The 112,141-nt window shown below is 32.8% G+C and overlaps 8 protein-coding genes across 24 annotated transcripts; 1 reads left to right on the top strand and 7 right to left on the bottom strand.

The window, feature by feature from the left end:
- Positions 1-324: 324 nt before the first annotated feature.
- Positions 325-25,158, bottom strand: Bm5678 (Uncharacterized protein; the record flags this gene model as incomplete). Of its 2 annotated transcripts, none has more annotated exons than XM_001901448.2 (62): positions 325-378; positions 726-924; positions 1,193-1,281; positions 1,662-1,776; positions 2,062-2,185; positions 2,368-2,530; positions 2,810-2,932; positions 3,339-3,534; positions 3,934-4,100; positions 4,278-4,397; positions 4,701-4,876; positions 5,110-5,206; positions 5,553-5,633; positions 5,736-5,874; positions 6,329-6,558; positions 6,878-7,056; positions 7,161-7,293; positions 7,474-7,605; positions 7,848-8,102; positions 8,479-8,562; positions 9,198-9,269; positions 9,476-9,577; positions 9,699-9,797; positions 9,890-9,961; positions 10,169-10,409; positions 10,480-10,640; positions 10,864-10,998; positions 11,110-11,268; positions 11,555-11,821; positions 12,141-12,239; positions 12,431-12,580; positions 12,855-13,022; positions 13,178-13,342; positions 13,512-13,607; positions 13,817-13,938; positions 14,131-14,304; positions 14,554-14,629; positions 14,894-15,082; positions 15,338-15,607; positions 15,968-16,121; positions 16,379-16,478; positions 16,671-16,881; positions 17,110-17,358; positions 17,545-17,749; positions 18,012-18,190; positions 18,357-18,452; positions 18,662-18,892; positions 19,065-19,235; positions 19,311-19,446; positions 19,658-19,863; positions 20,296-20,542; positions 20,835-21,077; positions 21,305-21,462; positions 21,573-21,705; positions 21,867-21,997; positions 22,272-22,443; positions 22,626-22,872; positions 23,159-23,360; positions 23,727-23,893; positions 24,112-24,237; positions 24,546-24,698; positions 25,059-25,158. In XM_001901448.2, the coding sequence occupies 62 exons, from the start codon at positions 25,156-25,158 to the stop codon at positions 325-327; spliced, it is 9,690 nt and encodes a 3,229-aa protein (XP_001901483.2). The 2 variants fall into 2 exon arrangements, with proteins under 2 accessions (XP_001901483.2, XP_042936621.1); XM_043080687.1 differs by having other exon boundaries at positions 25,059-25,119.
- A 1,677-nt stretch (positions 25,159-26,835) lies between these two features.
- On the bottom strand, positions 26,836-32,420 carry Bm6251 (Uncharacterized protein; the record flags this gene model as incomplete). The annotated part of the gene is made up of 17 exons (XM_043080686.1): positions 26,836-27,054; positions 27,257-27,412; positions 27,504-27,636; positions 27,725-27,940; positions 28,097-28,222; positions 28,290-28,485; positions 28,623-28,776; positions 29,092-29,229; positions 29,427-29,573; positions 29,730-29,844; positions 29,945-30,120; positions 30,247-30,424; positions 30,733-30,873; positions 31,138-31,310; positions 31,486-31,551; positions 31,723-31,847; positions 32,393-32,420. The coding sequence occupies 17 exons, from the start codon at positions 32,418-32,420 to the stop codon at positions 26,836-26,838; spliced, it is 2,487 nt and encodes an 828-aa protein (XP_042936620.1).
- Positions 32,421-33,341: 921 nt separating this feature from the next.
- Positions 33,342-34,962, bottom strand: Bm12967 (Uncharacterized protein; the record flags this gene model as incomplete). The annotated part of the gene is made up of 4 exons (XM_001901446.2): positions 33,342-33,407; positions 33,760-33,925; positions 34,292-34,425; positions 34,708-34,962. The coding sequence occupies 4 exons, from the start codon at positions 34,960-34,962 to the stop codon at positions 33,342-33,344; spliced, it is 621 nt and encodes a 206-aa protein (XP_001901481.1).
- Positions 34,963-35,878: 916 nt separating this feature from the next.
- Bm18185 (Uncharacterized protein) lies at positions 35,879-37,023 on the bottom strand (the record flags this gene model as incomplete). Its single annotated transcript, XM_001901445.2, has 3 exons — positions 35,879-36,166; positions 36,583-36,738; positions 36,868-37,023. The coding sequence occupies 3 exons, from the start codon at positions 37,021-37,023 to the stop codon at positions 35,879-35,881; spliced, it is 600 nt and encodes a 199-aa protein (XP_001901480.2).
- A 212-nt stretch (positions 37,024-37,235) lies between these two features.
- Bm12966 (Uncharacterized protein) lies at positions 37,236-37,750 on the bottom strand (the record flags this gene model as incomplete). Its single annotated transcript, XM_001901444.2, has 2 exons — positions 37,236-37,513; positions 37,627-37,750. The coding sequence occupies 2 exons, from the start codon at positions 37,748-37,750 to the stop codon at positions 37,236-37,238; spliced, it is 402 nt and encodes a 133-aa protein (XP_001901479.2).
- Positions 37,751-38,075: 325 nt separating this feature from the next.
- On the bottom strand, positions 38,076-39,596 carry Bm7109 (Uncharacterized protein; the record flags this gene model as incomplete). The annotated part of the gene is made up of 5 exons (XM_001901443.2): positions 38,076-38,219; positions 38,446-38,553; positions 38,760-38,897; positions 39,163-39,273; positions 39,441-39,596. 5 exons carry the CDS (start codon positions 39,594-39,596, stop codon positions 38,076-38,078), a joined length of 657 nt encoding a protein of 218 aa, XP_001901478.1.
- A 6,154-nt stretch (positions 39,597-45,750) lies between these two features.
- On the bottom strand, positions 45,751-94,425 carry Bma-zfh-2 (Uncharacterized protein; the record flags this gene model as incomplete). 16 transcript variants are annotated; one of them, XM_043080670.1, is made up of 38 exons in its annotated part: positions 45,751-45,825; positions 45,933-46,088; positions 46,200-46,408; positions 46,597-46,712; positions 46,839-47,052; positions 47,392-47,539; positions 47,637-47,832; positions 48,053-48,174; positions 48,375-48,536; positions 48,959-49,186; positions 49,335-49,517; positions 49,687-49,880; positions 50,099-50,294; positions 50,413-50,529; positions 50,760-50,944; positions 51,097-51,316; positions 51,608-51,913; positions 52,158-52,327; positions 52,478-52,615; positions 53,263-53,470; positions 55,724-55,883; positions 56,308-56,429; positions 56,568-56,706; positions 56,852-56,951; positions 57,249-57,445; positions 60,405-60,493; positions 62,055-62,185; positions 67,994-68,089; positions 77,771-77,848; positions 78,001-78,203; positions 79,204-79,331; positions 88,628-88,773; positions 89,008-89,118; positions 89,362-89,551; positions 89,738-89,898; positions 90,769-90,989; positions 91,865-91,989; positions 94,315-94,425. In XM_043080670.1, 38 exons carry the CDS (start codon positions 94,423-94,425, stop codon positions 45,751-45,753), a joined length of 6,051 nt encoding a protein of 2,016 aa, XP_042936604.1. The 16 variants fall into 16 exon arrangements, with proteins under 16 accessions (XP_042936604.1, XP_042936603.1, XP_042936609.1 ...); XM_043080669.1 differs by having other exon boundaries at positions 48,959-49,222; positions 52,158-52,318; XM_043080675.1 differs by lacking the exons at positions 67,994-68,089; positions 77,771-77,848; positions 78,001-78,203; ... (6 more) ...; positions 91,865-91,989; positions 94,315-94,425 and having other exon boundaries at positions 48,959-49,222; positions 62,055-62,117.
- On the top strand, positions 92,341-92,763 carry Bm17653 (Uncharacterized protein; the record flags this gene model as incomplete). Its single annotated transcript, XM_043080671.1, has 2 exons — positions 92,341-92,437; positions 92,711-92,763. 2 exons carry the CDS (start codon positions 92,341-92,343, stop codon positions 92,761-92,763), a joined length of 150 nt encoding a protein of 49 aa, XP_042936605.1.
- Positions 94,426-112,141: the final 17,716 nt, after the last annotated feature.

The following is a 112,141-nucleotide window of genomic DNA, read 5'->3' as shown; positions in this document are numbered from 1 at the left end:
AAAAAGGATCAATACACCATTTAGAATTATACATATAAATATTGCCAAGAACGAAAGACGTTTTGCTTATTTAATAAAGGTATTGTTTCAATCCCTCACTCTCTCAAAAATATGATTAGACAGAATATGGAATCAAGCAATTCGCTGTAGATATATCAAGAAATGATATACAAATAAACAAGAGCAATTATTAAATTAAAATTATATCTTCGATATAATATTGTTTCCATAGCACAGACTGTGAAATATAGGCGTTTACAATTTCTGCAACGAGATATATGATAGAAAACATTTAAGGACAAACATGTAAGTGGAACACATTCTTTAATTAGCACCAATTTCAATTTCATAAGCTTCCAGTAATTTGTTGTATATTTCCTGAAAGTAGCATCAGTAAAACAAGAAGTTGTGTAAAATTTACTTAATAGATTAGTTCTTACAGAGAACAAGAAAAAAAAACTGAGACCATATTGCTACTGCAGCAAGTAAAAAAAGAATCCTGTTAGTATTTCAGGATTCTTTAACTAATTCAACAAGGTCAAATGAAAAGTGCACTCAGTATTCAGTTGGTATTACAATTCTAGATGGTTTTGTCCATTTACCAAGATATTTTTTATTTTACCTTCTATTTTTTCTTTCCTCTGAAGTTTCTACAAAAGATTCATGAACAAAGACGTTCTATATAATTAATAGAAATTCCAACTTAAAAGAGAATAAATACTAACCGATGCAGACGCTTGCTCTATTAATTCGACCACTCTTCCACCTAACGTGCTTAATTTGAGGAAACCTTTCTGCTTCTTTCGTAAATCAATTAGGATCGTTTTACCCGAAAGTGTAGGTCTATTCATTTCTGTGTATAAAATTTGCCATTCAATATTCCAGGAACCAACTATATCACTTTTTCTTACATTCATTGCACGCCTGCAATCATCTTATATAATTAATGTAAAAACCGATTTAACTGTACCAAACCAAAAATCACTCATCCAAAATTATAATTTCCTTGATGATTGTCCAATAGCTCAATGCTTCATTCTAGGTCTAAAAAATTTCTGATTGTAGTGAAAGGCACATCACTTAACACTCCAAAAACTGCAGCTAGCATTCAAACTCTATTAATTCCCAGAATCATATTTTTTGGAAATGATAAAAAATGAACTTAGTTAACCAAACAACTTGAAATCCCAACCTATCTGTGATAATAAATAGGCTCTTCTCAGAAATTGCTGCATGTGCCAAGAAGTAATCAGTGTCGGCCACGGAACCATTATCAGCTTCCTGAACATTCAACATTTATTGTTGACAATTTATGGCACTTTATTACGGCAAAATCACTCTCCAAAAAACTAAATTGCTATATATTGCTCAACTATTCACTGCTCTTCTGCTCACTACTTTTCTATCGTAAAACAAACTTAACTAAATAAAAAACACGGTGTGAACAATAAAAATGAGGGATTATTCGCTTAAATATATCGCATGGAAATATGGTTGAGTTGACACACATCATTTTCATGTTCGTTATAAACAAGTTTTAAATTAACACCGATTAGGAAGGTCTACATACTATCATCAAGGAAAAGCAGTCTTTTATTTAGGTATTTAATTACAATAATGAAAATGGAATTCAGAGCAAAGAAACTTCATCCTAAGCTTACACGAAATATTTGAGCTCCGATAGCCATCTTCTGGCTGTATGGTCTTACGATGTTGTCTGAAAATATAACCCGTGATGGACGCAATGGCTTCGTTTCATCAGTTCCAACCGTCGCACTAAAATTCTAAATTTTAATACATCAACCGTACATATTTATAACATTTCTTAATGTTGTATCCTTCAGTTCAAAGAACGTACTAACAAAAAAACCTATAAAAAATGGCGCAAACGCAGTAAAAGATACCGAATTTCTAGTGATTTGATCATCAGTACTCATATTCCAACGATATTTACTGACGACAAATTTAACTAGAAACTAGAGCACTGCATGAAAAGAGTTGACAGGCAGGCAATTCATTTTAAAAGACAGCATTAGAAAACAATTCCATAAAAAAACTAACGATCTCACAGCATCTAAAGTACTACTAGCAAAATCAACAGCTCCAGATAGAGGGCGCGTAACTATACCAACTAAGCCGAGACTAAGTCCTTTCGCAAAACCACCAGCTCCTCCACTTCGAGCGCCTAAAATTAACTGTGAAACAACTGATCTGCTAATTGAAAATATCAAATAACACAACTTCTGAACTATTCGATATGTTTTCATGCAAATAAATTTTTGGGAATGGACTTCGCTCCAATCGAAACAAACATGAATAAGGAATTAAAACCATCATCGCATTGCAATGCACAAGAATAAAACAGACCTGCAAGTGGTTTGAAAACAACACCAGCGATGCCATCATATAAACCTTGTCCAACACCTTTAGCACCGCGAGCTACACCCTCACCGAATGTCCTTGGACGGCGGTTCATCATCAGCTGCCGCTTGCGTTGGTATTCTTCATCAAGAGTTAATGCTGCTACACCCTAGAAATTGTATTTTTTATGGAAATAAAAATGTAGTTCGTTCTTTTGTTTCAAAACCATAATCTCACATATGAAAATTTACTACAGGAACTCTGTTTGATAACTTTAAATATGGTATTTTGAAAGATAGTGTTTTCAAATTTACTCATAAACCTACAGTCTTGCACTTGTTCAGAATATTAGACATTACTGACTATAAATCCTGAACTACCAATCCAATCAGAACACTTCCAATGCCAAAATTTTCACGAAAATAGATTTAAAAAAAAAGAAATATACTTTTCCTAGAGTACCAGCAATTCTTGAGAATGCTCCAGCTCCACCGCCAACTGTTGCACCAACAAGACCTTTAACACCCAAAGCGACTCCTTCAGCAAACTCTTCTGGTCCTTTAACAGCTCCCTAAAGCGTTTTTTCCAACGTGTGAATTATGATTTCCTTTTTTTTTTTTTTTTTTAATATTCTTATAGTTAACACAAAATTTAACATTTAGCAACACTTTCAAAAACCTTAAAACAAAACAATCAGTGATCACACTGATTTCTTGAAGTGAATTCCCTTTTTACCAATGTAGAATCCTACTTTCTTCGGCGTAAACAGGCACACTTTATTGCCTTCATTGGGTAACTTTTTAAATTATTTTTTTTTTAAAAAAAGGGTTAAGTGATATCAGCAAATAGAGCTCCCCATTTGTTCATCAAAAAGTTTTTGTAAAACAAAATTTCTACCACAAAAATAAATGCAAGAATCTCATGACTGAAATCTACATTACAATTCTTGGGACATAAGAATACAAAGATAAGATAACCTGGAACGGTTGATAAAAGAAATCTTGCACTCCAGATGAAAGATCGCGAACAAGTCCAAACGGATTTCCCAGAATATCGAGACCCAGAACAAGCACATAAAGCTGTTTAATGATTTGCGACATATAATGCCCTGTTATTTCACCTTTCAATTGAGAGGCTGTATAGAAAGCATATTTCCGCTCAAAAAACGCCAGTCTATAAAAAAAAAAAAAAAAAATTGCTGAAAATTCGAATCCCTAAGCACCACAAATTTTATTTGTCAGGAATAATATAACATGAAATATCAATCAAACGATTGTAGCTTTTCAATTTGTCCCATCCTTAAGAAGATTGATGATAATTTTTACATCTGGATAATTTTTATTTTATCTTGAAATGAATCCCATTCCACCTTCATCGTAGAATCCTAGATTCTTCCATCAAGTGGAAGTGCTAATAATTGTCAAAGTTCTTGTTACAAGTCTCTACTCCATGCATTAAAGTCAATGTTCATAATAACTAGAATAAATATTCGAAATATGCATATAAAAAAAAGACAATTCAATAAGAGATTCGACACTTCATAAAAAATCAAAAATTTGAAAAAATGCCTACTTGAAAACAACATCTTGAATCTCCGTTACTGTCACACCAACGCTCTTCAAGAAGACATTGATAAATTCAGATTGGACTGGAAGTTGAACGGCTTCTTTTGATTTCAAAGCTTTACTCTTTAGTTGCTTACAACCAGAATTACCACCTTGTGAAAATGACAAATGTATCTGCAAACATTACATTAATTGCTATTATCTGAAATAATAAAGTCACAAGTTCTTCAGTTTTCTTCCTGAAATAATTAACTCACTTCTGCGCTTTACAATCAAATTTTATAGTGGAACTTTTTTGAATTATTAAAATATAACAAAATATCTTAAAATACGTGAAAAAATTGTGTATACCATGAGTGGCGAGATATGCAAATTTTCATAATATGCTGCCTGTTGAGAAGCTGTTGTCATTCCAGCAATAACTTCCAACTGATTTTTCGTCATTTCAAAATCTCTTACAAAAGCTTCCTTCTGCAATGAAACAATTCAAAAAAATCAATAAACCGCTTTATTCTATTTCAGTTTGCAAATATTATTCTGCATTCTACACTACAGTAAAGTTTATTTACACACTACATAAATTTCCAATGTGACCAGACTTTAAGAAATAAAATATTCTTTATGGAGAATCCAAGAAAGCACAATCAGGCACATGAACAAAAGGTACAAGTTCAACAAAAACATTTGACACTTCTTTTGTGTATATAGAATTATGGTAGCAAAATAAAGCAAGAAGTACTCTTATGCCTTCCAAAAAGAAAAAAAGACTCTAACCGTATATGGTTTACTATCAACTTGAGAAGATATCAATTCCAGCATTGCGTTCATAAAGCCTTGGTCAACTTGCACTGCGAACTCCTGCACCAAAAGATGAAGATATTTTATTTGAGCAATCCTACTGTGTTCTGATTCTCGTCGTATGTAGCTCAATTCGCAGAAAGATTTTGGAGCTGAAAATTCCTTGGAAAAAAATCAAATCTATTAAATCTCCAAAAAAAATCTACTCTATTAATGTAGGTTATCAGTAAAATCAGTAAAATAATCAAATTATCCCATTTTCTTTTATCTCCATAATCATAATCAAAATAAGAGTCTGCAGAATAGCTTTTCTACATTAGATCTTATAAAAATAAAAATCATCTACATTAACAGTTTTTGAAAGTGTAGGAATTATTTCCATTACCATTTTCTTGAACGACAGATCTTGGTGGTGGTACGATTGAGAGTATGCAAGGAAATATACATGCTGGTAACTGATTATCGATTTGTAGATGATTAAGCTAAACATTAATAAGCAAATAAATAATAAGTAAACAATAGAAAATAATAAAATTTGGAAATACTTCAAAACACATTCTTTTTTTGAATTGTGTAAGATTCAGGATTACAGGACGTTAATAAGGAGCAAATTTATAACACGAAGGATAACGCAAATACAAGAAGTTTATTCTTCTCCCGAAACTCAATAGGTTTCTGTTCCTCAACTTGTTGGGATATCTGACAAAATTACATTGAAATAGTGGTTTCTGATCATTAAAATATCATGATGTTTATTTGTTAAAAATTATATAAAACATAGGGATAAAAAAACTAAAACGAAAAACACAAGAAAGAATGCAAGTGTACCTTCACATGAAACTGTAATTGGTGCGGAGTTTGCCTATACTGCATCCAAAGTCCAATTTGGAATTGTCGCCTTATGTCAGCCTGAAAAGCCTTCGATGTTAAATAAAGACATCAAAAGAAATTTTACATTTTTTTTTATATTCAAATTAAATTGCTTATATCTAGGAATGCATGAAAGAATACCCAATCTTTTTGTTTTTTTAATTTCATATGCATGAAATCAAATTCCAACTTGTCCACCATTACTGTTTCTTCTGAACGGCCTGGAAGCCATATCTGATAAGCGTGCTCGATTATTTCCATCTGTTTAATTGTGAATGGTCTAGAAATACGTGGTGATCGTACCAAGGATTTTCAAAAACTTTCAGAACAAACAAATATCTTTCAAACTGAGTATTAAAAGTACAAGTAATAACTATGTTTTTATATGTTCTGCATTTTGCTTATTTATTAATGTAGTCGACTGAAGCATTACCAACAAAACGATTTGTTTGATTATTTAACTAAATGTTCCTTAGCGCTTAACATGAAATGATCGCTTTCTTAAAAATTCGTAATTTGTTATGTAATTATTATTGCGACATCTGCACCAAGAAATTTGAATGATTTAAGAAGCAAAATCTAAAAACACATGAAACAAATTGGCAGTATTGCAAACTTATATTCATTTGAGCAATACAATTTTCAGTATAAACAAAATGTATGGTAAGAAAACAAGGCTGCACAACTTAGGTGCTAATCCTCCAAATTTTCAAGAATTCTTAGAAGAAACAAACTTGTATCGAGTTTTAACGAATTGCTCCCAAATAATAGCTGATGATGCAATGCACAAATATGCGATTTCTTCAGTTTTAAAATTGTCCACTATGGAAATGCCAATACCTTGCAGAGATATTTCAACAGAAAAAGTAGGAAGTTCAATTTCATAAGCTTCGTGTGCAGTAGTCATTACTGCCAGATCATCCGTGAACAGATATACACGTTGGCGTCCATTCAAAAATGACACCTATACAAAAATGTGGTTCACAAACTTTTAAGTCCATAAAAAAAAAAAAAGCAAAACCGTTGTATCAAAAGAGGAAATTGGAGATAGTGGAAACATATATACAAGAATTGGTTCCAATCAGCAAAATACTTGAAGTGACACAAAAAAGTTTCTGTATTCAGTCTAGAAAATTGTCCCATTTCTTTTATTTCTTTAGATTTTTTATTTTATCTAAAATACTATGGTTTTTTTTCCCACACATAGAAAAGAAAAGATAGATGAAAGCGAAAGAAATAGAAAATTTTCACTTAAATTTTAGTGGAGAGGTTTTTAAACAAACCCAGTAATAACGAGTACAATCTGAATTAGATGGTCGGTAATCTTCAAATGTATTCCGGATTAAATCATCCGAATGGCTTGCATCACCACTTTTCCATTCCAGTTCACGATCATGAATCACATCTGTCCATGTAAATGCACAGCTTTCCCATGGACCGAGTGTCTTCTTTGACTGAGTTCCTACAAATTCGAATTCGAATTTTTGAGTGGAAAAAACGGTGAAAATATTAATATGAAACTGTTAAGACAAAGATAAAAATGGAAAAGAAGGAAAAAATCGTAACCTTTCTGACCAAAATCCACCGATTTTTTCGTAGCATTCATTATGATAGCGGGAGCCATACCCGGTTCAAATGATTCAAGTTTGATAATGGAAGACGATTCGCAGATTGTTATAGTTACATATACACCAAGATACTATAACTTAATATTGGTAGAGGTAAAAAGACATAAAATATATTCTTCCACGTAGAAATGTAGTTAATAATACTAATGAATGTCTTTATTATTATAAATTTATGAGAAACATATACTAAAGTCAAACTCGAATACACCACTCAGGATGCCTTTCCTTAACTTGCGAAGAAATAAATTTACATCATTGTCGATCTTACAGAATCCTTCAAAACTTTCAGTGATCGGAAATAGTATTGACTCCTCGACTGTACCACCATATCTCGCAACAACATATTTCCGACTTTCTTTTTGAGATGGCCAAAAACCGATACACTGTAAAAAAAAATCCTCAAATTTTTTCGATTTTGAAGCAGAGATAAAATCAATCCCAGAAACGGAGAGAGGTTATGACAAAATAAATATATAAACCAAAACTGACCCTACAATCAAAAGCAATACATTAATTAAGTCTGATAGAAATGAATGTATAAAGTGAATGTATATCCACAGAAAAGCAATAAGAATCTGTGTTCTATGGAAATATTTCAAATTTTATCATGAAAAAATAAACTTACTGCTTGAGACGTAACCAAAATCCAGTTCTGCGTTCCAAATTCTCTTATTTCAAAAGGAAACCGGCTATGATTGTGAAGCAGATAGAAAGGTAAGAATGTGATTACCCTTGTCAAACCCGACTGACACATACTTATTTGCAATGAAATACTTTGCTCACTACTGCTTTCATCCTTACAACTAATACGTCCCGCATTTCCAACCGCATCGAGTGGAAATTCATTTGTCCAATAGTTCCCGAACAGTGATAACCTTGCCTAGAATTTTGATTTTACCTAGAAAATTAAAATTCAATAAACAAAAAGATATTGACAAATTACGTCCAACTTCTGTATTAAAACAACAAATAAGAGTTTCGAGTAAGACACATCTTATTAAATGTGACTGTAACGAATAATAGGAGCAAATTAAATTGAATGAACAGTCGTATTTCTAAGAATAATTCGTCCTATGGACATGTTTAGAGAAAAATCATTCTCATGTTAAAAAATAACTCAAAATGGCATATCAGGAGGCTTCCTGCTTGCTTCCGGAGATCAGCCATCTGAGTCTTAAAACATTCAATATCTGCATTTAAATATTATGTTATTACTGACAGAACGAACACCTCCCGAACATTACAAGAATGGTCACCTTTTTTTTGGATAAGAAATCCTTGGCATCCAGTGGAAGCAAAGCCGGCTCGCTGAACGCTTCCTGCATTATCGCATCAGAATACTAAAACATAGATAAGCACAATAAGCTGAAAGGAAAGTTACACGTCTACGACAGATCGATAGCTCATTACATTGTTGATAATTAAAAATTTCACAGCCGATCTAGTTGGGTAAAGGTTAATCGAGATTTCAAATACAAATAAGTTTCAAAATGATCTCATCAGCGCAGTCCTAACAGTGTTTAAATCAAAATATTGAATTCACGAAAAAACTACTGCAAAAATAAATATAGGTCGATACAAGAAGTGTGCATAATTTCCCATAATATGAATTAAGCTATAAAAACAAAAAATTATGAATATTTACAAGATGAACGAAAAAGTCCTAATCACTTCCAATTTTCTCACATTCACATTTATTGCTCAGTCTAATGAAAGAAGATGAGATTACAAATAAAATTATTTCCTACTATAAAAATGAACTCGGAAATAATTCTTATTAATCAAGTCATATTCTAAATACTAGGTTCTGCTGAAAAAGTAATGAAATTATCAATTAAAACTCGCAACTGACAATTCAGTGTTTTCTGAATAGTTCCTATTATGCAATTAAAATTAAAACACAGAACGTCACATATTTATATAAATTCTATACGGAATGAGATGCTAGTGCAGAAAAAGGAATAAATTGTCGTACCTGTCCTTCCATTCCACTCTTCTGACATGGTACGCATTTAGTAGTTTTTTCAATTATACCTTCACTGCTTTCCTAAATAGGATTAATTGTCTCACTAATAAAATTGCAATAAGAAACAAAAAAGAAGCAAATATGTATCTTCAGTAACCAAGTTCGTTATAAAAAACGCTTCAAATATGGAAGCGGATAACTTGGTTTTAGTAAACCCTAGCTTTTTATGCTTTCTGTAAAATAGCTAAAAGCGAAATGGAAATGGTGCAAAGTATAAAAAACACTACCGTAAATTTCACAGTTCTTCCAGTATTATTAATGAACCAATAGGGTGCGTACACTTCAGCATCAAGTTTACGATGAGCGACTGTCCAGTGAACACCAAGATTCTATAATATAACAAATTATTTTTTAACTTGCATTTATCAAATTAAAATTAATCCACTATAACTTTTTGTACCTTTAAATATTCTGAAAGGAGCCACCTACGGCTAATAAAATTATACTTACCAGAAATTTTTCACCGGATGTAAGAGTAATGACCATTAAATCCTGGTGCTCCACAGGGAAAAGCATCTCTGTTACATAAAGATCTCCACGATAATCCACCTAGTAAATACTGCAGTTAGTTTAGCCACTTATTAAAAAACTTGTCAGCCGAATACTTAGACACACAAAGAAATGATCAATATTAAAGGTACTTCAAAATTGAGGTTCTGCCCAGGTATGACGTTTAATGAAACTTCTTCACCACCAAACAGCTCTTTCTGTATCTAAAATCGACTAAGTGTTAATTTCGATCATTATTTAGCTATTTAATTTTCTTTCCAAACATTCCTTAAACGAACTAATTCAGGTAACAAGTATTTTTTGTAGATGGAAAACATTTGTTTTGATAAGGAGCGTACGTTCGGGATGTCTTTCTATTGCAATCGACAATTAATATACATCGAAAATTAGACTGATTCAACATAGCTTACCGGAGAAGTGAGTCGTAGAGCAATAGGTAAGAAATTATGCAGGGTGAGAGGTGAAAAGATGTGCACTATATAACTTATATCGTCTAAATCTCTGCTTCTTTCTGCTTTCAATGGTATTTCTTCAACAATCAGAGCTACAAACAAGCCCTGTTTCATGTCTTCTGACAGATCGCACCGTACTATGTATCGCGCCTTGTCTTCAAACTTATTCCAGCAAACTGATTCATTGCTCATCTCATAACTGAAATAATAAAGATTCTCAGCAAACAGTAATCTCAAGAAAAAAATTAAAGAAACACAGAAAAACCAACGCATCATCTTGAGGTTTGATAAACAATTCTCCAGTGGCTGTATACAATAATGGAAGAGCAATATCAAGTGGTTCACTATCCGTTTCTGCGATACCACAGAAATCAAGTCTTCCATCACGCATTGAATGAATTTCAAAAGGTATATCGAGATGATTCACAAACTGCAGTCAGAAACATATACCATGATTATTAGAAAGTTGGTTTTCAATTTCCTTAGAAACAGAAAGAAATATACAATCGTCATAACCTAAATAAAATGTATATAGCAAAAAGGACATGTTTTTTGAGTCCGCTAAGAAAATCTAACTTGGGTTACAACTGACATTTTAGAACATTTCGTGTTATACGATAACTAAATGTTTTATAAGTTTGGTAAACTCATACTTGCACTGTAGAATGGAGGTAAATAAGTCGTCGCATATTTTCCACTTTTATTTCTACAACCACCTTCCATTGCTTTCCATCATTACTTTTCATTGGGAGTTCAAAAGTTCTCGATTCAGATCTCATTATATTTACCTATATTCCAAAAATTAAAAAATGTTGAATATATAAAACTATCTCGTAAACATGATAATGGTAATCCGGTGATGCTGAAGACGAATAAGATAAACCGCAGGAAAAACTTACATGTCTTTCTGCATCCATTTCATCAAAAATGAGGCATAGCTCTGCTTTTTTTGTACTTTGACTCTGTGTAAGGCCTATCTTTTCATTAGGATCAACAGGTACACTTAAGTCGACGAAAGTGCCTGGCATTGCGTCAACCGGTAGCCCATCAACATTGATCTAAAAACTATTTTGAGCTAAAAGAGTAAAAAACGAAACAACCGAAATAAATTAGAAATATCTCCCATAGAAAGAACACAAATGTATTTTCTTATTTATATTCAATATCAATGTCCACTGTAAAAAAATTCGATAAATTAGGAAATAAATACATAAAATTAAAAAAAAAAAAATAAAGATCAGAAAAAAATAAATAAATAAGTAAAGAAAGATATAGAAATTACATGAAAGGTACATAAGTGAAAAATTCCGATAGTAAGTAAATATAAATTCCGATATTACTTACAATCATTGTTTCAGTGTTACCAATTTTGATCGAAATGCCAGCATTGTTGAACACCAAATACTTACTATCGCCTGGGAAAGTTCGTCCTACAGGCGGTGAAATCAGTTTCGCAGCTTTCTCAAAAGAATCCATGAGATGATAAGATAACAAAATCAGCGATTTTGTTATTGTTATGTTAAGCAGTTCTGATGCTTTCACACTAATTGTTTTATGTGGTAATGATGGTGCACCATTTACTGACAGCTCATCTCCATTATGAGTTCGCAACTGCAAAGATTATGTTATTTTATAATACGCTCTTCTCCCTGATACATTATAAGCTTAATATCACTTACTTTTTTATATCACAAATATTCTGAAATATAGCTAAGATTTTTGTTCCGCATGGAAGCAATATTTCTGTGTAAACTCATCCCATATTTCTACAAATTCCAAGCAACTTCTTTTCAACTTTTAAGGATGCCGTATCATGCTCTCAATGAACAGAAGATAATACACTGTTTTGAATAATATAGAAAATGATGGTTAAAAAATAAGCCAAGACATAAAATAATAGTAACAACAAGTAAAATTTATGATTTCTTACCTCAGCTTTTAAAGCCCAGCTCCTCCAGACATTATCGCCTACTTCTACCGGTTCGACTATTGGCTCCCACACGCAAAACGTTTCATTGTAATATGAAATCTAAAATGCAAATTAAATATGTCCATTCACTGCAAAAATTAATGGAATGAAAACTAAAAAGAATAAAAATTTTTATTAACTTTTTGTTTTTTTTTTCAAAAAAAATGTAATGTTTCAAATGCAAGTTTGCGTAAAAATCAGGCAAATTTTGCGATAAGGAATAGATTAAATTGATTAAATGACAAAATTACTTGGAATTGCACGTCAGCATCAATAGCCAACAATGTACTCCAATGTGATAAAGCGATCACTGTCGAACTTTCCAAAAGTACTACTGGTACCGTTCTATTACCCATACCGGCTTCCAAAGTGATGATAAGCGAATCCATTATAATAGTTCCCTACACATCACAAATATTATTAAAAACGAAGAAATTTAAAATAGGCAAAATAACACTGAAGAAATCAATGATTCCTACAATAATTTGGACAGGTTATTAATACATAGTCTTCTCATTTTGCTGTCTCTTCCTCACTCTTATCTCCTTTCATTCTGATTATTAAATTTTCTCTCATACATTAGGAGCAAATATCACAGAAAATTTTGTTCAAAATTATTTATTATTTGCATACATTTTTAGAGTTCCCTGAGAAAATTGCAGTTATCAAAACTACCTGTTGTTCATGACTGATAAAAGCGGCAATATCCACTGCGTACTCAAAATCTTCTTGTTGTTCCTCCACTACGTTGAACCACCAATGCTTGTTCCTATCGATTCTACGTTTTTCCCAATAATTTGGGTACTTTTTAAGCACTGTCTTCCGCGTAGTAAGCGAATCTTCCTATAGAATCTTTACTTCAAAAGAAGAGGACATATGCTTACATACTATCTATCATCCCACTCATTTATTATTTGCTTTGTATTCTGCTGATAATCAGATATTAAGATTATAATTAGTACAAATATTTTAAGAAAAAATGTTCAATGTTTCCTTACCTTAACATTAGCTGCTGATAAAAAAGCCGAAAAAACAGCACTTAGCAAACGGATTATTGCAGGAGATACTTTTAGATATAATTGTCCAATATGTACTACAAAATTTTCAGACAATGTTTTTTGTTCCGTTGTTAAGTGAACATCGATATCAGTGCGCTTTAATACCTGAAATGTTGCTTGAAATGTTAGGAAACATAAAAAAGATAGCTTTGCTTTTGTCAAGCATAGTCAAGCACAATTCAAACTATTACAAAGCGAGCTAAAAAGGGCAAAATATCATTTTAAAAGCATGAATTTCTATTTCAGTCTCGATTTGATAAAGTTTCTCAACTACCTGATAAGGAGTTTGGTCACATTTCGACTCCAAATAATAAGTGCTTATAATCTGCAAATTTTTAATGCCACCAATCATAACCTGCTTCTCACCATCCTACAAATAAAATCTAAATCTTTTATATACCACATAAAAAAAATAGAAGATACAAATTTTCACCTCTACTTCAAGTTTAAACAACGTTATAATATTTGTACTAGTTGACTCAGTCAACTTCAAACTACAAGTATTCTTTCCCAAGAACAGAGGACAAGAATGCGCATGATTTCAACTTAATCATGAAACACGAAAAAGTATTATTTTACCGGCTTTGCCTTAAGATCGACGTTAAACGACAGAACTAGCGCTTGGGAATTCTCAGGACTGACAGCATCATCTATCAGAATAATTTCTGCTTCATGCATTGTACAGTTCATTGTCACTGTGCCTGTAAACAATTAGTCAAAACTCTCAACTTTTATTTTAAATATATAGCGAATGGTTTTCTAAACAACATTTGAAGTTTTATGCAAAGAGTATTTGAAGTAGGTCTGACAATTTTATAACAACGAAACTACTTAAACTTATCAAAAAAAGCCTACTAAAGCTTTCCAAACTAATTTTTTCCGTGCAAACTAACCTCTTGGTGGAACTGTTTCTACTTTTTCCTTATTTTGCGCAATATTTGGAATATTCACTTTTTCAACCTCTCTTACTAACTCCTCCTGTGCTTTTTTCACCGTAAAAAAATTCATCAGTGCTCCTAGAAATTCTGGACAAAGTCGTAGGAAGAAAGCCGATGATGAGAAGGCAACTGCAAAATATCAGATTTATTTAATATTGAAGACAATAAGACAAAGTAAAAAAATATGAAAGCTTTTCAACTAGTTTATTTCACTACAAATTACTGACAGAAATTACTCTGAAGACGCTTCTCTTATCCGCGTATTTTATAAAGTGTTCAGGTAGAACAAAAAATACTGGAACAGCTTGTCGGTCAGTTCTTTAGAAATCTGATATACATATCAAATTAAGCAAGATGATAAATAGAAAAGAAAGTAACTAATTTTATCTCCTGCTGCACTAGTCTGGTAACGAGCAGCAACAAATTCATTGTGGATTTTTCCACTTCTATCAGGCTGTAAATAATCAAAACGATATATTGAAATATTTTCGAAATCTCTTAAAGAATTTGCTTATTCCCGATTATCGAAAAATAAAAAGAAAGAAATGATAAACAATAAAAAAGCAAATAGTTTTAGAAATATGCCTGTTTCAATTTAATAATTTTTATTTCTTTTTAAAATCAAGAGCAATACTACAAAAAGTATATGTTTAAAAATCTCGATCATGGACTACAACCTGTAGATCATGGATTACAACCACTACAAAAGTTAATTCACCTTTTTATCTAATAATCGTCGTATTTTGGTTTTTTCGCTTCTTTCATCCTCCATAACAAATACTTCCAGACTAACAACGATATCCAGTTCACCATTCTCCGCTCTCGAGCCACTTAATCTAATTTTTTTTAATTTCACAGATGCAAAACCAGCGGTAGTCTTTCGAGCGATTTCACCTTTTGAGTTCTCCTAAATAATGATAATTATCACTAGATTCTGATACAACAAAAATGAATATATACAGTTTTATTCACTAAACGTATTTTCCAGTGCTTATCAAGCAAAACAGCAGAGATATCTTAATGAAGGAAAACCAACAATAGAGTGAACTTGCCAAACAAATTATTAGCAAAAGAATCTTCATTCAAAATAATTAACAAATCTTCATTTTTCTGAAAAAGAATTACACTATGTTAAAATGAAAAATCATCTGTAAATACAGACCAAATCTGAGGAACCACGATATAAGAGTGCAGAAATTTCGTCCAGTTTGAAACAGAAAACAAAAGATTTAGCTTTGGAATCACTCAGTGGTCTCCCATTACATTCTGATGCAGCTTTTTCGTTAGACTCCTGACTTCTCCTCTCAAGAGTTTTTCGTCGAATTGAAGAATTCACAGATAATGATGACGCCGATGATAACTCGCTTCCCTCTGCCAAGTTGCCACTAAGTGTCTTCAGTATTGTCGCATAATCTTCCTCTGTCATGCCTATCTACAATTTAGGACTATAAAAAGACTGTTTTTTACAAAAAAAAAAATAATTGCTTTTTACATTATATAAAACATTGTGCATTCATTCAACAGAACAACATAACATATAAGATACATGTTCTTTGCCGTAAATTAAAAGAAAACTATCATTTCGTAAAAAACTGGTAGGGTCAATTTTTTATTTGGATAAGTTCACAGAAATTTTGTCAAGAACACCGAAAACGTTTAAGAACCAAGATTACCAGCAACATTTATTTTGATGTATAATTATCAATAAAAAATCTAAAGAAAAAAAGTTTAAAAGAGACAAAAGACATGAATAATTTAGACACTGGTTCCTATTTAGAAAAAAAATCATTACCTCAATAATGGGTAAGTGAGCGTCAACAAGCATTTGTGGAGCTGTTTTGTACCATTCAAAAGACAAATTCCGATAAATTAATAGTGAAAATGTGATTGGCTTTAAAATCTGACACGTGGATAACACTTCTGCATCTTTTTCCGAAAGAAGTGAGCTGAAACTTTATTTACTGAAAGGGCTTCATCAATTACCGAAAGGAAACAAAAGCTGCAACTCTAATACTTCAGAATACTAAGTATAGGATTTCGGCAGCAGCTTTCCGGGACTTGAAAATTTTATCTAAAAATCTTATTCTCTGTTAGTTCTTTACCTTTCTTTATTTTCCCTCTCTCTGCACCAAAAGCTCCTTATCCCAAATGAAAACGCTCTACGATACTTTTTAAGCAGTAGAAAAAAAAAATGCAAACCTACATGCCAAAGCAGAAGTCAGTTAAGTTGACTTGCATCGAATCAATAATTGCACTCTGCTCATGTTGCGCTGCTGAGACTGAATTGACAGCAGTAAGCCTGCCTAAAAAACTTCTGTTTAAGAACATGTCTACAGAAAAGCCCTTCAATTTCAGCATTTTCCTGTTCAAATGAAGTTTTTTAACGTCTAACGTATGCTCCCACAGATTACATTAAAAACGCTATGATCACATTTTCACAACTTACAGTGAATTTTATCATAACCTTCAGAACATATAATTGAACATAAACGCACCGAAATCAATGAAGAGGGCGTTCAACGACGTAGAGTTCTTTGGTACCAAAATTGTCGGTGCCTCAAGTTCAATATCCAAACCAATCCTCAAAGGTGATTCTTCCATAAGATGTTTAATCTTTTGTGCAGCCTGTGATGCCTTTTCAGATGCATATGATTGCGCTTGCGCTGCAACTTGTGCTGCTTCAGCTTGAAATGGAACAGCAAAACGCTGAAAGTTAACATAATGAATTAATACAAAGGTATCAAAAACGATAAAAAAAAACATAAGATAAATTTTTAGGGATTATTTTCTATTAAATCCCGAATCAAAGCCGAAAAATAACATATAACAAAAATGCCTTCGAAGCAAAACAAGGCATCACAATGGTGTTACACTTCGAAAAATGTAGTTTATAGGATCTGCAGAACTTTATTCAAACTAGGAAAGATAACTTACCTTCATTCTCTCAAGCCAAAGGAAGAGAAGCACGAAACGAATACGGGCAAAACTGCCTTTAATGAAAAAATCGAGATCAGAAGGTTGCATATGCTTCTTCTCAGCATCAGTACGATTGTACTGTTTAAAAGCAAATGATAACATCTCTCTGTCTTCTTCACAAAGTGTGAGTAAATGTTTGTGAATTGTTGTTCCAGTTCGGTCTTCCATTGTTACTGTTTTGACTCCACCTTCCATCTCCATTGTTCTCTACATTTTTCAATAATTAGTCCAGGATTATATATATGTAAAAAACTTAGTGCATATAGTAAAAGCTAGAAGTAAATCTCATCCGTCATCAAAAAATGCTTAACGTTTTTGTCGAACAAAATGTAAATATTATCCTAAATGTCAATCAAACCATGAAGTTTTTTTTAAATGAATTCTAAAACAAACCATACGCATTGTTATAGCGACTCTCACACCAGTGATGCTTAGGGCCGTATCTAAGCATTTTGTTGAACCGACATAGACCGACAAAGAATCAAAAACAGCATTTATATGCAATTTCACGACAAAATCATTTCGTGTCTGTGCCAACTCTCGTTCACGCCTTGCATGATTTAATCCTAATGATTCAGAAGCAGAAAATCTGGCCAAGCTGCAAAATATTATTTCCAGTAATTCATATGTCTTTTTTTGCTTATAATTTTTATTAAAAGTGATCCCTCAATTAACAATTAAGAAATGACATCAGTGATACCAGAATTTTCTTTTCTTGCTATAAAACTATCCCCTTTCTTCAATGTTATCAGCATGCTTTCATTTTATGAACACATCATCAAATGCTCCAAAACATTAGTAAGTGTTCCAAAATATCAGTAAGTTAATAAGAGTAAGAAAGAGAAATAGTTGAGTCCAACCTTTGCTGAGTTGAAGACCGAGCAACTAGCATTTTCTTCTCGTGAAGTAATGGAACATCACTGATAGTTACTCCGGCGTCAGCTTCATCATGATCTTGTGCCGGTTTGTCTCGATTTTGCAATTCAGCAATCTTTTCTTGAAGTGTTTCAAAATATTTTTTCAGACTAATCATGGCATCCTTAAATGTAACTGTAATTACCTTTAATTTTAGGAATTAATTTTTTTAAATTCTTTAACAACTCTGCTTAACAACACTAATCACACATATTTCTTTGCAATCCTAATTACCAAAAAATATGATTATATTCCCGAATCTAAGACTACTATAATAAAAATAAGTACACCTGGTGAAGTGATATAATCATTGTTTTGAAAGAAATATTGATTGCCTGTTCCATAGAATTATAATCAGTTGCGAAAAATGGACTTTCCTTGTTTGCCTAAAAGTGCTTACGTGTAAATGATTTAATTTTAGCTGTAAAGATATAAACTGATTAATGTTCATTAATGAAAATTTCATTGTTTACGAAAAAAATGCTCTATATGACTTCCTCTTAACCATTAACCATCATTCAACGCCACTGTAATTAGATGGGAACAATTGCAGCTAATACCCTCACAGAACGTGTAAAATATGGGAAACGCTAACCTGTACATACTTGAACTGAAGCAAATTTTGATCATTGTTATAAGTGTTATCAATAACAAATAACGTATTACGCTCGGGAATCAAACTTTTATATTGCGGCTGTTCAACTGTTAAATCACCTAAATAAGCCATTGCAACCATGTCAAATGTACGCATCTGCAAACCACAACCCAAAGATTTAATCTGAATGGACAAAAATACTGCATCCGGAGTGCCAATGACAATTTGGACCTGTAAAAACAAGATTTGAAGGAATGAAAAATCTTCGGTTTTTTCAACTTCGTATAATAAATTGCAATTTCTATTAAATCTCTAATTACTAACCAAAGAATATCGGCAAAAGAAACCAGCAACTTCATATATCAAAAGTTTTGAAAATCAAGTTAGAAAAAGAATAGCTAACCTGCTTCAATGTAAGATTGACTTCCAGTTGAATTTGTTGCATGTCAATCTTTTTCTCTTCCTGTTTCTCTATGTCATTCTTCTTTACTTTTAGATGTTCATCTTCAGAGATTTCACTGGCCTCCATAATTGCATGCATCATTGCTAGATCTCTGATCCTTGCCTTCTCAAACTACAAAAATAAATAGTTCACATAGTGTTTGAACATACACACTGAAATTCTAACCGAAATTATAATACAGCATACCTCAGCTGGACGAAAAGCACTGATTTCTTTCTCGGGAGCAGGAGTGGGAATGCTTAATATCAATTGCACAAGCTCCAGTAAACGTTTATCTGAGATTGTTATGATAATATCAGGTAATTCACCCATTACCCTTATCCTAAACACAGTTTTATTCAGTCACAAAGAAATATAAAACTTCTCTTATGAGTTTCTCAATCGTAAAGAAAAAGAGAAGAAATTATTTACACTATTATTATTTCACTACTTGGAGTTATTACACTGTTAGGCATAAATCATTTTAATCACAGACGAATGCATTTCACGATTCAAAAAGAGAAGGAAAACTTAATGTTTATATAGAAATTTACTTCGGTAGTTGTAAATCATCGATAGATGACTTATGAAAAGCGACATTCAATCCAGTCGGTTGCAATAAATGGGAACTCGATTTATGTTCCAATTTCGCATCCATACCACTCTGATAGCTGTCTGAGAATATCAGCTGCACATTGGTCAGTTTCACAGAAAATTTATCGTAAGCACGACTAAACAACTTCGCCCGACACTCTGCTTCCTGTAAATTAACAAACAATCATGCAAATAATTATGTTGGAAGCTCTACTTCTTGTAACAAATTACTGCAAGAAAAAATGGTAATCTTCCATGCCAATTTCTGAAGGAGTCATTTTTCCTCGTCTTAAGCCCGCTCCGAAAGTGATCATCCTAACATGATAAAAATAAACCTGCATTGTAAAAAATGCGCATAAAAAATCACGTTACAATCGAATTTTCAGCAGTAAGGCACAACAAAGTAATATTTTATTCCATTAGATGCACTAAGCAATAAGAAGCTGCAAGGAAATTATTTGCTCATTATTTCTTTTCGTGCAGTGCAAGAATAGTAGAAAACCAATCATAGTGAAGCAACGCGAAAATAACTAAGCAATAGTATTTTATATATCCATATTATATCAAATATATGGATAAAAATATGAATAAGACTTACTTGATCAGCAAGCAACGGTGTTTGTACAAATAAATCATCTTCCATTGTAGTTATTGTAAGTAAGCCAAGATCTGCAATCAAATTTGGTTTATTTTCATTGAATATTCCATTTTCTGAAATGATAACTGTCATAGGCGCAATTCGTATGTTAAGCACTAGTTTCGCTCTAGTGTCTACAACGTGAGCCAACCCAGTGAGAGAACGTGCTTTAACATCTTCATAACGAGCCATTGCTGCTGCCGTTAATCTAAAATAAGCTTCTTTATTTATGAAAACTTGGCAAGTATTTTCTCTTTAAATATATAACAGCTCATCATAACTTTGAAAAGCGATTTGGTAAGCATAATCATAAACGTTACTTATCTAATATACTTTTCTTTTTAGCTCTTTATCAGTATATTTTAGGTCTTTAATTAATACGAAAAATATACCATGTTTGGATGTAAAAAGAGAGTATGCATTAATTCTTGGATACAAAAACTTTTCAATTATTTCTTTTATAATGTATCCATTAACAATGAAGAGCCAGAAAAGTTTACTGATTTAATCGCACACTTTCAGGAGGTCTTAATGCCTCGATAGCAGTGTTAATAGCCGGAGCATGGTATTTCATAACCGTTGGTGCTAAAGCAACTTTGATATACTGATCATATCCAGCTTTATCACGATCCAAAGGATTAGTTTCGACAAGTATTGTCAACCAATCAGTGGAATCATCTTGTACGAATAAAATTTGTTGTCCACAACCATCCATTGCTACATTTTTTACACCACTTTTAAAGCTGCAAAATAAAACTGCTTTGATAAGAAACTAATTTCATCATAAACTAACTGCAACCAAAATTTCAATTCATCCTTTTTTTATTTTTGCTTTTTGAATAAGATATCGCTATACATCCAATATGATTTATGATATGAATATGAAATCATCACATGAAAAACGGGTTCTAGTTTTATAGCAAATTGCAATTCATCTTCCTTCCTATTAAAATACAATCAATTTACCCACTTGATAGCTTGAGCTGATGCTCGATGTTCTATTCTGGTAGTAATTATGGAAAATTTCAATGTCAAAGCACCTTCGATTATAACCATAAGTAGACTCAAATTAGCGATGACAACATTCTCCACGAAGTGTTTCGGGTAATCAGTTGGAGGGATATTCTCCTAAGAAAAGATTATATGTAAATTGCGTTTATTATATGATGTATGTTCTCATTCCCTGAACTTCCATTGAAGTCTTGCACTCAAGTTCTAAAAAGGAAAGAGCTACCAACCTGATAATCAATAGCATCAAACAATTTAGCCTTCTCTTCTGTAGTTAAGACCTGCTCAAACTTTGTCATAATATCACCTGATGACAGAGCTACACTTTCCCCTTTCTCCTTCACACCACCGCCACCAATCCACCTGAAATACAATGAATATTAAGTTTATTCTTTATATCAAATACTGAGCTTTTCATTTCTTTGTTTCGAATCAAGAATTTTTGCTGTATCTAAGTCTCTTGTGAATAAAAAAAGGTTAAATAAAAAATAAATTCAGAAAAATTCAAAACACATATATTTTACCAGCTTTTAGCCCAATTTACCCATCCCTGTGGTTGATCTTCTAATCTCGTCAAACCACGCCTATCGATTTCCATATCAGCTTGCTGCCGAGCGATGTTCAAATTGAACATATCAAGATGCTCTTCAGTTTCCTGAAACAAGTTATGGCTTAAATATTATTCAGTATATTTAACAAACTATTATGTGCAATACTACTAAGAAATCGACAGACAAAAAGTAGTAAACTAAAACATTTCTTAAGGAATATTGTTGTCGTTCAAGTTTTCAGAACTTCAGCTGTCTCATAAAATCACTACTTTATTCATACTGATATATGAAAGATAATGTGTGCTGAATGATTTCCAGTCACGGTTGGTTTATTCTAATTATGTGAATTTACTTTAATATTTTATTATGTGAGCTTACCTCAATAATATTTCGGTCTTTGTTGCTAAGATTCTTCTCAGTTTGTTTCTTAAGCCAAGCATCTTTATAAGCTCTCACTGATTCCCGATGCTTTTTCATCCTCTCCCAGTTCCAATTATTCCTCCGCCTCCTAACAAATTCCTCAACAATTGCATTGTAAGCGAAATGCCACCTAAATAACGAGTGTTCAAAGCATGAAGAGAACTGCATAAGAAGCAAATCAGAGCTGTTCCCATGTCTTACTTCCTTTTAGTGTTCAGCTTAAGCCAAATCCTTCACATTTAAACCGTCTTACAGCTTCTAACATATATATAGAAAGTCGAATCAAAACAAATTCAAAAAAATTCAAATTACCATTTTCTGTAATGACCCTTATAGTCATTCAAATGTGGACGATATTTCAAATACTGAGCAGCAATTCTGAATCTTTCTTGTGCTTCCAGTAGTAATAATAGATCTTGATATTGGAATTTGCCAACTGCAACAGCCAATGTATCCACGTCCAAAATAAGTTTGATTTTCGGTATTTTCCAATTAGAATTATCTGTTTCAGGTTTCTGATTTAATGCAAGCTTGGCTTGCATGTTAATTGGTTCCAGCACTATAAGTTCAATTCATAATAAGTAGGCAAATTTATAAGAAAATTTCCAATCTTCATAAAAAGAAATTAAAAAAAATCTGTAACGAAAAACTTAGTAACTAAGGTTCAAGAAAATTACAGATATAATTAGCATAAGACAAAGTGAGCACTTCAATCACACAAGGACGAGGTTAATAATACTAAATTTAGCAAATTAAACGAGCATTTCTGGAATGATCATGCACTAGGATTGAACTTTTCTGCCGGACCGCGTCTGGAAGCCAAAATCAATCCATCAAAGACTTACTGTACTTGTATCCAGATGGCTTTCTGTTGTTAATCACGATAGCATCATTCATTGCTTGCAAAATTGCAGCATTATCGGCTAAGTCAGACACTAATTCCGAATCAGAATTCCAATAAATTGCAAGATTTTTTAATGATACCAATTTGTAAACAACTTTCACAACCTCCTTATGTATAGTTTCATTCCAGTTTTCATCGGTAGTCTACAAAATACTCATCAGTAACCAGCGGTATATTTCCATCCCCAGCCAGTTTTAGTTTGAATTTCGGTCAGTATTTCTTAATCCCTACCATAAATTGAACAGACTATCTATATTGTCTATATTCATTCCTTAGCACAACTTTCATCGGTATAAAGAAACTCGACCAATGTCAGAAAATTTTTATGTTAATTTAACAAGATCTTACTCCAGTTTTTTCTTGACTCTTTAAATAAAAAAGTTGGATGCAAACAAACCACTGCTACACAAAATATGTTTTTGAAAATTTTTGTCTAAAAACTTACCTCTTTTCGCAGAACGGTAATATACTTTAAGTCTACAACTTTACTTTTTATCATATGTCTGTACCTTAAAATCGATTCCTTCTAGAGTAGCGCCAACTGCAAATGGACGACTACGATGTGAGTACTTATCTTCATAGCGAATGTGTATATTACGAACTGTCACTTGTAAGTTCTTGATTACTGTAGCAATGAATTTTTCTGCGAATGTATCGGAAGACGGATCTGGCGGTTCTGGAAATTTTGTAAAATTCTACAAACAAAAAAATGTTATCTCATAAATTAAGTTTCATTATAAAATAATACGTATGATCTAGGGATCTTTTTCATATCTGACAACAATCTGATATACTTCGCTTCATTTCAGTTTACAATTTATGCTTCATTTTAACTAAGACTCATACTAGAAAATACTATTACGGAAGTAAAATCGTGCAGAGTTCCAAACATACTCCTTCTTCGCTTCCTGTTTTCTTCAAGCCTAGCAAGTGCCTTATCCTTTTCCCCTTTTTCGTACTTTTTTGCTTTTTCTTCACTGTATACGATGCCTTTGTTCGGCACGATAATTAGATTCAAACCTACAAAAACAAAATATAAGATTAAAGACTTAAAATTAGGGATTCAGTCCAAGATTTACAAGTTTTTTGGATGAAGTATTACAAAAATAAACACGGACTTTCTTCGTTTAAATTGCACATTTTTAACTGCAACTAATCTTACATCCGTGAAAGTGTTTAGACTGAGTAAAAAAAAGCACCACAACTCCATCTGGCATATATATTTATTTCCAAATTCAAAACTCATCATTAAATGATAATGCATTGAAGAGAAAATCTCGAAAACTTCAGAGAGCTGATAATATACGTCAAATGCATTAAAAAATAACCTTCAATGTCAGCAATAACTGGCTGATGATATAGATCACTCCAAGGAATTTTCAAAACAAGCCTTGTAAGGCAGCCGAATTTTAATTTTATTGGTAGATCGAAATCATCCAATGCTGTTTCTTTCACTTTCAAATTAGTTAACTTAACGTCGCCTGAAATACTCTTTTAAATAATGATAACGGAATGTCACATCGTTATTTTTAAGATATGAAAAATCAAACAAACGATAGAATAAGTTAACAAACATGATTAATAGAACAATTATATTAGTAGCATTATGTATGTGAATTAAATAAGATCAAATTTTAATAATCTGAAAAATATTCAAATAGACTTTTGCAAATCTTATGCTTTATTGTTTTTAGTTTACAATTTCGGAACGGCTATTCACATACAAAATGTTATGCCAATATAGATCACTCTGAAGCTTGGGAGAGCTTTTTAGCATATAAACGACAACAAGTTATAATCTTCGTTTTTTATTCACCATTTAAGCAGAAAACTGAACTCACCGCCCCATATGCCGATATTTAACTGTGACGCATCGAGATTGTTAACAAAATTACCCAACATACGGTTTAGTACTTCGGCTACAACACTCTCAAAAACCATTACTGAAAAGTACAAATGATATGTGTTCCGGAAGAAATGATATATAAAAGACTACAACCAAACCGAAATGAAAAAATAACTCGACAAAACCCGATACTAAAAAATTCAATGAAATTCTCAAACCATACACTCTCTTCCTTCTCAAATTTTTGATATTAATTTTTTCTAAATCAATAACTAGTTTCCATATCAAGCAATTTAAGGAAAGATATTAATCGATAAATATATCAATTGGTCGCTTGAACAAAGTACATCAATGTTGATAATATTTATTAAACTGGTTAGATAGTAGTCAACTCGAATAGAAACGTGATTAGCATATATGTCATCAATATTTGGAGCATCATAAAATGAAGATTCGGTATCTTTAGTGATCGAATAGATGAACATTCATATGATTAAGAAACACTAATATAATTTTTTTTTGGATAAAATTAACTGTGAAGAAATCAGAAATAGTTGCAGAAATGAATGCAATACGCTCATAATGGAATGGATAGGAATGAACTCCCCACTGCCAGGTACCTTCAGCTGCAAATAAGCATATGCAAGAAGAACCACATCTGAACCATTCGACAGTTACATGCTTAATTTCGATGAATTTCTACTTCAGCGATACTTATCCAATGCCGAATCAGTGAGTCACTATAGAAAGTACAATGCATGATGATTCAGATGAATAGATGGATGACTGTTGAGGAGTGCAATGACTACACCGAAACTGCAAACTGCCACATAGCGATCCATTGATGCACTCATTCCTATTTCAATCGTACATTTTATTACACAAGCAAGATCACAAAAGAAGAGCGCTAGAGACGGAGTCTGATGACAACAGATTTTCCTCTTAATTACCGTGTAAACGACAACCCTATGGAAAGTAAAAGGAAAGAAATGGAAAAGATTTTCTTGGAAGAGCCGTCTGGAAGAGACACATAAGATCCATTTTAAAGTATGAGCTAAAAAGCGGAAGTCTCAACCGTCTCTTCTTTTCCACTGCTACAAATTAAGCCACAAAATCTGTATGGGGAGTAATACTATAACTCTTCAACTGTTTTTAATATGAAAACTAAAAACAAACAGCTTCGGCACCAGTAAATTCTAAAACAAAGTTTGTTAAAATCCAAAAATAAACTTGTAAAACGAAGAGCCCAAAATTCGAAATAATAAAAATGAAAATTAAATTTCAAGGTGAAATCTGATAATTTAATTCTATTATTTCAGTCGAACTGGCTCAACTGTAAATTAAACACTGCAGTCAAGAAAGTTACTTTCTCCCAATAAATGCATATAGAACCCTAATTAGTTTAAATAAATACATCCTACAAATTCTAGGTCAGCAGGAAGCATTGCATGTTAATCGCGTTATTTGTAGGCCTAATTGAATTAATTACTGAAAGCCTAACTAGTGGATAGATTGCATGGTGCGAAAAAGTCATGTTCAATTGAAACAAAACGATAAAGGAATAGAAAAAGGTTACTTTAACAAGCCTTAGAATAATGTTGTCGAGTTTGATATTCCTGAAAATTCTCAAATTTGAAAAAACGGGCAAACCTTTTTTTCTTCATTAATATTCATATCATCTTCGTAACTTCGTACTTTCAACACAAAAAATAAATTACAAAGAGAAATGGAATAAGACAAGTATAACATTGCTTATGAGATAAGCACAGCATTTATAACAATATTATACGTGATTTTGAGTCGAGAATTTGTTGCCTATACTTTGAAAAAACATTATTCGAAAAATCTACTGCCTGAAAGTTAGAAACATTCGCAGTCACAGCATAACTACTCCTTGAAGTAGCCAATTTAAATTTTTGGAGCAGCGAAATGAAATCATCCGTTTTGCCGGTTAAATGATCATCAGACTTCGAAGAACATATGTGTGATATCTGAAATTATCATCTTTGATCTATCTCTAATATTGTCGAGCTTAATTTTTATTCTTAGCACTGTTTCTAGTACACATACAGGATCAGGATTGAGTAAAAATTCGTTGACTGTAAATTATTAAGCAATATAGTTATCCAATCCTTTTATTTTTAATATAGCCAAGGAAAAAATATTGAATAATTAGAAGCAATTAATATAAACTTTAAGCAAGTTTTTGTTATTGTTCTGTTTTTCTTGTAATCGGTCCTCTCTTTTCCCATTCGATTTGGAATTCCCAGACTCTACAGAAACTGTAGTAGACTCGCCAGGTGAGGTACTCATGATTGAAATCATATCGTCTACAACGCGTATACCTTTCTAAAATGGAGGTAGTACAATACCAGTTGAAAAAATTAAAAAGTCCTAAAAATAACAAGAAAAGTGTTGATCCCATGCAAATATAAGATACCTCCACACGGGAAGTTATCACATCATCAGTGAGATCACCCAACCTCGAGAAAGTAGTGTGTTCAAACTGTGATCTCATAGAGCAATCACTTCGCGATCGGAAAACCGATGCCACCATATTCATCATTCTTCTTCTAAGTAGAGAAAAAGTATAACATTCATAAAGAACAGTAAGATTTTAAGAAATATCAAAAGATGAAAAGTTGAAAGAAAAAATCATACTTGTTTTTATCGGTTGTTTCAGGCTTGCTCAATACTGGAACATAAGAAAAGCTGATAATATATCCAGCCAATGACATAGTCACCTTTATCTGTTCGCCAATTGCCTGAATATACTCATCCGCTTCGTCTTCTGCCCTGAGTTGAATTGCAACATTGTTAAACAAACGAGTTTTTGCTGCTCGCCAGGTGAATAATTCACCTGATTTTGAACATAATCTGCAAAATTACAAGTAATTTATTCGAAAACAATATAAGCTGTATTAGTTTTTCATAAAAAATATACAATAATGATGATACCTTTAAATCATTTTTCTTACTAGTTTATCAACCACCTTTCATATTGGCTAAAGAAAACTATTTTGCTTAATGAACCTTAGATGAGTTCGTGATGACTTGCCCAGGTGACCATACTCTAAACCGCTAATTTCATCGAAATCGATATGCTTCACATCCGAGAGTTTCGTATCATCGTCATATGAAGCAATTATAACAGCCGTTCTGGAAAACGACCAAATAAACCAATCGTGTTTTGAGAAAAAAACGGATTAAAGTTTCAAAGACAAACTTTGTCAATACCAATACGCTATCAATTTGATCAGTACTATTTGATCCTTCAACTAAGGCCCATCCACCAACGAGTATCTCTTTCTCAGGAAGGATAAAAAGAATTGCTTCGCGGACCAGTCGACCTATACTTTCAACTTCTTCATCTTCACCCTCAAACTGTTCACCTTGTGTTTCGCCTGCATCCAAAGACATCCCTTAAAATCAAAAATATTTGGAAACCAACAATCAAAAATATTTGGAAATTAAATCATCAATATTATAAGAATTATATGCTTTTTTTATTTGTGAAGGCATTTCCGTAGGAATTAAGTAAAACAGTGATTAAAATTACCCAGGAGAGTATCAACTGCAAGTTGCCGCTGTGCATCCCTCATGTGAGACAAATAGTACCGTGAAGCTGAATTATATCCGTCCTTAACCATACCCACCAAATTCCTTTGACCGTTTCGAGTTATATCTCCTTTCAAGGCATCGGTACCAGCATACTTCAATATATATATTAAAAGTACAGATTTTTCATATATTAAAAAAAGATTATATTAAAAATGCAAAAAATTAAAGTATAAAATAAATGGACAATAAATCCAAATTTTCATATTTGATTCAGTTTATCATTGACCACTTTACTTTCAGTTTATATTTGGTCATTCTGCATTTGATTTAGTGCTTCAAATATGCGAATACTAAATAAAAAGTTAATAAATAATTAAAAATAGTAAGAGCAACAAATAATTAACTGGTAATGTAGTCAAATAATTTAATTACCAGGAAATTTTGAAAAATAAAAGAAAAAACTATACCTGCCTTGAAATAGCGTCACCATTATCAGCCCACATCGTTTGTAACGCTTGAATAAGTTCAAGCGGAGCATTCGTTTGAGGGCCAACAATGCCGAGTTTCTGTGCCTGGACTAGGCATAGCGCTTGCGATACTGCACACTGAATTTATAATTTTTTAATTAACAGATTAAGAAGCTATTGTCAGAGGGCAGACTAGAAAAAGAAAAAAAGAACTATGTGGAATGTGCTCTGCTAATTCGATTTCCATATTATATTAGTGCCATACTCATTCCGTTAGAAACTGTTGAACTTTTATTCCCAAGCATCATCAGTGAATGAAATTAAGAGTACTCTACCTGTACGACATTGGTCCTATCCAGACAATCTACGCAATTTGTTCGGATAACACCTTGCTGCTGGCGTACTATTTCACCACATTTATCAACCCAACAAAAACCTATAGCAGAAATTTGCTCAGTCAGTGCTGAGATCAAATCCGCAACCTGAAGAGAATGCATTGAATTTCATTTACTATAAAAGATTGAAATTTACTTATATATTTAAAATTAAATCAGGTGGAAATCATTTATGAACTTAGCTTTTTTTTTGGTCAAATATTGCACTCAAAAAGGATGAAGGAGCAACAAAACGTCAATCACCTTATGAAAGCGAAGTCCTCGACAACGAAAATGAAAATCGTATGTAAAATAAGCAACGTTTGGCGAATTCATGTGAAGGATATGCTGCAGAAAGCTCACCGAAAGCTGCATTTCTCTATAAAGTCACTAGGTATTTTTTTAAATTAACAATACAGATGTCCACTAGATTTTTTTAATAGCAAAACAATATGAAGTTGAGTATTACGAGAACGTGCCTTCCTCTTTGCTCCACTAAATTAACAATAGTTAAAGGTGCGCCATAAGTTTCTATCATTTTCGTAACATGCTTATTGAAAGCTGGGTAAGAATCAGCGAACGTTTTACTTATCACTAGTGGTGGACGATAACGATATCCTTGTTGAGTCCAAAAAACTGGAACAGATCCTCGTATCTGAACATATTTAATTTTAAAGCGAAACTAAATATCTTCATATCATCACCGCCGTTTTTATCAGGCAAAGCATTTTTTATTAAATTTGACATTTCTAAACGTATGTGTTTGAAACAAAATACTGACTTGGACATAAGAGAGACAATGGCCAAAAATTGTTAGCACTACTTCGGTTTCCACGAAATTAGCAACATCACCATCTCCATCGACACCCCGTTTCAGATACCGTACACCAGCACAATTTATAGATCGCCTTGATATCAGTGTTATTACCAACTTGGTTTCAGCCTCAACTGATACCTCTCTAGTAAAAAATCTGCATGATTTAAATGTATAAAACCAAGTTACTACAAAAAAAAAGGAAAACAAAGTTGAAAAACCATCACCACCTAAAGTTAAACTTACAAATAAGAGAGTACAAGGTTTCCTCGTCAACATTATATTCTATTAAAATATTCATAAATTAATGAAAAGTCCTTTATCATTTCTATCAAGTTTAAAAACACAGTTCAGAAACAACATCTATCTTATTACGGATTACAAAACAAAGCTTTTTAATTCTTTACAAAATTTGCGTCTAGTTTTTCCAAGCACCAAAAATTAAAAATCAACCTTTCAGCGACAAAGCCTTGACATACTGGAATGATCCATTCTTCAGTTCCTGGATGAGGAAAGCCCTCATCGTTAAAGAGATCAGAAAGTAATGCATAATTCCAAAAGAACCACTTATTCGTATGTCTTGTGGAAAAGTTACTATAACTGAACCACTTATTCGTATGTCTTGTGGAAAAGTTACTATAACTGACATTATCTACTTAATGCAGTTCGATATAGCTGTTTTCAGAAATCCTAACATGAATTAGGTAATCTTTTTTTAACATTTTTTTAACAAATACTTCATTGATAATTTACAACAAATTAGTAAAATATATAATGCCGTTACCTATATCAGAAACAATGAACTTAATCCATCAGAAATACTAAAACGAGTTAAATTTGAAAAGAACAGTTGCTTGCCTTTGGGTATTTAATGTGATATCTCTTTTGAAACAAATATAGAAATCACCACCATTAAAAAGCTGCAGAATTTCGTCGATCAATCGAATCGAATTCCCTTTCCCCGTAATAAAATGCATTACCTTTTTCCGTGAAATTTTAATCTTTTCCAATTTTGACGGAGATATGACTGGCTGCAATGAATCATCGATTAATTCCAACCATTTTGGAACTACTCAAAAATATTTCTGCAAACTTGAAAATTCTAACTTGTGCATTAGTCCTTACTAATGTTTAGATCCTGGACAATAATTAGTGAAAAGTTCAGCGAGATCACTAATTAGCTATAAGAGGCTAGAAATATTTCACCTTACAAGGCAGGCCATCTTTTTCCACTGGTATCGCAACCACCCTATCAATATGATTGATTGTATCCTGAAACATCATTAGTACTCATATCAAGCTTAACTTAAAGTCAAGTAATAACAAAGACTTAAAAGATTTAACATCCTTGATTTTCAAGAATAAAAAAATAAAGAGAACGAATCAGGAAATAAATAACAGGCCAGACTTGAAACAGAAAAAAAGGCTACATCATAAACTTACATTCGTACAAGGATATGTAGCTACCGGGGTGCATTCAACAACAACCAGCAGATAACACTCGTTTCCCACCAGAATTTTTCCGATAAAAGCAACGAACTCGCCTAATTCAATAGCATCAACAGATTCTGCAAAAATCAAAAATCATGTGATTTATAGTTATGTATCCACTGGTTTAACACACAATGAGTTGAAAATTTTTAAATCATAAAGAACTTCCATCTTCAAAGAAGTGGAAAGAATATTTGAAGCTTGTGAATCGCCTTGGTAGATTGGATAAGAGAAACTAAGAGTTATTATGAAGATGAAACCGTGATTCTTTTCGGTGAAATAAATAGTCCCACTTTAACTAGCAAAGTAAGTGGAATATGATTTTAAGTAACAAAACTGACACTGTTCGTTGCACCAACAACTGAATTTGGAAGTAAATGTAAATTTCGAGACACGAAATAAACGAACAATATTAAAGCTCAGAAAATCTTAACTAAGAATAATGAAAAACAAGATGACAAGAATAAGTTTATAAAAAAGTGTGAAGTGTAAAGTGTACTACAGTACCACATCCTTTTGAATATAGTCAGACTGTGATCCGCGACAACTGAGTAAGTAAATGATCCAAGTGATATTTTTTTTTTTTTTTTTGGTGGAAAAAGAATGAATTAGATAGTAATACCTTCTACTGAGGAAGCTGACAGTTTCATTGTTGATTTGCAGCATTTCAGGACACAACTTCCTTGTACCAAATAAAGGCTGCTCGTCGTACCTAGTAATATCATCTTGCTCTACAAATTTTTACCAAAGAACGAATTACGTATCATTTCCTGAAATAACTTTCAAGAAACTGTTCCAACAAATTTAATTCACATAAATTCCGAACACTAATAAATATTACTGGTGATCAAGGAAATTAGACACGGATATGCAAGGCAGGATATAATTGATTAGAATCGGAGAACTGTAGAAAGACTGATACCGGATATTACGTCTCATTTCTGGATTCACTTGTGAAATTCCAATTCCTGACAAAGGAATGTTCTGGAATGGTGTAAATACGGTTATCTTGATGGGCAATAATATTAGAACGAAAAATGGTAACAGTGCTGCCTTAGTGATAACCAGATATTTCAATCAGTGCCACAGATCGGGCAATGATGTTGTGAACTGCAGCAGTTTCATTTTTACATTAACCTTCTCTTCTCACATAACTCTAAATAGCGGAACGTTCCTAAACACCGCAAAATCGGACCTCCCCAAACACTATCATCTTAAAATCTCTCAGATGAATAATCAGTTTATCGCAACTCGGAGTTAAACCACATCCAATTGTTAATTTTTAGTGCTGTTTAGTCCTTTTGGTGCTGGTAGGTCTAATTCCTTTCAGTGCAATCCGTGATGACATGTGCACCTGTGTAGTTCTCGATCAGTGGCTCTAAGTCATCTCGTATCTTCGCTGTTGATCTCGTTTACGGAACTCCCGTTCACCTTATGTTTCTATATATATCGTTTTAGTTACTGTAATACCGAGAAAAAACTGATTCCGGGCCAATGGAAATGTAAACTAACATAATGATACATGTTTTATCGATGATTTAAAGAAAACATTCAAAAAGCAAAGTTTTTTTTCATTTCTTCTTTTTTCCAGTCGGAATTTGCAATTCAGTTGTTACGGCAGTCGATAGAGATTTTTCCTGAAAATTAGCGACCAATCATAAAAAGGAAACAAATAAAGCGATAAAACGAATGCTACTACCATTTCCTTGATATTCGTTTTTGATAGTAGTGCTATGACTTTCCTCATGTAAATCAGAAAGGACTGGAGATAAAAGCCTTTTTATATGAGGAAAACGACAGTAATCTATCAAGCTGTTGCATGGACGCTTTTAAAGGACGTTGAGGAATTTCTTTAATAGTCCCAGGCATAACTAATATGCTCGGAGTCTAATTGCAGTGTGATCTGATATACATTGTTAGGAAATACTCTTTCGTGTAGCAGCCGAAAGAGTCAATGGTCAGACGTTGATAAAAACGAATGAGACGAACTTTATTTGAAATGCTGACACTGGTGAATGAATGGACTGCCAAATCACAAAGTTCTTTAGTGGCCGGTATGTTTATCAATCCTACAGCTCCCACCATTGGCATATTAAGAGCTGTTGAAAGAGCAGCGTTTAAACCAGAGATGGCGTATACCTTCGTATTCTGTAAGCTGGAAATTACAACATTAATGAGCAAAGATGCATGTGTCCAAGCAGCTGTAAGAGCATTATCACCGAATTTAATTGATGTACTCATGAAGAGAAAGAAGACTAAGCAGCGTTTCCAACAAATCCAATATTTCTAAATTAAAAGTTATGAAATAACCCCAAAATGTATTATAGAAATATCACAATACTAATAGGGTGTTATGAAGCAATATAGTTCACGATTGTCAATGAGAATAACGTCTTTGTGATTAAAAAATTAAAAAAGGAAAAATATTGAAATGCTGTAGATTTTAAATATGTTTCAACTATTTACTGAAAAAAAAAGAGTAGAGAGTAAGCTTTTGGACCAAATGATACAACTCTCATACCTGGTAGCATACAGTCCCAAAGTAGTTGTAACTGCTGATGGCTTGATTGTGACTGTGTCAAAGAATACTGCTGACAACACATCCCTTTGCATACTACGTAATACTGAACGCATTCCAATCAAAGCGAACGAAGACTATAGTTTGACATTATGGATTATAAATATTATTAAAAGTTTCAAAACTTACAGATGAAATGTAAGGAAACAAAATTCTACCAAACAATTTCCAAACTAATAAATATATAAACATGTCAGGAATGCTCAACTACTGAGATTCAAGCATGACATCGTCTTACCCAGTCCATTCGAAACTAGGCATTTTCATTGCACATTGTTATCAATTTACATCTTGAGTTCTATATGTTTCATTTTGGCTGCAAAATTGGTGATCTACGAAAGAGTTAACTGAAAAATAACCTTCCGGGTTTTATCCACAGCGTTGTCCCTTTCCGAAATGTTTATGTCTTTTGTTCTTTGCGGATTACAAGTCGCAGACTTCATAACACTTTGTCCCGTACTTCGCTTGACCTTTTCAGGTCGTTTGAAACCTTTTTCCAGAAGAAATTCAACCAAAGAATTCAGGAAACAATTTGATGTATCATGAGACTTGATGTGCCAGTCAAACTTTAGTCTGCATTTCAAGTATGGCCTACTGCTCCGGTGCTTTTTCATATTTTGCTAAAAGTTAGGAAAAAGAAGCAAATATGTTGTACCTCAATTTTCTTTAATTTTACGATTTTTGATTTACAAAATGACAATTGAGCTGAAAAGAATTGCGGGAAGGAATAACGGAAGAGAAATGACGAGAAAAATAACATTCAGCAGCGATTTCGAAATATTAAACATCAACTAAAATATTTGTACAGTGACAAATAAGCAGATAACGAATGTATTACTATTCAACATGCAAGAAACTATTTATCCAATACACTGAAATCCCAATGAATTTTCATTTTCTAAAGGTACAGAAACCACCATCATAACACATAATTATGTATTTTGAAATTCATATTTACATAACAAATGTTAATGAATCCTACAAATCTTTTGCCAAAAGAGTAGTAAAATCTAAATGGTTAATAATTTCAATTTTATTTATACTTGTACTATCAAATTAATTACTACTCAGCAAACAAAGAAACATAGGTCTCGAAATATTAAGGACTAACTAAAAATGTTGTGTATTGTTTGGTGTTTTTAATATGAATAACTGCCGCGAATCAATAAAAAATAGCTGTTTACTGCTACACTAATTATCTTGATAACTGATAAGTGATTTTCAATAATACACCAGCTTACTAGTAGAAAATAAGAAAATGGCAATAACACAAAATCTGAATGCTACTACATGAAATCTAAATGTTTTGTAAGAAAAATGTAAATACAGATCATATATTTGTTGAAAAGTTATACATATACTTTGAAAAAAACCTATTAAAAAAAAATTTATATCATGAAAGAAAAGGAGTGTGGAAAGAAAAAAACTTTCTGCCCTAACTTATGCAACATACACTAGTCTTCCTGCTTGATTACAGAATAATTTTTTAATTCAAAAACGAAGTTTTCTCCTGAAGATAACATTAACATATCAACTATCTGACACATCTAAATCCATAACTGATTCTCGTAAAGCAATCAATAATTCTAGAGCCTGTTGGACATTCCCACCAGTTTCTTCAAGAATTCGCCTATTTTCTTCCGTGTTTGTGAAACCAAAATCAGCCAACTGGGCCATTTGCGAAGTAAATTGTGTAGAGCTAGATGCTGAAAGTGTACCGGGGAAATAGTGAGAGTTTCGAGACGATGATGTCGAAGACGATGAGAACCCCTGACTGGTTCTATTTCCTCCTACATTTCTTATTGCCTGAGCAACTGCCTGAAAATAATTTTTTTCATTAGATTTCTGAAAACTTATAAATCAAATAAAACTTTAATCAGCAGAGTTCCGATGTCCATTCAAACACTGAGATACTATTTTCAACAGCATATTATTAGCCCTAAGCCAGCTGTAGTAGCTCACAAATACAAACTAGTTATAATACATGAGAAATCACAGAAACTTGAAGGTGATACGAAATAAAACAATTTTGGATTTCATCACCATGAAATAAATCGATAGTTCTTACTAAATTAAACTTTTATTTATATTTTAGTTTTTATTTCATTTAAACTTTCATATTTCATTTATTAGTGGTGTGAACAGGTACTTGTTAATTTCTCGATGGACAAATTATGGTTAAAAGTTTTTTCAGAACGTGAATGAATATTAACATCTTCAATAGTAAACCGTACCTCTTGCAACATTTCTGGAGTTACAATGGGTGCATAACCACTTTGTCCGGAAGCTGGTGTTGGATTATCTGATAGCGAAGCGCTTGAGCCAGAATGCGACATCCTGGGTGGTACACTAACGCCTCGTAACCAATAATGTATTACTTCTACTAATATCTGAAAAGGTCCTTCCCATCATGAAAATAATAGCAAAAACTACATAATAAATTTATTGCTATTAGAGAAGTGGCTATACTCCTATGTCCCCAGTGTTTTACTACTATTGCTCGTAAAATAAGCGAGTACCGGATGATCGTGAAGAAAGGCTTCCTCCATATTCTGCTTTCCCATAACCATGGCGCCTGATAGAATAAAGTCTTTAGCCACTATTAGTGCCATTCGATCTTTCTTCAGAAGTGGAAATTCTTTTAGCAGACCTTCCATGAAATCATTTCTATTCATTTCATCGATTATCTATAAATATTATGTTATTGCTAATAGTCTAATACTAATAATTTTGATAAATGCTTCGTTTGAATTTGTTTTTCAAATAAAATAAGCGCATATTGCCATCTTTTCCTTCCACATAAACAAATCACGAGGATATCAATAGTGAAAGGGACTATCTCCTGAAGTTCATAAAAAACGCTACTAGCTTCAGGACTTCGGGAAAATCAAAACTCATTACGTGGAACAAATGAAGGAATAAATGAATTTATCGCAAACGAAAACGGAAAAAATGAAAAACTTCCCTTCTCACGACTGCGTTTGGAAGCACGCAGGAACTGAAATTTTTCTCGACATTCCAGCAATTTCTTGCTATCCAGCTGTAACTTCGGCATAGGATCTAATGTGGAACGGATCATCACATGTAGTGTGTACTTATCTTTCATATTCTTCACATCGCTTAATCTGATGTTCTCTGCCAACACTTCTCCAAGAAATACCAAATCTGTAAGAAATTTATTTAATTACATCTTTTTTTGAAACGAGTAGTAAGGGTTGTTTCTGAACTAATAAAATTTATGTCGTTTATCAGGAACACTTCTCGCAAAAAGAACATACGGCATTTTGAGCGCTTCAATGGATCACTCACGAAGTCATCTAATATTTCCTTCACATACTTCTCCAGACCAAATGAACGCGGCATACAAACAAATCCAGATTCAGCAAGCCAAACCTTCACCATTGAAATGAAATATTCCTAAATGCTGGTAATAAATAACTTTCAGCATACCAAATTTTCACATATTTTATAACCTTCAACATATTGCAATCTTTAAATACATTAAAAAAAAATTAACTTCTGACATATCAAGAAATTTAAAAAATATTGCAAACATAGAAATACCAGGTACTAGTATATAAACACATCATAATAAATACAAGTTAAAATGTAAAGTCTCATACACACTACTGATTTGGAACAATAAGCAAGTGTAGATAATGAACTTCAACAAAAAACAAATCCGAACATGTTGAAAAAATTTATTAAGATTAAAGGATTATACAGATTACTGAATGATTTCCAAAATTCTTTGATTTAGAGGATTTTCAGGAGATTTCTGCCACTGTTTCTTTAAAACTTGCTTCAGCTGTGAAAGGCGATATGTAGGATATTCTTCTCTCAGACGCGGTAACATTTTATCTTCAAATTCCTAAAAATAAGTAAGAAAGAAGTGAATGAAAAAAAAATATTAATCAAAAAAAGATATTTACCACGGTTAGCAAAATTTGCACCGAAAATTTCGAAATTACTCGTTAATTTTCAAAATAATCTTAATTGTTCAAATTACAACAGCTTTCTCGCAATTCATAGCTTGCTATCTGGTGTATATTTTTTTCTTTTTAAACTATAATGAATCCAAAAACAATCAGAATAACCTGATAGGCGGCTTTTACTCTCTTTTCAGGGTGCCTATCGATAGCTGGCTTGCCTAGAGACAATATATTAATTGCTTCCGCGACACTGCGAGCAGTTTTACCTTCCACCTATAACAATATAAATCATGACTGAAGTTTTTATGCAGCAATAACGCCAAAGTAAAAAAAAAAGTGTTGTAACATCGATGATTGTCAAATAAATGATGCGCGCAAAATACAAATAAAAGTACTATCTGTGAAAAAAAGTAAAAAAAGTAAATTCTGGTCAAAAAACGACTTCATCGGTAAAACACTAAAAGTATTTCAAAAAATACCTCCAGCTGGTTAACATTTTCTTCAATTTCACCTTCATTGGCTTCTATACGTTGTTCTTTCAGTAAGCGTTCTCTTTCTCCTTCACGTTTTCGTTCTTCTTCAGCACGCTTATTAGCTTCAATTGTTGCTTGTGTGATCTGAAATCTGCCGGATTCATGACGTTCTACAACAAAAATATTATGTATTCTAAAACGCCTCTATCCAAACTGATTAACATACACATTAACATTGTTCTGATACTTCAGGAAATCAATCTCAAGTACCTTTATACTTTGTAACAATAGCACTTGAGCAAAAAGAATATCTTAGGATTAGTAAGTAATAATGATTAACAAATAATGCATTGTTGATTCTTGGTTTTTCGGAACTTCACAAGAGTAATTTCCTCTGGATGAAAAGAACCTTAGATGACCCGACTGTTTTCCTCGATAGTGTTTTCATTTCTTCATCATGTGCTGCCCGATTTTCATGCTTCCTCTGTAAGGTTTCCATACGTTTGCGTTCTGCTTCTTCCTGAAGTTTAAAAAATTATAAATTCATTTCCAAATAACAATAACTAATTGAAGTAAATTTCTATTAGTTCCCAGATCGACATTTTCTGTAATAACCACTGCAAAAAAAAATGTGATGATTGATAATTTTGCGAAATCTTGAAAGAAGAATTAGTCTTACAAATCAACCTTTCGCTGCTTACGAGTAACGTTCTTATCATCATCTTGCCAATATGCATCTTCTTCGGCTTTCTTCTTTCTCTCCGCTTCTTCTTTCTTCACAGCTTCTCTACGAGCTCTTGCTGCCACTGCTTTCGTGTTTTCACCAGAGAATTTCTTCGGCATTTTCAGAGATAGAAATAAATATCATACATGCGATGCAAACCCCTAATAATTACACAGTATCGGTGTGAGAATAACACATCACAGTCAGAGTTGGAACTTAAATCAATCACTAACATTGATGAAACATTAAAAATCAACAAGTTGTGTGTCAGTAAAATGTTTTATCACTATAGCATTCTGTATGCACTGTTCCTGGATCATTTCGATTACATACATATGCAGTAGTCCTGTGAGTTACCTTCCTGAAATGATACTACTCCACAACTTCTGCTATTACCAGTAGCCTTTAGTTCCCTTATTTCTCTGTCTAATAGTTACATTTACCGTACAAAAATATTTTCGTCTGAAAGTTAAGAAAACATACTTATAAATACTTAAGTATTTATGCTTTACGTCAGGTCTTCTTAAGCACTTTGTTCAATGTAATCTTTTTTCATCTCTCAACTGAAACCCAAACTATTCTTACATGAAATTTCGCGTACAAATCTACGAAAGAGTTAATCCCCCATAAACTTTTAAAGTTGAAACTAAAAGCAGTCAAGACAAAACTTCAATTATAAAAGTGACTTTATACTTCAAAGTCAGTGTATTCATATTAGTATTACCACTGCAGTATTGCCTATAATAAAGGTTCTCATCTCAGAAAATCTACTTTAATAATCCCCATGCAACACCTTAATTATCAAGATGTGGAGACATGTGACGTGGTACCAAAGCATTATAATATACGAATGTAAGTAGATGTATTGGTCTGATGATAGAAGTATCCATCACTTACGTTCGTCACGAATAGTTATTGACGCAATTCAAGAAGAAAAAGTATTGACACTCCCTACAATATAAACAAAGAGAACTTTGACACTCCGGCAATAAGTAAAACGCCAAGTAATCCCAGTAGATCAACTAAATCCATTATTAAGTATCACTTTTTATACAAAGTATAATTAAGTATCACTGTGCTACTCTTTGTGCTATCATGATATAGGTGTAATGAAACTTACGAGATTTCAAGATATTTTCTCTGCACAAATTTTGTTGGATGAGGAATGACTATTTGCCTGGCGACATAAGTTTTATTGTCTTTAAGTGCTATCAATTTTGAAATTGTTTTACAAAATAATTGTGGTAAACGTAGCAAAAAAGGATAGAAAATGGAGAAAAGTATCGTAAAATAAGTTTGATACTATAAATTTGCAACTGGAAAGTACGCAATAATGAAATGGTAAAATACACAGAATTGACACTCCAATATAGTTTTGGACGGAGATATTTTCCCTGATATCGACCTGCCATTGTAGTGAACTTTTTGTTGAGCAGCTTAATCCGCTTCAGCCTTGAAATAATTAGATCCGCAGTCCTGCCATTGATTATACTCATTCCAAATGTGTCTTTCTTCAGTTTTTGAAGTGATATTAAAAGATGGCTGAATAAAATGCGGGGGTGTTTGTCATAATTATAACAGTTACAACAATGACGATTTATCATTCACATTCACATCATCATATCACAAGTAATAACTATTGTTGAATGATATAAAGTTATAAATTTAACAGTTTTAATTCTAACCGAGGTAACTGCAACAACCAGTTTTGCGTATTATCTTCACATCCGTTAAGTGGAAATCTTTCAAATGGCTTTAAAAATAGAAATGAGAGCAAAAAAGGAATTTTTTTCTTTAATCTATTACCTTGATGTTTGTTTCATTTCATTAACATCTGTAATGAGATGTAATGAGCATACTGATGACAGTCGTTTTGGGTGAGCTAGATATGATGTGACCGATCGTGAGCACAAGTCAAAAAAGCAAGAGAGAAGAGAATACCTTCCGCTACTGAAACTTCTTATAGGAATCATTTCCAGTGGATTATTTTATGTGATTTAAAGTTTGATGATTTATACTTCGATTTCAAGTTATCGAACAAAGTTAATTCTAATATTTGAATATAATTGCTTCTAGAATATTTCAGCATAACATACGCAGAGTTGTAGAACAATTTTGCACTGCATTAGATTATTGAAGCACTTTATGAATACCACCACAGATTCCGAACTAACTCATCGGATATGTTCAGTGAAATAAATGAAGAGCTAAAAAATGATGAATTGAAGAATAATTTATAAATTTATGAAAGAAAGTATTTCTTTTTCTTTCTCGTATTTTAACATCTGCAATTTTTTCTTTCATTTCTTCCACAGTTTCGCTTCTTTGTTTTTAAACAATTATATTCACCGGCTAATTCAGAATTTTTTTTTCTAGCTAAGGCCATTCAAGCTCTTATAAAGATGTGTGACAGCAGCTTCTCTATTTAATATTTCTCTGCATTCTTCTTTTTTTTCTCGAATTAATTCAAAACTGTTGAATTAGTTCTATTCAGCAATAAAGTTTTATTATTGAATAAAAGAGTGTTTGTTATTAATGCTACTTTTCAGCGATTGCTTTGTAATGTGACATTGGAAGTTTGCAGTGAAAGAGATTTTTTGACAAGAAAAACATGATTAACATAAAATTTGAAACCATTGAAGAGGATTGACTCTAAAAAGAAGATTGAATAAGACTCAGGATGATTCGCTATCGAATTGTTGAGCAAAGTTGGTTCTATGTGCGCCTGAAATCCAAAAAAAAATTACATTGTCTTTCTGAACAAAGGAGAGAAATTTGTCCCAGCTAAAAGAAACATGTAAGTAACTAAAAGTGATAAGGCGTGTTAACAAAATTAATTTGTTACTAAAATATGGATTTTCAACTACATTTTATAAAATTTGGAAGATCGATTTTCTTCGCTATCATATTATTACTTTCGGGATGTTTATATTTGTAAATTTATGTGAAAGCGCTTAGTCATCTTATTTCAGTTTATAAACAAACACACAAACATAAAATAAATAAAAACAAAGTACTGGAGAAAAAATTTTATGAGTTGAGAAAGTGCTCGATCAAACAGAAACAAGTACTCGATAGCCCTTTCTGCTGCTTTTCGGTTATTATAAGCTTTTTCATGAAGTTATTTAACCCTTCATTTTTTGATAATTCATTTGGGTATTAGAAATTCAACACTGTTGTGGATTGAACCCTAGATATAGTTTGAAATCTCAACAATTCTACCAATATTCTATAACGAAACCCTATGCATAAAATTTTTAAGATATTATATAACAAAACTGTGTGGGATAACGCAAGTAAGCAAAGTGATTATTTTTGAGTTCTTCCCAAAAAAGATTTTGATTTTCTGTTCCAAAAAGATGAAATTGTCAGAGAAACAGTATGACCAAACTCTGCACTTAATTCGACCAAAAAACCAGTATTCCATGTGGAAAACAATTACTGCCTTTAGACACTTTCACTTGAGATATGTAGCACTTACATATCTCAAGTGAAAGTGTAAATCCAAAACCCACTTGAAAGAACTTTGAGTGGTAAAAAAAAATAGAACCATCTTGAGATTTCAAACGTCGGATCGTACTGCAAAGAGTAGGTCGAAAGGAAAACGACCCACAGAATTAATTCGTTGACAGTGCAGTTGTAATCCAGCAGAAGGTTGCAGCTTTGATAATACTAATAGGCTAAACTTGTCGACCCCTCTTTCAAAATGCTTTCCTTTTTGCCTCCTTTTCTCTTTCAACTTTTCTGTAGTAATGGATCATTCAACAACCATATCACATTTATGATTTCAAAAAACATTTACTTAACAGCATAACATTTAGCAAATAAAAAACAATCAAATGGCAAAGATATATCGGAAAGATTTTTTTACGGAGATTTAAGTAGAAAAGATGTTCGGAAGAAGCTTCATGTTTAATAATTAGATAGAGATTCGATGAAACAAAAGCCTGATTTTACCTTCGAAATTATTATCATTAGAAATTAGCTAAATACAGAAATTCTGAAAATGGTTTACTTGAAATGAAAAGTATCTTCCGATAATATTTTCAAAGTATTGAGATATCCAAATAGTAAATGTGTCAAACTATGCAGAATTACATAGAAGACGTAGCAAAACTCTTTTCCGGTTGGAAGACAAAACACTTCAGGAACACAACAAAAGCTAAAAAAGGAAGAACCGGAAGCAAGAACGGATCATCTGGACATTATGGAAGATGCAGTCACATAGAATAAATAGATAAATTTTCATGAAATTTATGAACATCAAATTTCGAATGCACTACACTGTTTCATAAGGCAACAACGCTCTGACTAATTTATTGCTACAAAAGAAAGTAAAAATGATAACAAATAGCGGCTTACTCACACGAGACGGATAGAGATGGAAATGAGTGGGTAAGGGGATATTGAGTTTTCCTACGCTAAGCCATTATTTCAGATTCATGCAATAATATCTAATATAAACAAGTCCAGGTTGTTAGAAAGACATTGACAAGATGGAAAAATCCACCTGTCCTCATCCATTATCGATCTTGAATCAGCGGATGGCAGATTCAATCTTAAGTCGAAACATATCCTAACAGTCAATAATTTTTTCACTTAAGTGTAAAAAATGTTTTCGTCTTTTTACATTTATGAATCCACAGGTAAGCCGCTGGCAAATTAAAAAAAAAAAAAAAAAAAAAAAAAAAAAACAATAGCATTCTTTTCAGACTACATTCCTTGAAGCAAGAGAAAGAACAGTGCATTTAGAATCCTAAGCCTATCCGATATATGTGACCTGAAGAGTTAACGCTTAGTGAAACTTTCTCGTTCATAATGAGTTTGGTTAAACAACAATTTAAACAGCCCAAACATGTGTTATTTTCGAGCATACATTCCAGACATTTATTTGAATGGCCAAGATGAGTATTACGTTCTGAGTAAGATTTTCTGGTAAAAAAATAACTTGGCTACCACAATTTAAGAAAAGGATAGGTGAGGCGAACGAGCATTATTCATAATAAAAAATAGATACAAAAACATAAAATAACAAAAAAGGAAAATCACCAGAGAAGCATGAAACTAGCAAAATAAACACGGGATGAGTATGCTTTAAAAAATTAATAAAGTAGATGATGACAATGATAACGCTGATAGAACAAGAGATCCAAATCACAGAACAGCAATGATTTTAAAAATTCCAAATGTAAATTTTTTATAAATGATAACTTTATCAAAAGTAGGAATAAAGGTTATTGGGCTGGACTTTAGAACAGCAACTGGTTGCTGATGATATAAGCTTAAAACAAAGTTAAAGCTCACGGAATAAATCAGTAAATTGATAAATCAGTTTAATCAATCTAATTTATCAATGCGTAATTGCATCCAAACGATGTGACTGAAAAATCATAGTGAAAATTATGACCATTTTAATACTATTTTAATATCTACATACTAACAAATTAATGCTTTCTTTATCAATCGTTCGTCGCATATTATCTTTCCTTTTTAAAGTGCATTTTGGATTTTTATGAAATATTAATTGGAAGCTAACTCATGTGAAATTAGACTCCAATCCAAAAATTCCCGAGCTATTACTTGAAACCTACACTTGATTCCTCTTTCTATTGTAAAAAACATTTAGATTCCCGATCTGATGCTTCACTTCTAATTAAAATTTTATTCCAATTTAAACTCAAATCTGAAGTTGCAACTAACAACATTAGCCTGAAATCTCAAGAGAATGAATTCAATAACTTCGAAATTGTAAAAACTGAATTTTAAAAAATATGATCCAAAATCAAACTCAGTAGAATTTCTCTATTTAAATTTTCAACTGCTGTAAAAATATATTGAGTTAAAATGATGATGAAACATACATACTGTACATGGAGCACAAAAATTTTAGAAATTAATACACAAAAAAATCATTGAGTCATTTCAATGAAAATAATTATTGCTAACCGAAGAAAGCTATTACTGCGTATTAAGATTGAAAATAACGGTAACAACAATCATTATCATATGAAAAAATGCTAAACTAGCTGTATACAATAATAAGAAATGCTCTTGTAAATGTAAGCAAACATGCGGAAAATTTTAATTTTAGAAGCAACAATTTAAAAAACCATAGAAATTAAAAACCGAAGTGTGAAACCGTAATTGGAATGAAAGATTTTTGTTTGAGAATACTTCTGGATAAATAAACAAACGAGCATTTAGCGAACGAATGTTTACCGGTCCATTGAAATTTCTGAGTTTATAATAGACGACGAGTATCATGAATATAGATTAAGCTGTTCTACCGAGAAATACTTCACGTGCAGCCTGATGTTCCAGTGTATCACAGTGAACTCGAAATTCGGTCTGAAATTTGAAAAAGATAGTCATAATAGATAACTCCATCACTGATTCTTGAGAGTTTCAAATATCTTTTTAAGGGAGTCATAGAATGAAATAAAAAGAGAACCAACCTGTGCACCAAATTTTGCATTACAAGCTCGACACTGGTAATGGGTTTGCACCAATTTAAACACTGAATCACAACCTTGACATATCAGTCGCTGATGATTTTTCAACAGCTGTTCCTGTTGAAACACATTAGTACATTGAGGACATGCCCAGCCAACCTGAATACCAAATGAAGTTATAATTTTAAATCAAATGCAATCAGCATGTTTGGAGACTATGAGAAACTTCGAAACATAGTACCACAAAAAGAGAGAAAGAAAACAAACAACCTCACTATCAGTACTGCCAGCACATTGAAAATCACGTAATGGAAGTATAGCAACCAGTTGTTGAAAAGTTTTGCCATCTTGTGTAAATTTCGATGATTCACGACCGGAACTCATATCTGTCGTAATCTGCGCCATAACGCTTTCAGGAATTTGGAGCATCGGTATCGGTGTACCCATTAGATTTGGATCATACATTATTGGCGCCAAGCCTTCAAGAGATCATTTTACTTGAGTTACACCACAGAATATATTCAAAAGCAACAGGTTGTTTTTATTATAGTATATTTCTAAGGTAAACACGCTTTTGTTTCTAAATTTTCATAACACCATCAGTTATCGATCCGTCAAAAAAAAAGTTAAGGTTTCAAGGAAATTAAACAGTGACACTCATACTAACCCGATCGAATACTATATAAGAAATTGTAAGGGAAAGGCGGCATTGCATTACTGCCAGGGCTTGAAGTCGATACACCAGGTTGTTTCATTGTTCGTCGATCTCGTATAGCTTTCATTCTAAAAACTGCGGTAACCAAACACTTAATTGATAATATTAAATACAAAAAATTATTTGAAAGAAAAAGAACGTTTCATTTTAGTCAGGAAGAGAATTACTAAAGAATTAGAAAAATTAGAAAAAACCTTGTTCGCTGGATGTCTTCTTTATCAATCGTTTCTAGTGAAGCGTTCAAATCGATTGTTCCCTCTGCTTGGACATTATCTGTCTGGAGAAGTTTCTTGACACGATTAATGTGGTCAGTGCTAAATATGTGATCATGCAAGGAAATACGATGATCGTAGCTAACACCACACATTGCACAGCGCGTCGATGCGCAGCGAAGTAATTCTTCATCACCTAAAGCATTTTTTAAAGACCATAAATGATTTGAAATAAAAAATCAATCATTTCTTTCTTCAACTGAATATTATAATTTAAAGATATAAAAAAAAATTGTATAATAATTTTATGCTTGCACTATTTTGCAGGAGTTCCCAATTGACACAATTCTTCCTCGTCATTTAGATTACTAAGTTTACTTTTGGAAACAGCATTTCTTAGTCAATTAACCTTTTGATAATTCATTCTCACCACATCTTTTTTCACATGTAAACCTCTACAGCAGCTGTATCTCTGATGAGAAATTTAGTTGTTTTTCCATGGTTAAGTAAACAACATGATTCTAAAATAACAGACCACTCTGTGATCGCGATTTTCGTTCTTTTGCTCGAGCATTTTGAAACCATACTTGTACAACTCGCTTATGAAGACCAATTTCGGCTCCCAACAAATCACATTCATTCATTGATGGAGTTTTATAGCTCATGAATATGCTTTTCATCACCTGTAATTTATTCCTTTGAGAATGACATATTTAATAGTCAGAATTCTGTCAGAACTCTGAAGGCCCTTCAATAATAAATTATTATTATTACACTTACATGAACTTGCAATGGTGTCAAATGAGTTCGGTATCGCTTGGAGCTAGCAGGACTTCTTTGAGCCCCAAAACAGCCAACTCCAGTCGCACTTGGTGATGCACTGTTATAGCGTTCGCTGATATCCATATTATCACTGTTATTATCGTCGTTATCCGAATGCACAAATGAAGGAGATATCGATACTGAATCTTCCCGTCTAAAACTTTTAACTCTTTTAGCTTATAGCCACATCAGATAAAAAAACTTTTGTGGATTTTTTCATATAGGTTAGTAAAGGAAGAATGTAATACAAGTTTTTATGTAAGTAAAGACCAAGCGACAAAAACTACTAAGCAAACTTTAAAACAGCTTTGAAGGAATGTTATTTAAATCATTCCGCGAGATTAACGAGAAATCAATATTTTCGTGAAGCTTACCCATCTCCATTTGTGGTACAACTGAGGTCGAGTGGTGAAAGTTCCGACTTTTTCGAAGAACCATTTGTTCTTGACACGTCTCCCAGTAAGTCATCATTTGCCAACGCTGTGATTGTTGGTACCTGCAAGAAAATTTCAGTAAATTTCACAAAGTTATAAATACTCCACAGATTAGCCAGATCCCGCTTGACATGCTCTGTTTAATCCATCTGGAAGCATTCTTTGAGCCAGACCAAATTTCCAAGATTTAATTTTCTACTAGTGCTTAAGTACTGTGAAATTAGAAAAACTAAGTAGTAGCAAATAATATGCATTTTCTCACATCTTCAGCATCCGGTAATAAGTCGACATCAATTGATGTACTGTTAGCTTGCTCTGGATGACGATTCGTAATATGGACAATAAGTGAATCTCGCGAGTGGAATAATAAGCAACAGAAAGGACAGCGCTTATGGAATATCGCTTTTTGCTTATCCCTTACCTTCTGAACGATGAGAAGATTTAGTTCACTTTGTTAATTAAAAAGGATGCGCCTACCATATGCCCACATCCTTTTTAACTAAAGTTCTTCCGCAGTTTGTACAGTATATTACGCTATCGTGGTAAAAACTACTGCACAGGCATTTCATATCTAAATAAAAAGACCTGCTCGAACATCCAGCCAAGTTATTTCATACACTACCAATTATCAGTTTCTTGAAAAATATTCAGGATACTGTTTAATCATTAACTTTAATCTACCGGCCGATCTAGAACAATTTTAAAATACTGCCGATTTATTTCCAAATTGTTTTTAAAAATGGTGGGAAAATAGGTTTTAGGTTAAACCTAATAAATGAAGATAATTTAGAAACTGGAAAGTGAAGGAAATGAATTCAAAATGACAAGAAAAGAGAAAAATCTTACTAGCTTCATGGATGGATCCTGCGGCTTGGTTGGTGCTTGAATTTTCAAAAATTCTGTTTGACTGCTATCAACAGCAGTTGCCGATGATGTAGTACCGATAAGCTGAGCTAATGCTCCACCTAAAGTAGTTGCATGACTAGTTGTTGCAACTGATGTGGTACTCAACCGCGCTTCACGTAGATTTTCCAGGTTGGTCTTCTCATCTTCACTTAAATTCTCTTCAACGGCCTGCAGTAATAAAGACAAACATTCCAACGTAATTCCCTTAAAAACAGTTTATAATTATGGTCATTTATGTAACAGACAGTAAAGTAACCCTGACCAAAAGACTATAACAAAAGTAAAGACCATAGCAAAAAAGCAAACATAAATATACTTTATTGTCTTTTTGTTGCGCCACGCAATCATCCTTGTAGCACAATTTCTGCTGATGTTGTATCAGTTCATAATATCGCTGAAATACTAACTGACATCGTTTACACTGAAAATTACTTCCTGGTGTTTTCATAAAACGATCGTCATTGCTTGACGTTGGTTGATTTTCGTATATTTTCCGAGCCTGAAAAGGGCTTTTTATCATATCAAGGTTAATGCAAGCAGATTGTTACAACTATTTGGGAGTATCAAGTAAAAAGAAGCCAGCCGATTCAGATATAAAGTTTACCTTCCATGATTTTTATTTGTCGAAAAAAGTGGTGATCTCAAAATAAACAATATTTATTATGTACCTTCTGTCGAGCATTCTGGAACCAAACAACAATAACTCGTGGACTAAGCTGAAGTTTTTTCGACAAAACTTCCAAGTCATCATCTTTCGGATAAGCTTGCTTATCAAAAAACTGCTGTAATGTCCGCAACTGGTAATCCGTAAAACGAGTTCGATTGGCACGACGCCCAGTTACCGAATTCGCAGATGGTAAATCTTTAAAAAATTTGGTAAAAGTAAACTTTTTAAAAATTTTTCAAATCCAAATTTACTAATAATTAGACAACAGCGGTCCTGTAACAACCACTAGCCGCAAACACTAGTTGTTTAGGGGCAGAATCAAATCTTCAGATCTCTTCGTAGTCTCCTATACCTTTTTTTTAATGTGAAGATTTAATTTGTAAAAAAAGTCGGTTTTCACAAGCAAAAAGTACTTGATAATATAGACGAAATGTTTTTGTCATCATGCAAGAAAGTGGCGAAGGGATTATTGCATGCTGCTGACGATGAATGAATTTGAGCGGTTTGAACATTTGTAGAAGATATTGCATTTCCTACACCTCCTACACCACTTATATTTACCGGATTCTCGGATGTTTGCAACAATTGTGGTTTCGATTCTTCTTCTGTCTGAAAGTAAAGAATTTTACAGCAGTCAACCTTTAAAATAAAGTTATTAGCGTTAAAAATAAAATTAAGGATTTCTTGACTGTATGTCACTTTTTTTTCTTTATAGACCGAAAAAGACCTCAATTTTAAGAGTAGTTATTTTTGTTTCGCCGGTTTTTTCGTAAGTGTCCAAATCAATGCTCATTTGTGGCGGAATGTTGAAATTATACGGAGAATCTTTGTCACGCTGTCGTTCCTGAAAATTGAAAATAAAATATATCCAAAAAAATCACTATAGTTATAATGGAAAAGCGTAAACAAAAATATCCAAAAAAACATCTAACTTTCCCATTATTTAAACATTATATACAAAATCCTTAATCAAAAGTCTAGGATATCAGGATAAGGAATCATTTGTTCACTAACGATTATTAAGCAAAGAAGTGAGTAATTGTTTACCCTTATCATTTTAAAATAAATTGTGACCTTGAATAATGTATTGCGAAACCAGTGTTTTATAACTTTTTCTGGAAGTTGCGCCTTTAGAGACATTTCCTTGATTTGTTGTTCACTAGGTGAATTATTGATGTCAAAATACTGCCGCAAAATTTTCAGTTGGTCATCGGTAATCCGCGTCCGAGCTCTTTTAGCTGGTGATGCATTAGGGAACGCTGAAGAACAAAAAATTAAAAAGAAGTTAACAAAATAAAAAAATAAAATATAAACGAATGGATGCAAGTCAAAATAGTAATAATTACTGAAGTAAATCCATTCTGCAACCTTGCCCTTTGTATAGCAAATTTCCTTCAAACCTTAATCATACCATGCGATGCAGTTGTAGCGGCACTCGGTGATACGGAAAAAAGTGGATTTGTAAAAAAATCAGGCGGCATCAGCGGCATGAAAGGATTTGGTATAAATGGAAATCCGAGCATACTCATCATCGCCAACTGACTGTTCAAATCTGATGAATCCTTGGATGTCGACGGCCGAGGTGTAGCACCGGCTGAACTAGATCGCGTGTCCTCTTTCAACTTCTTCGTCTAAATTTAATTGATGTGAAATAAAATCGAAACTTCGTATCAATTTTTGGACTTTTGATATATTCCAAATTTCACTTTAATTCATAGCAGTCATCTCGCACATGGGATCCTGTATCGAAATTCGTCTGCGTTTTAGTTGAAGCATTTGCATATATTGAGTTTTTTTTCTTTTTTTTTTTTTTTTTTATTTGACAGACGATAGAAACGTTCCCTTCAATAGAACTCTTTCTTAGAAAACTGTAAGAAAGTAAGAAAGCCATCAGTTTATTGGAATTATGTATAGATTTTTACTTCGAGTATGTACTTATCATCGTCAGCTGTCGCTGAAGCCGTTGTAGCTTGACTGAATAAATATCCATGGTCGGTGTTTAATTCAGCGTCATGACTACTGCTCAGTGGTAGTTCATCCCTTCCCAGAGTTCTTTTTTTAGTCCCAGATACTGCAACTACTGGTGTCGTGATAGGTACCACGGTATTCTGCTGCTCAACGCTCAAATCACTCTCGTCGTTCTCCTTTTCTTCGCTCTCATCCAACGCTTCATGCAATCGTTTGGCAAATTTCTCAATCTCTGTCACCGGTACGGTATTTTCATGCATCTGAAATAAGTAAACAGTGATAACAGATTTTCATAAATTAAGCCTCAAAAGTTATATAATTACTATATGTCTTTTTAGATATTATATCGAAAATGATTGCTAGGATATAAATAGAGCTAGGAAATGATAAGATATCAAGAATGCCGAAAAGAAACCAGTTTGGAAGCGAACAAGTGCGGCGGAGATAGGAAGGCTTGATTCAAAAAACTACTTATTGATTGAATAATCGACAAAATTTCCCTACCTCTTCATAATGAGCCTTAAGTACCCAGATACTGCTAAACATTTTGTTGCACTTTGTGCATTCAGCGCGATTTAAATCCGGAATTGTTTCATCCGGCAATGTGTCCAATTTGCGCCGCGGCTGCTCTAGATCTTCATTATACTGCATCACTACATCGAAACCTGGAAAGTCTGTGCTTGAAGTCAGTAATGCTTCTAAAATTTCGTCACTACAAATATTACTGTTTGTTACAATTACAAAAACCTTAACTGAAAATTAAGATTTCAGTAAACATGCATTCTGTGAAAACGACTTCAGCTAAAAACAGCAACTCAGCTAACCATAGGTTTCAAGCATCTTGCGAAAAGCAGAGCCGGTACGAGGAGTTCGCTCATCATCGATGGATATGATGGATTGTTCACTAGTTGTTTTTGTGGCAAAATCGGCAGTAGCACCGTCGATTGAAGCTGGTAATTGTTCTGTAAAATATGCGGGTGAAGTTTTTGTTGTATAATATTCTTTTGCATCAATAACAACAACCTCGCAAAATGTTTAGATAGCGTATGTGGATAAAGAGGATACGTGAAAAAACTGATCTAGAATAATGTGCGACTCATTCATTTTTTGATAGAAGTTTAGTAAAATATCAGAAAATTCAGATAGGGTGAGCAGAAATATAAAGAAACAAGATACGCTGCATTCCAAATTCTTTCAAAACTTGGAAGAAAAAATCTAAAATAGATGAAAAAAATCAGGAAAATATTGCTGAATACGTTCATTCATTTACAAAATTCCATACAAAGAAGGTCAGAAAAAGTTCAAGAAAGAAGAGAATTTGTAATTGAACTATGTAATATATTGAGATTTTTCTCATTTAATAATTGATAAAGAAAATCAGTGAGGCTGAATCTCACTACTCAAATTTGGGCGGTCAGCTGAAGTTGATGTGTAATTTGAGGAATGCAACTGAAGAAGTTTCGTATTCCTTGTAATATCAATCTCAATCCAAAGGAAGTAAACAGGAATCACGCATCAAAAAATCTTTAAACATTTCATACTTGATGAGTTATCAGACTTTCTGTTCTGGTTCTGCAAGAAAGCCTGTCAACTTGTGGAAGCAACTAACTCAAAGTTCCAAATGGGGTGATAATAGGCGGAAATCCAGCGGCTATGGTCGCTAATGCTGAATGAGCTTGCGAAGTCGTCGCTGCTGGAATATCATTCGGCAGGGCGGCTTGACCAGCGGATGCTATCGACAAAAGTTGCGCCATATTCAGCATGTTGATCATCGCCAAGGTTGACTGCTGCTGCTGTTGCTGTTGCTCCAACCCATTCTACAACATTGAATTTTGGACTAGATAATCAATCGTTTTTCAAATCTCTGCATTTTTATTCCCGATGGGAAATTTTTTTATATATTTTTGGATAAGAATTGGAAAGCTGATAAAGCCACCACTTTAGGATTCGTTGTCAAACAATAGTATAAATTGGATTGGTTGTTGATTTCAGCTTCTTTAAAGACATTATTTAAATCATGCCGAAACTAAAACAAATTTCGAGACATTTAATGTTATATGAGACTTATTTTAAATTACAACCAACTGAAAAATACACATAGGATAAAACTAAAAATAATATTACAGTGAAAATGATTATCCAGATATTGTCCAACTATGATCAGTACAAACAATTTTGTGGTGACTTTACTTCTTATCAGACAGTGAACAGTAATGCTGTATTTAATCCAATTGAGTGTTTCGGAATTTGAAAATTTCATGAATATTACTGGGAGAAATACTACTATACTTAATGCAGATAATTTTCAAGCATTTCCAGTAACAAACAATCTAAACTTCCAATCTTTTGAGCAGTTATTCTTCAAATGAATGCATAATAATATTGTTTTTCTGTAAAATTATGAATAACAAAGGAAGAAAGAGAGACAAAGAGAACGGGAATGGAATGAAGGAAGTGCCTTGGTATCGACTCTCTATTAATAAATAGTCAAATTTTTGTCAATTTTTTTCTGGATTTTTGAAAATTTTCCCACTCTTTGAGGGGACCAAACTTGAAAGTTAGCGCAGAGAACGCTGGAGCTTTCACTGGCAGAGTACCGCCAACTGATTGAATCACGGAATGCAATTGCATATATCTTTCTTTCAAACATACATACATACACACACACGTATATTATATGACACACATACGTACGCATACACGAATTATTAGCATTTATCCGTTAGATTATACGGTAATTATTATGATGATTAATGTCCAAAAGAGAGTGAAACTGAAAATACGAAGGAGAGAGAGGTCAGGGACGCTTGTGAGGAAATAATACAGGAATATAAGATCAGCAGCACTAAAGACAGTGAGCATGATGGAGGGTGAGAGTTTGAAATAGTATAGAGAACATACAATTGTCAAGAAGAGGAAAGAGAAAGAAAATGAAATGAAGCCGATTGAATCGTCGCAGATTCCTCATTCATTGTCCAGTAGAAGGGAATGAAATGTAATATATAAATGGTCGACTGAACTTTGTCTGTAGATATATAGATCCACTGTGTACCTCCACGAGATGGAAGAAATCCACCAGCTGATGACCCACTGCAATATACTGCCGAGACAAATGTTCGATGAATAAAAATTAGTAATCAGGGAAATTTTTCCCCTCAGTAATAAACAGATCAACCGAAAATTGATGGCAGTAGTAACGGATTTAGTCTAGACCGTAGCAGCATTAAAAGGTCATGAGACTTCGGGCAATGTTCGAATATGATGCATGCACGTAAACAGGAATTCATTGACATACTGTTTTCACTGCGGTGAAATTTAACAGCGCACAAATAAATTGAGTTTAACATCGGAACTCTCCAAGTGTATTAAATTTATAGGAATATCAAAAAAAAAGGAAAGAAAAATCAATGAGAAGCAATTGGAGCTATTACCACCACCCACTATCTCAATCATCCCACTTATCAAAGTGTTGAAAACTGTGAGAGGATTAGAAAAAGAAGGGAATACAGTGTGGGCAAGGATACAATAATTCAGTGATTAATTTTGTAAACTGCTCGCCATGTAAATGAAAATTGAGCCTTTAAACCTGTAGAAAAAGAATACTCAACAATTAGTGGAGTCCTTTTCTAAAACACTATTCTTAGTATGGTACTGAGATATCATAACTGCTACAAAAATATCGTGGGAGCTTTGGGAGATACAATGTTGAGATATGACACCATCGATTAAATTCATGAACTGTGGTTATGATGATTGCATAATATTTACTAGGGCAACGACTTACTACAGATACTGTATTTTTTGTCCATGAGACATGACTTGTTGTGAAATTTGGTAAGATATGTGACAAATTTGAAGTAGCTAGGAAAGTAAAGGTGAGAACATGCAAAAATGTCATTAACAGTGATGGAGGGATATTATGGGAGATAGTAGAAATAGTTTATTAACTTACATAAAACTTTTTTTTCAAGGTGCATATTTCGTAAAAGATTGTTAACAATAACGTCACATGATATGGAAACATAGTAGTCAACTTATCAAGTAAATTTGATCAAGAAAGCAGAATATACCTGCACTGGATCAGTGGTAGAATCATGTTTGGTAGCTAATTCAGCTAATGCTGTTTGTGTTGGCCCGCCTGGTTGTTCTATGATCGATTTGCAGCCATCAATTTCACCTTGTGCTAGGAGCTCAGCTATTTTCGTTAAGCGCGACTGATGTGCAACAGATCTGAAGAGTTCAATACGCATCAGATGACCAAAATCATACCATTACTGTACTATGATCCAATTTAGCTGATCTTTGATAACAAGAGCTGAATCTAAGTATAATTTGTTAGGTAAAAAGAACAGAATATCACAACTTATAATCCGAAAAGCAATTATAAGTGTACAGTTTCAAAAAAAAGCAATAATTTTTTTTTTAATTAAAAAAAAACTGTTTAAAGAAAAAGTAATCTCAAAACTTTAGATGCTACCATAAAATGATCTATCTTCAGTTATGAGTAAAAATTTCATTATAGATACTAATGCAAAACTACGAACTAGAAAATAATATTCATGGAGTAATAAAACGACGAAGTACTTCCACTGAGTACATTTGCCTTTACATTTAAATACAACAAATGCATTTACAATTTCAATTTCTCGAGTACCTTATATGTATATCTAAAGTAGAACCAAGTCCATAACCCAATTTGCATAGATTACATTTGAATGGTTTTGAGCTTCCATGTGACGATTGAGAACTTGTTGACGCTTGTAGTGCTGCCAAAATCTGAAATAAAATTAACGCTAAAATGTTTAGTAATTCATTGAGTTAACTTAACTATTTCCGAGAAGTAAACTGAGTTGAAAAAAGGATTTAGGAATTAAAAGGAGAAAAAGAAAGACCAAAAGAAACAAAAATTTTAACCTGTGCACTAGGTTGAAAGCTATTCGACTGTTCCTCGAGCATTTTTTTAGCTTTATGAAGATGTGTTACTGAGTTATAATGCATCAACAGTTGATGCTTTTGTTCAAAATTCTCCTTGCATAGTTCACACTTGAAAGGTCTGCAAATATAATTTATAATTTAGTATTCAGATCACTCAAATCTCTCAGAATCTCAAACTCCCGAAATCTCAATCTTCTCCAGAAAGTACGTAATCCAAAAAACTGGGAATCAATATATTTATGAAATTGAATAAATGAAATCACCTTAGTGGATTAACTTGATCAGTCTCCGTTTTATCATCGATTGCTGCTTCCACTAACTGGGAATGACACAAGCTTGTGGTCGGTGAATTATAAGTTTTACCTAAAACGACAAATTGTGATATAGACGTCTCAAGTTCTCCGAAATTACAGCCTATACTATTCAATCAATAATAGTAGGAAAATGTATACTAGTCAAATTCTGATGGAATATTGGTACTGCAGAAACTTATTACAACATATTAACAAGATTGGGAAGATTCCGGCTATTCATGAAAAATAGTTGAAAAAAGATCTTAGAAATGTCAAGGAAAGGATTTACATTTCAAAATAGTGGTTTGGAGAAAAATCCAAATAAGAAGAGATCTAATGGCAAAAAGATTGCAGAAAAAGAACTGACCATTGGTGTGTTCCTGAGCATTGTGTCTTTTCAGTAGTTCATGAGAGCGGAAGCTTTGATCACATTTGGTACAACGGCTACTAGACCGGAATGTGTGGTGCAAAGCGTGACTGGCAAGACGTTGTTCGGTACGAAATGCCAACGAGCACTGTGAGCAATGGTAACGGTAAATTTGCCGATCCGTTTTCTTTTTCAAACTGTAAATTTGGTTGCTCATTCATAACAGATCATAAATAACAATGTGACATCGATGCTAATAACAATGACAATCACAATTGTGGTAGCAATGACACTGGCAAAAACAATACTGATATTTCGTCGCTTGCTGGTTTCTGCACTATGACTAAAATACTGAACAGGTTCCAAATTGTAAAATGTAGTGCGCTTTGCATACGCTAAATTTGTGAAAATGATAATGATGAGCAAGAGTCACAACAGAGCTATTATTGAAATCAGTAACGGGTGGAATATGAACAACAAGCATCAATGAAATCAGTAAGCAAGGAAGAATAAATTTTAAAAAGTCTTATTTCCTCAGTATCCATCAATGAATTATAAAAATGTAGAAATAAATTAACAAATTTTAAATAGATGAACAGGCTAACAGCAATACTCATCCGGAGTAGACATTCTGACTACAGAATGATACAATAAATAAATCAAAAGTATGAAGCATCACCAACCACATAAACGGCTTTCCTTTTCTCATTAGCAATTCCAATTAAACTCCAAAACTAGGGGCAGTGGAAGCGTCTCCTGTGATGTTAAACCTCCCTCCCCCCATCCCTTACAACAATAATTGCACCGATGCTGATGTGGTGAATTTCGGATCATTATGAACTATTAGATTGGTGAGCTAATGCAAATTTAAAGAATTTCAATTTAAACCAGAATAATCATTGCCACCATTTTCTGATATGCAAGAGAAAGTACTTTAGAAGCAAAAATATTAAGGTTTCGAAACTAAGTTAGCTAAACAAATCATTTCAGACATATGAACGAACAGTACCTTTTCATTATTTAAATACTAGATATAAGTAAGCGAAAAAACTCGTACACGAATATAAGTTCGGAAATAAGTTTTAGCGAATTCCATGTATTATGGTGGGAAATATAGATTCCAGGTTAAGGACAAAGAACTCCAGTCCAAAGACCGCAAGTCTTACAGTTCTTGCTTACCACTTAGCATGTCACTTTTGTGAAAGTTAAACCAAATCGGAATATTCAGTATGAAATAAGCTTTGTATTATCTCTTTCAAGATTTAAGACATACTTATTAACACTATAACACTACAATTTTAAGTCAAGGAAGAGAAGATAAATTCAGGAAATTTTTTTTTTAATATTTATCATTAAGGACATTTTTATATATTACAATTAGTGGATGTTACTGAAAAACTGTGTGGCTTTAAGATTTTCTACCCAATAATTTATGAATTGACTAAAAAATTTGTATGTTTCAAAGAGGATTAGGAATGGAAGCTTTCACTAGAAACTGAAGAAAAAAGCTAAAATTAAAAAAGAAAAAAGGTGCATATTATATGTGCATTTGACGCTTATGGAATAGAAACCATTCGGCAGCGATCATGGTAAATTCACTGAGAAGAATGAGAGAAGATTTACTTTCCTTTTAAGTATACAATCATTCAAAGCTATTTTAATCATAACGTAATAACACGTGCGTCGACGATAATCTGTTTTTGTAAAAGACACTTCAAAACAGCCAATGTTTTTGGTATCAGCATGTAACGTTGGTGATAAAAGCACATTGCGCTGCGCGTCTGCTTGTAGAGATTGGTACTACCGTAACACAGCAAGGTGGTACTTTAGATCTACGTATCACACGTATCACTGCGCATACTAGGCGAATTCTAGCAGCCCAAATGTTCATTGAAACATACAATTAAAAATTGCACTGACAGATTTTATTGAATCAATAAAACAGAGTTCTCACTTCCTTTAGACAAATAGCTAATTGAGGGAGATTGGAAATGAAGTTGGAAATCAGATTCAAACTTTCAAAAGAGAAATAGAAAGAGAAGAGGTGCCATCTTAATCGAACGCACTGCATGTTACAACACAAACAATTGGTGGAATTATGGAAATTAGTGCAAATCGAAGGAGATGGGATGAGGAAACGGAAAAGGGTACAGCATCAGCTCATACCAAATGATGCGGCTGGGAAAATGGCTGTAAAAAAAACAAGCAGATTTCGAACCACTGAAACGCCGCTACTGCTTTTCCCCTTACAAAAATACGTCATGAATGAAATAGGGCATTTTATGAAAAGAAAAGAGAGCTCTCTCACGGCAAGCAAAAAGTGCATCGGACGTATATCATATGATAGGCTTGCTTTAATCAACGCAACACATATGACTTTTTAAATTTCTAATTTCCGACAGCTATCTTCTAACCCAGTTGCTTGGCTCACTTTTGAATAGTTTATTCTAGCCAAGCTTACCTATTTATAAATTGCTTTGGTAATGTTAAGACATACTCCCATTTTCAATATATAATTGTATTCGTAATTCTTCCACTTCTACTTCTCATAAATTTGAAACTTAGTAATAGTCCATTTTTAAAGCGATAAAATAATTTAAAACTGTGCAAAACAAGTTAATTTCAAGATATGGGTTATCTGTTGTAAATAATGCTAACATGTGGCATCGTAATGATAAAGATGGAACTAGTCAAGTAATACAACGCTAACGCCTGGCACCAATACTGGAAATAAATGTGAAATCTCAAGCAACACTAGTCCCACCAAATTGAGACTGGAAGGACAACCATCTAAAATGTGATCAATTTTTCTTTGCAAATCTTCAATATCGTCATCTACTGAAAATAATGAGTCTACTAATTATCATAAGACCCATGCGTTCTCTATGCAAGCTATCAAAATCATTCCCTTTTCGACAAAACCACCATGAATTATTAATATTTTTTTACAATTAGTGCCATTTGAACAGGTACCTATTCTGTAATCAAAATATGGCTTATGACAAAAGCATTTGTATATAAAATTGATATATGTTCATGCTTTGTCTTGTGTCTTATCATAAACATGACGGTATTCTTCTAGTTTTGTTTATTTTGATTTATCATATATATTAAGTTTATCTGAACTGATTACCGGAAAAATATTGTGAGGGTTACCTCTTATCAGATGCTGAATCGTTGAGCAGACTTGATGACGCGGTATTCAAAAGCAGCCGCTCAATTGCTTCTTCCGCTATTTTATGCTCCTGAAAGTAAATGACAATAAAACACAGAATCAGTGAAATCAAATTTTTGAAATTGAAAGCATGGGTAATCAACTCTCATAGATACTGCATCTGTGAGTAAACCACCTGAGGTAATTTTGTAACTAACAAGAATGATATATTTTAATAAAACATGCAGAAATGCAAGCAAGTGGTGTAGTTAAAGAGTCGCAGCATTTTGCTGTATGGGTTGAAATTAATTGGCCGAAGATTCGCAGTGTTGTCATTGCTGGATGGTATATTAGTGAAGGGCTGATTTTATTAGTGTTAAAATCAGGTTTTCGACTTTGTCCTCTCAATGTACAAACAAATTACCTCTATAAATTGAAATTTTGCTCACGTGGCTTATTCATTAGCTTAATGGAATAGGCGACGAAATTAATGCAATAGTGGCTTCTATAGAAACTTAACTGCACTATTCTCCAACTCCTACAATTATCCAACTGTGTGTTAGAGAAAACAATCAAACGCCATTTTTCGATTCCAATTTTGTTTTTGGATTCTACTGTTAGCATTGAAATATTTGATTGTTGCAGCTAATGCACTAATATTATAGTTGAAACAATGTCCAAAATGATGTCCAATGACAGTTTGAAAACATCGTTTAAGAATCTTTTGCACAAAGAATGATGTCACTTAATGAACCACCATTTCTTTAGTTTCTTTAGCATAATCAAAATATTCGGAGAGGTCTGTTAATTTTTATTTCAATAAGCATAAAATTACTCAACTAATCCTTTCATTTTTCTGAATTCTAAATAAATTTTCGAAAAATAGAGTGGTACAGGAGATCATAAGCATAAAAGGCAAAGAGAAATTAAGTTGATAAAGATTTTAAAAGAAAACAAAAGTTTTTCGGACAACTAACAACCCAAATAGTATTTGTATGGACTTCTTTAAAACTGAAAATTCTTTCCACTACGTTACTGTCATGCCATTATTTTAAAATTCATTGAAAATAATGGTTTAGAAAACGAAAATACGATGTAACCATACGTACTTTAAAACATTTGTTGAGAGACTTTAAATATTCCTTGTGAGGAAGTCTTTGAGAGTAAAATTAAAATCTAACATTTATATTTTCAATTTTTTCGCCGATTAAGACAAGGGTTTTACCAGTTTTTAGATTGAATAGAAATATGAATTGGCCAGAAAAAAAAATAGTGCAAAAGACATACTAACTTAATCCTTTATTTCACCTAAGTTAACAAGTACTTAATAAGTCTCGAACCGTGATGTATTAATTTTCTGCAACAGATAAAGAATTTATGCAACTAAAGAATTTCACTCTTTGAAGCTGTACCAAATTTGAAAAAATAGGACTAAATATGTTCTACTGTGTCGAACATTGTGCGGCATTACTTAGGCATAACTTCACAAAGTTTTCACATGTGACGAACCAATTTCACATGTTCAAGTACTACCTCAGGAAAGAACAATTAGAAAAAGCAAAGGTGAAATTGTTCAACAGACCAACACCGTTATATTTCGAGCATATTAGGAAAAATTATTCAAATGGATTGGTAAAAAAAAAGAATGATACCTCAGCAAGGTGTGTACGCAATTCAATACATTTACATGGACAGAGAGGACACAGTTCAGCCATCGCTGGCTCACCATCGGTCTTTGTTGAATGTACCACTTTTCTGTGCTCGCTAAATTCTGTTTTCGTTTCTGAAATGACATATTAATCTAATCTATTCTTGAAATTCTGAAATAAAAATGACAAGTAAAAGGAGCCTATTTAGTTCAGCGCAGTAAGAATTTTCATCTACTTCGTGCAGCTTTCGAAATTACTCCTTAGATATCTCTTTATTTTCAAAATAATGTATAACCATTCCACTTAATCTTTCAGACTAAAAATCTCCCGTAGCATAATTTCTACTCAGATGAAAATATGAAGCATGTTATGATGCATCTCCAAAGTATCAAAACATTTTACTATATCTCTGAATTGTGAGGTTTAGCAAAGTTTAGGTCCAATAAAAATAAGCAAAAAGTAATTATTTAAATATTTATGAAAGTTCCCCTTTAAATGAAAAAAGTAGCCATAAAAAAGAGCTGATAGGAAGGAAGAACTTAGAAAATAGTAGAGAAAAATATGCCAGTTCAGAGGCAAAGTATTTTCTAAATTAAAATCAAAAAATAAATAGTAAACCAATAACTCAACCCGAACACGAATTTCTCAAATATCAATAGTGAAACAGCATCCGCAATGAGTAGTAGTATCGCACCTCTCCTCTCATCACTTTCGATATCATATTTTAATCAATCCAATTCTCTTCCTATATATATAGGAGATACATGAAACACGGGTACCTACTATCAGTGACTTAAAAATAACCCAGTGATATCTAAAAGCCAATTATATAAGAACATAATCTTTCCTTTTTTACTTTCCCATTTATGTGACATCCATCAAAGGACTAACATGGAAGAATATTCTTGATTTCAGGAGCAATATGAAATGACTTTGCATTTTTCTGTTTTTAAGAACAGTTTTTTTCCAAAAAAGAATGTGAAGAGAGAATTTATTGCTTAACTACTCTGCGGTCAATATATCTAGTCCTTCGAAAAGAAAATCGTCGAGAAGTTATTGTAAAATTAAATATCGTAAACCGGAAGAATAAATTAAAATTAACATTCACATTACCTTCTATTTTTGGAAAAGGATTTCCTATCCGATAATTGGAATAGAAATGATAAAATCTTTCGAGCGAAAAAATGATCTTAGTTATCTCGTCAAATACCTTCATGTGAGATGCTTAACCCTGCACTTTCTGCTTATTTCTAAAAAAGATTTTGATTTTCGAACCAGGTAGACAAAACAAACTAAATGACATTTGATTCCGGTATGAATGGTGATAGTGTTAGTGACAAAGTATTTGGGAATATTAATAGGCTTAAAGCTCAAGCGAACATTAAGATGAATGCTGTCGGATCAGAAGCAGTTTATCGAAAAATATGACTTTATATTATTATATAAAAGAGATGATATGGTCCCCATGTGGTGCTAGTGCTGCTGCCTCTGTATGTATTTATTCAATCAATGCAAAGTGGTTTTGGACAATATGAAGCGAAATAAATAAATTGAATGGTTCAGACTGGTAGTGCCCATTGAACCGAATAGTATCAATTTATATACCTATCTTCAGACCGAAACTTATAATGCCTGCCGAGAGATATTCAACAGCGCCCTTCCTTGATGGCAGTTCACCAAGAGAGAAGTGATGTTGTCGCTTTAAGGTGAGACGCTCGAAGCAATCTTAAAAGTATACGAAAGCTTGGTGTCCTGAATCTTAACACCTGAATTGATGACTTTCTGCCATTTCACTACTTTGTGTGGGATAAACATCTGCTGAGAATAAAATTCTTATGCTACTGACCTCTGTCATTAATACAACCACTATTGCCACAGTGGATACCTTTTTAACACATTCTGATGGGAGAATTGGCTGATGTGCTTTCGGTGTCTCCATGTAGTCTAATAAATTGAGCAAAGCGAAACAGCTAGTTTTTTTGGTGACTTTTTTTAAAGACTGGTTAGCTTATCGGCTACATCAAAAAGTCGCTAGAAGTTGCCGCTATGGCGGGTAGGAGAGCTTTTGGCGATTTTTCAATTAAAAAAGCTGCAAATCACGGTCTTTTGCTTTGTGATCTTGATGTCAGCTCTGTACCATTGCTAATGATAACGTAGCAACAACATTCCTTTAAAATGGCCGCAGATTTTACAAAACTCAAACTACTTATTCTGACGGGCAAACTTTGCCAAAATTTTCTCGACAATATTCGGAGACTGCAAACGTATCCTTAAAAGACTTCAAAAATATTTTCAACAGTTTTTTCCGGGAAAATTTGTCTTTCAATTTTAGAAAAATAAAATCTAATTGAGATATTTAGGTCACTCTAGGAGTACACTTCTGGAAGTTTCAGTCAGATGAAATGACATTTCCACTTCTTGGTCGGTCAAGCAATCCGAGCATTTCATGCATTTTCTCATGATTAAAATTAAAATACTATAAAGATCGAAATGATGTGCTGTTTCATGTAAATCAGAAGATCACGACTTAGTAAATCGTGATCATTTGTGAAATTAAAGCAGCAAGAAATAATTCTAAAGGCTAAAAAGTTTGTTACGGGATACCAATTATAATCACATTACCTCCTTCCATTCCTTTTTTTTTTTTTCATTTCTATCAAATCCGTTCTTTATGCAACAAACAATGTATTTAATTAACGATTGAAAAACTACTTACACAGTTAACGAAAATACGAAGCATTCAAGCGCAGAAAAAAAAAAAAAAGAAAAATCCATGGTGTATAAAAGATTGTAATTAGAGGAATTTGATTTCTATCACTAAATTTCATGTCATTTATGCATTTTCCAACAGATGACTTTTTAATATAGCTTTGTAAAACCTTGCAATAAAAGTTTTCGTGACCAAATGATTAAATTTTCACAATGACCTGAATACCTGTAATAGTGATGACAAGAGTAAAATTGTGGTAGATAAAGACTAGCTTATCCAGAGTATCAGTAACATGAATAAGCTGAACGAGCAAAATATTCTATGACAAAAACGTTAATAATATGATGCAGTCAGTGATTACAAAAGTTTGCTGATCTTGAACACTTTAATTGTGCTTTTGAGCAAATACATAAATGTGACAGAACAGGCAAACAGTAACTCAGTTCATCTGGAACTGTTTAAAGTAATGTTTGAAATAAACACAATCGAATGGTCGAGCGAGCTTTGTATCGTTTTGCTCCTTGTCTTCAGACCATTTAACTTACACTTTTAGAAGATGTTTTCTCCATTTAAATATTTAAGTAATGTTATTTCTTACTAAGTTTCATTAACATTTTATGTCGAAGATAAAGAGTAAGAAGGAGTAGGCTACTTCACAATCAACCACTTAATCGCTGTATGTAATCTATTATTTTCAACAATTAACATAACACGACAAAAGGGGAACGGATGGGAAGAAGAACGGAAAAAGGATAACTGTAGGTACAATAACACGAACAGTTCTCAAGCTTTTTTTGAAAAGGAGAAAAGATGCTTCTCTGCTCTTCATTGACATTCGATGGAAGAAAGATGATGAAACCCTGGAAGACATTCTTTTCTCACATTATACTACAGCATTAAATGCTGATGATCAAGGCAAGGATTGATTCGTTTTGTAATCTAATGAAAAAAAGAAAAGATACGAAATCATATTTCTTTTGTTAGACAAAACATTCAATCATTCATTCCGAACAGTCACAAACAGAATTAATCCAAAGCAGACAATTTTCTGGAATAGTAAATACTGATCAGCCGACTCTTCTCTAAATTCATGACACTACCGTATTTCTACTTTTATCTGAATAACAACTGCTCCATAATTTTTCCTCACCTATGTTGTGCAAATGTGAGGACAAAAAACTTATCGAGAAAATCTGTTTCTGAAAAAAAAAGAAGAAAAACCAGATGATGATGAGAATAAGAGTGTTAATAAAAATTTAGCAAAGTGAGATAAGCAATAAAAATCAAGCTTATCCTTCAATAAAATCGAAGAACTTTTGTACCTGACTCTTATCTCTATCTGTGGCACCACTACCAATCCTTATCATCTTTAGCAGTATCAACAACAGTACATATTACACCTCTCTAAGTAATTCGAATGCAATTAAATTTTTTACTATTTCACTGCAAATAATGATTTCAAGAAGACTGAATAGAAAAGCTCTTTCTTATCAGCAGTTTATATTTGAAATATATTGGAGTAGTGAAATACTGCTGTTATAGCAGTAGTGAAATAGCAGTAGCAACCTACAGTAACTTTAGAACAGATCTAGAAATTGTAAGTAATGAATGATAATGGTTGAAACATCTGTAATGTCCGTGCTTCTCTTACTACGTGAAAGAGAATTACAGAAAGATAGAAATACCTGTTGTATTCAAAGGCACTTCTACATCACGTAGCACAGCCTAAGCATAATTACAAAGGTTCCTTATATCTGAACATTATTGGAAATAGTAATCGAAAAGACGAAAGAAAAAGAATCTAATTTGTTATATTTAGTGCATAGTTTAAACTCATTCAGAATATATCTATTCAAGCAGTGTAAAAAGATGAAATAACGATTTATATTCGCCACTGCTTTTAACAGTGATATCATCAATTCTTTTCGTAAGAACAAAAACGCAGGGAAACAAACCGATAATTCACCTTGAGACCATATATAGACACTTTTTTTATATACTTCTGTTTATTTTTATTGGTGTAAAAAATGACAAGATCACCTAACTTGTTTAGACATTTTGAAATGTCTGAGTCAAATTCTCAGTAAAATAGCACTGAAGACGTAAGAAAGAAAGGCATTGCTTAGGTAAGAATTGAGAAAGGATGAATTTTTTTGACTCTACTTAGTGTGACAAACACGTTTTCTGCGAAATGCTTCACACAATATCATTATCTGGAATATGCATCCCTTTGCATCTGGATATATGAAATATCATATTCAATTCTTATACGATTTAAAACATTCCCTATTAATGCAATATTTTGACTTAATAAATTAAGTATTTTAAGCTGAATCTAAATCCTTTGTATCTGTGACTGAACTACACTTTATTTACTAGAAACAAGGATATGAATAAATCTTAATGCATTATTATAATTTAGCATAGTTGGATGGAAGTACTGTCAATCTCTCCTAAAAAATTTAAATACTTTAGACAGATCTTGAGAGATAGAGTACTTTCAGAAAGCATAAAAATGAGACGTATTATAATGATTAAAAAATACAGTAATCTAATCGATTCTGATAAGTAAATCAGCTGGTCTTTTTCTTCCCATGAATCTTATAGGAAAAATAGCAGTGACAATGAAAAATTGAAATATTACTAAGCAAACAGCGCGAAAATATAAAATTTCGAAGTTCTATCAAAGAGGAAATAAGTAGACAAGAAATCGACAGCACTTCATTATACAGCACGAGTGATTAGTCATTTTCTTATCAGCTGTACTTTATGTCTTCGATAATTCATTATGACAAAAAAGAAAGCTTAACTGTTATTTATTGACTTTTCCGCCCTCTACTTGGAATATTCTGTGCACAATTTAAAAAACTGAATATTTTAATAAATGTTCAAGAGAATTAAAATAAAGGAAGGAAATCTGCAAATTAGCACACTAAATAGGATTCAAGATTTTGTTCTCGTCCATTTCCTAAAACAGATTTATTCTCTTCTTATGAGCGAGAACTTCAACATAGTATTTGTCAAATATTTCTAAGTAATGTCCATAATTGAGGGTGTATCCCAATAATCAGTAAGAAAACTAAAGTAAAAAATTATCATAACCATCATCGGAAGGAACATTCATTAAAACATGAAAAGAGACAATCAGGCGATTGCAAAGCTTCTGAATTTCCTTTGGAAAATATTTGTAATTAGGTAGGGAAATTTTCACCTCAAAAGAAAGAAAGCTTACTGGTAATAAAGTTGCAATGCGAACAGCAATATGCGGCTTCATTCATATTAAAATTTTCTGCTGCGCAGTTCTTAATTTCATCCTCGTCTAGTTCTCCTGAAAAAAAAAAAAGAAAAAAAAAAAAACATAATCTCGCTAATATTGCTGTTGTCTAAAATTATCAGTAACGCTTGTTAGAAAAATACTCGTTGTATCTTGTCTTAATATCATGCACCCTAGACTGCTTCATCAGCAGTTATCATTCCCAGGTTATCAACCACTTATCAGCAGTTATCATCCTTTCTTCTTAATCAATTTCTCGGAATTTTGTTTATAGCAAATTTTTTTGGTGGATTAAGTATGCTATTTGAGATATTAAATGGAAAAAGTATGTTTTGACTAATAAAGTAAGTTTATGGGAGAAGCATCTGTTGAAGTGATCAAATCGGTTCAAGAAAACCCAGAAAGAGAAGAGAAAAATGGAAAAAAAAAGAGGAAAAGTTGAAAGGAAAGCTTCGTGATAACGAATGGTGAGAGAGCAGGGCTGCTAAGGAGGGAGGGAAAAACAGTGGAAATGAATAGTTCTGGGAAAAGCTAACGAATGACAATGAAAAACTTTTGTTGATATGCCCCGACGATGCTCAAAAGGGTGAACTGTTTTAATAGGATGATAGTGGGAATGGAAAGCATTTACAGTCGAATGGGATCATAATATATTAACGATAATTAATTATTTGTGATTAATATTATTGCACAGCAGTGATTATGCCACTGATAAAGATAATCACAATGATATGAATGGTGTCGAGGACAATCAAGAAAAACAGGTGGAAAATTGACTCGTTGCTTTCCAAGTTTAAAAAGACTTAAATTCCGAAATGAAGACAGCAGTGTGGAACTAGTACAGTATAGACGATACTTACTAATACTGATTGATCTATTCCCTACTGTTCTTAGTTTCTTATTCTAGTTCATGTTTATATTTTCATTTCATCATCTTTTGCTTTCCTTCTTTTCATTTCATTTATACCAACTCTTTGCTACTGAATCGAGACGTGCCGAAACTTTTTTGATTCAAAATATTTGATTAAATAGGTAGACTCTGAAGTTTCATGATGACAGTGCCGGATGGCATATCACAGAAAATCAGAAAAGCTTGAACAGAGTGAATAGAAAGTAGTAAGCTGGAAATAAAATTGTTTCATGATATGATAAGCTCGTAATTGTCGTCGTTCTCGAGAATCTATACTTTCACGGCCAACCAACGAAACATTGGTATGTGAACAGCAAACTCTTCTCATTCCAGTTCGATACGCTAATCCGCAGCAAATAATGATATGCTAATTTGCATATATCGAAAAAGGAAAAGATGTTTTTAGTGCTCTAATTATTTTAAAAAGTTATTTGTGAGCAAAAGAGAACTAGTTGTTTGACATCTTCCCACATAATTAACCAACTATTTGTGCATTGTATCATTCATTGTCAAGTCCTAGTTATCTCATATATTCATGCAGTAGTAACAACGACAACACGTGCTCTAAATTGACAGAAACAAGAACTTTAAGCGATCGATGCACTGCTGTGCAGTGGGCTTTACATGTGCTGCGACAAAGTTCGCATGTTACCAAAACTAGCGATACAGTTCGCGATACAATATCGAGATTTGCATAATTATTAGCAATCAATTGTACAAAAGCATAATTGTTTGATGAATTTTCTGCTACTTACCAATATATCTTTGCCATTTACAATATCTGGAATGGCAGAAATCAGTGTGATGAATCTTACTTGACATATAAGTAACAAATACCACAGGTGTCAAATCGTTCATTCTTTCGATGTACTAATTGTTTTCTTCACAGAATTATCATTTTCCTTTAGCACTTCAAGTGACAACTATGCTTACATCTGTCAAATGTTTCTAAATGTTTGAAAGAAAATGTATAAAAGTAGTGGTAAAAATGAGAAGGAGGGAGAGAGGGAGAGGAAAGGATGGAGGAAAGAATAAAGTAAGATTAGTGATGTAGTATAGTGCTCTCTTTAAGCGACTTTTTTGGGTAATCCTGGAAAAAAGCCACTGCAAATCGCAGTTTTCAAACGTTTGTATATTCATGCGAATGTGAATGGAATGGAATGAAATGGAATGGAATTGAATGAAATGGAATGGAATGGAATGAGTATGCGTGAAGGGTCGTTCTCTTCTCATCAATTGAAGTGCTAGAATGAACAGGGAGGGATGGGATGGGCAATGCTTTGCTTTCAGGGGAAATTCCTTCTTTGCATTTCATGCCATTTGGGAAAAGTCAAGAGGAAGATTTCTGGCAGCTTCATGTCTCTCAACTAATTGGGAAAATGTAAATTTTGTGCGCACATCCGTTACCCAATACGCCGAAAAAAGGGAAGGGAAGAAGAACGCAGAAGATGAGAAGGATGAGAGAAGGATTGAACCGGAATGCTGGAGGAGGAAAAAGAGAAGTTGTCCTTGAGAAAATTTTAAAAAAGATGCAAGACTGACGAAGTTAAATGGAGAGAGTCATATTGGTGGTGCTAGAAAAAACCATTACAGCTTTCAGGATGATGGCTCCAATAAACACAAGTAATCGTACATCAAAAATGAGCCTTAAACTGAGAGACCAACAATTAATTTGAGTTCAACTAAGCTAACGCAGGAATGTAACTCAAGATTTTGGATAAGAGACCAAGAATTGACATCAGGATAATGAAGAAATGAAACATTTTAAAAAGCATATCAGTTTATTTGCCAACTAACCTAAATAAGCTTTTGTCATCATACATAAAATTTTGTTGCTATGCACGCAGTGCCATCGATTCCTTAGACCTGATGACTTTGGTGTTACTTTTGGGCGTGAGGCCTACTTTTCATCTCACCAAATGCGATCGAATGGCTTACGAGAAAAAAAAAAGAAAGAGACGACAAGCATATCGATATTCCCTAGCGCTATTGCTATCATAAGAGTGCTACTGCTATTGCTATCATTAGGCTTATAAGCTTTAGGCACTTATTGCCCATCATACAAGTAATCAGAAGAATCAAGTTTATAAAGGTGACTAAATAGCTGAACAAGCAAGCCTGTGAGTATGAGCAGTGAAACACTGGAACATTATAAATGATCAGGAAGGACAAGGTGTTTTCGTCATCACAAGCATTCACTTCTTGCAACAATTTGAACCACAGATTAGACAAATACGTTGCAGTTGCTATTGATCAGCATAGACGTCTCAATTCGGCAGGCACGTGAAAGTGAAATCATTTCAGGGAAATCATCTCGATGAGGCTAGGAGAAGGTTAGTAGCATTGGATGCAAACGGAGGTAGTAAAGAGATGGAGGAAAAAGGGAAAAAATTTTTTTATAGCGAGCGGAAATTACGCTAACATTCGTTTGGGTGAAATTAATATAATCATTTTGGATTTCCCTTCCTTTTTCCTTTCCCTTTTTTAGAAAAAATTATTGAAAATGATTTTTAGAATTATTGACTGATCATTTTGATAGAGCCTTCCGTTATGAAATTCCATTCATTGCAACTTAATTACATGCTTGCCCTATCCTCATTCAAACAAGTATAATAAACGAAGAGTAACAAGAACAGAAAGACACATGCTTGAGTCCATTTGAACCCGTTATTAATATGTCATAGTGAAAGGAAGGCGCATCTTTTAATTGTTGAATTTGCGCATCTAACGATATTACATTCTTATCAAATGAACAAATCAGCTTCTTAGTTAGGTCTACAAGTGGAAAAGCCTCAAAACTCAACTTCGATCCCATTTTCTCCTAATTTCGCATTTAAACAGGTTCTCTTATCTCACTTATTCCAGAAATGTTGTGTTTCATTATCCTAAATTTACCAATATTTTTCAATTGCCAGAATTAGCTGGCCGACCAATGATAAATATTAGCCACTGGTATGGTAACAGCATCAAGAAATGCGAGAGCAAGGACAGCTGCGACCACATTGAATCTTATATTAGCAAATTAAAAAAGCCACCAAAGAAGCATTACAGGACAACTCTTTATAATCTCAATGTGAAGCGTCAAATGACAGCCGTGTCTTCGTATTTGTCTCAGTTTAATCAATTAAAGGTTAGCAAAGGACGCAAGTAGAGAAAAAGAAGGAAAGAAACAGAATGAGTACTACTCGAATAAATTACAGGTATTGAACGCTCAACCAGAAATTTAATTTTAACTAAAATTTGATGAAAAAGGGGAATTTTGAACGGAAATTTTGCAGTTACAACGATGGCAGCATTGTGCATTTGAAAACCTCTTTCATTTATTATTATTTCAACGTTGGAATAATTTGAAAACTATCTGCTGCCGCTCTCCAAGTATAGCCAAGTGAAATTCAGCGAAGAGGAAATTAAAAAACAAAGTTTCTATAAAAACGGCATTGCATGACATTAAATGACAATTATGATTGTGATGATAATAATGAACAACTATCCAACATCCTGATGATGTACAGCTGACTTTTTCCTGACCCTTCTGCAACATCAATAATAAATTCCCAATAAATATGCATTAAATTTAATTTGATTTAGGTGGGTGTAGTACCAAAAATAAACAGTATTATAAGAGATAAGCAACAAGTAAGTGATAACAATGATTTTGCTGATAACAATGGAAACATTCTCGAAACTAATCGACAATCACCTGAATTTTCGTTTTTCATCAATAAAATGATCAAAAGAGATTATTCCATCCAACAGCCAAGCTGAATGGCATAAAAAAATAGCCTAGGATGATTGTTCAAAAGACATAATTATAGATTCCTAGAGAGTAATGCTAGTTCATATTTCTAATGATAATAAAAAAATAATAATAACAATAGAGAAAGTAGTCATGAACTTTAGACAACAGCAACAACATGATTGAAGTATCACAAACAATTATAAAGAATTTAAATCTCAATAGTTACAATATAAAAGTTCTACATTACATTTGCTTTTGACTAATGGTGTATAAATTTTTGTTTAATTCAATTCATTGAAATCAGTGCAATCGTATAATTGAAAATGATATCTTACTATCCAACTCTCCCTTTCTTTTACCCCATACCTATAACTACCGCTGTTGCACAAATGATTAAAATCATCACTTACTGAGAAAGGTAAACGAATGTGAAGGAAAGAAGGCGGGTCGAAGAGACCAACCATACCAAAATTTAAATAGTATTAGTCAACTATTCAATTCCTCACATGCATTATATCGTGAAACTACTATTTGTTTAATTATAACTAGTTATTATTATATTACATATGGTGGAAGAGAAATGAAGTGGAGATAAGTTTATAGATAGAAACTTAACAATGTATGCAATATTTATAAACTCATTAAGTTAAAATGATGATATATAGATTCATTGTGTCTATTCCTGATGTTTCTTATAAGGATAGAAATGTCGTTGAACTGCTTAATTATTTCTTCAAACCTACTCATAAATGAAATGAAACAGTACAGTAACAAATTACTTGTTCCATATCAAATTTGTTCTTCTATCTATCACTGAAAAATAACTGATTTCTGCATTTTGTCTGTCAGACCTTTCAAAACATGCAGTAAATCAAAAGATGCCATGCCTGTCAGGGATGATGAAATCTACTAAATTCTAAATTCTTCGCGATTTGTTGAAGGATTAATTTTGGAAAAAATGGTTTGTAGAAATTTGTTTTGAAGATGAAATTATCATATAAAAATTTCACTTTGTCTGTTTCATTTATAAAAACTAAAGCTATGTACTAAAAAGTGTAAGAGCTATGTAACAAACATACTCATTCTCTCAGCAGCCAAATATTAATTTACCTTAGCTTCATCATTCCAGAGAAAAGAAATAAGTAGGCACCATTTGTTATATATCCTAAGCAAATGTCCTTTACGAAATTCAATCCTACCAAGCAGATTTAGAATGAAGTCACAATTCTCAAGAAATGCATTACTGTCAGATGAGTGTTTTTAATTAACTGTGATACACAAATGCATCATTATTGTCATGACAGAAATCTATTTTTATGCTTGTAGAGGAGAACAAATTAAACAAGCCAACACGGCACATTTTGAACTCTATCAATTCCAAGTCCGTTACTAACGAGATCTGTACTTTGGAATAATTATTACAAATTTACTGTAATACGATCTCGAATCAGTATTTCAATACATTATTACGTTGATTTGAGGTCAGATAAGTTATTGAACTAAGCAATTTAGTTGAAGTGCTATTAGCATCAAAACATCGAATTTGAATCTTCATTTTCAAGTACAGCTGTACTGAACAGAACGTTTCAAGAAATGAATTCTTCATTTTAGCTTCAGCAAATTTATACCAGTGCTCTTCTTGATTTGGTAACCGCCACGTAAATCTGTCGTTTAATTATAATTATACTATTGTGATTTTACCAATATGAACAACAACATCACTGTCACCCCCCACCACTGCCATTAGCATCTCTTGCTTCTCAACCTTCTCCGCCCCTACACATCCTTTAGCGCCCTCTCAATGAAGCGAAGCACATTCCCCGCAATTTGGATATTTGATTCTCAACATATATACACAACATTAATTGTATGTGTGACCTTCGCTAATCATCTCATCTTTCTCTTCTTTATTTCTAGTCTTTTCTTCTCTTTCACTTCTTGTCTTCCTCCGCAGCGTTTGTTTGCATGCGAGGTTCGCAGGTCCTTAATGTTCGCCGACAACTGTCGTTTCCATTCTTGTCTTCATTCATCACCTCGTCCTACCTCACTAAACCTCTAATTACACATTAAGATGTCTAGCAGAGTGGTAGGAAGAAATGTGATAATTTAAAAAGAAGCGCAAATGAGGAAAAACAGTAAATGTAGTGAGTGGCGCTAATGACAAAACAATTTGAATGTTAGAGAAGGTATCAATTCTCATTCCTTCCTCCACGTTAACATCCTTTTATCATAGCTTCACTCAAAGAAATCACAATATTTGTAGTAATAAACAAATAAAAAATTGTATGGAGTACTCCTTTAAATTTTATTAAATTTAAAATGATATATGTAGTGGTGAGGGGACAAAGAGTGAATTATTAAAGTCTCTTCAACGGGTGGATCAAATAAAATTTGACGATTATCGTTGGCTCTTTTCTTGAAACTGAAACGTAAGGGTAGTCACTTTACGATTCATAGAACAATTCTGGCAATCCTAATGATAAAATGAGTCCCTCAGAGCGGTGAAAGTTAAAAAGCATGATTGGAAGGAGGAACAGTTATGTGTGCCTTTCGGACAAACATATAGTTAATGTATGCAAATGCAATATTGTAACTAGAAATGTTCCAGAAACAAAACATTACGTATTTAGTTAATGAGTAGTATAACACATATCTCCTTATAATTATTAAAGCTATTTCCTGCTAAGCAAAGATTATTTCGCAGTTCACAATAAATATTATCATACAAATCTACTAGATTAATCTTTAGATCGCTATATAACCTTTATTCTTGGAGGCATAACAATAATGAAAAGAATTTGAAAGGAAGCAATGAGAATGATTGATAATTGAAATACTAATCAACAATCTTATTTAAACTCCCGATGATCGTAAATACTGATAAGGTTAGGTTTCTAAGAGAAATTTCAAAAAAAAGGAGGAAACAAGTCCAGGATATGATTAAATGTTCAATAAGAAAACCTAATGTAGTGAGTGAACTTACAGTCGTGGTGATGCGCCTGGACAATAATACCTTCCCATTCCAACAATTCCTTCGTCAAAAAAAATCAGTCTATCTTAAATCATTCAGCATCATTCATATATCTTCGTAGCAAAAATCTTTCTACCCTTTCAAAGATCTGTAGCTCCCTATTTTAAATAGCAATCTTAATCTCTTTTTTTCAAAAAGTTTCTATAAATTCAATCGTCTTCATATAAAATGCTATAAAATCTGAAGGGTAAGGTCAAAGATCTCATATGAGTTCCAGTTATAATTACTGATGCTATGATAGTTTGCAGTTGGTCAGTGCGTCTCCTTAAAAATGATCATACCTATCCTTCTAGTTTGCAGATCAAACGCAACTTGCACCACAACAACATTACAAATTCACGTTAACTATTCATCATTTCTGTGCCTTCTACATATGCATGTCAACGTGATGCAGTGTTGTTTTGCAAGCACCATCAGATACAAAATTACTAGTGATAGCGATTGCATTCCGACTGTGACGATTTTCTTGAAAACTTAAAATACATTAATGCTTGGCAAACAAAATTTCCAAGTATTTGCGAAGCAAAGTAAGCGAAATTTTGACTCATCTTAGAGAAAAAGTTCTTTATGAAATGTAAATACATACAATGCTAATTTTTGCCAAATACCACTTTAACGATTTGTGATTCATGGTCTCTCTATGAAATGGAAAACTGCAGACAAAGAAAGCGATATGACGACCACATTATTTGTAATTGCTGCAGTTATAGATTGTATGATTTCTTGATGATGATAAAATTGATGATGTATTCTCTTAACATTCATTATCAATTAATCATCTACATACGACAACTATACTATTAGCAATGAAAGTGACTCAATTAATAGCAATGACAATAAAGTACTTATAGTACAATAAATAACAGATTTATTTGTCATTCGTCAGAAAATGGTTTACGATTTTGTGAGTGCTAATTTGCATATCTAGGTATAAATTTATCTGTAGATTAAGGCTTCAATGTAAGAGAAGTTCAGCAGATTATTACTATCGTGGTTACTCACAAAATTAAATTTTCGGATTTTGGTAAATTGGATGATATAGAATCACGATTAGAATGGTGAGAGGAGAACAAGACGACGTCGTCCATTTATTGTTTGTTAGATTTTGAGGATCTGTCGTCATATCCGGCATTAGTTTCGGTTGGCTAATAGTTATATTAATTTAATCTCGGCAGGAGGTACGTAGCCACTATTTTATTCAGTCCTTCTCCCAATTCGCCTCATCTATCTCTCTTTGCTGTTCATCAAACCAATTATCGTTTATGCACAATTTCAACAAGTGAATTTGTAGAATGACGGGAGTCAGAGATAAAGATAGTCGCTTCAAATCAAGATCATTTTAAAATTTAAAGATTAGGGATTATTCGTTCTCTTCTCTTTTTTATTTCCAATTACCTCGTTGATTCCACAGGTTTCACTATCTCTCAGACCTCAATCCACAATTAACTACTAACTAATCGCAGAAGCAAATTGAAAACTAGTTTTTTTTTTTTTTTTTCTTTTAATTTTCATAGCATCAACTGCAATCGCACTGTCTATTAACTGCAAAACACTTAATTTTGGTGCACCTTTCATATTATTTTTCCCATAGCCATTATAAAACAATCTGTTTTCAAAATATATTCTTAGAAAAGTAAATTTGGGAAACGATTTATGAAATTGTCTGGAACATCTAGCAACTTATAGTTCAGAAATTTTCCAGAACAAATGTCATGTTTAATTAGTAGAGAACTGATAAAGTATGAACTAATTTTATTTGAAAGCAGTCCCTCAGTCACAAAGTCTCCAAAACTACTAATGCTAGTTTATTTGAAAATTTGTTCTAACTATTAGGCATTAAATATAATAAACCGAATATTAGGTATAAAGATTCCGGGTGGAATAGCACAATGGCAAAACTGATAATGTTTTTAAAATTTTTCTGTTTTGTGAATTTTTTGAAAAAATTTATCTGCAGCGGAAATTGCTCCACTAACATATATTAGACTATATATGCTACTGCAGCAATTCTATTTCCCTATCTCTAATAATTGTTCTAATGCATAAAATACTTACCGCAACTAGTCTCCAGATTTAAACCTTCTTGTTCTGTTCCAGTATTTTCCACATTTGGTGGGTGTTGCTGCATATGTTCTGCAACTTACACCGAATAAGAATAAATTTGTTTTAAAATCTGACTGCAAGAATTTTCGTTATTTATTCAGTGAAGTATTAATGAACAAAGATTATGCGTAGAAAAGTCCAGTTTAAATCAGTCGGCATATAAATTTATATTTAAAACTTACTGATAGCACCTGCAGCATTAGTTGTCTCAAAAGAACAATGTCGACACTCAAGAACAGTTTCTGGACTGGGTGACATCGATATCGCAGCCATTGGTGCAGAACTACCATCCGGGGCGCATCCAGTTTCAGTGGACATCGATGCAAGCTGCGCTATTCGGACAGAGTGTGCTCGGCTCTCACAATGTTCACGTAGTGCCAATGGACTGGAAAAGTATTTTCACTTATCAAACTGCACACACAGTAAATCAACTGATAGCTTGTTGGGATGCTTTTCATGAAATCATTTTGAAAATACAAAATGATTTTGAAAAAACCAGAAATCTTAATTTGATTAGTTTCCGTCAAAATCTAATGCGATTCATCTCCTAGTTGCTTATCAATACTGAAGAGATAAAATCGATGGAAATTAAATTTGTGTCAATTTGTCGCTGTATGGTAAGCAAAGCTTCTTAAATCCTTGAAATGGGGAACAGGGTTCAACACTTCAAGTTGTATTATTCTCCTCCGAAAAGGATGGCGGTGGATATCGATACAAGCTTCTTCTATTTCCCATATCCTCCTTTTTAGAACTTCTCATCATTCTGAAACTGCTGTGATGTGTAAGTTGTCGATACTTAAATGGCTATAAAAATATGCAGTAGAAAAGCAGAATATGAACGGATCGACAAAAACACTTGTTTTTTGCTGCTGCATATTTAAAAAAAAAAATCGTTCTGTTATTACATTTTCCTAGATCTCCTATTCTTCTATCTTCGCGTTCTTTATCAGCTTTCCTACAGAATGATTCATTACCAAAACATGAAAATGGATCTCAAATCATTTTTTTTTGCTTTTTATTATTGAGAAAATAATTTATGCAACACATCATGCGCAGGAAGTAAAAAGAAAACTTTTTTCCCGTAATTTCACAAAATACTATAAAATGACGGAAGATGAGAAGCAAGATCGTTTATCCTAATAATCCAGCTGTCATGAAGAATTCTCAAAGACTAACTTATTCTGAAGCAATTTTCCGTGGATGCAAAAGACTGTCTAAACGATGTAGAACTATGTGAGAAACCACTGACTAAACTTTTGATTCTTATAACTAATAACAGATTTTCTTGCAATATATAATAAACACTGAGAAATCACCGAGGAATTTCAAATGAAAGCAAAAGTCGATAGAACGTCATAAGAAATTCTAAAAAAAGAAAAAATTACCATGATAAGATTTCTTGACATGCGCGACAACGAACTTGTACAGCACTTTTAGCGGAACTAATTCGACACAGTGCTGCTGACGCTGATAATGATATTCCAGCGGTGCCACCCTCACGCATATGATTCATCTGGAATAAATAAAAATAATGGACTAATTCCCATACTGATATGTGGATACGAGAAAATGACAACAAGTTGCTATGACCAATAATAAGCTACCATAAATTAAAAAAATTCATGCTCTATAAGAATCACCCACACTCTTATCAAAATTCCGAAACCTTATACATTTAAACTTGTTGTCGGAAAATATATAAGTAACATTACGACTGAACCCCCATAAAACCATAATTCCTATGAATGAACAAATCGTTGAAAGAGCGATACTGAAAAGACAGCCTGTCCTCAGTTCTCTCTATTCCTTCAATGAAAGCTTTATGAAAGCTCTACCAATCGATAACAATATCAACAATTACTTGTAGCATTTATTTAATGCCTCTTTCTTGAGACATCAAAATATGACAATTTCAGAACTTTTTCAGTCGAACAAAAGGAAACATTGAGAAAATAATACGCCATGTCAAATAGAAAGTATCAATGATTAAAAGATAAGCACTGATGAGAACTAAAACACATATGCATGCATGCATGCATATCTGTAAAGACTGTTACACAGGCAATGGTAATCAGCGTTTGAAGACAATTCGCTCATTTGAAACCAAAATTGGCCAATCAGCGTTAGCGAAGAGCCACGCCTTTCCAATGACAAATGAATTAGCCGATGAGAGTATTAGCACCGCCCATATTCGCCACAGTAATTACTTCGACTTCATAGATCAATTAGTGATGCTACGCGTCGTTAATATTACAAATTAACTATGATGTTAAGGCATAAGATAAAATAAGAGAAAGCTACATTAAGCACAACTTACTGATGAACTAATAATCAATACCACATCCTTAAACACTTCGTTGCTTTATAACATACTCCGAAAGTTCTTCGTGATATTTTACACTAACATTAAGTGCTTTTCTCTGTTTTAGACATTCAAAGCAATCAATGAACGACTAGCAATTTACAGAAGTCAAATGAGGTATTGCAGAATCTATAAATGAAGCTAGTTGAAAAGATATTAGATGAAGCTATAACACTTAAGCAGAGCGGATTACAATACAAATCCTTGCATAAGCAGCAATATTTTCAAATTAGAATTACAACCTAAAAACTTGTCAGGAAGTTTTGAATAATGCAATATTCTTATCAGCATACATTATAATATTGCACAAAGACATATTAGATTTTCTAGACACATTTTTTCTTTCTTTTTACCGACCTGTCCCTCTTCGATGATATGCTATTTCTCTTAAAGGAGCGTAAGACCAACTTCAGGCAAGAAAAAAATAGATGGAATTCAGTAAAATAGTAGTAAAAAAAATACTACTTAGTCATTAAAATTCTATTTAAAAAAATCAAAATGAGATTTACTGTAGGTATAAAAGTCTATTCATCAAGATAATTTTAATAGGATTGGAATAATATTTGTAGAATGGAACGATTAATAATCGCCACATCTTATTATCTTCTTGAACTTATTGCTGATTAGATATCCACAGAAGTCAAAATAAATAAAAAAAAGAGTTAATCATATTTTATGACATTTCATAGTCACTCATATCATCTGACATAAGTAGAAATCGTGGTATTTGGTAAAAGAGTTAAAACAAAAGGCTACGGACAATACATCTCATTAAAGGCTACATTTGGTCATCACCTTGAGAGAAGGAACAGAATAAAAGGACACAAAACTGAAAGAGGACGGTGCATTTCATATGCACCGTTCATATGCACAGGATAATCTTCACCTTCTCGAATAAATTGCCTCAAAAAGCTCATTAGAAAAGGTAGATAGGGTAGAAAATGGGAAGTTGCAATTAATGCGGAAGCATTAACCCAGTGGGAGGACAATAGAGATATTTTCTAGTTAAGATACTTCGCTTCGTTGGTGGATCTTTTCTATTTGGTAATTACTATTTCTTCCTCTTCCACTTCTTCGTATTATCGATGTGCTGTTGGCAGCGGGCTATTATTTGTAGATAGGCTTAAGTGGACCACTTTACTACTACTTAATTGCAATTTGATGATGAGTAGTAGGAGTGAGAATGATGGTAGCAGTTGTCAAAAAGGTCTAAGGACAAAAAGCCACTGGAGTCGTATTTGGAGGTAAATATAATTGCTGCAAGTCATAAAGATTAAGAAGTAATTAAGTAATGCAGTCAACTATGTATGAATTACAGATGAAGGGAAATTAAAAAATTGGGAGGACATGCATATAATTAAGATAAAAAAGCACTCATTTAGGGAATATAAAGCGAAAATATTAAGATGATTCCAAGCTAACAGTTTAAATAGCGTTGCCATAATAAAAAACAAATATTAATGGCAATCTTTCATAAAATTTAATCTTGTTAATGATGCAAACAACTAAGATTGATTATATTATTGAGATGTCTTATGTAGAAATTAGAATCAAAGATTTGTGATGATGTAAGATTATTCTTGTTCCTATTAGACATAATTCGTGATCTACGCAAAAGACTTGTTTTAGCTTAACTGAGTAGTAAAAATTATCACAATAATGTCAACGAACAGCTACAATGTCATGAGTTATTTTTAAAAAAGTCTCAAAATATTATACTGATAATAAAACAATATAAGGGAAAAGAAGGAGTGGAAAAAATAAGTGAACGATTGTTGCGCCAACATCAGCTTATCGAGAGCCAATTGATAAGTATTGTTGTTGCGAAATATTCATTCATTGGTCTCGATGTGGTGTGGCTGTGTTGGATGAGTAGCAGGATGTTGTGTAATTGAAGATAATACCAACCAGTGTTTTCGTGCACCAATCATTCTTTCCCCTTCATTTTTAGTTTCATCTCTTCTCCTCCAAATGAAGATATTCATGATTGAAGTAAAAATGAGATTAATTGTTACTTCCAAAATGTTTCCCAAACTGTTTTAAGTCAACAAATCGGGACATCGCTGGTAGCAAGTCAGCATATAAACCAACCTCTCTCTGTCTAGAATTTTCTTTATCCGTCATCTTTCTCCGTCACTTCAATACTCTCTGCAAAGTTCACCAAGAGTTTACCGTTACAGTACTTCTTCAACACTTAACATCCTCTTCCACCAGAAGAGAAATCCTCAGCTGAGAGAATAAAAAATTGGTAACTCACACCCATTAACACTAATACAGCGATGAAAGAAGAAGATAGGCAATAGATAGAGCAATGAAATAGTATTGTAATGGATTAATTATAACAGTAGCAGAAAGAGAGAAAGATGAGCAGATAATAATAAAGACTTATTTTAGCAATGAGGAAAACTTTGAAGGAAGTAGAGCAATTAAAATATCCTTAACCTTTCCAACTTTTAGCCAAAGACTAGCTGAATCTCTTTCGCCGTTCTTTCTCTATAGCTAGGCTAATAAAAATAGCGATTAACTTACTTCACGATCTTCAAATGACTTGTCACTACAATAACAGTACTTATTATCTTTGTCCAGTAATTCCACACTAATAATCTATAATTGTTGGATAAGAGCACTGGGTGGAGTGGGGCGGGGCAGAGTTTCTAAAGGTACATTCATCCTCAACAACAACCGGTAACATGTGCCTGAATGATAGTAAACGGACAGGATGCCGATAATAATAGGGTTAGCTAACCGACGAAAAGCATCGTTTCTCTTTGCATCTCTCTCCCCTTCAATGTCCTTTTATTATCATAAATCGAATGTTACAATATCGCTGTGCTTGGAGATGAGCAATCGAAAGAAAAAATTTTTCGATTTAATAATAGGCGTATTTATCAACAGTAACATCACAGGTATATTTCAATACTTCTATTGAATCTTTTCACTGACACTACAAATGTTTCGCATCTTTTGATGTATAAAAAATCACTCAGATGGTAGTAAAATACGCATTTTCTATCCCTTTATTAGTCAATATCGTCGATAGTCTAATCAATAAACACAATATAATATATTGTAGAGGTTCAAATAAATAGTGATCATACCGAGATTCGCTGTCCTGAAAATTTGGGGATATGATGATCCACAGATTTCTGCCACAATTCGTGTGGCAATCCAGATAGTAAGATCCTGTAATCATCTTATCATTCAGTACAATAATGGAGTACATGCCTGACAAGATGATGATCCGTACATAAATCTGCAAGAAGAGGTTCTAACTGCTAATGTAGACATTTCTTCCATTGTTAGTTGGTAAGATTGTCGGAGGCTTGTCACCCTAATTCTTATGTCATATTTGCACGTGGTACCAAAACTTTCTTTGACAGTAATTATAATTTTACTTCGCACTCTTCGATTTTCACCAACGTATTATCATCGCCTATTATCATCTACAGATTTCACCAAGGGAAGAGATGTCACTATTTTCTTAGTTTGCTTTGCTATGGGGGATACCAATTATATTTCTAAATTATGAAGACTTCTGTCTCAACATCAAGTCATGATGAGGAATGAATTTTGTTGATGAATGAATAATTTGAAGGTCTTCGGGATGTATATTGTTCAATCTCTATACCATCATTGCTCGTGTGTCCTGTAAAGAGTTGTAATTAGGGATGAGGCGAACAGGTCAATGGCCTTACGAGCTACCTACCATCACCGCACCATGGTCGTAAGTGATCTGTGAAAATTTTGAGCACGAAGAAAACGACGGCAAAGCAGCATATCCTTTCTGTACCTGCTTGCCTCTAAATTGTTCTTCCATCTTCTTTTCCTTTCCTTATCTTCTTGCCTTCACTTGTATTATGATATTTTGAGGAGTAGAGGAAAAGGAGGAGGGGAAAAAGGCCGGATAATGCGTAACAATTGGGGAGATACGGAATGATGGGAAAATGATTCTCAAACACAATGCTGGCATAATTATAGGAACGCAACCTATCGAGGTCATTTGCTGCCATTGCAATTGCTACCAATTTTAATTTGAAAGACATAAAAAAGCCTGTGGAAAGATGGAATTATGACCTCTCACTTTCTAATATCGGGCTTGCACTTCAGGTTCACGGTAGCAGTTCACAAGTCTAAACGAAAACCGGCTGAAATTGGATTCTCGCGGTTCTAATTTCGTTAGAATTAGTGAACGAATTTATCCAATCTTTATAAACTGTCCGAGTTCTGAAGTCACATTTGAATAGGATTTCGAAGTTAAACACTTTTATTCCTTTTCCATTTTATTGTGACCATTGTTTGGAAAAGAAATGCACTTTCGCTAAACGTGTAAAATACTACGAAAGTTTCATAGCGCCAAAAGTATCAGAGATTAGATATGCATAATAACGTCAATGAAGAAGGAAGTATTCAAGAGCATTTGAACTATTTCTTTAAAAAAACTGAGTGCTACAAAAGTAAATATTGCATAAAATGTTCAATCTAGTTATTTAATGAGTTGGCAGACTAGTTCTAGATATCATCTCTTTGTCATTTCTATTTGTTTTATCTAAAAGATTTAAAAAGCTATTAAAAAAAACTTGATTAAATTTCCTTGGAGTGCGCATATGAATTAGAAGTATGCATGCCTGAACGAATAAGAAAGGTTTCGAATATTTAAAATATTGATCATTTTCTATTTACTCCAAAAAAAAAACATATGGTTCAGATCTAAGATGCTTTCGATGGTCGAATTCGATGGTCGCTTTACAAACAGCATATTCCATAATAATCAGAAAACATGCTAAACGTTTTTGCTGGAAAATATGCCTCTCTCCCACAAAATTTTAAAACTGTATGCTTGAAAATAATGCTTAAATGATTTATAGCAATTATTCTTGAATTTATTTGAATGCATAATTAGTCGTTATATAATTTTACATTAAAAAGAACAGATTTTAACTCAAAGCATCATCTCTACAAAGTCAAGCAACCGAAAATTTAGAAGTTGCATCTCAAATTATATTAAAAAGATAAATAGGAATTTGGATAAAGAGGAAAAAAATAAGTTGAGATATTACAAGATTAGGATTACTAAGTAAAGACTATAGTCTATGTCTCATATAACCCAAAAAAGAAAATTTGTGTCCATTTAAGGTTGGAATATAAAGCTTGGCGAACTTCAATTTCGCGGCTGAAAATTCAGATTCAAGATAAATATTGTAAAGGCAAATGATAAAAATTGGACCATTCAGTTGCTTCGTCCTATACAGTTTTGCAATAATTGCTCATGCAAAATTAGTAAAAGTATCAACTGCTTTTCAATATTTCAGGGAAAATCCATTTCTTCTAAGAAGTTCTCGAGGGAGCAATGTTAAAAAAAAATATGTTTTTTTTTACTTCGCTTATAATTCTTCTCACAGTATTTATGTTAAATATCAATGACAACAGTAATGGATATTGCTATCTCAAGAAAATACCACCGATATCACTACCAAAAGAAACGACACTATTTGATTGCGAGGAAGAAATTATGGAAGTTACAAGGGCGCAGAACTTTCAAGGACATCATAATCCCAACAAAATGTTTAAAATTTAATAATAATCCGTAAATGCTAATAGTTTTTTAAATAAGGAAATTGAATATCAAGTAAAATGAATGATGCCTTATCAGAGAATAAGTAAATGCCGTAAACAGTTGCAACTTTGTTTCTTAATTAGTTAATTATCGCAGGATTCGAATACAAAAAGTTAAACAGCATTGTGAAATGAAACAAAAAATCTATCCAAATGGCTCTACGGTATATTTGTTGAATAGAATAGGAGGACAAATCTTCATATCACAATCATACTCAGTCACTTTTCCAACCTTTTATTCAGGAAGTACTTGCTATTCACCAACAGTTCTATAAGCACCCCCCTAAAAAGTAATGATCGATATACGTTGGTGACAGCTGATGAGAATGAGTGAGAATGCCTGCTCGTACATTTCAAGATGTCGAGATGTGCTCCTGTCGATTGAAGTAGAACTTGAGGTATATTATGTACAGGTATATCTACCATCTCTCTGTCTATCTTTCTCTCCTTCTTTCCTTCTCTTTTGTGAAAAAGGTGTGAAAATGAATGAATGTTTGTGTACGTTTCCCAGTCTCCTTGTTTATGTAAATATATATGTGTATGTCTGTGTATCTGTATTTGTATGTATGCGTGTGTATGTAGGTATGTGTGTATGTAGATACGTCTATGCATGTGCGTGTAATGTGTATGTATGTGTGTGTTTGCCCGTACCTTACTGTCTGCAGTGTTCGGTTCTCGAAACGTGTTTGTGACAGAAAACAATGGTATAGAATGGTGATTGGCGTTGCGAAAAGAAGGGAGAAGGTGGTTGTAGAAGTGATGAGATGGGAATGAAAGGACGACAGGTATGAAGTGAGTTGAGGGAAGGAAAGATTCACAGGTCAACTTTCATTATTTTCATAGACCAACATCCACTTACAACTCGAAATCAGAACTGGCCAAGTCAATTGAATAGCAAATCTTGCGAAGTGCAGCGAAACAAGAGTTAAGTGGATAAGTTCTAAATTAGTTAGTTGGACTTGAATGAAAGTTGACTGAAATTGAATGAAATGAGTTGAACGAATGAATGGTGAAGAGAATAATCAAAAATGAACTACAACAGAACATAAAACTTGATACCTTCTAATTAAATGTCCGTCCAATGTTTGCCTGTGTTTTCAGATTAGTTACTTGAATCGAAATTAATAAAATCAAGGAATTTCTCAAAATTTAACTCCAGTCCTAAATACGTCTGTAAACATACATTTTGTGCTTGTGACCGTATGGCACAAGGAAATACAGCAGTAATTGTCATAACAACAATAACAATGACAACAGTAATAGTAATGGCAATGGCAAACGACAATAATGACAATTTGTTATGTCAATATTTTGAAGCGATATTTTAATGTTAGATGAAATGTGCACACGAAAACGCATTACCTCACTCATTATTTCTTCCCTTCCATCAGGTGTGAAATCTTGCGAGTTTTTGGAAATCTGGGAAAAATATATCGGGAATGTAAGAGACAATCTGATCAAAGTTAATCATATTTTTATAAAAGAGAGTATCAACAGATTCTTTCAAAATAAATCGTGATTCTCGAAAGATGTATCTTACAGAAAACCAGCTAATCATTGACTAATCAAATAAATTCAGTATAACAGTTCCTAGATCGTCACCATAGAACTCTGCCGGGAGATAAGCTATTGAATGAAAATCGGTATGACCACCATTTGCAAGAATTATCTGTACTGAAGTGTGGGAAAACCTTCCGTAACTTGTTTACAAGTTCAGAATATTTCGACATTCCGAATTACAGCATTTTAGGTTTTTTTTTCGAAGTTATGAACATAATAGCGTTTCTTAACAAATTATCTGCAAATCTAATTTATTAATATTCCCTAGTTTTTGAAAGGAAAATAAATTATTTTGCTAATCGAGCCTGCAAAAACTAATCTTGGAAGCTTCTTAGATCTTACCAAAAATGAAGAATACAACAGCTCATATACCTGCTTTGAAACATGCCGATAATTTGGTGTCTTCCCTAAAATGTAAAATTAATTTCTTTAAAATTGAATTTTCGGTTGGGAAATAAAGGAATAGATGGCGGACAGAAATTACATGTCAACGAAGAAACTGTGATTTTTGATATAAAATAAGTATTCACTTGTTCAAAAATTATCACCCAATTTAATCTCCTTTTTTCTTCATTCCTCTTTATACAAGGGATTCTGTGGCAAGAATATAAAACTAAATAAATTTTCCACCAATCGTTGGCCACTGAATGCCTTTTTCTGCAAATAATATATTATCCATATGAAGTTAAAGAAGTTTTGGCCTTCTCTCTTTTTTCTCTCTAAATGACTGGACATAACATTCGCTTTCATATCAACCACTCATTTACTTATTTATTTATCCATCACTCTTAATTCATCTCCTGCACTATCTACTTTGGAAGTGTGTCTATTGTTTTACGCCATTAACATAGATCACCAATATAATCTCATCCTAATACTTATGATTTTGAGAAAGCAATTGTAAGACAAAGTTAAACAGGACAAAACATATGTTCACATGTTATATTCTGGACAAAAAGATACAATCAGATAACCAGAAAGTAAAAACCATGACTTAGCGATTAAAATTATTGAACAGAATCCTAGATAAGAAGGAACCGGACAATCTGGAATTCATTACAGTAAGCGGTTGCAAATACTACTAATTCAGCAATATCTAACTTGCTTAATGAATGATAATGCAATATTTCATTTGCAATGTTGTGAGCAATAGCTGATTGATTTATGTCTTTGTACTTGTACATTAATCAGCAATCAGTAACGGGAAAGGTTACTAATTGTTGATTATGCATCAACTAGTTAACGGAACTAGTTTAGAATTGTAATTCACTTACCATCTGTGTTCGCTGCACATGTTTGTCGGTTCTTGTATGTAACTGGAAATTTGCTTTCAGGCTGGTACTATACGGACACAGGTTACAGTGATAAACACCTTGTATCACTGAGATATCTCCAATCACTGGATGACTTCGGTCTTTCTCTTAAAAATAGTTTTTTTTTTTTTTGTTTTTGATTTTGTTTGAATAGTTATTTTTTTATTTCTAGTTTTCCATGTAAAGATATAAATGCAAATGATCAAGGCGTTAGAAGCGGGTATATTTCTCCTATATAATATTAGTATTCCAGATTTGTTTCAAGATACATCTTTAAAAAATTTCATGAAATTTTCAAAGAACATTTTCAGCGCCAAACTTTGGACAACTGAGCTGCCTACCAATATGCTCGATCATTTTGGAAATATTATCAGTTGAATATGTGGAACAAATCATGCATTGAAGTAAATTTTTTGCATTCAGATCACCGCTTGAAATTGCAATCGCATTACCTAAAACGTGAATTTTTTGTAACAACAACAGTGTCGAAAAAGATCACGTTGTTCACCTAATTATTCCTTTCTGGAAAGTATAGATAGAAAACTAAATTCGAATTTTAATTGATTATTTAAAAAATATTTTCAACGACCTACAACGATCATTTCGTTATAGAAAATGGAAGACTTGGCACTGCAGAAACAACAACTGAACAAAGGCTCAAACTCAGTAACTAATTAAATAAATAAGTACCTGACCTGTGACTGGTGGTATTTCCTGCACCGCGTGTAAGTGCTTATCACTTTGCATGTGTATGCTCAAATTACCCTTTGTTGTAGTACTATACTTGCATATTTCACAACGATATGGTTTGTAGCCGCATGAATAGCTTTCACCACGGGCTAATCGAGGATGCGGTCGATTATGCAAGCAGAAAATGCACTTTACCTAGAAAATGCACTTTATCGAAAGATGTGTTTTTTAGATTGTTTGTTAAGAATCTTAAATTATTTGGAATTTAATGTAAGGTCTAACAATAAACTATGTGATGTATCATTGCATTATCTTGCTTATCTAATGAATATATTAATCATTGCTTGAAATTTATATAGGCAGATATATTAGATAATAAACCTCATGACCCGCATGCTTTTCCTTCATATGAATCTCCAGTGTTTCTTGGTATTTGTAATGCCAGTTGCATTTCGGACATTTTAATGTTTTAGAACTGTTGCGAGCCGTTAGTGTGGTGGCTGGGAATACTGATGCAGATGACGAAGATCCGGGCATATCTTCTGAAAAACAATAATAAATTATGGATTGACAAATTGCGATGCGCAGAAATGAAGAATGGGCGCGACAATCAACAAAGAAAAGATTGAAACTAGTGGTGCTATGTGGTATTAAATATTGCAGTGATGATCAAGAGTGAAGGTAAACGCTAGAATCACAAATCTTAAAAAATCATGATCAAATCACAAAATCAGATATACTCTGGAGAAAACTGGTTCTATTTTGAAAGATCAGTTCAAGAAATATGCAGATATAGATGGTACCATAGCCAAAAACCAATTTTTTAATAAATGTCACGAAGCCTTTCGTCGCAGTAATGTTCAGACATGACTTATCGATTTATTTTCAGATCTTTGCCAAAAGAGATCTCAGAACTTTCGGCTTTTTGATATGAATCTAACTTGAATTAAGTGGCAAAAGAAAATATTTGCTCCTGTCTTAAATCCTTAGTTTTCATCTTTTTCTAAATTTGGTGATGATTAAGATTTAAACTTGTTCAACACTCTTTCACTTTCAATATCGTTTCGGTCCCTTAGAATACTTTCCGGAATCAATCACTGAAAATTTTCTCACACAGTGACAAATTTCACTTGTAGATTAAAACTAAGTTTCTATCCATATTTCTGTCATTTGCAACCGCACCATCATATTTCCTCTTTAACTGATTTATGAATATCATGAGTTTCTTAGTATAATTCCAAAAAGTGAAATATAATTTTAAAACACAGTTAAACGCACAAAAGATCGGTGTAAAATATCTAAATCAAATTTTATGATTGCCCAAGTACATTACCTTAAAAACTGAAATTAGTTGATAAAGATCCAAGAAATGTTTGACTAGAAATAAATAGCCAGTTGCAATTGACACGTACCGGTTGTGCTAGTTGACGCTAGTTCTTGGGTAGACCCGTTCATTAAATTCATCGGGACACGTTGCAAAATCCTATTTGCTGTGAAATCGGCATCCGTTGATAAAATCATTGTTCTCTGCAAAAGACGATCCATATCCATGATTCCGCTATTGCTGTCACCCTCTAGCTTAGTACCGGAACCATAAAATATTGTATTTGAGAGTTGTAATGAACCACTGTCGCTGCAAATTATGCAAATTTTTAGAGACTAATTTGGATGAAAGCTTCATTATTTGCATAATTAATAATTAATGGCGTCTTGGCTTCGATAAACAGTCACGGAAAATATATGGAAAGAAATCGAGAAAAAATTGCATGAGTGAGGAGAGACACAGAATAAGTGATGAGATACGGGATTCAATAATGGTACGATAAAATGGTCAAGTTTGCAGGAAGAGAATCGGTTTAAGGTTTGAAAGAAAAAAATTATGCAACAGAGAGAAGGAAATGAAAAACTGTTAAGTGTTCTGAATTTCTCTCTTAGAAGAAAAAATTGCAACAATGAATTACACATGATACTCACTGATCACTACACCTGCCAGGTAAACTATTAGCTCATCTAGAAGTGATGCCATGTGACGTACCACGCTCGGCAAAGCGCATTATGCATGAGATACCAGCGTTGAAAGTGACGCTTTTCAGTAGAAGAAGTAACATAAAGAATAAGAAAAATAAAATGATACTTTCTGCTTATAAAACTTTCATTTATAAAGACAAAAAATGCAAGAAAACTATCCTTTTTTTTCAGACAACTAAACTAATATCAAATTCAATTTTATACAAAAAGAGCAGTCTCAAAGAAAAAATTCTCGCTCTTCTCACAAAACATATACAACACCGATGTAACGCAGCACACTAATATAAAAAAATTATTTACTTGTTAGAATAATTAACCGGTCAGTTATTCTCACCAACGTGTTGACCTTGCACTCATCTATTTCAGTGAAGTTATGAAGTCCGTTATCTTTTTCTTAACTTCATTTCGGGTGGTCATCTCAACTTCATTTCGCCCGTTTCACAGAATAAACAAAATTCTTTCACTGTAATAAAAATAAACCGTTCAATAGATTCCAAACCGATAGGGTGTATTTGCTTCTCGTCAGATTCGGTAATCACTTTGGACGAACATTTGCGCTCTGACGGAGTTGTTTCAATCTGACTAAAACATCTTTCGAAAAACACCTGAAACTTTATATTTTCATTTCTTGCTTGCACCTATGCCTTAAGTCTTATCTAAAGTAAAGTATACAATGGGTTCTTCATTATTCTTTCCTAAGTGACTCATCCGAATTGATTCCCTAGCTCAAATAATTAGTAGCCTATTCCATGGCTACTTGAAAAGTTCAGCTCAACTCTTTTAGGAAGTTCACATTTGATGATGAAATCATTGTTGATGGAAGAAAGCGTCATATCAAATAAGATTGGAAAAAACATATGCTTGCAGTGAATTATTGTTTATTTGGTGTTAATTTCTAAATGCTAACAGAATAAATATGCAAATTGATGGAAAAGAGGACTGAGAAGTGTATCGGAATGAATAGTGCCTGTGCCATGCCAGCTGAGTGCAATTGCGATAGTGCTAATGATGTTGATGATGATGATGTTGATGATGATGATGATGATGATGATGGTAATAATAATAATAATAATGGCTTAATATTTACAAAAGTGTGAATATCTCGCTGGTGACGGCTATGAAAGCTATTAGTCTCAGGTTGTGTGTCAGTGTGCAAGCCAAAGGCACTGTATAAACATTGCTAATGCGCTTCACACATGTGGCTAGCTCTATGCGTGTATGTTTATGTGCAATGTGTTGCGTGCTGTGTGTGTATATGTGTGTGCACACACGTAGTGTATGTATACGTCCGTCGCCTGATTGTTTAACTGTCACCCATTCGCTCAGGGGACCAATTTCGTTCGTGTCACTGTGCCAAAACACCATACAAAAAAAGCTAAGGCAATAATCTCAAGTAGGATTTCATGTTTCCATAATTTTAGAATTGTGTTCGAATATTTTCAACTTTCTGAGTAGAAACAAATAATTTTAAATAAAGTTTCATTCACATTTGAATTATAAAACATATGACTCACTTCTCAACCAACCAGCCATCTCTAAAGCTATGATTTTATGGAACTTAAATCTCCCTCATTAGAATTAAGAAACTGTGTTATTGATATTGGCCATTGGATTATTTGTCTTTCCCAAAGACTTGTACTCTCTATAGCAAGAGGTTGAAAAAAGTATGAAGCACACCTGGTTGCAATATGTGAATTTCAGCATGTTATTCTCAATTCATTTCGTTTTCTTGTTATAGCGATTATTATTTTTTCCAAAGAATATTTATGATGATGACGACAAAAATGATAATTATTTAATTCTAACTTTTAACGCTTTATATAATTTCTTAGAAAAAACTTCTTTTTTCTACAGACTTTAGGTCGGAATCTGATGTTGAAGTTTCAAAATGCAAGTTGAAAAATGTTTGCCAGGCAAACAAATGGCAAATTAATTGTAAGATAACAATAATTACGATGATTAAAATAATGACCCTAGCAAAGAAATGTTATTTCGGAATAATTTTTGCCTCCGACTAGACATAAGCGAAGAAAAATAAATTTGAGAAAAATTTTTTTTCCTCTTCCATTTTTAATACGTAATATGTCGTGGAATAGTAGCTAAAAAAATCAATCCTTAACTGATAATGTCAACAATTCACTTTCTTTAAAAGGAATTTATAAATTCAGAAAGAAAGGAAAATTATGAGCACCATGGTTATTTTTAACGATTAACACTAAAGAGATCAACTGAATCAAATTAGCCGATCATAATTTGCTCTTTAAGTATGATAAGCAAAAGAAAGGAATAATATTGTATTAATTAAACATTTTCGTGAAGGTAACTCAACTTGGATAATTTTTTAAAGATTGATATTTCAAGAAATACATTCAAGAAATAATTACAAAATTAAATGCAGAATATACAATAAAAGATCAAATTGAGATGGAATAGGGTAGGGAAATAGATTATTATAATTAGCAAATAATTATAGTTATCAAATTTCACTGTGCCTTCTTCCTTTTACCAATTCCTGTACACAGCCATATGTGATAATTTGATAATAATATAATATAGTAATAATAAGAGATAAGGAATGACCATAATTAATGACTACATGTTGCAAAAGCGTCCAAAAATCAGTAGTAATTAATAGGAAGAGACGAGCTGACTTTTTTAAACTTATTCTAATAATGAAATGTTCTTATCAATGGCAAGATTTCTGAAAAATATGTCTAATAGGAGATTAGATCAAAAATATAAAGATAAAGTTGAAACAAGCGTGATGCACTGCGTGGTCCAGTAGGGCTTAGCTTAGATATGAATAAAGATAAACCGTCCAATAAAAGTTTAGTACTATAGTATAAATTTTGTACTTTTGTCTAGCTATTGTCTTCAAATGTAACATATTAATTTCGTGAAAAACTTTACTGAAACAGGAATTCACATACCGGATTAAAAGTATGGTCGAAACTTGCGTCGTTTACTCCTGCTGCTTTGCTCTTATTACTGTTATTGTTGCAATTCTTAGTGTTGGAATGCGACACCGAGTTTGACCTCATACAATTTATACTAAACAATTTTAGTTAACATATTTTCATTTGAAATTGAAAAGAGAAGCGTAAACGTGTGCAATTGAAAATCACTTTTTGAACACGTGAATAATGAATCAACATATATGATCAGTTGCAACAGAATCATTGTACGAATAACACTGTGATAAGAAATGAATTAAAAAGTTATCCATTAAAGTAGTGTTGAAGAAAATTCTCCTACTTGATAAAAACTAAAATTAAGAGCTTAAGGTTTGAATTTTAGAAGTTACGAGTATGTTGGGTCTAGTTAACAGCTCAGGTATGTAAAATAAAATAATTACTTGTCGAAATGGCTTTAATCTTACTCATGCACCACTAATTTCTTTAGGGTCTCAAAATTACCGGATATTGGGCTAAGGTGTTTGGGTGAAAGCTTTCTGCCATCATCTCTTAATCTCCTCTCGCTTACAAATATCACGGTTACTGATAGCACACCTTCCCTGCTCTATCCGGAAGTCCAGTTAGAGCATCCTGAAATTTGGTTGAATAGGACAGCTCGGACCCTGAATGGGTTTATATTTGTTAAGAGAAGGCAAATTTGGCCTAAATTGCAATCAAGCGAAGCAGTCACCATAATTATTTCAAACGGCTTGTTTAGGCTTTGGCTTCGGCGGTCCTCCTTTCTCCCTTTTTAGTTAAAAGCTTCCAAACCGATTATTGCAAAAATTTTTCAATGGATCTAAAATACTTTTTCCTTTTTCTAATTCTCTATTTTACCACCAATCAAACTTAACAAACTACACTTCTCACCGCGTCTTACTTTAGTCCTGCAAGCTCCCATCGCGCCTTCTCCTTCCTTCCCTTATCTTTATTAGGCCCTAATAGCGCATTACCGTAATCTTTCATACAATTATAAACACACACACACACACACATCTATACACACATACAGACATAACAGACTGACTAATGAATATGTCTCTAATTTTCTCCTAAATTTTCAAATTTGAGCACACACACACACAGGAAGAAATTAGCTTACTCGCTTACCACTCGGCCGCACTTCTCTGATATAAGCCGTATGTATAAAAGGAATGAAATTGGGGATGTAAAATTGCCAAAAATTTCTTTCCCTTTCTCAAATGTGAGCTAATAAATTTTGCGGACAATTTTAAAAATAATTGTTTGGCCAATATGAAATAACAATATGATAACGACAGAACCATAACCAATATGAAAGCAAAGAATCGTAAGCATTAATTAGTGAGCATTTACAGCAACGCTTATCTAATATTCTTACATGAATTCTGGACTCTTTACTTTTAAGAAATCTGACGAAAGATACTCACATATGATAATATAGTGAATACGCTGGACAATGATGAAAACTGATGGACCAATCTTTAGGATAATAAGTAAATGTTTCAAGAAAGAAACTGAAAAATAAGTCAACGACTGATATCTGGTTGTATGTAACGAATTTCCAAATAGCAATAGGACAGGAAGCAAATTACTTTGAATAGTAGATAGATAGTTCTGATAATTCTTGGAAACATTTACCTCTTCAGAACTGGCAGCAGAGTAGAGTTTTCAGAATATATAGTTTTGTCTTTCTGTGATAGTGCTGCACTGTAATGCTTCTAGCTATATACAAATTAGGGGAACAGTTCACATTTTTACCAACAAACACCATTTCCTAACAAAACAAAACACTGCTACCCTTAAATTTCACACTTGAAAAAGCAGTAGAAAGAACTGTGACAATTGTAATTGCACTGATTTGTTCCTTAAATCAGATTTAAAAGGAGCTATACATGACGGATTTAAAATGTTATTTCACAGTAGGTATTTTTGTCAGGAAAGAAATAATTCCTGGAGGACAGACAGGATAATTCGTTTGAGAAATTATGAGGAAAAGAAATGCTTGAAATTACCATTAAGAAATATTAGTGTCACTTCATTAATTCTCCTTTTAACTAGTGGTAACAGAGCCCTCTGACGTTAACATTTCAAATCCATCATGCATAGTTTCTTTAAACATTGATTAAAACAATACCTCCATGATAAAAAATTTTTGGAAATATTTTGGAAATTTTGCGAATCATGAGCATTTGATTTTTGGAAGAAAGTAGTTAACTCGAAAACACTTACTTGAAAATAAAACAAATAAAGAAATCATGCTTCCTAAAATGATTCTCTCCTAAAGTTTTGCAATCATTAGGCATTTTTTCTGCTAATATTAAGAGTAGCTTCTGGATTTTCAGAAACTTGAAATTCTGATTTGCAAATAAGTTGCTAACACTTGGATATTTATTAAAGAGAGACGGAAATTTATAGATAGCAAAATAAAAATATTAAATTTCAGCACATTTTATGGTCGTTCGGTTTGCCCTCCACCCCCTTTTTCAGTCAGAGTGTAGACAATTCGTTTTGTGTAATAAAAAATATAAATATTCTAAAAATGGAAAATTTTTATTATCGCATTTTTCTTATATTACAGGCCGAACACCGTAAAATGCAATAATAATTATAATTCTTTGTATTTCCCAGAAGAAATAAGATCAGGAATAAGTTTTCTTAGGTGTTATGTAAATGAGATACCCATAATTTATGCTTCTGCATTCCATAAAACAACCGTAACAAACGAATGATCTCTTATCATGCCAAATGGATTCATTTTTCTACGTTAGTTACTAGTTACGCTGTACCTTCTAAACCAAGAGAAAAAAAGACGTAATAGGTAAGCTGAGTGCGCACGCTAATAAGAGTCTAATAAGTGAGCAGCTTAAATGCAATCATTTGGCTACTTATTCTTTTGTCTTCAGAAAGATTGTCTTTTGAGTTGGCAAGTGGGATAAATGAATTTCGAGTACAAGGAGCGCTTCGAATTACTATTGAACCAGAATTAATTAATTGATTGATTACTTCTTTTTGGTCATGATGAACGGAGAAATAAAGTTTACAGAAGTAATGAATGGGTAATGCGTGTAGAATACTGCTTTATTCTTTCTCTACTGTCCCGCATGTTGCATAACAAATCGCAATGAAACTGAATTTGAGCTGTCAATGTATCAGAATCCCTCAGTCATATATCACAAATGAACTTTACGTACTTCGAATAACCCCAAAATATAGCCATCTGTTTTAATTCAGGTTCATTTAAATTGCAAGGATAGATCACATCCTTTTGGTTTACTTAAAATATTTTTATTTTCATTCCAGGAATCAAACATTCAATCAGCGCAATTTAAAAAAAGAACTTATTTCTATGTTATTATCAGAAACCTTTCTCTTTCTTCTCCCTAAACCTCTTATAGTGATTAATATAAAACAGATGTTACCGCATTCCAGTAAGTGACACCAACATTTCTTTAGTTCTAAAATCATTCAAAAATTTAATGTGTAGAAATATTCTGCTCGCTATTGCATTTAATAATGAAGAGAAATGTTTTAAATTTTAGTTCATATTACAAAATTTCATGAAGCTTTATATCACTTGAGAAGATGTCACGAAGATAGTTCGAACTGCTTTTACGTTTAATATCACTAGAAAACATTGTAATTTACTAATTACGATTGTACAAGCTCTACCTATGTTCATCGAGTCATCGCATATTGCAACTAATTCTGTCTTTCTTCAACTATTTACCACACTTGGATAGTTATAACAGTATTAGTGAAAATGGATTTTTTGGAAGGGTTCAAAGATTATTCATAAATAATGTAGTGAAAATTAAAAAATAATTCGCACTCTTTTGTTCTACTTACAAACAATTCTCCGTATATCCTGTTAAGCGAAAATCCTGAAAGTCTCTGAAGAGTATCGTTTACTCTTAAGCACTGGAAAGGTAATAGTATTCGTAATAGTAACTAACACATATCTTTTTCTCTATCCTCATCTCAACTCTCTAATTTTATTTACATTATTCGCTCTTTTCATCAAATATTTAAGAAAATTTGCTCTTCCCTTTTATCTAAGAAAATAGTAAGTGTGTGGATGGATATTACCCAGAAAATTGAGTCTAATTTTTTGGCTTCCCTCCCATCATTGGTCATGTGTCTGTTGCAATGTTTTGCATTTTCAACTTGTGAAGAAAACAGCTAAAAACTAATATATCACTGACATATGATTTCCTGAAAGATACAGATACAAAGAGTTTTCCCTATTTCCTGCTTCTCATTATGGAACTAGCTCACCTTTTTATAAATTTGTCTTACATCACTACATACCTCCAGAAAATTACCACCGGAAAAGTTCATTTCCTCAGCAGATATCAATACAACAATTATATTAAACAAAGAAGATAAGAATCTTTGCTAACGGAGAATTGAACTCTGAAGATATGGTCCTTGCTATTTTAACAATGCGAATTGAGCAACCTGAAGTTGTTTAGTGAATACCACTAGTGTAGTAGAAATGGACATTATGTCAGAAGTCAGGCAAGAAACTAAATGAACATCTTTTGTGTGGAAGTTTTCGGCAAAATATTTAACACTAAAGAAGAGGTTATGACAAGTCTCAGTGATTGCATTAGAAACGCTCTATAACAATAAAAAATTTATAAAATAATACTTTAAATACATTACTATATTACTGAACATTCAAAATCCAAAATCATATTCTATTAAAATAAGCTTAACCAAATCTAGGATCTTAAGCAAACTACGAATGTTGAGATGTGTTAGATAGCACAGATTATGATGGAATTTAAAAAACGTCTTAAAACTAGCACTATAAATTTTTTCAGAAAGCTGATGTATGTCATTCTCGACTTGTTAGTTGTCCTGAAAGGCTTTTATTAGACACTAGCATTTTTTCTGTAATTCTGATCTAGACAATAAATAATAACCAGTTCAACCTGGTTCAATCTTCTAAATACACCGAAATAACAACTTTCCGAAGAGAATATACATTTCTAACTAAAACATTATAATTCAAAGATTAATTAAACAATTTTTAAACAGAATTAGTTTTTCGTGACTTAATCAGCATTGAATAAATTTTCAACTACAGTTGTTGAAAAGATTTAGATGACATAGAAACGAGGGATAGCATCAAAAGAAGACGGGGCTTCAATTCCGGAATATTTTGCATGTTTAAATGGTAAAATGGAAAAGCACTTGCTACCGACATTTTAACCTATGCTAATTTAATTATGAAATAGGATGCATTGTACTGGAGACCAGACAGTCTCGATTTTTGATGGTAGTCGCTTTGCCAGGTCACTCGTCCTACTCATATAATATGGAACAATGTCACCGTTTGTGATATGAATCAATTTATAGAAAAGAGCCCACGCTTTTTTGTTTTTCTAAATGCCTACAATGAATTCGTTTACATCATTTAGCCATTAATAAAAATAACTGAGATTAAAATTGAAAATAACTCAGGCATCCTCCACTGGACCATCGGTTGCAGTGTGGCGGTAGTTAATGCTGGATGTGGCTGTTAATTAACGATAATTAATTTGAGTGTGTATGAGAAAGGGGTGTGCATTTGCATGTCCACAACATGTACACACACTCGTTGTTGCATGCACGTCTATTTGGAACTCACCAGCTGTATTTCAATTGATTAACTCAATGGCCAAATGCTATATGGCATGAGTCAATTAAGGCACGGTATAGGGAGACGTAGTTTAGAAGGATGTAAAATGTACTCGCAATCATCAAATGGTTGATTACATTTAAAGATTGATATCAACACCATTTAACTTAAGATAGTTTGTGACACACATAACAGTTCCAGTAATTTTATTCATTTGTGTAAAAATGCTCATCGATAATGAAATTTGTAAAAGGCAGAAAATCAAAAATAAATAATCTTCACTTCATGAAAATGGGACTGTTTTTTCATCATTGAAAATGAAAAAAATTTATTATTTTCTCTAGAAAAATTAGTTAACTAGTTCTTCATTTCTTATATATATATATAACACATATATGAATATAAGTATAGCAGCAGCAGAAGCTTTCTAATTAATCACATGCTTTCTCCCTCTAATTAAGAAATTATTCTCATTTTCTACTTCTGCATAGCAGCTGCAAGTTTAGAGAACAAAAAAAGAATAAATCCTTTACACTAGAAATTTGAATGTATATCATGTAACAAAGGTTTAAGGTTGAGTTTCACTGTATAGCAAATTACAAAGTGCATCTTTCAAAACTCTTCAAACAATCAAGTGTCATTTTTGCGACCGCTACTTTCATGCACAGATTACCGAAACAAGAACATGTACGGATTTATTTTTTAACTTTGTCTGAAGCTCATTTTACAACTTTGCTGCAGTATGATTTGATCCAATATGAATCTTCCGACAGGAACAGGACTACTAAAAGGTAGTAAATGAAAGAAGAGAAAGTTACATTGACGTAAAATTAAATGATTAAAAATCGACAGAGTCAAAAAATGAAATTATACATTTATTCTTCATAAGTATGCTTAAAAACTATGATATAAAAGAGATGTTTCGAGCTCTTTGTTTGATCGCACAACGATAGCTTAGACTGTCTCAGTCTCACGAAATCTTAATTACCAATAGCCTTGTAGAACTTCATCCACTTCCTTCAAGTTAAACAAGTAATTAATTGATCCTTAAAAGTTTTATGCAACCGAAAATTATGCGGTAGTGGGAATGATTGACAGATAGCAAAAAAAAAAAACAAAGACAAAGTAAGGTCTCCAATTATTAAATTTAAAAAATTTCAATTATTCTAAGCATATATTAAAAGTTTAATTCTTTCTTCTATTCTGAACAAAGAAGTGGAATGTTTTTATAACTACATTTAAGTCGTAAAACATTCCATTTTTTTCTTTTTGTTTAGAATATGAAGAGAGAATTAAACGCCTAAAATTTAGCTGAAAAGAAGCCATTAGCATTTAATATGACTTTGAAATATTTGATGGTACAGCATGAAAATGAAAATATAAAGAGAAAGCTATAAAAAGAAGCATGAGATTTCTTGAGCATTTCGGTACTTTGCATGGATAATTTGAAAATTGTTGATTGGGGTCATTTAAGTCAGAAAGCGAAATAAGGAATGAATGAGTGCATATACATCAAGAAGAGAATTTCTGAATGTAATTAATACGCGGCCAATTAAGATAATGCAATTTAGTCGAGAAAAGGAAAGCAATAATTGCTGCCTCTACAAACTATAGTGGTGGATGGCCTGAAATTCGTAAGTCCTCCAGTTAATACTCTGGGGTCTTTTATCGTCTGAGCGTCATTTCCTTCACTCGATAAGGTTAAAAACTGATTTATCGTTGAGTTCTGTGATGATTTCAAAATTGATAAAACCACCGGAAATGTATTTGACAAATCAATTACTACAACATATATTCCTCAAGATAAAAATACTGATTATTCTAGCAATAAGTGACTTATTGAGCTAAAACAGTGACCCAGAAATGATACCATCCCACATTGTAGGCCTTCTAAATAACTGCTTCTCAACACAGTAAGAATTCATTGACTTCATGATAGAATAGATCGAATGGACAGAAAAGAAATGATCTGTAAGCTTTTTTTATAAAAATAAACCTTTTTCAAAACTATAGAACAAGTCAGCGAAGATACTTCTACTGCGGACATTATATTTGCAGCAGTCAATAATAAGCGAACGACTCTCTCATATTTAATATCTGGAAAAAAAAGGAAATCTTTCTAAGATACGTAGCTTTTGGGTCAAGCCGACACGAAGGCGGCATTGTCAAAAATATACTCTCTTTGATAAATGTTATCAGTGAAGAAAAAAAAACCAAACTTTTAATGGGAAAAATGATTAATCTATTATACAGTTCAATAAGATATTGAGTGGAGCATAATTTTGAAACAATCTTAAAAAGATCTTCTAAAATTGGCTTTGTTGCAAACATAAAAGCAAGCTCAGTCAAAGCACTGTGTAAAATATTTTTTGCAGCTTAGCACTAAGAAAATATTTGACCTTGTGTTGAATAGAAACACCTGAATTCGACTCAAAGCCTGACTGGCAATGAACTATTGAAAACTATTCCAGATGGATTGTTGCACTAAATGATTGAAAAGTGCTGAGAGCTTATGAGCCTCACTTAAAAATAAATGGTTGTAAAGACCAAAAGTCGATTACTTATTTTGCATATTAGTTTTTGATAATTGAAATCATTGATAAAGCAAGGAATTTTTGAATAAAATAAGACACAGAAAAGAAATTCATTCTGTGAAGAATGAAAGAAATAAAGAAAAGCTTGAATGCAGCAATGAAGTTGTATAGAAGAGAATAAGGTAGTGGAATAGAATAGACATGGCGCTAATATCTTAAAAATGTATATGTATTCAATAAAATTAACTGCTTGCGCACTATTGCAAGCTGGAGGTATAAAGTGTATACAACTTTCAGTTGAAGTATTATAGACTTATTTTCAGCATTTCTTTACGATTTATTCCTGAGCACGTCTAAATAATTTTATACAGCCTGTTTCATTTTGAATAAAAGAATAAAGAACACAAAGCTAAGAGTGAAAAATCTGGGAAAAGTTCACTCTGGATTTATTGGCATTTCCTTATTAAACTTCAAATTATTTTGGATAAAAAATCAAATCGAGCAACAAGAGGCTTCTCGAAATATCTTTCGGGTAATGTTTTATAATCCAAATGAGACCTAATAAATAATAAACTGATCACTAAAGTACAGTATAAATATATATACGATGTAGACATGTTCTGTTAGAATCCAAATGAAAAATTGCTTTTTGGAGAACAACTGAAAGGTCGAATTTAATCGCTCTGAATGGTTGCTTGGTTGGTTTCCAGGAAACTGAAATTTTTAAACCAAAACTACCAAAGTAATTAGAATAGCCTTTTATTCCAATAAAATACTCGTTTGCACAGATATGCGTTAAAATCTTATATGAGAAATGAACGGATTAGCAGACTGTCATAAAGGATTGCTGAGGTATTAACGCAAAATACAAATAACATTTGCCCTCAGCTAACAAACTGAGAAAATGACTCAGACAAATTTTACTTGGAATACACGAGTTCATTTGGATGCCACTTTTCCTATGTGGCTATATTAATTAGTGTGATAATAGTTGTGGAGAATACGAAGAAAAATGGAAAAAGAACTTTCTACTACTTTGGAAAGTGGACCATAAACAATTTAAATATGAAATCATCGTTACAAACAATATTTGATGCTGATGACAACCTAAAATAATTTCCCAAGAATAGTTTATCTTATTAACTGGTTTGAATAACTGATGCAAATCACTGATAAGCACTGCGACCGTTGAACATTGATAAAATCTAAATTTGACGAAGTTTCGTAGTACAAATTATATCCCTCATTTTTAGCATCATTTTCTATGGCAAAGTAGAAGAATGAAAAAAAAAAAAAAAAATGGCTTCGAAATAAGTACATATATACAAGTGCAATTTAAACAAATGAATTCATTTACTTATTTATTAATTAACTATTGATATACACTTTGTTTTAGAATTTCACCAATAAAATTGATGTATACAAATGTTCAACTCTTGCATAGTTTTTTCAAAATTGGTGAATTTTTATGATTCAGAAGGATTTGAAGGAGAGCTATCAATCGAGAAGTACAAAAGCTTAACGCTTGTATTATTTTCTTTTATAAGTATAATAAAAACACAAAAATGCAACGAAATCTATAATATCCTGAAAGTCGTTGATTTACTCAAAAAATTTCAATTTTTTTTCGATTAAAAAAATCAGCGATTAAAAATGTTTGAACAGAAGTTTTTAAGCTGAAATGGTAACTTTCAATTCTTATTTTTCTTTGGTATATATATATATTAAATTATTTCGATTTAAATTCAGTGTTTTCTTTCGGGAACACAACGAAAAAAACAGGATAGGAGAATCCGGATTGATGTTGAAGCGGAGAAATATGAGGGCTACAAAGTATTTACACACAATATAGCTTGTTAAAGGTGGCGGTCACATCAAAGTGAATTTTTTTAATCTGGACAGATAGAAATGTGTATATGAACAGACAAGCAAACACGTACACATATATATATATGTATATGTATGAGGAGTGACGGATAGAAGGACCAGCGGACTCAAAATTTTATAAGCAAATTATACATGTTAAAAAACAGCTTGCTGTAGGAGAGTGGAGAATGATAGCGCATTTCAATTCTTTTATACTTCCGCTCGATGTAGTTTGCGATATGCTAAAATTTGATGATGCCTGTGAAATGGCTCCTCAACACTCTCCTACTATATATGAACAGACAACAAAAGTTATAAAAGTTATAACAGCTTTGGTGTAACAAAAGTTATAAACAGTAATTCTGAAAAGTTGTAGTTAAAAATAAGTTGGACGAAATTTACCAAAATTAATGTGAAACATATCGCTATTGAAGCTTGCTATTTGAATATTATAAACCGATAATTTGGAAATATTAGAAACTTTAAACACAGAAATATGCGACACGACGACTTATTAATATCTGATGCAGGCTGTAGCTTTCGATGACTTCTTTAAAAATAGGTGGAAATTTCACATTCAATGTTATGGCAAAATGATTTTTTTGACAAATTTTGACAAATTCTGACAAATTTCACATGTCAGAAATTACTAATGTTAATTCTAAACGACGATATATATATAGATAAGGATACCTAAGCCAACATTTCTTGAGGTTCCTATTTGTAGCAAATGCTGAAATAGGAATTTAATGATAATGAATAGGCTATTGTTCGACAATATATATTACACGCAAGTCACGTCAATATGGATTAATGAGTGGCCCGAGTTCTAAGGTAATTGTTGGGGCCTGAAAACATAGAAATTAATTTAAAAGAGCTGGAGCAGCTTAGAGGTCTCATTTCTTCACAATCAAATGAAAATGACTTAGTGCGAGAGGGCTTTCTCGTCAAGTGAAGTAAGGTATCTCGAGATTCCCTTCCCACACTGATTAAATAAGTAATCAAATCAAGCCTAATCCACTCGAAGCCTTTTCTCATCATTCCTCCTGCTATTTGTATATGAAATCCTTAAATCATTTAATTTTTCTCATTTACTTTGCAGAGAGGAAAGGCCTAAGAATGAACGGACGAATCTATGGAATGATAGGCCTTAATACAAGTCTTAGAAAGATGATGAAAGCGAAAGCACCGACAGCTTAAATAACTACTAAAAGGCTGATTAATTCGTCCTGTCCAACCCTTTTTTCGTCTTCTTTTCTCCCACCCACCTCTTTTCCCTTTCTAAAGCTAAAGGCAATTGGGGAACTAGAAAGATAAATAAATTGAAAATCATCACAAAACGCCCTCTCCCTGTCCCCCCTCCCCCCGCCCAATCGGTATCAAAAAGCACAAACAATGATAATATGACTGAGGCTTCTTGTGTCTTTACGGCACAAGCTTATCGTATGTCCTTCTCTTTTATGCCAATTGATCCACAAATATGAGCGCGAATTCAAAATTCATTACTAACATGTCATAACATGTGCACTTGGCTTTTTTAACAAATAAGGCTTCACATTCTAAAATCTCAAAAATTTAGATAGGAAATACAACAAATGAAAGTCAATTGTATTTCCTGTCAAATTCGTTTGATTCTGAAAATTTTCTCAGCATATTCTTGCTATGTCACAACTTTACCTTACTTGTCTACAACCCACTTTACCTGTCTACTTTACCTACCTAATGTCAGCTTTGTAATGTGTTAAATCTTCTTCATTATTAACTACCAGAAAAAAAGCTCAAATTTTTCTGATTGGTTTGTCAGTGTTCAAATCATTTACTTCAGCAGAAGGTATGCCTGGCTCATTTGAAGTGTTCAGGCAAATATTTATTTATTTATGTATCACAATGCAGCTCACCGCATTATGATTATATATAAAGAACGAGTTTTATGGCAGGCTTTAGGGAATGAATGAGGTGGAAATATTCATATTAAATTAACTTTAGATTGAAGGTTTTCAGAGTAGACGTATGACTTAATAACTTCCTAAGATTCTTTTCGTTTCTTCCAACATGTTGGGAAGTAATGGATGCAGGAACTAAGGCGAGAAAGAAGAAATAAAATGGGACGCTAATGAGACACAGGCATGCATCATATAGGCAAATACACTTGAACACAATTTTGGGTCTTCATTTGAATTTTCACAAAAGTTTTGGGAAAGATAACAATTTTTGATGAGAGACTGATTGATGAATGGTGGAATCCAGGGAGTGTCGACGACATGAGAAGAACAAATAGAGTACTGAAAAGCTAAGCCTCTGTTTCATTAGCAATCAGACAAGTTTTGATTAATAATTAGGGATGGAGCGATTTGTGGAATTGAATTATGTCTGCCCACTGTGTATATGGGGGCCTAATTTGTCCAAAATCTTTCCCCTCATTCGTCTTCTTTTCAAACGCCAATTGATTTAGAAAGCAGCGGAATCAAAGTTTTCGAGAACTCATGCTTGTGCTAATATTGAAGCAATTTAAATTACTCGGCGAATTCTTTAAATATTTTTAAAGTTGGCTTAACCAACACTCCGATTAAATCTTCCCTTGGTTAATCATCATTTATCCTTTTCGCAGTTTAAGCATCACGTGGTCCGACCAATCACCAATTTACAATTCCGAAGAAGGAAATTAATAGGTAGATCAATGGATTTAATTTACACATCTCTCATCAGACATTAAATGTGCAGCAAATTAATGTTTCCAAAATATTTTATGGGAGTATTAAACAACCTTTTATGGTACTGATCCTAAAAATGGAAAGGTTCTGTCAAGTTGCAAATGATAATATAACACTATATTGCTTTTATTCCAGTTACCATGAAATTCGGGTTATTTGCTCAACATTTAATCCGCTTGTGTCGATCTTATTTACATGAAAGAAATGATGTGGATGGAGCTTGGTGCTTTCAAAATCAGTTTCTGGATGTGAATTGCATATCAAGAAATCAAAATTATCCCTAAATCAATAATAAATAAATTGAAAACATTCATTTCAAAGACCGATAATTATGCTTCATCAGTTGAAATTTAACCTTAACAAATTTTTCATGGCAGTAAAATTCCATATCACCTAAAGTATCTATGGAAATGCTTTTGAAAAGCTGGAAATAAAATACTTTCTCAAATCAAATTCATTTTATCGTTGCACTATTACGTATCGCTATGTTCTTCGAGTATATTAACTATCTGAAACAATGCTTAGAGTAAGCATAAACAATTATTGTTGATATGAGATTGGGGACTAAGGTGCTATCTATTCAGACTTGATGACTGATGTATTCAAAATATGAGTGAGATTTTAAAGTAATGCGAAAACTGTTAGAAAGTATGGAGCATGAAAAAAGTGCAAAGACAGAAAAGGTGTCTGACAGATTAAAGAGGCTTATAAAATATAATTTTTACAGGCAGTGCTTCTGACTAGATGGAAGTAATTGTCCATATACGATTATTTGGTAAATAACTTTTATTTTCAGTGATCCAAATCAGAGGATCTATAATATTCATCAAAAAAATTCCCAACTGTCCTCTCGTAACAACTATTTTCTACTAAATTTTCCTGATTGCAATTATAACGATCCAGCAATCATACTCATCACTATAACAATCCAACTACTCTGTCAAGCACGCCTCCGGTTTAAACTTCATTTTTTAACTTTTTGTTTAAAACATTAAAGTTAGCACACGTACCTCAACCAGTAAACGTATTTTACTCACACGGGCACTAATCATTCAGATACGACTGTCTTACTTCCAATAATTTCTTATCTGATCAGTGTCGTTGTAGAGATAGAGATACAATGATTTGCTATTAAAGCTTTATTGTTTTCCGGTCACAGTATTTCACTTCTATTAGGTGGAATTAAATATTTCCTTAGAACATCTCATTATTGAAACGGGTGTAATGTTTAGTGCACGAAGGAAACAATTTTCTAGTTTGAATTTGCTTATTTATTTATCATCATTATTATTATTCGTTATTATTATTATTATTATTATTATCATTTTATCAATTAATATCAGGCTCATTTTAAATACTCTTACTTTCCAGATTTTAATTTAATGGTTATTAATTCTAATAAAGTTTCCTCCAAATGGATAGAGTTATTATATACATTTCTTGCAACTTATCTAAATTTACAAGATTTCACTTCATCCATACCATTAAGTAAGATACATGAGATTTCTTGCTCGACTTTCCGTACTGATTCTCTAATCACACAAAATATCTAAATAACCACAAAATTCAAATAGATGTTGTAGATTCTTCTACATTAAAATCAATGGCTGTTAAAATATATTCTGCATTTCATGCTTTTTTCTTCCTCGAGAAACTTTCGACAAATCCAATTTTAGCCTTTTCAATTGTCCTTCAATGATTGATTCTTCACTTCTACATATTTCTTTCTTCAGGTGGATTGCAGAATCTAGTGGCACTCGCAACGGTCTTTTCACTTCCACACGTTACTTACACGTTACATTACTTCCAGATATTCAGTCATCACATACGCTATTTACATGTGTTTCACGTATTAGTGGTTTTTCCATTCCATCATTGCCCACTTATATGACTCCTTGGGTTTCCTTGATTTTTTCCATTGTCGTTCAACAAGGTCCAGTCCACTCACTATCGAATTCTATTCATCTTTCTTAAACTGGACAAGGGTGACATATGTGAACATTAATTTTCGCACCGACAGTAACCGCTGATTATATAAGTAAAACAAAACAGTGAGAAAAAAGTGAGACTCCAAATTAATTTTATGTTATACTTTTGCAAAAAAATATAGGAATTTATTAGGATAGGTAATATGATTGATCGTAAGATGTGCATTATTTAATTAAAGATCCGATTATTGTTGACAGGAATAAAGTTTAGTAAAAAAAGTAAAATAATTCTGATCATAACATTAATTTTTTTATTTGCCGAAGAATTACGAAAAGTGAGCACATTTTATTTCAATTTTTAACAACTTGAAAAGGCAAAAACAGAAAATGACTTTCAGTTTCTTAAGAAAATAAAATGAATATGAAATTTGTTTGTTTATCTTATTGTTAACTCACATTGTGTTCAGTCCTTCCAATTAACAATTTCATTTTCAAGCCACCATTGTTTGAGTGTCCTCTATATAAAAATGCTTAACTTGCTAACTTCGTCTCACCATCACTATTAGTTACTACTTCAAATAGGTTTCCATGCTACCCATTTGTCGACATGTCGACTTCTTCTTTTGGTACTGATTTCCGGCCTGTTTGAGTGATCAATACACAATTATTTGATAGGAAAAATTAAATCAATTCAGATGGAATGATTGGAAATTACATCCTATTGAAATTTTTGATATGAATCCGTTCTTAAGAAACTCAGAAGTTATGCTGATGCCTAGTTCAACTGCTGATTTCGGATAGGATACTATGGAGGAAGTGGTGCGTGGTGGAGTAATTGAGTAAAGAAGCTTGAAGTAGAAGCGTTGATAAAGTGATATGGCAGTGAAAGAAACACAAAAACGATGAATAGTAAGAAAGATATCAAAAAACAATAATTGACATTACTGGGACATATAATGCAAACTTACTGTCCTTAGACTGAATGCAAATTAAATACTCTGTCAAAGTTCCGTAAGCTTTGATTCCATCCATATTTTTAAACAAAAAGGTTGAAAAAAGTACTTCTATAGAGAAGGTAGGGAAGGATTAATGTGAGAATGTCCTTCGTTTTGAAGATGCATCCCACAATTATAATAACCATTACCATCCATCAATTCAGTATGCAAAAAGACCGATACGCGATCGTACTAGCAGGGAAGGGGCACTATTATCACGAATTCAACGAAATTCAGCATTAATGTCATGTCACTGTCGAGGTTAATTACCATTAATTAGTGAGTCGGCAATTAAGCAATCCATCTATTATTCGTCTCTCTGTTTGCTTTTCTCGTCCTTTCCTGTATTCGCGCCATCTCTACCGGAGCTCTTCCTACTTTCAGCCAGCTACAAAACTGAATATCTCACCTAAGATGTAAAATCAATATGTAAAAAATATTGGGTTTATGAATTGGGAAATTATTCAAACCGAAATTCATCAGATTTATGAATTAACAACATGTGATAAGCCTTAGGAACTCTTTTGACAATACAGTGACCATTTTTTTTGATTTCTTAAGATTGCAAGAGATTCTTTCATTGTCCTTAGTAGTGACAGTGATGCCGCTTCTTTTTTTCAAGGTTTTGCCCACACAATTAATTATAAGTGCTGGAAGATAAGCAAAGGCAAAGGACTCTTTAAAATAATCACTAGGTTTGGCAGGACTATTCGCCGTTTAATGCAATTTTTTCCCTTAAGGTAGATTTGGAGATGTACAGGATGCCATTTATCAAATTATTCCTTTCAGTGCACCTGTTCATTTGATGGCTTGAATCACCTAGTTGTATCTTGCATGCGCATTGTCCCGAGGATGAAGATTTCTGACATATGCTCCATCATTTCGAGAAGAAAATTTGGCATCTAATCATTTGTCCAGACTGAGATTTAGTGTGATCTTTTAATGAAATGGAAAGTATGGAAGTAATTTCGATTACTATTTCATGGTCCCTAACTTTGCTCGGGCCTCTATCGTGTCGCCCTTTCACTTCCGCGTCTAAACTCTATCTACTCCTCTAATTAAAAAAACTAAAATGAAGTGCAATTAATTTGTATAGCAGAACAACTACCAAGAGGAAGCGGGAATGATGTGAACGACGGAAAGATAGGCAGAAAAGAAATTAAATTTTTAATTTTATTTCTATTTAACATCGATTTTTTAAATTATTCGTTCTTTTTCTCTCTTCCACATCTTTTCGTGTACCCTTTCTCCTCTTAAGAGAGCAATTTTATTACCGCAATACACTCAATGCATTTTTCCTTTTGTTTTGTCACTTCACTAAATTAAAAGCTTGCAAGCAGAGAGAGGAAGAGAAAATGCATCTTCTTTTCAAACGTAAGTGTTTGCTGGTCAGAAGAGCAAAGAGCTGAGTCCATCATTTTGGAATCCAATTTTAACCTGGTAAATCTATCTGCTAATAAATTTGTCTGTTAAAGCATCATATCCGAAGTGTATCATTCAAATTTCCTTTCCACCTATTTTTAAAATGATAAAAGAAATTTAATAAATCGAGAAAGTACTAAATAATTTAAGTTCACAAGCGCGTACTTATTGCATCCTCTAAAAAATCAGTTGCATGACTAAAAGACATGCAGCAAATGAAAAAGAGGAGGAAATGATGAGGACCATCAAATGTTGGAATGACAAGAAAGTAGAAGGAAAAGTGGTGGATGACAGAGGGATGGACAAGATAAAGAATTATTGTCGCATGCTTTGTGCAATTTCATCAATTAATATCCGAAGGAACTAATGCTTTAGAGTGAACCTAGTAAGTGGACAACTCATTAACTAATTGATCTATTGGGTCAATCTTAGCACAATTGTTTGTTCTCAGTTTTCTGCATTTGTCTTTTCAAAGATTTTCATCCAATTGACACTTAGTATATAGCGCTTAGAAAACAATGGACAAAGGTATGATAGGCGGGTAAACTTGAGATCTAAATACAATCATCGAAGATCACGTTCTGGACGTATTGATTTTCTATATGCTTATACACAATTATCTATTTATTTTCTAGTTAAATTGTTACCATTCGCACTAATACGAACTTTAACAATGGACATGTTCACAGGTTGGTTGAAAAAACTGTTCTAAATGTAAAGCCATCTTTTTCATAAGATG

The sequence above is a fragment of the Brugia malayi genome (assembly GCF_000002995.4).
Source record: "Brugia malayi strain FR3 genome assembly, contig: Bm_v4_Chr3_scaffold_001, whole genome shotgun sequence".
Lineage (NCBI taxonomy): Eukaryota > Metazoa > Nematoda > Chromadorea > Rhabditida > Onchocercidae > Brugia > Brugia malayi.
The sequence above is the reverse complement of the archived record's forward strand: the minus strand, read 5'-3'. Positions and strand labels throughout refer to the sequence as shown.